This window comes from Trichosurus vulpecula, chromosome 1 (genome assembly GCF_011100635.1).
Source record: "Trichosurus vulpecula isolate mTriVul1 chromosome 1, mTriVul1.pri, whole genome shotgun sequence".
Classification (NCBI taxonomy): Eukaryota; Metazoa; Chordata; class Mammalia; order Diprotodontia; family Phalangeridae; genus Trichosurus; species Trichosurus vulpecula.
In genome coordinates, this window is record NC_050573.1 from 54,442,927 (window position 1) to 54,584,878 (window position 141,952).

At 47.3% G+C, this 141,952-nt stretch overlaps 4 protein-coding genes and 1 pseudogene across 6 annotated transcripts; 4 read left to right on the forward strand and 1 right to left on the reverse strand.

The window, feature by feature from the left end:
• The first annotated feature begins 14,207 nt into the window (after positions 1 to 14,207).
• On the forward strand, positions 14,208 to 29,300 carry MAP1S (microtubule associated protein 1S). Its single transcript, XM_036741896.1, has 7 exons — positions 14,208 to 14,429; positions 18,875 to 18,976; positions 22,302 to 22,384; positions 22,982 to 23,122; positions 23,999 to 26,705; positions 27,259 to 27,494; positions 28,757 to 29,300. Exons 1-7 carry the CDS (start codon positions 14,258 to 14,260, stop codon positions 28,910 to 28,912), a joined length of 3,597 nt encoding a protein of 1,198 aa, XP_036597791.1. The 5' UTR covers positions 14,208 to 14,257; the 3' UTR covers positions 28,913 to 29,300.
• A 6,578-nt stretch (positions 29,301 to 35,878) lies between these two features.
• FCHO1 (FCH and mu domain containing endocytic adaptor 1) lies at positions 35,879 to 88,687 on the forward strand. 3 transcript variants are annotated; one of them, XM_036741984.1, is made up of 27 exons: positions 35,879 to 35,902; positions 45,238 to 45,408; positions 51,518 to 51,609; positions 51,714 to 51,788; positions 52,156 to 52,297; positions 52,959 to 53,111; positions 64,538 to 64,642; positions 65,800 to 65,898; positions 66,157 to 66,253; positions 76,857 to 76,901; positions 77,190 to 77,274; positions 77,671 to 77,695; positions 78,513 to 78,570; positions 79,877 to 80,061; positions 80,184 to 80,208; positions 80,471 to 80,522; positions 80,730 to 80,821; positions 80,923 to 81,195; positions 82,135 to 82,247; positions 82,603 to 82,690; positions 83,526 to 83,637; positions 84,957 to 85,112; positions 85,340 to 85,472; positions 85,844 to 86,043; positions 86,873 to 86,928; positions 87,818 to 87,982; positions 88,311 to 88,687. In XM_036741984.1, exons 2-27 carry the CDS (start codon positions 45,382 to 45,384, stop codon positions 88,331 to 88,333), a joined length of 2,676 nt encoding a protein of 891 aa, XP_036597879.1. In that variant the 5' UTR covers positions 35,879 to 35,902; positions 45,238 to 45,381; the 3' UTR covers positions 88,334 to 88,687. The 3 variants fall into 3 exon arrangements, with proteins under 3 accessions (XP_036597879.1, XP_036597878.1, XP_036597880.1); XM_036741983.1 differs by lacking the exon at positions 35,879 to 35,902 and adding an exon at positions 42,715 to 42,859; XM_036741985.1 differs by lacking the exon at positions 35,879 to 35,902 and adding an exon at positions 42,715 to 42,859 and having other exon boundaries at positions 80,980 to 81,195.
• A 25,806-nt stretch (positions 88,688 to 114,493) lies between these two features.
• B3GNT3 (UDP-GlcNAc:betaGal beta-1,3-N-acetylglucosaminyltransferase 3) lies at positions 114,494 to 117,351 on the forward strand. Its single transcript, XM_036741618.1, has 2 exons — positions 114,494 to 115,132; positions 116,603 to 117,351. The coding sequence occupies exons 1-2, from the start codon at positions 114,500 to 114,502 to the stop codon at positions 117,161 to 117,163; spliced, it is 1,194 nt and encodes a 397-aa protein (XP_036597513.1). The 5' UTR covers positions 114,494 to 114,499; the 3' UTR covers positions 117,164 to 117,351.
• A 4,160-nt stretch (positions 117,352 to 121,511) lies between these two features.
• INSL3 (insulin like 3) lies at positions 121,512 to 123,961 on the reverse strand. Its single transcript, XM_036751821.1, has 2 exons — positions 123,760 to 123,961; positions 121,512 to 122,101 (listed from the first exon to the last, which is right to left on the reverse strand). Exons 1-2 carry the CDS (start codon positions 123,926 to 123,928, stop codon positions 121,860 to 121,862), a joined length of 411 nt encoding a protein of 136 aa, XP_036607716.1. The 5' UTR covers positions 123,929 to 123,961; the 3' UTR covers positions 121,512 to 121,859.
• Positions 123,962 to 138,566: 14,605 nt separating this feature from the next.
• LOC118830975 lies at positions 138,567 to 139,647 on the forward strand (annotated as a pseudogene).
• Positions 139,648 to 141,952: the final 2,305 nt, after the last annotated feature.

Sequence of the window (141,952 nt, forward strand, 5' to 3'; positions counted from 1 at the left end):
TGCCCTCATCAGACCCCCTGCTCCCCTTTGTCTCAGGGGACTGAGAACTGAATCCAGTTCATTTCTGGCAGGATGGGAACTACAAGGAAAGAGAAAAACATTTCAAAGTTTGATAGTAGGAGTTTTCCTGGCAGATAAAACTTTGCCAAGGAGCTAACATTTGGAGAACATAGATTCAGAAGCCAGGACTTTGGGAAGAAGGGAGAGGCAAGTGCTTCAGGTCAGTTTCACATTTACAAACCCTCCTTTTTTGTCCAGGTTCCCAGGAGCAAGGCCCCATAAAGCTGCATCATCTGGCTCTATAAGTCACATACCCGGCAAGGTATTTTTTAGCTCTTTCTTCTATGTGGTCTCTCCACCCTTCCTGTTCTCTCCCTCCAAACCAGACGATTAACAGAAACTTTTTTAAAAAATAAAGCAACTTTTACTGATACTTTTTATTTGCAAAATAGTCATTTCTAGGAATAGGCAGCTCACTCCCAAATTGAACCCTCCCTTATCACCAAGAAGATAGATAACATTCTATCCCTGTCATACTCTGCCTCTTTTTTCTAGAGGTGGGAGGCGACTAGGTGGGAGGGTGGATCCCACAGATGGACTTGAGAGTTAAGAAGGTCAAAATCTGCTTTAGGCATGTTGTAGCTAGGGAAAGTCACTTAACTTACCTCAGCCTCAATTCCCTCACCTGTAAGATGTAATAGCACCTGTCTTCCAGGGTTGCTAAGAGGATCCAATGAGAGAATATATATGTAAAATGCTGTTATTATTAGTCTGTTCTATTATCTGTGTTCTGGGACCAACATTTTAGGCTACAATTGCTCAGACTTCCTTTTATTATTCGTTTCATTTACATGATTGTGGCGATTTGTTTCTGGCTTCACTTTACATCAGTTCATACATATCTTCCCATGTTTCTCTAAATTCCTCTGGTTTACTGTTTCTAACTGCCATGGACCTTGTCTTGGCAGAGAATCTGCAATTCCCCCCTCCACCCCAGTCATTGCCATGGAGACTTGGTGTCCATTAGCAGATGGGGAAACATTACCCAGAATCCCCAAAATTCATGTGGCTTTTTGGCTGAAGAAACTTCTGGTTGGTTGGTTGGTTGTCATCCTTCTGGAAGGACCAAAGGTCCTCTGGAAGAGGACCAAAATGACATCACTAGACTAGAGTCAAGTTTCAACATGTCTGACTGTAGCCGATCAGACCAATCTACCACAGGTTGGGCACAAATAGTCCGTGTGAACATTTGGGGTAGACACTCTAAACTTGCGCATCCTGTGTTTCCTTTGCGCCATTTCAATTCTGCTTTGCTCATAGAGCACAGTGCCTTCTCTGATGTGGGCACGCCATGCTGGGCAGTCCTGTGCCAATGTCTCCCATGTCACACAATCAATTCCAAAGGTCTTTTAAGGTAGTATTTTCTTCAGTGGTCCTTTGGACCTCCTTTTCCATTTGGTTAATTCTGCCTTTCAAGGCATTCTTCTCCTCATTGGCTTTTTGGAGCTCTTTTGCCATTTGCGTTAGTCTATTTTTTAAGGTGTTGTTTTCTTCAGTGTATTTTTCAGTATTTTGGGAGGGGTCTCCTTTGAGTCATTGACTTGTTTTTCATGGTTTTCTCGCATCCTTCTCATTTCTCGTCCCAATTTTTCCTCTACTTCTCTAACTTGCTTTTCCAAATCCTTTTTGAGCTCTTCCATGGCCTGAGACCAGTTCATGTTTTTCTTGGAGGCTTTTGTTGTAGGCTCTTTGACTTTGTTGACTTCTTCTGTCTGTATGTTTTGGTCTTCTTTGTCACCAAAGAAAGATTCCAGAGTCTGAGACTGAATCTGGGTGCGTTTTCACTGCCTGGCCATGTTCCCAGCCAACTATCTTGACCCTTGAGTTTTTCAGAGTGCTATGACTGCTTGTAGAGTTAAGAGAACTATGTTCCATGCTTGGGGGGATGCGCCAGCTCTGCCACACCAGCACTCCTCCTTCCCCAAGAACCCCCAACCTGGACTAGACTTAGATCTTCAGCAGGCTCTTCACTCCTGCTCTGATCCGCCACTTAATTCCTCCCACCAGGTGGGCCTGGGGCCAGAAGCAACCGCAGCTGTAGTTCTGTAGCTGCCCCCGGGGCGGTAGCCAAACTGCGAACTCCTTCCACTCCCACAGCTTTTCCCACTAACCTTCTCTGTTGTCTTTGGTGTTTGTGGGTTGAGAAGTCTGGTAACTGCTGCAGCTCACTGATTCAGGGCGCTAGAGCCCGCTCCGCCCGGCTCCTGGTCTGGTTGGTTCGTCCTGCCCACGCTGAGCTCTGCTCCCAGCTCCATGCGGGATAGACCTTACCCAGAGACCATTCAGGCTGTCCTGGGCTGGAGCCCTGCTTCCCTCTGCTCTTTTGTGAGTTCTGCAGTTCTAGAATTGGTTCAGAACCATTTTTTATAGGTTTTTGGAGGGACTCAGCGGGGAGCTCAGGCTAGTCCCTGCTTTCCAGCTGCCATCTTGGCTCCGCCCAACCAATTCCAAAGGTCTTAAGAGAGACCTTGAGAATGTCCTTGTATCGCTTCTTCTGACCACCACATGAATGCTTGCCCTGTTTGCGTTCTCCGTAAAACAATCTTTTTGGCAAGTGTGCATTTTGCATTCAAACAACGTGAGCAGCCCATCAGAGTTGGAGTTTAGAGTCTGAATGCTTGGCAGCTTAGTTTGAGTAAAGACCCCGGTGTCCTGTACCTTATCCTGCCAGGTGATCTTCAGACTCTTCCTAAGACAATTCAGATGGAAGCTATCCAGTTTCCTGGCATGGTGCTGGTAGACTGTCCAGGTTTCACAGACATACAACCATGAGGTCAGCACCACGGCTCTGAGAAGTGTTGACCACATGGAGAAGCACTGGGGGCTGATGGCGAGCTTGGATGGAGTGTCTTCTGGGACGCCATTCTGGACTGTTTAAGCATGGAGCTGAAGAATAGCTCAAGGCCATGAGATCATAATAATAATGGTGATATTAGCTAACATTATATAAATATATATATATTATATATATATATATTATATATATATATATGGTGCCTACTATGTGCCAGGCTCTATGCTAAGTACTTTACAAGTATTATCTCATATGATCCTCACAACAACCCTGGAAGGTAGGTGCTATTATTATCTCCCTTTTACAGATGGGGAAACTGAGGCAGACAGTGGTGAAATGACTCACCCAGGGTCACACAGCTGGTATGTGTCTGAGGCTGGATTTGAAGTCTGATCTTAAGGGCCCCTGAAAGACAAGAGGACAAGAGGAGTTATCCAGATCATGGTGAAGTGAAGATAGACTGGGCCAGAGAAAGGGACTGAGAGGAGACAAGACAGACGATGGGGTCAGTGGACTTCACAAACCCAGTCCACAAGACCTCCCTCGCCCATCCATTTGTCCCTGGAAGAGGGAAGTTGCTTTCCATTTAACAGACCTCTACTCATATGACATCCCAGTTCTCCAACTCAGTGCAAGCTGAGGTGTGGAAGGGAGGTAGCTCTCTTAACTACAGCCAAAATAAGGAGCATTTGGAAGCTTTGGTCCTTTAAGTTTTAATTCTCTTTCTAGGCTATTTGAGGCTATTTTTTTTTAAAAAGAAAACACATATTATTTAATATGTTTGTCAGACTATGAAAGGGTAGAGTAGAATTAAAAGAAGAGGAAATCTAACCCAACAGGGAGAGAAGATTATTTTCCCATCTCAGGCTGGGTTGTAGTAGAGCTGATGAGAGTTTTCTACTATTATTAATTAATCAGTAATTTGCCACAGACCAGGAGAGTTCTTAACTATTTATTTACGTTCAGGAAACTTTGGACCGTCTGGTCAAGCCTATGGTCCCCTTTGGCTCTCTTCAGAAGCGTATGGACTCCTCAGAATAATGTTTTAAATGCACAAAATAAAATATACATGATCACAATGAAACCAATTATATTAAAATACAGTTATCAAAATATTTTTCTAACATTTTTCTTGATTAAATGATACTTTATTTCCCCCAATTACATGTATTATCAAAATATTTAAAAAAATAAATTCAGAAATGTTGTCCCTTTGAAATCCACAGATCTGTGGAACCCGGGTTAAGAACACCTGCCCCAGTATTTTTCCTTTCGAAGCTGGAGAGACAGCCAGAGACCATTTCCTGCAGAAGTTAAGCCACTCAGCCTTGCATTTCCTGGATTCCTCTTCACCCTAATCATTTTCTGCTCTTCCTCTCATCGTTCCACTCACCATCTCTGTGATTTTCCAGACCAAAATACCCTGCACCAGGCACTGGGAATACAAACATAAAGAAGAAAGACACAATCCCAAAATCTAAGGAGCTTACATTCTTATGACTGTAGCACCATTATTTATGTATTTGTTATTTCCCTTGTTATAATAGAATGTCACTCAGTCTTATAGATTGTTATTAGTTGCCTACATATTGTGGATATCAGCTATAAGAAATATTTAATGCAAAGGTTTTTTTTCCCCAATCAACCACTTTTCTTCTTATTCTAGCTTCATTAATTTTGTTCATGCAAAAGATTTTCAATTTCATATAATCAAAATTACCCATTTTTTGTAATAGCCTTTACTTTTTATTGGATCATTGTTGTGAACAATATCTGATCTGATCCTCTTCTAATTTTTTAGGGTATGACCTTTTAATACTTACTCTACATACCTATTCTGAGTTTATTGCGGTACATGATAATCTATTCTATTCACATACCACAATTTGTTCAGCCATCCCCAAATCAATGGGCCCCCCACCTTTGTTTTCAGTTTTTGGCCCCCCACAAAAGTGTGGCTCTGAATATGTTGGTATATGAGGCATCTCCAAAGTCTCAATGCAGTTTTAAGCCTTAATGACATAAGCTCAAGCTTTAATAGCTTTTCAGCTCTAATAGCTTAAAACTTCACTAAGACTATTGGAACACTTTGTATGTCGGACTTTCCTATCTTTGATTTCTGTGGGACACATGACTGGTCGTGGGAATTTTAGGTAAAAGGGTATGAACAGATTGTTCACTTTTCTCTAATAATGCCAAATTATTTTTCAAAGCGATTGGATCAGTTCACAGCTCTGCCAACATTTTATCAGTGTGCCCAACCTCCCATAGCCCCTTAAGCATCATTGCTGTTTTTTATTATCTTTACAACTTTAAGGGATGTGACATGAAACCAGAGGATTACAATTCCTTCATTTTACAGATGAGGAAACTGAGGCCCAAGAGGTAAAGTGACTTTCCCAGGGTCACTCTGAGAGAAAGTATCAGAGCCAAGTTTTGAACCCAAGCACTCTGACTTCAAATCCAACACTATTTTCCCTGCACCAGTCTCTGTGTGTAACACTTGCTTAGGCAGATTTGTATCCTCCCTGGCATGCCCCAGTAGTTTCCAGTCCAGATGGTGCTAGATGGGGACCAGGAATGGGGGAAGGTTGGGAGGAGTTACCTGGAACCATTAATATACCAGGAATAGATAATTTTCACAATGAGTGGGACACTTGAAACCCAGGGACTGGATTGGCAGAGAAAGAGACAGAGAGAGAAAGACAGAGAGATTGAGAGAGATAGACAGAGACAGAGAGATAGAGAGAGACAGAGACAGAGACAGACAGAGACAGAGAGATCACATGGACAATGAGACTGACGCTTAGAGATCTGGGGTGGAATGGGAATAGGGTACTCATCCTGTTACATAAGAGTAGAAACCCCCTCCTTTAGCTATTGGGGGTTTGAAACTGACAGTGTTTGAACTTCCAGGGAAGCTGAGGCACTCAGGACCCCCAGAAAACTCCTGAGACAGTCTGAATAGAGAGTTGCATGAGTTTGTGGAACATTGTCTTCGGGGAATAATCAGAATGATGTGCTGAAGGGATCCATGGGAATCTTCAGATTTTAGAACTTGTCTAGCCAATGAACAGGAAGCACTGGCCATTTCTGTAGGTATCAGAGTGAGGCTGCCACTGACTGCATGGCCAAACCACCTCCTCGCCTTATCTATAACTGCAATATTGGCTGGGAGAGGGGAGGGGTTTGGGATGAAGAACAGGGGCTTTCAAAGCCATTCAGTAATCATATCCTAACCCACCATGTGAGTGTGTTATTCTTTTGGGCCTTGTAAAATTGGGGAGATGATAGGAATCTGGGTCTGAAAGAAGGACAAGTAGGAGCCAGTGGTGATTGGTTTGTCGAGCGTTTGATCGATTTTACATTTTAAACCCCAGACTGAGCTGAGTAAGAACCCTGTGCCAAGGCTCAAGAACACAGGGATCCAGACAGGTTCCCCGGGAAGCACCTCCACCTTGATGGTGCTCACCCATCTACCTGCCTTCCCCCAGTTCCCACATAAGAGGCTGGTGCCTCAGGATAGAAGATTCCTTGCTTTACCTAGCAGTACCAGCAACTCCTTTCTCCCCTTTGAACACATGATGGTACCGACCTTTCTACATGCTTTGTAATCTCAGGCTGCTTTCCAGCTCTGACTTCCTCCATTCTACGTTCTTCAAAAGCCTTTCAAGTTATTATTGTCTATGTTTAAAGGTCCCTTCCAGCTCTGTCTGTTTGGTGTCTCAAGACTCTCTCCCCACTCCCAGCTCTGGCATTTTGTGATCTATGTTCCTTTTTTCCCCACTTAATATTTAGTTTTCAAAATTCACTTTTACAAGATTTTGAGTTCCAGATTTTTTTCTCCCTCCCTCCCCTTCCCCCTCCCCAAGACAGCATGCAGTCTGATATAGGTTATGCATGTACAGTCATATTAAACATATTTCCACATTAGTCATGTTGTAAAAGAGGAATCAGAACAAAAGGGAAAAACCGAGAGAAAGAAACAACAAAAGAGCCATTAGTCTGCTTCAATGTGCATTCAGATGCCATAGTTCTTTCTCTGGATATGGACAGTATTTTCTATCATGAGTCTCTTGGAGTTGTCTTAGATCTTTGTGTTGCTGAGAAGAGCCAAGTCTATCAAAGTTGGCCACTGTGATCTATGTTCTAAGGTCCATCCCTTCCTGCTTTGATACTTAGCTAGTGAGGGACTGAGTCTTTCTTCTACTTTCCCTTGGGAAGGTCAGGATTGCTCCAGAGTTTGGCGTGGGACTGAGGCTGTAGGGTCTGGGTAGGATCTATTCTAGGGTAATATCGATGGTCAGGCAGACCCTGTCACCCCTATGGAAGCTTCCTGGTGCCTGTGCCTGTACCTTTCCCTCCAAACCAGGCCTGATCAATTCCTAGGCCTTCGGATACAGGCAAATGGGCGCCATATTGGTATAGTTGTGATGGACACAGGCTGGAGTTAGGGTAAGAGGAAAGTCTTTCCAGATCTCCCAAAGATAGGGGCTGTCTCTCCCCCTTTGGAGTACCTCTACCCTTCAGACCAGAAGGCCCCTGAAGGCAGGGCCAAAGTTCCAAGCCTAGACTAATGAGTTGGGAGGAAGGTTGTAGCAGAGTCCCTGCAGAGGTAGGATTCAATTGGGGAAGGATGTTGATGGCTCCAGACTCATGTCTTCTGCACTCTGAATTGTTTTCATTTGTCTGCAAAATGCAGAAGTGGCCTGAGGGGCAGGGAGAGGGACTCATGACTGTTACTGGCCGGATGGAAGTGGGGACCTGGGCTGGAAGGGTTCTGGTCTGGCTCTCTTCCAACCGTTAACGACCTCTCTGCTCCGGGTCTCACCCTTGACCAATCCCTCCTCTATGGGTGTTGAAAGCCCTTGTCTCACAAACACCAAGGTCCTGATAGCTCCCCTTGGCACTGGAGGTACTCGGCACTCCAAACAAACTAGGGGCTTTCCTAATTTGTCCCCTCTGTTTATTCAGTTCCTTATATGCTGGGAATGCACCCCAGCTGCCATGTTTATCCTGGAAGGTTTAACTGCCCCTCCCCTGTCTATTCCCCACCTTTTACTCTTTTGAGAAGAAGGGGCAGTGAAATGGAGGTGAGAACAATAACAGGGGTCCCAGGAACAGAGATGCAAAGAAAAAAAAGAGTGGTGGTGAGGGAGTAGCAATCAAGGAAGGCTCCTGGAGGAAATAGTATTTGATGTGGGACTTTGGAAGATGGGAAAAAATACAAGCTACTCTCTACTTCTTCAAGAACAGCCAAGAAGCTCCTAGTTTCCTTGGATTTTTTCACCCCATGGCTCTGCACAGGACTTGCCGTGTGACCTTGGACAAGTCCCTTTTCCCCCTTAGGATTTAGTTTTCTCCTCTGTAAAATCCACCCACCAACAAGGGCATTTAAGTGCCTCCTATTGTGTTAAGCATTGTTCTAGGTTGTAGAGGAAGGGAACCTGTGGCCTTGAGGTCACATGTGGCCCTCTAGGTCCTCAAGTGCCTATGCACTTGAGACCGAATGTTCTCCACCCCTGTGGGTGCTAGGGATGAAATGGGGTGGGGGGGGGTTATCCGAGGTAGTCTCCAGCTGTGACATTTTCTCTCCTAAGGTGCCTTTCACCTGTGGTATAATAGAAAATTGGAGTCAGGAAGACCTGGGTGCTAGCTGTGTGACCTCAGGCAAGCCATTTCCTCTCTGATCTCATCTGTAAAACGGGAATGACGGGGCTTGAATGACCTACTTGATATGCAGTTGTGAGGGAATTTTTAAGTCACCATAGAAACAGGAGCTTAAATTATTAAGGATTAAGTGATCAATCCTCCCTCCCCCCCCCCACTTTTAAAAGGTGAATAGAAAAAGATTAATTTTTTTTTTTGGAGGGGGAAGGCAGGGCAATTGGGGTTAAGTGACTTGCCCAAGGTCACACAGCTAGTAATTGTGTCAAGTGTCTGAGGCCACATTTGAACTCAGGTCCTCCTGACTCCAGGGCCATGCTCTACTCACTGCGCCACCTAGCTGCCCCAATAAAATTTATTGATTACCTACTGTGTACCAAGCACCTACTATGTGTCATCCCAAGGGAATTCAAGAATGAAAATCAAAGGAGAGTTACAACCAGAAGAATAATGCAAAAGATTCACAGAAATCATTTTAACAAAATTTTTTTTTCCATCAAGGATGGTGGAACCCCAGCTCTTGGCCACTAAAATCCCAATTCCCTCGATATGCTCCTGGAGGAGACAGATATAGCAATACAGAGAACAAATGTAGGAAAAGCAGCTAGATGATGTCGAATATACATAAAGGAGATTCTTGGAGGGGGTGTAGGGGTATAACACAATTTTGAGGGCATGGAAAGACCAATACACATGGTATCTGAAGGAAGAGAAGCAATCACAGGCAAAGGAAAAAAACTCAGGCCTTATCAATACCAAAAAAAAAAAGGTGACCAAAGCAATAACCAATGATCTATATACCTTTTATCCCATCCATACAAAGTCTATGAGAAATATCTATCTGTGAATTGAGGGCATCCTTCATGAGGGTCTAGCTCTGAGAAAGAGCGTCCCCTTTTTGATTTCACTTTGAGGGGCTGATAATAATTCCTTTAATTAAAAACATATTCAGAAACCCCTCTTGTAAAATTAGATTCCAAGGCAGTAAAAAGCAGTTCACAGGAAGGTTTTAAAAAAAGAAAGATAAAAGCCACTGGCAGAGATGAAAAATCATCCTCAAGGAAGTTCTTAGTGGGTCTCAGGAGCTCTCTAAGTTCAAAAAATTTTTGTAATATCTTCCTTGCGGAAAGGGATCACAGTTAAATCAGATCTACCCAGGAACAAAAGTTAACTCAAAATGCCCTACGTGTGGTGCACAGTCTTGGTGTGGAAATATGGGGGTTATCTCAAACCATCCCAGTTCCACTAACATCCTGGCCCACACCAAAGGGACACTGAAGTCTCCTAATATTGTGTTGAAGTAACAACAAGAAATCACTGAGCTCAGGAGCTGTGGGCTCACATATACTGGATTAAGAGCCTGACTTCCATGAAGAGGGGTCAGGGTCTTTCTTCTTATTTCTGGCTCTTTATGTCCCACACTAGAGCCCTGGGGAAAACTGCTTAAAGCTTATGTCGAGGGTTTCGACAAAAGAAAACAGAACATTTCTGTGTAAATTAGGTATAGGACAGCCATTTATTTCCTTTACCACAAAAGATTTGTTGAAAACACAAAAGGCCTATAAGCATAAATTTACAGACTTCACACATGATACAAAAGCCCTTAACTCCTATCAACCTTGGGAGCTTAAAACACTTAGTGTTTTAAAACAGCTTAAAACATTTAGTGTTTTAAAACAGCTTAAAACACATAGTGGGACTGCTGAATGGCCATTTTCCCTTTCTGCCCTGCTCTGTCCAAACAACTTCTTCAAGGTCCCTGTCTCTTCGATTGCATTCCTTCTGTTCATGTTCATCTTCTCCAAGAAGGGCATATACAAATATGACTCCTCCTGCTGCCAGTTGGCTTCAACTGAGAAACCCAGGCACTCCCAAAATCCTGAGGAAGCCACTCCCCCAAATCCATCTCTCTTAATTGCTGTCTAGACACCTGTGCTCAAATAAAGACACACAAAAAGAGGCAATTAGGGGCCCAAGGTCTAGTGTCAGGCTAACCTAGACAGTAAAGTGTTCACAACAACCAGAAACTGATTCTTTTTTTTGGAGGGGGGAGCCTTCAACAGGAAAATAAAGCATAATGGGGAAACTGAGTCAAGAGGATCCTGTTATTACCTTCATAAGGTCATCCTTTCTCAACATCTATATCCATCTGGGATTAATTATAGCAACTGGAGGCACTAGCCATCATTTCTTGCTGGCAGATGTTGGAATTGAGGATTATTGATTGGGCAATACAAATGCTTTTACTTGGATTCAATTGAAGATCAAATTAAAATTAAGGTTCAGAGGGTTGCTACTCACACAATAAATTTCACCTCTTAGAGTTTAGAGTGGGGTATAGTTGTCGCTGCATCAATATTAATAATACAAGATTTTGGAATTATTTTATTGCTATAAAAGAAGCTATAATGGTATAACGCTGAACACATCTTTTGTATCCACTTGGTTCATAGGTTTGAAATTTTTTCATCTCTTTTCGCTTAGCACAAACTTGGGGTATATGGAGTATTCAGGGGGGACCAGCACCTCTGGTGCGAGGGCTGCCGAGCCCTTTTCAAGACTGCTCATCCACCTTTTGTGTCCACCTGTCACCCAACTCTCACCTGGGGCTCCAAGAAGCTGCAGCATGTGCAGCGGCCACACCCCAGTAAAACCATCTCAGCAGACGGGCTAAACCAGGTTGAAAGGAACAAACAGGCCTCCAGCCTGTCAGTGAGTTAGGGGATGTCTACCCCAAGAACGTGAGGCCTTCCTCTGGAAGAATGGGAGGACAGGAACAGTGGTCATGAAGGCGGCCGAAGCAGGCGCTTAGAGCTTGGTCAGACATCGGAGCTGCCAAGGGCATCCACCGCACCCTGAGGCCATCCCCAGTCCTAGATTTGTGCCTTGCCACTGGACTTGGAGGAGCCAGGAAGAGAGAGTGAAAACAATGACTTTGGGCAACTCTGTCTCGCTTCAGTCCAATTCACGCCTAGCGCAGGGTAAAGAACAGCCCAACCTTTCGTTCCTATTCCATATGACCGTCTGTTCACAATATCCTTCAAAGCCAACGCCGGTAATGATAGTTTACATTCGCAAGGATAAAACGATGATGTGGTGAGATTTCATACAGTAAAGGAATATGGGGGAGCTTACAGAAAAATGGTGAGGGGTTACTCCGGACAGCGATGGGTACTCATGAACCATCCTTGCCTTTTAGAGACCAGGAAGCCTTCCCCGGGGAGCAGTGAGGTCTGCCCAAGATCCCGAAGCTGGGCTCTGCACCCAGGTCAAATCGAGTTCCCCATTGTCTGATGCACACCCCGCGTGGCTGGTAATTGTGAGGGCCTCATTCCAACGGCATTCTTCTGATTCCGCGTCTATAGGTCCTTTCGCTCTACGACTGCAACCTCTGAGATTTCTACAGGCTTGTAAAGTTTGCAGAGTGCTTGACACACATTATCTCACCCTATCCAGTCATCCACCAGGAAATCAGGGCCCTCCCCAGAGCTGGCATCCTGCCCCGCCCCGACGTTTGCCTCTTATGATTTCAGCTCTTGTTCCATGATTCCTTCCCTAGCTGTCAATTCCCTACATGTGTCATATCCCTCTGTTAGGAGGGATTTTGTATCCTCCCTTTCACCCTACCCTGTCCTCCCCCCCGCCCCGCCCCCCACAGAAGGGAAGAAAAGAAGCATTTATTAAGCACTTTCTATGTGCCAGGCACTTTACAAGTATTCTCTCAATGACCCAGGGAGGTAGGTGGGGTTATTGTTTTCCTTTTACAGATGAGGAAACAGAGGCAAACAGAGGTTAGAGTCACACCCTGGGTCTGAGGCTGAATTTGAACTTGGGTCTTCTTGGCTCCAAACCTGGTACTTTATCCACCTAACTACCTTAGGAAAACTGAGGCTTACCCAGGATCAGGGTCATACAATGGATTTGAACCCAGAACTTGTCTGACTTCAAATTCAACTTACTTTCCAATATTCTACTATTCCTGAAATCCTTTCTGGATCTAAATCCTAGGTCATTTTATCTCTCCAGGCCTCAGTTTTCTTAAAAAAAATAATGTTGTGGAGGAGGTGTTTCATAATTAATAATCAATTACTCAATAAACATTTATTTAGCACCTACTGTATGTGTGTCTATCAAGCCCTGCACTAAACACCAGGGATACAAAAAGAAGCAAATGATAGTCCCCACCCTCGAGGACCATATGATCTAACGGATAAAAGCACTATTGGAATGGAAGTAAGTCTAGACAGAAATTTTTTTTTATACAAACACATAGTATACATCGGGGCTGTCCAAAATACGGCCCATGGGCCACATGCGGCCCGCAGTGCGATTTTATGCGGCCCACCTGTGGGTTTTAATTTTCATGAGCGAAAAAATGAAATAATATTTTGCATGGAATGCGTATTAGATTTTTTAATTCCATTACTAATAAATAATCTCATCGAGGTTAATTTTCTTTGGTGTTTTCAAGCAGTACTACGGACAGAACACATCGCACGGAATTTTCAGTCCATCTGTGGGACACGTTCCGTCTGCAGGAACCAGACTAGTCAGCATGCACCTACCTTTATACTGTTGTGTTGTCGATTTGTCGTTTTGTGTTTGCTTTAGCTCTTCGCACCTTCGCCTGTCCTACTGATGACGCGCGTTCCCCCACTTTCTATCGGTGTACTGTATTTTTTATTCTGGGTGTGGCCCTCGAATAACTATTTCATTTTAATGCAGCCGTAACATAACCTAAGATAACCTACAGTTGGACAGCCCTGGTATACATCAAGCATAAATAGTATGGCAGCAGGGGTTAGGAGGTAGAGCGCTAGTCTCAGAGTCAGGAAAACCTAGAGTCTATGCTTGCCTTTGATACGTGCTGGCCGTGTGACCCTGGGTAAGTCACTGAACCTCTCAAGCTACCCAGGTAACAAAGACTATAAATTGCAGAGCAGTCGCCTCTTGGAATTGGGAGAGTTTCCTCACCAGTGATATCATAGGTCTGGTTAAATATAACATAATGTAACATTAGTCTTGATTTGTGACTTCAGGTCCAGCGCTCTATTGACTAACAATAAGCGTGTATTAAGCACCTACTCTGTGCCAGGTACCGGGGGAACAAAGAAAGGCATATAATATAATATCATATAGTAAATATGACATAATATAATACTATATAAAATAATGTAACAATATATTATAAAATAATGTTATACTAATATAACGTAACTTAATGAGCTGGCAATAAGAGCTCCTTCATGCTTGCAAATCACCTTATAAATATTGTCTCATTTAATATACGATATAACAATATACCATACTGCAATAGAATGTGATGTAATGTATTTCTACATACCTATAACAGCATTACAACTATAATTATTATGAGACAAAGGCACTGGGGGGAGGGGATGCAAGGAGGGGAGACAGGCAGACAAGGCCCAGCCTAACTTGCCAAGAGGAAGGGCCTTGCTCCTCCCTTTCCCAGGTCTCCTCTGGACCCCACCAATTCATCTAGCTCAATCCACCCAAGCCCCTCCATCGCCCATCTCGAGGCCCCTTTAAGGGAGGGGCGTGGCCTAAATCCTTCCCCACCCCCGACGCTCCGCCGGTTGGCTGCCGATGACATCACTGGGCGGGGCGGCGAGGGGGCCGGGGGGAGCGCTCAGGGCGGGCTCGGACCGGCGGGAGGGGGAGGGGGGGACGGAGAGATAGTCTGCTTCGGACGTCACGGCCCCGGGGCTGAAGATGGCGGCGGCGGCGGTGGCGGGGCCGGCGATCCCGGGGCGGCTACAGCCCCAGCCCGAGCCCCAGCCCCCGGCCCCGGCGGGCGGAAGCCGCTGCTCGCTGCTGGTCATCGTGGGCGGCGAGTGCGCCCGGCCGGGCCTGCTCCGCCCGGTGCTGGCCCAGCTGGAGAGAGGTGAGCCCGGCCCAGCTCGTCGAGGCTGCGTCCGCCGGGCGCTTGGAGATCCTCCTCGTTGGGAGGAGGGGTGCGCTTGGAGACCCTCCTCCTTGCGGGGGTGGTGGTGCGCTTGGAGATCATCCTCCTTGGGGGGAGGGTGCGCTTGGAGACCCTCTTCCTGGGGGGGGTGCGCTTTGAGACCCCCTTCCTGGGCGGGGTGCGCCTGGACACTCCTCTTGTGGGGCTGCGCTTGGAGATCCCCGCCTTGGGGTGGGGTGCGCTTGGAGGTCTTCTCGGGCGCGCTCGGAAATCCTCCCCTGGGGGGTTTGCGCTTGTAGAGCCTCCCCCGGGAATGCGTTTGGAAACCCTCCTCCTGGAGGTCACGCTGGGAGAGCCTCGTGGGCACGCTTGGAGATCCGGGGGCGGGGCGCGGGGGGTGGGGTGCCTCTGTGCTCTTGGAGATCCCCTTGCGCGCTCTTGGAGATCCCCTTGCGCGCTCTTGGAGATCACGGGGGGCACCTCGAGGACTCCACCCACCTCCCCTTCCCGGCCCCCGGGGGAGTAGGGGTCGGGTGGGCTGGGTCTGGCCCGGCTTGTCCCGACCCCTCTGGCCCGCCTGGGCGGCCTGGAGAGGAAGGAGGCTGTAGTTCCGTTATTTGGGAGGAGGGAGGTGGCCTGGGATGGAGGAATCGGGAAAGCTGAGTCCTGATTCCCGCGCGTCGCCTTAAAACTTAACTTCCCCTCGGTGGGCCTCAGTTTCCCCTTCTCACTCAGGCATTGTCCGTGGGGAAGCGACAGGGGAGTCCTTGAGAGCAGAGGTAGTCTCTCGTCTCTTTGCATTCCCGATGCTTGGCACAGTGCATGGCACATTATAGGCATTTAAAAGTTTGTTGTTAGCGGATAGAACGCTGCCCCTAGCTCTCCTATGTGCCAGGCACCGAGTTAAAAAACCAACCCAGTCCTGGTTCTCATGGAGAGTTCATAGACAAGGATTCAGTCCTTGGGATTTGGATCATAGCTGGGACAGACCTTAAAGGGCGTTGAATTCGTCTCCCTCATTTTGCAGAGGTGCCCACCCCCCCCATCATCGGGCACTTAATAGCCCTGTGACCAGGGGCGAATCACTTAACAGCTCAGAGTCAGAGCTTCCCCACCTGTAAAATGGGCATGGTCTGCCCCAGACTAGCTCTACTCTCTGGACCTGTCTCAGCCATCAGATGGGGAGGACAGTCCCTGCCTGGCCTCCCTCCCAGAGCCCGTGTGAATGGCAGATAAAAGTGAATGAAAAGGTGCTTGCTTCAGCTGGAAATTGTTTTATGGAAGGACTTATTTGTGCCCTCCCCTGATTGGTGGGGGGAGAGTGCTCTGACCCTGACCCTCCATGAATGAGATAAAATCTGGAAAGCTTTAGCACGGTGCCTGGCACACACAGACGATGCTTAATAAATGCTTTTTCACCTTCTGATGGCAAAACTAACAAATTGTGAAGAAAGGAAGAAGGAAAAAAAAAACCCTGCCAACCTCAGGGAGACCTGGGGTCGGTGCTTCTGTAGGGTGGGAGGGAAGCTTCACCCTGGCACTGGGGAAACCACACCTGAGAATCCATTCCCTAAGGCTCCCCACAACACTAATTGCTGGGGTGGAGAGGGAGGAGGCCCTGCCCTGCCCTGCCTTGCCCTATGGGGGGTTTGGCACCAGCTCCCTCCGTGAGTCACAGCTGCAAGGTGGAAGGCAGCCGTAGATGCCCGCTTCCCAGGTGCAGAACGGCAGACCTGGAAGGGGCCTTAGAACAAGCATAGTTTGTGCTAAGAGGGCCTTGGCAGTATGTTTGCCACTGCCCCCAATCTACCTCATCATGCCCTGATGTTTGAGGGCCTGGGCAACACTGTTTTTCATCTTTGTATATCCCCAGTGGCCCACCCAGGTCCTTGGACATAGAATGGTCTTTAGAAATGTTCATTGAATTCAATTGCCGGGGCTGGTAGGGTCCTTGGTCTGTAAGCATTTAGTTTGTGCTTACCATATGCTGGGCACTAGGCTGAGCTTGCAAGGTACTGGGAGTGCAGAGAAAGTCCCTGCTCTCAAGGAGCATACACTGTAATGAGTAAGATAAGTATCTCCGTTCATAAAAGCTATAGAGTAGATGAAGGTGTTTATATGCACCTGAAAGAATGTCAGAGGGGGAAGTCTTAGAACCCAGAAAGTCAGAGCTAGGAGGACCCTTAGAATCTAGAATGTCAGAGCTGGGAGAGTTCTTAGAACCCGGAATGCCAAAGCTGGGAAGGCTTCTAGAACACAGAATGTCAGAGCTAGGGCCCTTAGAACATAGGATGTCAGAGCTGGGAGAGTCCTTAGAACCCAGAATGTCAAAGCTGGGAAGGCTCCTGGAACACAGAATGTCAGAACTGGGAGGGCCCTTAGAACAAAGGATGTTAGAACTGGGAGAGTCCTTAGAACCCAGAATGGCAAAGTGGGAAGGCTTCTAGAACACAGAATGTCAGAGCTGGGAGGGTCCTTAAAACACAGGATGTCAGAGCTGAGAGGGCCCTTAGAACACAGGATGTCAGAGCTGGGAGAGTCATTAGAACCCAGAATGCCAAAGCTGGGAGGGTCCTTAGAACACACAATGTCAGAGCTTGGAGGGCCCTTAGAACACAGGATGTCAGAGCTGGGAGGGCCCTTGGAACACAGGTTGTCAGGTCTGGGAGAGTCCTTAGAGCTCAGAATGCCAAAGCTGGGAAGGCTCCTAGAACACAGAATGTCAGAGCTGGGAGGGCCCTTAGAACAGAGTATGTCAGCTGGGAGAGTCCTTAGAACCCAGAATGCCAAAGCTGGGAAGGCTCCTAGAACACAGAATGTCAGAGTTGGGAGGGCCCTTAGAACACAGGATGTCAGAGCTGGGAGGGCCCTTAGAACACAGGATGTCAGAGTTGGGAAGGCTCTTAGAACACACAGCATGTCAATTGTGGAAGGGCACGAACACATAAAATGTCTCCATTTTGTTAGGGAAGTGAACCCTTTGCCCTCCTCTCTGTGTCCAGTGGGTAGGATCCCAGGACAGCAGTCTCCAGTCTATACTTTACTGGGTAAGAAAACCCAGCATCACCCCACCCTGTGTTTGGTGGGGGAGGAAATGCAGCAGTCATGTGTGTTCCCAGCTCGGGATCAGCAGGGCTCCTGCCTCCTGTGGCAGGAGGAGATGGAACATGGATGGATACAAAGCCAGAAGCCAGGGGATATAGGCTTTGTAGGTTTGTAGGGATGTTGGAAGGACTGTGGGGAGGAGGGTCTCAGACGCCCTTGCACTCCCCCTTCTGTATCAATGCGGGGTAGCTATCGCTTTTTGTCTCCACACCTGATGGTATGATGAGGTAACTGAGCAAGGCTCTCCTTTCTGGGCCTCAGTTTCTCTTCTTGCAGAATGAGATTGGATCAGCTGGATTGCTCCCAGCTCTGACATTTTCTGGTTTTTTTTTTTTTTAAATTTAGGTTATTATTGGTATCTTTTGGTTTTCTCTCTCTCAACTTTCCCAATATAGTCCTCACTTCTCCCCCCATCCCCCTTCAAGTCATGTCTTTCTAAAAGGGGCCTGGGAGGTGGAGGGGTTAACAACAATTTAGCAAAACTAGCCAACTGATAGGGAAGGTCAGGCATTATCTGTAGCATTCCACACCCCAAGTCCACCTCTGCAAAAAAGGGAGGTGCCTTCTGCTATCTGTCCTTTGGGGCCCAGCTTGGGCATTCTCATCTATCAGCATTCATTTTCAGAAGTTTTGTTCTTCAGCTCTTCATTGTTGTAGTCATTGAAGATTCTATTTTCCAGGCCCTGGTTGCTTCCATGCTCTCAGCGCAGTAATATTCCATCACATTTATATACAGCAATTTATATAACCATTCCCCAAGTGATGCGCATCTACTCTGTTTCTCTGCTGCTACAAAAAAAAGGGACTGCTATAAATATTTTAGTGTGTCTGGGACCTTTGTTTGAATACATTGACCTCCTTGGGGTACATGCCAGGCAGTGGAATGTCTGGGTCAAAGGGTAGAGACACTTTCTTAGTGTGGCTTTCTTTGAATAATCACAAATTGTTTTCCACAATGGTCGGGCCAATTCAGATCTCCACCAGCAGTCATGAATATGTTTGTCTTTCCATCATTGGCTCTGCCATTCTACAGTTTAAGGGGCTCTTCCAGCTCTGATATTCTTTATCCGAAGGCATGTGCCTCCCTCTCTCCAGCTCTGATGTTGTAGCTCGAAGGTCTTCCTCAGCTCTTTGGACAAGAAGAAGATGTGAGAATGTGAGGAAAAAGGAAAAAGTATATTAGGATAGGAGGAGGCTGGGAATTTATCTTTCTGTGTGACTTATTCCTGAGACTTCTCTGAACTGGCCTCTTAGAGGTGCCAAATAGGGCAGTCTGTGAAGGCGGGCCATAGTAACATGCTGTCTCCTCTCCACAATAGGGCTCCGCTCTTGGGATGTTGACCCAGGCATCTGTAATCTGGATGAGCAGCTAAAAATATTTGTCTCCCGTCACTCAGCTACATTCTCCAGCATTGTGAAAGGTAAGGGGGGGTTCTGGGATGATTTTGTGTGTGTGTGTGTGTGTGTGTGTGTGTGTGTGTGTGTGTTAGGGATCACAAGCCCTAACTTCCCTCCTGTTTGGCTTTCTTACCCCATCCCTCATCCAGGCTGGTCTGTGAATACTTCAGCCTCAACTCTTGGTTTTGATGGAGGGCGCAATTCATATAAAACTTTCAGTTCTGAGCACCACATTTTAGGAAGGAGAGGAATAACTTGGAGATGATGCCAGAGAGGACAGCCAGGATGGTTGAGGGCTACCCTGAGAATTAGCTGAAAGAACTGGGAGTGTTTAGCCCAGGAGGCTGACGACCACCGTCTTAAGGTATTTGAAAGTCTGTCTTTCAAGGAAGAATTAGATGATCTGTTTAGGAGGACCTGATAGAGGAAGAAACAGGACCAGAGAGGGTAAGGCATTTGGTAAGGTCACACAGGCAGGAGGTACCTGAGCCGGGATTACATAAGGTCCCTGTGAATCATTTTAGGCTGTGAGAGGGACCTGGTGGGTCAGGATGATGTCACATGGTGTGTGCCCCTGGGGCCAGGCAGGCAGGTGGATGCAGTTGGAGACCCAGAGGGTAATTTCTCTGGGAATGAAATACACTGGACAGGGTTAGTCGGAGTCTTCCGTGTGGGGAGTTTACAGAGTGCTTTGCACATGGCTTCTCATTTGAGGGTAATGATCCTGCTATGACTTAGATGCTGCGGGGTTTATTACCTCCCCATTTTCTAGGCGAGACTCCAAGAAACCCAGGGTCACACAGCTAGGAAGTGTCAGGAGCAAGTTTTGAACTCTAAACCCAGGGCTCCCTCTCCCTACTACCTGACTTCACGTATAGCTATGAGCAGTGGTAAACCTCCACGTTTAGAAAAACGTGCGAGGGGGAGTGGGCTAGAAGGAAGAACTGGTGTTGTTGTTAATATGGTATGTTGTTGACAATATTGTCGGTAGGTCATAGAATTGGAAATGGAGAGTTAACAGAGCCTGAAACGCCTGAGACTTAGTTGTGGGCTCTGAGGAACCATGGCCTAACCAAGCCCCCCACAGCAGCAGCACCTGAGCTGGGACAATGAAAAGAATACAGGATGTGGAGCCAGATCACAGTTCTGCTCCTTTGAATCCAGCTGTCTGGGGCTTCTTGATTTTTCTTCCCACACGGCCCTCTGTCTCTCAGCTTCAGGCATTCTCTCTGGCCATCCCCCTCACCTGGAACGCTCTCCCTCCTCTGCTCTGACCACTGACCTCCCTGGCTTCCTTTAAGTCCCAACTCAGATCCATCCTTCTACAGGAAGCCTTCTGAATCCCTCTTCATTCCAGGGCCTTCCCTCTGCTCATCATCTCCTACTTATTTGTCCATGGCTTTCTTTGTAAACATTTGTTTGCTTTTGGTCTCCCCCATTAGACTGTAAGCTCCTCGAGGGAAGGGGCTGGCTTTTACCTCTTTTTGTACCCCCAGTGCTTAGCACAGAGCCCAGCACATAGTAGGTCCTTAATAAATATTCATTGATTGATTGGAATGCTCTCCCTCCTCCCCTCTGCCTCTCAGAATCCCTGCTTCCTGCAGACTCTTCAGTCTTCCTTCTACAGGATGCCTTGCCCCAGCTGCCCGTGGCTTTCTCCCCAAGGTTATGCTCTCTCCCTGTTTTTGTTTTTTGTTTTTAAATATACCTACGTGTGCATGATTGTGCCCTGGTTGGAATGTAGACTGTTTGAAGATAGGGAATATTTTTGTGTTTTTTGCATTTTCAGAGCCTGGTACTGAATCACTACTTGCTGATTCATTAATTCCTCCCTGTGTGACCTTGGGGCAGTCAGTTGACTTCTCCAGGCCTCCTTTTTCTTGTGGGTAACAGGAGGGGATTGAGCTAGATGACCCTGGTGCTCCCTTTCGGCCATGATCCTGTCTATGGAGGAGAGCTGCACAGAGAGGGGGAAGGGAGCCTGAGAGGCAGGGTCTCCAGGGACCAGAGGTGGAGCTGATGTCAGATCTTTCCTCCTCGCTCTCCTCCGACTTCCCTGTCAGCACCCTGTGGCCAGGGCATCTGTCCCTTCAGTTTTCCCTCAGAACAGCCAGTCTCATCAGAATTTTTGCCCCTCAGAAGGCCCTGAGGTGGGGTGGGTACCTGACACCTGGTGCTGAGGGGGCATCAAAGGGCAGCTGGCCTAGAAGATGATGATGATGATGTAACCGAGCTTTTTAGGCCCCAGGTATAGGTCCCTGCTTCCATTTCAGAGAAGCTAGCAGTGCCAGATCCCTGGGACCTGAGTGCTCTGTGGGCTGGCACTTAGTTCTCTTCCTTCCCCAGATATCTGGAGTAGGTGGTAAAGGAGGGGGCAGAGTAGCTGCTGAGAGCCCATGGAGTGTTTGCTGAGTGGGTGTCTGGCATGGACCTGGCCATGGGAGGGGCAGGAGAACCTGGCTGTTTGCCCCAGACCCTCAGTGACTAGACAGAGGGCCAGACCCTGAGATTGACCACATGGGTCTTTAATACAGAGATTCCCCCCTCCCCCCAGGCCACACAGCTGCCGCTGCCCAATGATGATGGCCCCCAGTCCTTGATCCTATGTCCAGGTAGAAACACAGAGAAACAGGCCTGCTCTCCCTTTCCTAGCTAGTGGGAAGGAAATGTCGTGACTTGTATTGTCTTGTTGAAGTCCAGCTTCCTGTCCTGAATCTGCTGGCCAGCTGGCTGGGGGATGCAGCCAGCTTCAGTTTGAGGTGATGTTGGTGGAGGGAAGAGAGATAATAGACCTGTTTTCTACCCCTCGCCCTCCTTCGAAGAGTTTGAGTTTCACCCTCCAACTAGCTAGGCATAAGTCACAAACATTCTGTGACCTGAGGGCCCTCCTCCTCTTTGACACTATGTTCCAGGAGCCCTCCCTGCTCTGGCTTTCTGTGTTCTAAGGGCCCTTCCATTCTCGATGTTCTGTGTTCTAGGGACCCTTCCAGCTCTGAAGTTCTCTGTTCTAAGGACCCTCCCAGTCCTGACAGTCTGGGTTCTAAGGACCCTCCCAGCCCTGACATTCTGCATTCTAAGGACCCTTCAGCTCTGACTTTCTGGGTTCTAAGGGTCCTCCCAGTTCTGAAGTTCTCTGTTCTAAGGACCCTCTCAGTTCTGACTTTCTAGGTTCTAAGGATCCTCCCAGCCCTGACAGTCTAGGTTCTAAGGACCTTCTCAGCCCTGACATTTGGGGTTCTAAGGATCCTCCCAGCCCTGACATTCTGGGTTCTAAGGACCCTCCCAGCTCTGACATTCTGGGTTCTAAGGACCCTCCCAGCTCTGACATTCTCTCTTCTGTGATTTCAGGTCAAAGGAGCCTCCACCACCGGGGAGAAGAGCTAGAAACTCTGGTGCTGCTGAACCCCTCGGACAAGTCCCTAGTTGATGAGGTAGGCACCTGGCAAGTTGGTGGGGATAGCCTCTATGAGTTACTGTCAGTATGAGGGGGACTGGCCCTGTTCTCAGGTTTCCAAGCCTCACTTTCTCTCTCCAGCCATCTCTCCCCACCCCCATTCCTAAACCTCCTGGTCTTCCTGTCAATCAGCAGTCAGTGTGGATTTATTTAGTGCTCCCTTTGAGCCTGGCTCTGTGCTTAGCACTAGGGATACAAAGAAAGAATAGACCCTGCCCTCCATGGGTCACAATCTAAGAGCAGAGACAACATGCAAGAAAAACAACGTACATACAAGATCTGGCTGGTGTAAATGGCCAGTAATTGCAGAGGGGAAGCACTCACATTGGGGTCAGGGAGGAGAGGAGAGGAGGGACCTCCCCCCATCTCAGTCCCTTTGACACTGTTCTCTCCCTGGATCACCTGTCTGATCATCTCCACTTGTAGAGCATTGAATGGCAGAGCTGGCAGGGAGGTGGGAGGGCCCTCAGAACGTGGAGGGATGGTGGGCTGTGGATGGAGAGATGAGGAAGCGGGGGAGCCCTACTGGGTATGTGCTGACTCGATTTCCCTCCCTGCTCTGGTCCTGCCCCAGCTGCGGAACCTGCTCCTGGAGCCTTCGTACCATAAGCTGCTGGTGCTGGCTGGCCCCTATGTGGAAGACACAGGGGAGCTCCTGCTGCAGACAGGGGGCTTCTCCCCCCGGCACTTCTTCCAGATTCTGTCTGATAAAGAGGTGAGCTGGCCTTGGCCCTGGGCGGGGGATGGGGGAGGGAGGAGGAGGCTCTCCCCCCCACCCTCGCCACCGCCCGCCCCTTCTTGCCTTCTCCCCATGGTCTGCTTTAGTTCTGACCAGAGGGTCACTGCCAAAGAGCTGCTGTGAGAGAGAGACCAGCGGGGGCCATGTCGCTCCCCTCCCTTCAACCCCCCCTCCTCCAACCCCCCCTGCCAGTGGTTTTGATACCTTTCCAGGGGCCCTTGGTCTCACTGACTGGGGAGAAGGGGAGGGATAAGGCCTTGGACAGAAGGGCTGGGGCTGAGGGATGAGATGATCAGACAGACAGAACCTTCCAGGCCAGGGTGGGCAGAGGGGGTGGTGGGTGGAAGGTTCTGAAACAAGGAAAGAGAGGAAAGAGGCAGGATCTCATGGGAGTCCCTAGGCCAGCAGGGCCCTTTCTTAATGTCTGATTCCAGTGTACCCAAATTCCTTATTCAGAAGTTACGCCCTGGACTCTTCTGGGCCATCCCCGAGGGATGGGTGGAGGTCCAGAGATGCTGGAGAGGCCTTAGACAGTACTAGGCCTGGAGTAAGGGAAGCCAGCTCCTGATGGCTACTTGCTGCCATGTGGTCTTGGGCTGCTTCCCTCTCTGACTTCAGTGACCTCCCTGAAATGCGGGCAGTATCCTCATACCCTTAGCACCCCAAAGTGCTCTGGCAATGAGAACTGTGGTTTTGGGGTGATCTGCTTGAGGTCCTTCAATGAAAGTGGGGCAGAGTCAGGACTCAAATCCAGAGTTCCCACCTTGCTCCAGATGAAGCAAGGTCCTGGTAGAGGGTCTCTTCTAGGTACTGAATGCCTGAGCCCAGCCTCATATTTGCCTCCTCCTCCAGATTGAGGACCTCCGGAGCTCTGCACCCTCTTCGGCCCTCCCGAAGCTCACCATCACCTGCCCTGACTTTGGGGAGTGGGCATACCCTGGGTTGGATGGCTCTGGCCTCCAGGACTTTGTCGAGCTGCAGCTGAACCCCACCGGGTGCCGGCCAGAGTCGGAAGGGCTTCGTGAGTTCCTGGAGTATGTGGCAGAGTCCCTAGAGCCACCTTCCCCTTTCGACCTCCTGGAGCCCCCAGCGACGGCGGGATTCCTCAAGATCTCTCGGCCCTGCTGCTATGTCTTTCCTGGCGGACTGGGTGATGCCGCCTTCTTTGCTGTCAATGGCTTCACTGTGCTGGTGAATGGTGGCTCTAGCGCCCGGTCCAGCTTTTGGAAGCTGGTGAGACACCTGGACCGTGTGGACGCAGTGCTGGCGACCCGGGCCGACAGCCTACCAGGCATCAACAGCCTGCTCAGGAGGAAGTTGGCGGAACGGGACGAGGAGGCTGCGGGGGTTGCCATTGGAGGTGGGCGAGGGAGCGAAGACTGGCTCCGCCACCTCATTTCCCCTGACCTGGGTGTGGTCTTCCTCAACACTGGGGAGCGGCGCCCTGTGTGGGGGGATGATGAGGCCGGCTTGGCCCTGGGCTACCTGGAGCGGCTGGGCATCACACCCACACCCCTGTGCCGTGGCCCGGTGCCCTCTGAGCCCATGGTGTTGTTTCTGAAGATGGGAGTGGGCCGGCTGGACATGTACATACTCCATCCGCCACGGACTGGTACTGGCCGAGAGTCAGCCCTGCCAAGCCTGGCAGCGTCGGCCTGTGCCCTGCTTGTCTGGCACCCCGCCAGCCCCACAGAGAAGATCGTGCGTGTTCTTTTCCCCGGCTGCACCCCGCAGAGCCGGCTCCTGGAGGGGCTGGCCAAATTGCAGCACCTGGCTTTTCTCCAACAGCCAGTGGTGACCCCCCAGGACCTGGAGGCCCCAGGACCCGGGCCGGGGAGGGCAGAGAGCAAGGAGAGCTTGCGCTCAGTCTCCAGGAGCAGCCTGGCTGATGGAGCCCGACCAGTGAGGGCAGAGAGGAAGGAGGCCAAGCCAGCGACTGCAAGAGAACGGCCCCGGGGCCCTGCAGACGATCTTCCTAAACTGGGCAAGGAGCGGAGCCTCTCAATTAAGAAGGAGGGAGCTCGGGGGGAGGCCCCAGCACGCAAGGAAGAGAAGAGAATCAGCCGGAAAGAGGATGGGGCCCTCAAGAAAGAGCCCAGGGCAGAGGGGAAGCTCAAGGCTGACCACGTCAAGAAGGACTCCAGAGCAGAGGACAAGAAGGTGGGGGCCGCCAGGATTCCTGCCCGCCGGACGACTTCGACAGCAGCCGAGCAGCCTTTGCCCTCCCGACCTGGGAGTGTACGGAGGAGCAATGTGCAGCCCACCCCTAAGGGTCCCGACAAGAGCCATGCTCGGGCAGCCCTCAAGGATCCTGGAGCCTCCAAGGTGGGCAGCTCCAAAAGCAGGGAAACATCTAGGACCTCTGGCCCAGGAGGTGACTCCACCCTGGAAGGGGAGAGCCCATCTGTCTTCCGCTGTCGTGAGGGCTGTCCCTCATCAGTCCCAGGCTCCCCATCTCCCCTGGCCAAGACACCCCCTGGAGAGCAAAGCCTGGAGCTGGGCCTGGGGTCTACCCCACCTTTGGAGGGTCTGATGAACCACATTGGGGAAGCTGGTGAGGATGGAGGAGGTGGTGGCAGCTCGGAGGAGAAGACCCTGGAGCTGATGTCTCCTGCCAGCTCAGTGGGCCCCACGCCCTCCCCTGCTGGCCCCCGGAAGCCCCCTGAGGGCGCAGAGCGGTTGGCTCTCAGCCCCTTCCGAGAGGCAGGTCCAGATGTCTCGCCCACGGTCACCACTCCCTCGCTGCCAGCAGAGGTGGGCTCCCCACACTCCACGGAGGTAGACGAGTCCTTGTCTGTCTCCTTTGAGCAGGTGGTTCCTCCCCCAGTGGCAGCTGGTGACGTAGAACCAGGCAAGGTGGGGCTGAGCCTCCCGCTAAGGGCGCCAGCCATGCGGGCACCACGCTCAGCCTCGCCCCATGATGTGGATCTGTGCCTGGTGTCCCCCTGTGAGTTTGAGCACCCCAAGTCAGCCCTGTCCCCAGGAGGCCCAGCCAGCCCCCGAGACGTCTCCAATGACAGCAGCGCTCGCTCCCAGGAGCTAGCCCGAGGGCACCGGGGGGGCGGAGGGCACCCTGAGGAGACCCCACCCACCTCGGTGAGCGAATCACTGCCCACCCTCTCGGACTCGGACCCCCCACCCACAGCAGAAGATGGGCCCTCGATGGAACCAGACTCAGATGAGGAAGACACAGAGAACTATGGCCCTGCCCGGGATCCCCTGCCTGCCCCAATGAAGGACCCACCCCCCCTGCCTGCCCAACCAGGCATCTGCATGGTAGATCCTGAGACACTCCCCCCCGACCACCACAAACGACGTGAAACTGCCAGCCGGGCCTCCTCCCGCAAGGCACCCTCCCGGACGGGTCCTAGCCCTGGGACTACCAAGGCTGTCCTTGGGTCAGGCCCCAAGGCCAGGGGGCCTCTTAGCCACACCCTTAGCAGTACCAGAAGTGAACCCACGGATAGGGGTCCTCGACTGGGTGCTGATGTCAAAGGGAGCTTGGCTGGGCGTGGTGTAGGCAGTAGTGGGGCCAAGGCAGGTCCCCGAGGTGCATCAGGTGAGTACATTCTCTTTGAGTTGGGGAGGAGGCTGGTATGAGAAAGAGAGAGCACCCCCACTCCCAATGAGAATCCCCTTTAGAGAATGGGGGGGCACTTATTTCTGGAGCTACTGGGGATCAGGGCTGGGAAAGGCTGTGGGTGGACCTAGGTCACTAATTGGGACAGACTAGGAGCCATGTGTTATAGCTGGGCTTAGCCTGGGAGCCGTGGGTAGCAGGGAGAGGCCATTGGCTATCGAGGGGGAACTAGACCCTAAAGCTGTGGGAGGAAAAGGTCCCAGAGAGGGTAGGTGGGCTCAAGCTTGTGGCAAGAGCCTCAGGATTGCCCAGAGTGCTGGTGGGGAAGAAATGAGGAGCCCCACAGAGTCCCAGATGACCCTGAAGCCTGGGCTCCTCTGGTCATACTGAGGCCCCCACTGCCTACAAGGCTCCCCACCCCTACTTGGTCTCTACCTTCTCCCTTGGGGAAGGTTGGTGTCCCTGATTGGGAGGGAGCAAGCAGGGAGCCATCCATGAACCGAAGTCACCATGGGTGGTTTTCTCTCTGCAGGGTCAGCCCTAGGCCGAGCAGGCAGTTGTACCATCCCTCCGGGGCCCCCCGTCTACCTGGACTTGGCTTACCTGCCAGGTGGGGCCAGTGCCCGCTCTGTAGATGAGGAGTTTTTCCGGAGAGTTCGAGCCCTCTGCTACGTCATCAGCGGCCATGACCAGGGCAAGGAGGAGGCCATGAGGGGCATCTTGGACGCGCTGCTGGCTGGGAAAGAGTGCTGGGAAGCGGACCTCCAGGTGGGCACAGGGCAGCTTTCTGGGCCTAGCCCTGGCCTAGGTACATGAAGGGGGAGGCAGAGATGCCAGAGAGAAGACCGTTGACCCTGTCTTTTTTTTTTTTTTTTTGAGGGGGAAGGCAGGGCAATTGGGGTTAAGTGACTTGCCCAAGGTCACACAGCTAGTGTTAAGTGTCTGAGGCTGTAATTGAACTCAGGTCCTCCTGACTCCAGGGCCAGTGCTGTATTCACTGTACCACCTAGCTGCCCCCTTGACCCTGTCTTCAGGGGGCTTATGGGTCAGAGGTGGCTATGACAATAACTCTGATTTATGTCAAAACCCAATGTAGGAGTTCTTTACCTGGGATCCATGAACTGCGTGTGCATGCCTGTATAGACATGCGTATGCACACACAACATACATGGATATGTACACATGTACGTGCATTCACGTATGTTACATGTCTGCATGTGTGTGTCTATGTACATATCTATTTCCTTGGAAGTTTTATGTATTTTATTTTATGCCACACCTGCTCTTGGCAAAGAATACAAGGATGGGGGCACAAGAAGCCCGGCACTTTGGGCCTTGATGTTTCTCCAATCTCTTCCGGCTCTAAAATCTGCAGCTGAGAATTCTAGGCCTGGGCTTCCTTTTCCCGTGCCCCCCTGATCTGTGTTGGCAGAAATAGGTAGAGAGAGATTGGGTGTGTGTAATTGTGCAGAACATGCTGACTGTGTTGGGTATGTAGAGGTGAGGGGCAATCCAGGGAGGCTTCTGGGAGGAGGGCTTTGAAGGACAGATTTAGGTGCAGCTTGACAACCCTCTTGGCAGGATGGGAAAACAGAATCAACAAAGACACATGAGGCCCGAAGGAGCCTGGGGTGGATTCACAGGGGCCCCGTGGGACCATCTCCACTGGGGCTGGAGCCCAAGTCTAGATAGAAAAGTGATGAGAGAAGTTTGGAATTAATTTGGAAGCCTCGAACGCCAGGAAAAGTAGACAGGCGAGACTCAGGTAGGGAAAGAAATGACCAAGCGATGAAGAAAGGCTGGGCCTGCTCTTCGGCCTGACCCAGTAAGATGTGAGCCTGGGAACATGAGGATGTTCTGACTTCCCTCCCCCGACCCAGGATGTGTCTATACTGCATTTGTGGCAAGGAGGAGGGTCCATACTCTTTCCTTTGGTTCTTCTTTGGGCCCCAGGGCCTGGAGCTCCCCAGGACTCCATAAAGGGTGGCCCATCCCAGGGTGTGCCCTTCAATCCCTCTCTCTGTCTCTAGGTGACCCTCATCCCTACGTTTGACTCCCTGGCCATGCACGAGTGGTACCAGGAGACACATGGGCGACAGCAGGACCTTGGCATCACCGTGCTTGGCAGCAACAGCACCGTCGCTATGCAGGACGAGACCTTCCCCGCCTGCAAGGTGGAGTTCTAGCACTACCCTGGCCACCTCTGACCCTCACCAGCCTCATGTGGGCACTTGGGCACACACCCGTGTGTGTACACACATGGGCACACATGCAGATGCACACCTGGGTGGACGTGCGCGCTCACACACACACACACACACACACACACACACACACACGCACCACTGAGCCTCCAGCCAGAGGCATAGTCCAAGTACCACTTTCCTGGTGGTGGGCAAAGGGAAGTGGAGCCTATGTCCCAGGGTTAGGAGGGGTTCTAGAGAGGCCCCCAGCCTTCACCCACTCCTCCCCATCCCGATCCTGCTCCCACACATATCCAGATTGTCTGTCTGTCTGCCCAACTTCACTGACACACAGCATTAAAAGGAGCGTCACTTTTCTGCTCCACCCTTGGCCTGGCCTGGCTCCTTTCTGGGGATTGTAGAGGTGTGGGGCCATGAGGGGTGAAGGCCAGGAATGGGGACTAGGTGCTGGGGGAGGGAGAGACCTAGGTTAGAGCCATGAGGAATGTGAGAATGTGGAACGTCAGAGCTGGGAGGGCCCTTAAAACAAGGGATGGCAGAGCTGGGAGGCCCCTTAAAATACAGGATGTCAGAGCTGGGAGGGCCCTTAGAACAAGGGATGGCAGAGCTGGGAGGGTGCTTAGGACATAACATGACACCTAGAAGAGTCCTTACAGTGTAGAACATAGACTCTAAGCTGGGAAGAACCATATAATACATATAATACATCAGATATTTAAGTGACCAGCATGTGCTGTGCTAGGTGCTAGAGAAATCCAGAATGGAAATAGGCCAGGGTCCCAGGCTTCCGGGGATCTCACGCTAGTCATGAGGTAAGACACAGAGATGGATCACTGGTGTGTAAGATAATTCATGAGAGGGATACACAGGGCCAGGGTTACATGTGAGGTCTAAAGGGGGAGAATCTTCTGGAATGGAACAGCCTTGGCCTGTAAGACAGAGCCAGGAGTGAAGGAACCAGGAGCTGGCCACTCCAAGGAGGCCCATCCAGGCCTGAGAGGAGGATGAGCCTCCTAACAATCAGAGCTGCCCTCCCCATCCCCCCTCCCCCAGCCACCTGCTTCAGGAAAGCCTCTGAGTGGCACCCACACAGCCTCCTTCCCTCCCTGGTGGTCTGCATTCACCTTCTTGGGCATCTTGTAGCGGGGGCACCTTTTGGAGCTGAGTTAGCTTAGGTGTCCCCTGAGGACCCTTCTGACTCACATTTGGGGATTCTGTGACCAGGAAATCAGAGGAGGCTTCCTGGTGGAGGTGGCAATTAAGTTGGTCTGTAAAGGATAGGGGGAAATGAAATCAGTGAAGGGGGTAGGGAGGACATTGCAGGCAGAGGAATTGTCATAAGCCGAGGCTCAAAGGCCGGGCAGTGTGTGGTCCATTGAGGTGGCCATGTGGCTGCCACATTGAGACTGTCTGGTTTGGGTAAGGCATAGAGTGCTGCATTGTGAAGCAGAGGGCAGTAGCTCAACCATATCTATGTATGAGAAAAGTCATTCGTGCAGCTGTAGGGAAGATGGATTGGGGGCAAGGAGAGAAGGGAGGCAGGATGGTTGTTTGGAGCCAGGCAGGGCTTGGAGTGCCGGCTGTGTCTGCGTCAGAGTGGGGGCTGTGGGAAAAGAGGGGAGGGTGACAGGTCTTAGAGATATGTGTGAGGGACAGTGATGGGGGCCTGAGAATTGTATAGAAGGGGCAGAGGGGACGCTCACAGGTCAGAAGTGACTTGCTTAGGGTCACACAGCTAGTTAAATGTCTGAGGCTGGAATTGAACTCAGGTTTTCCTGACTCCAGGCCTAGTGCTTTATCCTCTGTGCCCCCTAGCTGCCTCTGAGTTGGAAGGGGCCATAAAGATGCAGACCTGGAGCCCAGGAGAAAAGGTCAGGGCTGAAGCTAAATCTTTGGGGGGGAGTCCTTTTCATGGGGGGGTGCCATAGAAACCAAGGGAGTGAATGACAAGCTTTGCCCCTGGGCACAGTGGGTGAGGAGGTGGGGTGTCCGCCTGTGGGTAGAATTGAGGGGGCAGGGGAGGTCTAGTTCTCCCCCAACTCCAATTCCAGGAGGCTTTTTTGTGAGTTTCTTCCCCCCAGCCTCCCCCGCCCCCTAGCTTCACCATCCATTCTCCTTCCCTGCCCCTCTCACCCCCTCACAGACTCTCTTTCCCCTCTGGCCTCAAGATCATAGGATTTAGAGCTGGGAGGGACATTGAAATGGTGAGCCCAACCTCCTTGTTTTCAAGGAGAGAAGACAGAAGTTAAGTCACTTAACCTTCACAGAGGTTGTGACTTCCCCAAGGTCACACAGCTAGGCATGGCAGAACCGATATTTGATCACAGGCTTCTAGATTTCCAGCCATCTAGGCCAATCCCCTCCATTTCTGGCTGAGGGAACAGGCCCAGAGAGGCCGTGACGGTGGTTATTACCATTATCGGTAAGATCATCACCGTTACTATTACTAACAATAGCTACATTTATGTAATCCTTTTTTTCCCCAAGGTTTGCAAAATGCTTTCCCAACTTCATGTCCTTAGAGCCTCCTGGCAGCCCTGGGTGAGAAGTGGTGATGCTATCTTCCTTCATGAGGAGCTGAGGCCCAGACAAGTTGCCCAGGGTCATCCAGGCAATGGGCTTATGAGGCAGCATTTCAGTGCAGGTCCTCTGATCCAGGGCCAGGCGTCTGTCCACCAGACTTCCCATCCTCCCCCAGAGCAAGGCGGTTTCTTTGGGTAAGGGACCGACTGTGTGCTGAGCTGGACTCTAGCAGCTGGACCTGGTTAGGGTCCTGGGCTAAGTCTGGGGAGCTTCCTTCCAGGGTGTGCTCTGTCTCAAGACCCAATTAGGTTATATGGGGGATGAAGGGAGTGGGAACCCACAGGGAAGAAACAGCCCCACCAGATGCCAGGTTGGTGATGGAGGAGGATCGGAGGGGTTGCTATGACAATTTGACAAAAACTGGGCATGTTGCTACAGTCTATGTCCCAAGAGCTGAGAATGGGTCTTTGGAGTATTGTCCCCAGTTTGCAGGTGAGAAAACTGAGGCATAGAGAGAGAAATGTAGCTGAAGTTTGGAGAAGGGAGAGGGGCCAGGCCAGGACTAGGACCTGGGACTCTTGGCCCCATCTTGGTATAGTGGAAAGACTGGGAGTCAGGAAACTTGTGTTCCAGGCCTGGCTGTGCTACCTGTTGCTCTGTGACCTTTGGCAAGTCCCTACCCCCTTTGGGGCCTCAGTTTCCCTGTCTCTAGAAAGATCTAACCTAATTGCCTCCCTATAACTTCTCCCCATTGGCTCTAATTCTGCCATTTGGGAGCCCACAAACCAAGTCTGTTCCCTCTGCCCTTTGGTATCAAAAAGGTATTGGTTGAGGCTTGCCCCTGGCCTTCTTTCTTTGTACGTCTGTGCCTCTGTTTACACTTTGTTTCGGCAGCTCTGGGACCCTAGGTGGGCCTCTTTCAGGCCCTGGGGGAAACGGGGAGAGGATGTTCTGGACTGCTCAGGAATCCTGACAGCTGCCTGGTCACCATCATATCTGGGGCTCAGAGCTAAAAATAAACTAGGATGGGCTGGGCTCAGGAGCCCAGGAGGTGTGGCAGGACATGGAGAAGGGACTGGAGTTTGAGGTGGGTCTGTTCTGATCCCCTCCGCAGTCCTGGGAGCAGGCCTTCAGGCAGAGGCCCAGAGGAGAGGAATACAGAGGAAAGAGGGGCTGAACTGGGTGGAAGTGAGAAGCCCTAGGTTCAAATCCTGGGGCTGCCATTTGGGTAAATCTCTTCAGCTCTCTGGGCCTCAGTTTCTTTGCGAAATGAAAGAAATCATAAGCTAATAGAAAAATTGAATCCATAGACTCAGAGTTGGACATTCTGCCCTGGTTGGGTTACATCTGCAGCAGAGTATTCTAGGCACCATATTTTAGAGCAGGCATTGATAAACTGGAAAGAATCCAGGGAAGGATGACCAGGATAGTGAAGGACCTTGAGATGTCACCATTCGAGGGTCAGCTGGAGGGAGTGGGGAGTTTTAGTCTGGAAAAGATGTAGAGAGGGAGGTAGTTAGCTTTTACTGTTTGAAAGGCCGTCATGATGGGCGAGGCAGGGATGGACTTATCCTGCGTAACACCAGGGGCCACACCAGGAGCTATGGATGGGAAGCTGCAGATGAGGCAAACTGAGGCCAGCCTTCAGCAAAGGCTATATGACTACTTCTCAAGAAAACGCTGGAGCAAGCGATCTGGATCAGGTATGGACTGGAAGAGACAGTTCATGAGTCCCCCTGCCAGGCTCTCCCTGCCTCTTCAAAGCTTTGGCCATGACAGGTCAGGCTCAAAGTCACACACATACACACACACACACACACACACTCTCTCTCTCTCTCTCTCTCTCTCTCTCTCTCTCTCTCTCTCTCTCTCTAGAACATTAGATCTGGGAAGGTCCTTAGAGAATGTGAGAGCTGGGAGGGCCCTTAGAACATAGGATGGCAGAGCCAGGAGGGCCCTTAGAACACAGGATGGCAGAGCCAGGAGGGCCCTTAGAATGCAGGATGTCAGAGCTGAGAGGGCCCTTAGAATGCAGGATGTCAGAGCTGAGAGGGCCCTTAGAACGCAGGATGGCAGAGCTGGGAGGGCCCTTAGAACACAGGATGGCAGAGCTGGGAGAAAACAAGTATTTCCCAACAGTTGGACCTTGACACTATTCTAGGGCGGGTCTATATCTAGTCATGTATTTTCTCAATCAACAGTTGCTATTAGTTCAATTATGCTCAGATGTTTTAAAAATAATGTTGGTGTTTATGTAGCGTAAATTGTTCATTAATTTATGGAATTATTAATTGGTTGATTGTGACCCAGTCAAGGAGAGTCTAAGAGGGGCACAAGATCCAGGCGCCCACCCTTGCTTTCTGCCAGTGAATTCATCTTTCCATGCTTGTCCCTGGTAGATGCTGGTGTGGTTAAGTAGTGTATAGTCTTAGTCTTGATGCTTCTAATTTATGCCTAAAGGAATGAGACCGCCAGGGGTCCCTTTGGAGGAGGGGGAGAGCCCAGGTTTTTGGATTCTTGCTAGGAAAGACCATGATGGCAGCAAGTGGGAAGTTTGCTTCGAGGCATGGAGAGTCGGGAGGTAAATGATGTGGGGATAAAGGATGGGGTGATGGAGGGAGGTAGACTGGTGGGAAAGAGCCTCGGAAAGGGAGAGGCGCGAAGAGAGTCACTTATGTAACCTTGGATTGGAGTTGGGGGTGCTCAGGCAGGACGGACCGTAGCCAGTGGAAGGCGTGCCAGAGGGCAGGAGTTTGGGGTCCCACTTTGTAGGGTTGGGAGATGGATTAACTCACATCCACGCAATTTAGGTTTAGTTCATTAACATCCGCATTGTCTGAAGGTAATCAGCAACACCTTCGGCTTCAAGACCTTTGGCAGGTCTGAGCTTATCTGAAGCTTACAGACCCGGGCCAGTTAGAAGGTTCGAGGGGCCATTACCTTCAGGCCCAGGGGGCTTCCCCTAAGTTAAGGCACTTCAGGATGTAGCCTCAGTTAATTTATGAGGCAGTTACCAGCAGCTCCTGTGAAACCCTGATTTATGAGGCAGCTTGCAAGTAATTTAAGGTCCCTTCATTTCTGGGACAGTTTATAAGTGACTTCTGGGTTCCCCTTTGCGTTCTTACTACTGTTCCTTTACCCTAGCTCCTTATAAACTTGTTATACTAACGAGGTGGGTGGTTGGGGGGGACCAGAACAAGATAACAATTTCAACACAGCCCTTTAAGGTTCTTCTCATCCCCACAATCCCGAGGTGTATGTGCCACTCCCGTTTTACAGAGATGAAGAAACTTAGGCAAACATGTTAGTGATTTGCCCAGGGTCACACAACTTAAGGGTCTGAGGCTGGATTTGAACTCGGATCTTCTTGACTCCACATCGTGCCACCTAGCTGGCATTCTTTGAGGTTAAAAAGGTCATCTCGCCCTTAACTAGTTTGGGAAGCACTCTCGCTGCCTTTCAATACAGAAGGGCCCTTAAAACAAACCCTAACACATCAGACCTTGGAAGGTTAGAGACCGGACTTTTTGAAAATGAGGAAACTGAGGCTCAGAGAAGGTAAGGGATTTGCACGCGGACATACAGCAAGTCAGAGGTACAGGCTTGAACCCAGGGCTCCGAGCTTCTGCTCCAAGGTCTTTTCTCCCGGGTCACGATGTCTTCCCTGCGGGGCATGGAGGATGGTGCCTAGAATCCTGGAGGCATCTAGTTCAGACCGCGCTATCACCCTCTCACCGCCGAGCTCCCTCCGCTCAGCATCCTTTATGAGGTCATCCAGCCTCCATTTTCATACCTCCAGGGAGGGGCTGCTCACTGCCGTAGGAGGCAGCTGTTCCATTATGGAAGAGCTGCTTGTTGGGAAATTCAGATTCTTTTCCTAGTGGAGGTAGAGAGGGAAAAGGTTTTTCTTTAGAGGGAAATGGCCCTGAAAAGTGGGTTGGGGAGATGAAGAATCTCTCAGGACCTCTGCTTCGGGGTATGGAGCGGGAGAGGTGGTTATTTCTTCTCCTAGCCCTAGCCGTGATTCTCACAATCTCAAATTTTGGGGCAGGGGCTGGCAGGAGGACATTATTTTTTGAAAGAGAGCGATCTCTTTAAGGTATGCAAATCGTTTCCAGTGTCTCCAAGGGAGACAGACCGCCTTCCTGAACTCAGCCAATAGGAAAATGAGGCTGCGAGAGCCACCGCTCAAAACGTACCAATCGCGGGGGAGTGTTGGGCAGCCCCGCCCCCTCTGGAGCTGGGTCCTCTGCTCCGCAAGTCGGTGTGGAGGGGTGGGGGTGGGGGGTGACGGGGAGGCCGCGTGGGCCCCGCCCGCAGGTGGGCGGAGCCACGGAGGGGCGGGGCTCCGATGCCCAGCGCGCTCGGGTGTCAGTGTCGGCGTCGGCAGGCCCGGAGCCGCAGGTGGCTGCGCCGGCTGGAGAAGGACGTTGCGAGGGCCGCAGGGAGGTGAGTGGCCGCGCTGACCCCGCGGGTCTGGAGGGTGTCCGGGAGCCTACTTTCGCCGCGACCTCAGCTCCAGGGACGGCCTGTGCGGCGAACGAGCCACCCCGCGCCCCCCTGGTCCCCGTGTCCCCGCTGCCTCCGGTGCCCTCTGTTCCTCCAGAATCTGGGAGACGGCTCCGGACCCCTCCGCGTTCCCATCCTTGGGAGAAGCGGCTCCTCCTCCTGCAGCAGCGCCCCCTCCCCTCCCGGAGCATCACCCCCTTCCTTCTCCGCTGAGCAAGCCCCGCTCCCCAGCCGTGACCTCTCTCCATCCTCGTCCCTGCTGTGGTGCTCGGACCCCTCCCACCAGCGGCGTCCCCGTCCCCGCCACCAGAAGCATCGCCCCCTTTCTCCATTCCCCTCTCCCCGAAGCCCCTTCTTCCATTCCCCCAACAATAGCTTCTCATTCCCTTCCCGGGAGCAGCCATCACCAACCCTTCTCTATAAGGAGCGCCAACCCCACCCCTCCTGTATCCATCCTCCTCACTCCCACCCCAGATCCCCGCCTGGGAAGGTGCCAGACTGATGGGCAAAGGGTTCATCACCGATCTGCCCTCCTGCTCAAGGAGACAATGGGGCCTGGGCACCCGGCAGACCTGGAGCCCAAGAGCCCCCAGGGCGGGCGTGGGGGGTGGAGTGTATTATGGAACAGAACCCGGGGCAGTGCGGAGGCCCAAGGTTGGCTGGCTTAGGTGCACCCCTGGCTTTGGACTGCGTGTGTGAGGGTCAGCCTTCCCCGGCATGGGGACCGCGGTCCACCTGAGCTGTAGTGTTAGTGCCAGGCCACTCCCTGCCCTTGGGGCTGGGGGCATCCTTGCTGGGGCTGAAGGGTTGGCAGGCTGGCACGGGGTCCGTGTCCGCTGTGTGGCAGCTTCAGCAGAGCATCTGCTCCAGGGATTAAAATAAAAATCACATCTTATTCTGTTCACTGACTTGGCAGCTCTACCCAGGAGCTCTGGGGGAGAGGAGGAGGAGGAGGAGGAGGAGGAGGAGGAAGGTGCTATGGATGTATGGATGTGTGTGTGTGTGTGTGTGTGTGTGTGTGTGTGTGTGTGTGTATGTGCAGCAAATCCTCCCAAGAACCTGCCTTTCTCCCAAGGTAGACCTGGTACTGAGCATCTGGCTTGAGCCCAAGCTTGGGGTGGGGAGCAGAATAGCTTAGCTGATTAGGGTTTCGGATTTGTAGTCTGCTATACAACACCCCCATCCAGCACCCCTGGGATAGACAGAAGTTGTGTTTGGCACCTCTGCCTTCTGAGAATCACCCAGTCTTACTCTGAGTTAGGAGATGATGGAGGGCATCTGGGGCCCCAGCCCTGACAGGTTCAACAGCCATAGTATTTCTTCTCCTCCATAGCCACCTCCACTTCCAAGCTCTGGGCCAAGAGCTCCAGAGACATGGGTTCTATCCCCAAGTCCCCTCCTGCCTAGATGTGTTAAATTCCCCTATCTGAGCTTTAATTTCCATATCTGTAAAATAGGGTTCATGTACTTACACTAATAATAAATTGCTATGAGGTCAATACTTACAAAAAGCATTATGCTAAAGACTACTAGACTTGAAGCCTAGCACAGGTATATACTAATAGCTGTGTGACCTTGGGCAAATGCTTCCCCTCTCTGGGCCTGAGCTTCTTGGTTGTTCAGCCGTGTCCGACTCTCCATGACCCCATTTTGGAGTTTTCTTGGCAAAGATACTGGAATGGTTTGCCATTTCCTTCTCTAGTTCATATTACAGATGAAGAAACTGAGGCAAATGGAGTTAAGTGACTTGCCCAGGGTCATGCAGCTAGTTAATGTCTGAGGCCAGATTTGAACTCAGGAAGATGGGCCTGAGCTTGACCGCCTATCTGTCAGATGGAGGTGATCGTTTCACTCGCTGCCAGTGTGGCTTTGGACAAATCATCTCTTTGGGTCTGTTTCCTTTTCTAAAATGAAGGTGTTGGACAAATGATCTCTGAGGTCCTTTCTGACTAATAAGCCTATTATTTATATATATATATATAGATATAGATATAGATATAGATATACATATGTAATGTGTGTGTATATGTATATATCCATGCACATATATATATATATATATATATATATTTCAGCTACTGGCACTTTAAAATTGTTTTGAGAATAGTGTTTTATAAACCTTAAAACACAAAAAAATGTAAGCTGTCAGTCTCTGTAGAATGAGGGGGGTAGAAGAGGGCCCTCCCAGCTCTGACATCCTGTGTTCTAAAGTCCCTTCTGTGTTCTAAGGTCCTTCTCAGCTCTGACATTCCAGATTCCAAGGCCTCTCACCACTCTGACATTCCATATTCTAAGGCCCTCCCGGCTCTGACATTATGTGTCCCGACTCCGATATTCCATGTTCTAAGATCCCAGTCCAGTTGTGACATTCTAAAGGCCCTCACATTCTATGACTGGAATATGAGGCAAGAGAGATTCCAGCCCTCACCTAGCCCCACCTGGGCTGTGGGAGGGGGAACTTGCTGGCCAGCATCCTCACCCCCATAGGGTGTTTCCTGACCCACATACCAGGCCTGTGCCTTGAGGAGGCTGTGCACCCACGCCTGGGAGCAGGTTTGGCCTCTGGGTGTGGTTGGCATGCACTTCCCCCCTCGTGTGGCTGTTTTCCCGATCTTGCAAAGCTGGATAGCTCCTGCCTCCCTCCCACCTGACAGTGAGCATCTCTATCCCTGGGAATGGTACAGCCAGACAAATCCCAGGCTACCTGGCTCTGGGTCACTGCTTAGGGCACTGGAAGAAGTGAGTCCCATTTCTGGTTCAATTCTGGGGACCTCAGCCTTGCAAACATAGAATCTCTAAGTGGGAGTGGTTAGTGAGGGAAGTACTGGGCAGTTGTGACTTTTCCAGAATCTTGGAGGTCTGTTCTGACCCATCTCCTCCTGCGACTGCCTCAGGAAGGGGCATAGACTCTTCTAGGGGAAGGGAGGTACAAGTGTCCGCCATCCATTGGAACACCAGACAGTTTATTACATGATGTTTTCCCCTTTTTCTTGATAATACCTCCCTGGAGTGAACTCCTTCTGCAGAGTCCTGATCAGAATTCAGGGCAGGTGTGGGAGGGACAATCGCTAAGTGTTTGGTAAACCTTCCCTCCCCTTGGGAGGTTGAGGCTTCTGCCCTTGGGGGCCCCATGCCTGGATCTCCTCCACTGGCCACGACCCCTTGCTCCCCTCCCCTCCCTAGCCTTACCATCTCTAGCAGTCCCTGCCCCCAGGCAGAGTGGGGGGAGCTGAAGAGATCCTGGGGCATGCAGTAACCCTTATCTGGCTTTCTATAGCATTGAAGCTTTACAAAGGAGTTTCCTTATCACAACACAGTAAAAGAAGCCAGGCAACTATTCTTTTTTGGCCTTTTAAAATTTGAATCTCTATCTCTTGTTTTTACATAATTTCATTTCCCAATATGTCTCTCTTCCCTTCCCCACCCAGTGAGCCATCCCTTATGACAAAAGAAGAGAAATAGGTATTGAACCAGTGATCTGTTGGTATAGGGAACTCCTGTAGAAGAAAACACCCTCCATCAGTGCAGGTTAGCACCTTAAAAAAATTTTTTTTTTCCTACAAATCAGTCCTAGAGTTGCCTAGAGCACTGAGCAGTTAAGTGCTTAGCCAGTGTAGGTCAGATGCAGGATTTGAACTTGGATCTTCCTGGCTTTGAAGCTGGCTCTCTATCCACTGTACCAAAAAACCCCAAACCAAACAACAAACCAAAAGTCAGCAAAACTAAGCAGGACCCTGGCCAAGCCCAACAGTATGTGCAGCTTTCCACACTCATAGTCCCCCAATTCTGCAATGAAGAAAGAAATATTCTTCTAGCTCATCATAATTACCCAAGGGGCAGTTCTGATCATCATTATTGGCCTTTAATATTCCAGTGGAAGGGGCATCAGCTCAGGAATTGGAGGATCCGGGTTCAAATCCCACCTTGGACATTTGTTCCTAACTGTGTGACCTTGGGCGAGTCACTTAACTTCCCTAGGGCTCAGCTCCCTCACCTGTAAAGTTCAGGGCTTGGCCTCCAGGGCTTCAGAGGTCCCTTCCAGCCCCAAACCTCTGATCTTATTTACATCATTGCAGTCCTTGCGGTTAACATTGTACACAGGGTATCCCAAAAATCTTAGTGCAGGTGGAAGCTTGACTGCTTTCCTGATTCTTCTCGCTTCGCTTTCTTTTTAAAGAGTATTTAATTGTTCCCCGATTCCATGTAAAGATAATTTTTAACATTCATTTTTTAAAAACTTTGAGTTCCAGATTATCTCCCTCCCTCCATTACCACCCCCTGCCCCAGATGGTAAGAATTTGATGTAAGTTATGTATGTTGTTAAGGCATGAACAGATTTCCATGTTCATCTTATGATCTCACTTCACTTTCACCACAAATATGTTTATTCCCATCTTATAGATAAGGAAACTGAGCCCAGCAGGTAAAGCGACACAGGTTAAAAGTGGCAGCCCCACGCCCTGTGGTCTGTGAGCCCCCTTTGGCCCCTGTGAATTATTCTTGGAGTCCCCGTGTTGGGGAACTCTTCAGCTTGGATGTTCTATGTCTCGAGGTTCCAGTTCTACCTTCTGTGTTCAATATTCTAAAGTCCTTTCCAGCCCTGCCGCTTTATATTCCATGTTCCCGAGGCCCACTCAGTTCTGATATTGTGCGTTCTATGATTCGGTGAACACTGCCCAGCTCTTTCCTGTATCTATTAACAAGCATTTATTGAGGACTTATTATGTGTTAAGCACTGGGGGACAAAGAAGGGCAAAAACATGGGCCCTGCCTTCAGGGAACTCACACGCCGATGGAGGGGACACCATGGCAATAGCTGTGTCTGGGGCAGACAGGTGCAGTGTGAATCCTCCCTCATGCTGTGGTGTTGTCCCCAGGAGGGAAGGGCAGAGCAGGCCCTCCAGCCATCTCTGCCAGGTCCTTCCAGTCCCCTGACCTCTGCCCATGGCCCTCCTGTACTTTCATGAACTCCCTGACCCAGAGGCCCAGCCAGAGCATCCCCTCTTGTTCGGTTCTGCTGAGCTGGTTCCCATCCAGGGCAGTGCTGTCTCTGGGACTTTCCCAGATGCTTCTGGTCCCCTCCACCCCAGGCTTGGGAAGGAGAGGATATGGAACGTGGGCCTTCCCTCTCTGGGGACCCTGGGGAAGTTTTGTCCCTGGAGAGATGACCCAGGCTTCATGTGAAGCTCGAGGGATTCAGGTCAGACACAGGGCTGGACTGGATTCTCTTTCAAGTCCTCTCTGAAGCCTATGATCCTTCAAGGAAGGGAAGCTGGCTTTGGAGTCTGGAGACTCCTCCAGAGCCCTCGATGCATGAGAAGAGCTTAATGATAATCATAGTCCCCACCGATGTTATATCCTAGGATTACAAAGTACTGTCCATGGTCCATCATCTCATGTGAGACTTAAAGTCGCCCTGGGAGAGAGGCCAGGCAGGGGTGATTACCACCATTTTATAGATGGGGGGGTCACCCAAGGTCACACAGTCAGGGACAGAGAGTCCTGGTGCCTTGGAGTGAGGCCTGGACTTGAGGCTCTGTGTGACTGTGGGTCAGCCACTTCACCTCTAGGAAGTGGAGAACTAGATGACCTCTGAGGCAGGGAGGTGGCCCAGTGGGTAGCTCACAGGTCCTGGAGTCAGGATGACCTGCGTTCAAATCTGGCCTTAGACACTTCCTAACTGTGTGAACCTAAGGAAGTCACTTCACTGCCATCTGCCTCAGTGTCCTCATCTGTAAAGTGGAGATAACAGCAGCACCTCCTTCCAGGCTTATGAGGATCAGATGAGATAACAGTTGTGTGCTAAGCATACTACCCAGCATACAGTAGGAGATTAATAAGTGCTTGTTCCCTCACAGCTTGTGACTAGAACCCAGGTCCCCTACATCTCACCGCTCCAGGCTGGTGGACCTTTCTGTGGTCGAAGAGTAGGCCTGCCCAGTTACAAGACTCAGGGTCATCCCACTAGCTAGAGAGATGCTGGTGACATCTAGGGGGACACCCCCAGGGTGGGGGTGGGAAGAGAGACCCTAGTGTTTTTAGAGGCATTGTGGGAAGAGCATTGGCCTTGGAGCCAGGAGACATGCATTCAAATCCTGACTCCAGTGTTTAGTAATTGGCCAGCCCTGGATAAGGTTTCCTTAACTTCCCCAAGACTTAGTTTCTTCTGTCTCTACAGTGGGTACAATGCACTGTTCCCCTTACTATAGGCGTTATAGGGAAAGAGCTTGGTGAACTTTGACGCCCTATAGAAATGGGAATTATTGTCACAAACAAAACAAAACTGCACTTCCATGATGTTTTCTCCTTCTGAAAGTGTCTTATCTGCCCACATCCCCAGGGCAGACCTTTAACCCCCCAACTCTGAGCTTGGATACTTGGGGATCTGGCCCACTGGGTGTCTTACTGGATCGTAGTTTAGCATTAGAAAGGATAGTCTGATGTCTTAATTTTACCAATGAGAAAACTTCCCCACAGAGGGGAAGGACTTAGGTATCAGGCAGGCAGTGAGTGGCAAAAGCTAGAATTAGAAGCCAGGCCCCTTCCTAACCTGCCCCAGCTGATCCTGTTTGGGGTGGTGGGTCTGATCGCTCTCCTCTCTACACACACACCCAGGAGCAGCTGTGGGTGTGCAGAGACGGAGTTGGGGCAGGAACCCTCCTTCTTCCTGCCAGGGCCTCAGCCCAGTACCCAGGTGTCAGGCCCCACACAACAGTCTCTTGTGCGGGCGGAAGTGAGCCGAGCTGAGGCCTCACTGCTCCTGTCTCAGTTTCTACGTCTTCTCTGGGGACATCTATCAAGCTCCTGCCCCTTCTCCTTGGTGTCCTTCCCCCCAACCCCCCGCCAGGAAGTCTGAGGATGGAGAAAGCTAATGGGCACCTGATCTAGCAGCCCTGGGTGAGTCCTGGCAGCCACAGCCTTGCCCCCTTGTTCCTCCCTCCTTCTGCCGGTGTCATGGGCAGCCACATGGAATGAGTACATCCCCTGGGCACTCCCTGATCCTGGGGTTTCAAGAGGGAAATGGCTTCTTTTCCTGGTTTGGGGGGGTGAGTAGCTACCGAGGGTAGGCAAGCCAACCTTAGAGGCTGAAGGAAGCAAAAGGAGGTCCAGCCGCAGACTCCTAATCAGGGGCTGGGAGGTGAGGCTGTTGATTGCAGCCACATCATGGGGGCTCTGGTTGACTCTCTGTGACATCTCAGCCTCTCTGCCGCATCTCTCCTCTGGCCAAGCGGAGCCAGTGTTTCTGCCTGGCTCTGAAGCAGCAGGCCTTTCACCTCCCCTCTCCCTCTCCCACCAGTCCTTCTCCTGGGCTCCACACTATGTCTGAATGTTGTCAGTGATTTGATTGGGACCCCCTCCCTATTGTCTGAACACTGCCTAGGCCACAGAACAATTCACAGAACAAAGAATGAGAGATGCAGGTGGGGAATAATCTTAGAACCTAGGATATCAGAAGGGAAGGGTCTTGGAATGTGGAATGTCAGAGCTGGGAGGACCTTTAGAACATAAAATGTCAGGGCTTGGAGGGTCCTTACAACATAGAATATAGACTGTCAGAGCTATTATGATCCTTAGAACTAGGACCAGGACTATCAGACCTGGTAGGGCCCTTAGAACACAGAATGTCAAGGCTGGGAAGGCCTTAGAACACAGGATGTTAGACCTGGTAGGGCCCTTAGAACACAGAATGTCAGAGCTGGGAGGGCCCTTAGAACACAGAATGTCAGAGCTGAGAGGGCCCTTAGAACACAGAATATAGACTGTCAGAGCTATTATGATCCTTAGAACTTGGACCAGGACTGTCAGATCTGGAAGGGCCCTTAGAACATACAATGTCAAGGCTGGGAGGGCCCTTAGAACACAGGATGTCAGAGTTGAGAGGGCCCATAGAATCCAGAATGTCAGAACTGTGAGAGCCCTTAGAATACAGAATATAGACTGTCAGAACTATTATGATCCTTAGAACTTGGACCAGGACTGTCAGATCTGGAAGGCCCTTATAAATCATTCGCTTAGAGGCAACTGGTGAGACAGTGGAGAAAACACTGGGCCTGGAGTCAGGAGGACCTGAGTTCAAATCTAGCCCCAGACACTAGCTGTGTGACCTTGGGCAAATCACTTTACCTCAGTCTGCCTCAGTTTCTTCATCTGTAAAATGGACATGATAAAGCCCCTCCCTCTCAGAGTTGTTGTGAGTATAAAATTAGATTATATTTGTTAAGTGCTTAGCAGCGTGCCTGGTGCATAGTAGGAGTTATAAAGATGCTTATTCCCTTCTGTGTCCCCTCCCTACCCCAGTTCAGCCTTGCATGTTACAAATGAGACTAAGGCCCAGATGGGGCAGTGAGCTGCTTGGCATCCCAGCCAGGACCTGTCCCATTCCTCCAGCGCCCTCCACTTCCTGCTTCTCTTCCTCGCCTCCCATCCAGCTACCCTGCCAGCTTTCAGGGTGCTCGTCTCTGTTTTTAGTTAGTTAGAGTGTCTGTCCAGAGAACAACCCGGCGTTCCCCAGCTGCTACAGGCACCCAGCTTCCACCTCATGCATTATGAATCTCTCCCCGGCTCCTATGACAGCCACCAGGGCCCTGGCTGGGGGCAAGGTTGCCAAGAACACCAATACTGCCCCCACCCCCACCCCAGAAGGGCCCTTAGCACACAGAACACTGATTATCAGGCCCAGAGGGGCCCCTAGAGGCTAGCCAGGCCAGCGCCCCTCCCCCAGTTCACAAATGGAAGAAGCTGAGGCCCAGAAAGGCCAAGGAGTTTCCCCAATGTCAGATTGTGAGTTAGTGATAAAACTGGGAAGTACCCTTCTAAACCCTGCACTTGGCACGCTGCCTGCCATGTAAGAAATGCCATGTCATGCTTAATAAATAATTGTGCTTTGCTCAATTGAACTGTCTAGGAGGGGAGAGACCTTTCCCTACAAGAGGGAGCAGACCTCTAGCAGCTTCCCTGGGGTATAGGGAACACGCTAAGCCTTGGGATGCTCTGCTGACCGGCAGCCTTGCCGTCCTCTCTTCAGGACACTGCCCGCCAATCACTGCCCTGGCTGACACTGATGGGACCTCACACCAAGAGAGCCCAGATGTCTGAGCCAGGCCCTGTCCCCAAAGGCCTCCCTCCTCTCCCTCTACCTCCCAACCTGGCCAGCCACCGTTTCTGTCCTCCAACCAGCTTCAGGCACTGTGGGGGGAAGGAACTGTATTCACCAAGCCTTCTCTCCTCCCCACTTTCAATTCCTCATTGGGTCCCCCCTTCTCCTCTGCCCGTAGGGATGAGGAAAGAAAAACAGAGTGGAATTCTCCCCCCTCCTCCAGGGGCTGAAGCCAGGGCTGCAGCAGGGATTGACTTGAGCTGGTTTCCTCTAGAGTGAGTGACCACAAGAAGGGTCTTCGAGAGACCGGCCAGCAGCCACAATGTCCTATTTTGGGGAGTACTTTTGGGTAAGTAAAGCTTCTTGTATTGTTAGGGGAGAGGTGCGCTTGCCGAGACTGAGCTTTGATTCTGGTTGGGGGTTGGTGCAAATGGGTATCTGTGGGATGGCAGCTGGTACCCGGGGCTGGTCTATTTACTCTTTCCTGAGTGGGCCCTCCGTACTGGTGGGAGAAGACTCTGAATTAGAAGAAAGAGAGGAACAGCCTGAGATGCTGCCTTTGGAGAGCTCCAGTCCAAGGGAATAGATGGTTACCCTGGAAAGAGATTTTAGAGCTGGGTTCAAATCCCAGCTCTACTATTTCCTGCCCATCAGCCTTTGGGCAACCCTCTCTGAACTTCTGTAAAATGGAGGGCTTGTACTAAATGATCTGTAAGTTTCCTTCTAGTTCTCAATCCCCAGGGAGAGAGGATGAGGAAGACATAAGGCCCGTACTCTTAAGCCAGTTGGAGGAGCAGGCATAGCCCTGAACTTGGGTGGGTAGAGGATGAAATCCAAAATGGTGGACAGGTTTAATCAAGGAAGACTTCCTGGAGAAGAGTTCGTATAGGAGGGATCCTGGCCACGGATCCCTCCACATCTTCACACTGAATCTCCTACACTGGGATCCCCTCAGAGTGGGGGACTCTCTGAGCAGGCTTTGGGGCCCTGGCTGAAGTTCCCAGGGCTAGAGATGAGGTCTCTGCCCCCTGGTCACCCCCTCACCTTGGCTGCTCTTCTTCCATGTCGGGAATTGTTCTGGGCTGAGGGAATTTCCAGACCATTCCTGACCCAGAAATGATTGGGGAATTTTTCCTTGTCTTCCCATCTCTCTCCACTTTCCCTGTAACTGACTCCCCCTCTTCCCATGAACCTTTGAGGCCACAGGACTCCTTAGAGCCTTTAGAGCTGATTTCCCATAGGGAAGAAGGGGGCTATCCCTTGGGGGAGATTGGGGGGTGGGCTTAAGACCTCCTCTCTTCGTCTTTTCTACAGGCTCACTAGCTCTGCCAAAGGGAGACCCAGGTTGCCGAGTAACCAGTTGCCCCTAGCAACAGAGCCAGGAAGAGGCAGCTCAGCTTCTCAACCTCTACTTACAGCCTGGGGCCAGGGTCCCCTTCCTTAAAGGGGCCATACTTCCCTCTCCCCCATACCCTGGCCTTCCACAGGGTCTGTCTCCAGCCTTGCTGGGGATGCAGGAGAAATCATCCACTGCCCCCCTTGCCCAGAGGAAGCAGGTCTCTTCTCCCCCTTCTCTTAGAAATGAGATGGGCTTTGAGATCCTGTCGTCAGTGAGCACAGCTGAGGCTCATGGAGAGAAAGGGTCCTCCCACTCCTCAGCAGCCCAGGGCCTCCTGGAAGGGACAGGCTTTGAGGGAATCGAGAGAGTCAGGCAGGTGGAAGGTAGGATCGGGAGATGGGAGACCTGGGTTCTGATCCATCGGCAGCCACTGACTGTGTGATCTTCACCGAGTCCCTTTCTCCCTCTCTCACCTCTTTCCTCATCTATAAAATAAGAGGGTAGGACTTTTTAGTCTTTCAGGCTGCCTCCCTCCTGTGACATTCCATGGCTCACTTCAAACAAAGAGTCTTCTCTCCTGTCCCTGAGGCCTATTCTCAGTCCCTGTGCCTTTTGGAATCCCAAGATGAGAAGGAGCCCAGTGCCCAGTTTGTGGCTGTTGCTATTGCTGCTCACCAAGGCTGGGCTTCAGGGCAAGAGACAGATGGCAGGCAGGGCTCATGTCAGGGGGCCTTCCTGGGTCCCTGTCTAGCCACTGACAGCAGGTGCCCAGCACTGCCTGGCTCATGCTGGCACTGCTAAGAAGCCCATACTCCTGTTGGTCAGGGTGCCCACTACCTGGTTAGCAGTTTGCAGTGAGGGCCATCTAGGCTAGGGAAGAAAGGGGCGGCAAACCAAGAAGAAAGTCTTGCAGGCAGGGTGCTTCCAAGACACAGCTCACTAAGTCCTGTTGTGGCCAGAGTGCTTTATGAGGTTCCGCAGGAGAGAATGAACTGAATGGAGCTAGAGAATGTCAGAGCTGGGCAGGCCCTTAGAACCCAGATTGTCAGAGCTTGGAGGGCCTTTAGAGCATGGAATATCGGAGCTGGGAAGGCCTTTAGAACATGGCAGGCCAGTGCTGGGAGGGTCCTTAGAAACTTGTTCCACTGCCCTAGTTTTAAAGAGAAGAAAACTTAAGTCCAGAGAGGAAGAGACTTACCCAAAGTCTCACAGCCCGTTAATGTCTAAGGCAGCACTAGGACCCAAGTCTTCTGACTCCTAGCCAAGAAATCTTTCCATTACCTATTGCAGCCTCCCTTCCCCTTCTCTGCTGTCCTTCCCTCACTTTTCCCTCCCTTTTTCTCCTCCCCTCCCCTCTTTACAGGCTCACAAGAAAGATGGGCTCTCACACATGGAAAGATGACTAATAGCATGAGACACGATGTGCTAGTAGCCCATGGGCTGAATAAACAATGAATTCTGTGGGGGCTCAGAGAAAGGAGAGGGTATGTTGGCTGGAGAGGGCAGAGGAAGCTTCCCAGAGGAGATGTGCCCTGAGCTGGGCTTTGAAGTTATTATTTGTGAATTACTTAGTATGTGCCAGGTACTTTGCTAACCAGTGAAAATACAAATAAAAGAAAAAAATGTCCAAACCCAAGCGCAGTCCTTGCCTTTCAGGAGTTTACATCCTGGGGGGAAGACAGCTCAGAAAAGGGATGTGAAAAAAGTGAAGGAGGGGGCTGGAGGACACTTTCGCTAGGGCCTGGTGGTGGAGAAGGCCAGATTGGAGCCAGACAGGAGGAAAAGAGTGAGGGTGCCGGCTTGACTACTTCCTTGAGAACCACTCTGGGAGGAACTGGCCAATCAGAGGCCTGGCCCAACAGGGCAGAGGGGTGTCTTACAGGGTGAGAAGGACTGGGAAAGCCTTGTCACAGAGATAGAGGAGGACCTGCCATCCTGGAGAATCTTAGATAAGCATGAAGGCCGAGGGCACATTTAGGGGTAGGGAGCGAGGGATTGGAGTGTGTGAAGGGAGGACTGAGACTCAGAAGTGGAGATTGGGAGTATCTCCTGGGGGGCATTGGATGTGAGGCCTCGGGGCTGAACTTTCTTTGGTGGGCTATGGTGAGCCATGGAAAGTGTTTGAACTTGAGGGAGATTTCGTTAGAAATGGACTTGGAGACTGGGGCACTGAATGTGAGGCTTAGGGGTTGAACTTTCGTTAGTGGGCTATGGTGAGCCATGGAAAGTGTTTGAAGAGATCTGATCAGACGTGGACTTTAGGGAGATGAATCTAGAGGCCTATGGAGAGACAGAGACTGGACACAAGAAAAGAAGTTGTTGCATTGGCAACAGAGACTGTGGGATGGAGAGGAGATGAGTAGAAGAAATATTCTGGAGAACAACCAGGATTTGGGGCGTAATTGAATGTGAGGAGGTGGCATCTAGCCTTGGTGATGGTGAGATGGCGGGCCCCTGGCAGGGATAGGCATGTCAGTAGGAGGGATAGGTTGTGGGGGAGCAGCAGAGGCTCTGGCCAGCTGTGTCCATTCCCATGGAACCTGAGAGAGTGGCTAATGGCAGTTAGCATTTCTTTGTGTCTTCCCTAGGCCTGAGCCAGCCTCGGACTCATACAGCAATTTTTCCAAAAAAAAATTGGGGGAAATTCTGATGGACTGTGCCTGACACAGTGCCTGTGTCTAGTAGGTGTCTAATAAATGCTTATAGATTGCTCAATTGGTTAATTAAAGCTTGCCGAATGAATCAAATTGAGTTGTGATGTGAAGAGGCATCAGCAGCATGACAGAGGTCTCCAGGAGAGTCAATGGCATCTCCGATTGTGGTCAGGGAAGCAGGCCACGCATGGACAGGAGGGTGGTAGCCTCTCTGTTCTCGGCCCTGGTCAGACCATAGCAGGTGTATCCTTTCACTTCTGGGTGCCTTGGTTTAGGGGGGACATGGACAAGCTAGAAAAGAGCCTGGTCCATGGCTGGTGATTAATAAATGCTTATTGAGGGGCAGCTAGGTGGCGCAGTGAGTAGAGCACCAGCCCTGAAGTCAGGAGGACCTGAGTTCAAATGCGGCCTCAGACACTTGACACACTTACTATCTGTGTGACCTTGGGCAAGTCACTTAACATCAATTGCCCTGCCTTCCCCCCTGCAAAAAAAAAAATGCTTATTGATTGATCAGAGGGGATGGGGAAGGGCTTTCAGTTCAGGCCATAAACAAAGCAGTTAAAGGAGCTGGGGGCATTTACCTTAGAAAGAGACAAGTCTGGGCTGGCACGGTGTCTATCTTCTGTGTGGTAGATGTGGTAGATGTGTTGTGGCCCTGGAGGGCAGGGCCAGAAGCAAGGAGACAAGTGTAGGTTGGACTTCCAGAGAATCTTCCTGCTGGATCTAGTGATATCTCCTTGGGGGTCTTCAAGCAAAGACTGGCTGGCCACAGTTTGGATTGGATGGCTGTGCTGAGGTCCCTTCTGACTCTGACATCCTGGGATTCTGGGTTTCTGAATTTGAGGGGACTCAGACAGGCCACTGGGCAGACCCCCTAGGGCCTTTGCATGCCTGCCTGGCACAGGCCAAGCCTGGGGGACTTGGCTGAAGCTAAGCAGCAAAAAGAAAAGCTGTTTTGTGTGACATGCCAGCCAGAACGCTGGGGCTGGAGTCACAGGGGTTGATGTGAACGGGCTCTGTTCTAGCAGGTGCCTGACAGGCAGCCCGCCACCCCCACCCCACCCCAGGCAGCCTCCATCCCGAGCTCTCCGTCTTTCCCCCTCTAGACTCTGGGCCATCTGTCCACCCCACCCCCCAGTCCCTACCACACCCCAGCCCTGGGAGCTGCTTCCATCCCCTGCTCCCAGGCCTGCCAAAGCCCTCCTCGTTCTGTCTCCTCTGCCAAGGACCCCAGTCCTAATCTGACTTTAGCCCTTTCAAAATTCGTGAGATCGTAGGAGCAAGGCCTGAAGAGGACCTGAGGGATCATCTCATCCATCTTACCCCAGATCCTGCCTCTGGCTTTGTAACCCTGGGCAAGTGATCACCCATTCTGCTTGTGCCTTGGTTTCCTCACCTGTAAAATGGGGATAATAACCACACATATCTCACTGGGTTATTTTGAGGATCAAAGGAGAACATATAGGGAAAGCACTTTGTAAACCTGAAAATACTATTGAAATACCAGCTGTCACCATAATCATCGTAGATGTTATCATCACAGCACTGGGCTGGGAATGGCCCTCGTGAGGTTCCTTGCTGACAACCACGGCTGTGTTATCTAGGCGAAAGTGAATTTAGTACCTAGGTTCACATTTCCACTCTGTTCCTCACACTCTTTGTGACTTTGGGCAAATCCATTTCCTGTCCTCGGTCTGTCTTTGAGATGAAATGTCTCAGATGATTTTTAAGGGCCCTCCCATTTTTGACATTCTATGTTCCAAGGGCCCTCCCATTTTTGACATCCTATGTTCCAAGGGCCCTCCCATTTTTGACATTCTATGTTCCAAGGGCCCTCCCATTTTTGACATCCTATGTTCCAAGGGCCCTCCCAGCTCTGACGTCCTGTGTTCTAAGGGCCCTCCCAGCTCTGACATTCAGTGTTCTAAGGGCCCTCCCAGCTCTGACATCCTGTGTTCTAAGGGCCCTCCCAGCTCTGACGTCCTGTGTTCTAAGGGCCCTCCCAGCTCTGACATCCTGTGTTCTAAGGGCCCTCCCAGCTCTGACGTCCTGTGTTCTAAGGGCCCTCCCAGCTCTGACGTCCTGTGTTCTAAGGGCCCTCCCAGTCCTGTCATTCTATGTTCTAAGGGTCCTCCCAGCTCTGACATTCCATGTTCTAAGGTCTGTTTCAGCTCTAATGATCTAATTCACTCTGTCACTAAAGAGCCCTGAATGCCTAGCCCAGGATTGCATCTCCGTCTCACCTTCTGAGAGCTCTTACAGAAACACTAACTCCCAGAAGGGCAGATTTGGACCTTGGAACACAGAACAGAGAACGTCCAAGCTGGGAGGACCCCTAGTACACAGAATGTTCTAGGCGGTCTCTTAGAACGTGGAATGTCTGAGTTTGGAGGGCTCTCAGAGCAGATAGCAGAGATATCCAAGATGGAGGGCACCTGGGCTGATTCACTCCCATTCTCCAGGGGGAGAAGAATCATGGTTTTGATGTCCTCTACCACAGCATGAAGCAAGGGCAGGTCTCTACCAAGGAGCTGGCTGATTTCATCCGAGAAAGGTAACTCTCTTCCTACCCTCAGGCCCCCTTCCCTAACCCTCCTACCCCGTTCCCCCCACTGGCCTCTCCATCCACCAGATCCTTGCTCTTTCCTGTCACTGCAGGGCCACGGTGGAAGAGACCTACTCCAAGGCCATGGCAAAGCTTGCTAAGATGGCTGGCAATGGGACCCCCATGGGGTGAGCTGAGGTGGGGGGAAGGATAAGAGGGGACCTCTCAGGGGAGCTGGGAAAGAAGTGTGAAAGCTGGAGGGAATGGGGGCACTTTGGGGGAAAGGGAATGAAGGCATTTGTACTAGAAGCCTCCCTCATCCCTGAAAACAGCCTCGTCACATGTTAACATCTGTCCAGTCAATAACAAAACCTGCCAGTTTGGGCAGATGGTTCTAATTGGCCTTGCTTGTCACGTGAGACTCAGAGGTGATGGGTATATCCTTTTTATCTAGAAGGGGACTGATGTAGGATGTGTGTGTGCATGTGTGTGATGAGAAGAAGAACGCTTTGGGAATGTGCCTAGGACCATGTGACTATTGGTTGGTGCTCACAGGACATTCGCCCCGCTTTGGGAGGTATTCCGGGTGTCCTCGGACAAGCTGGCACTGTGCCACATGGAGCTGACCAAGAAGCTGAATGACCTCATCAAGGACGTGGTCCGCTACGGGGAGGAGCAGAGCAAAGCCCACAAGAAGGTGCCTCCAGGGGCATCCTCATCCTTCCCTGGCATTCCTGCTCCCAGCTTCCCCCCTCCCCAGACAATTGTCTGAGATGAACTGGCACATTCTCAGCCTACGTGCCCCAGGCTGGTGGGAGCCCTTCAAGGGCAGCTTATCCAGTCTAATATGTGCCAAGGGCAAATATCCTGCTCCTGAGGAAGCCTGCTCCATACTGGGATGCCTCTGATGATTAGGGTCTTTTCCCTGGGTTCAAATCCTGCTGGATGGTTCTGAGCAAGTGCCTTAACTTTTCTGGGCCTCAGTTCCATCATCTGTCAAATGAGGGCTTTGGGGACTGGCCTGTAAGTTCCTTTTCCCTTTTAAATCTACCAGGACATGAACGATCCTTACATTAAGCTGAAGGCCTTGGCACCAAGCATGGCAAGCCTAATCCATCTCCTCTGGTAGCCCTTCAGAGTGATCACACCCCCTGTCCTTTTCGAAGAGCAGACCCCCTCATATGGCATGATGTCTAGGCTGTCCTTCTCTCTTCTCCAGCCACTCTCCCCCTTGTCCCCAGAGTAGATAAAGCCCAGGACAGGGGCCTGCAAGGAGGATACCCAGGAGCTGTTGAAAGGAATTTCTTGGGAAGGAGAGGGTCCTCCCTAATTTTCTTCCCTACCCACTCTTTCTACAGTGCAAGGAGGAAGCTGTGGGAACCCTGGAAGCTGTCCAGGCACTACACGGTGTCTCCCAGATCTTGCCCAAGTCCAGGGAGAGCTATGTTAGCAGGTGCCTGGAACTTGAGCGGCTGAGGAAAGAAGGCACCAATCAGAAGGAGATTGATAAGGTAAGGTAGGCACGAGTGCCTGTGCATAGCCTGATTGGCTGACCTGAGGCACCTTGCCGTGTCTGGTGACGTCCAAAGAAAGCATCAGAAAAATGATAGGAGAGTCCACTAATCTGCTGTGTGACCTTGGGTAATTGGTTTCGCTTCTTCAGGCCTCAGTTTTCCTACCTGCAAAATGGGTGATGGTACTCCTCTATCATTTGGGTAATTATGAAGGTCAAATGAGAGGATGGATGTGAAATGCTTTTTAAACTGAAAGGGACTCTATGAACCATAAGCTATCTTGAAAGGGGACAGGGGCCTTCTGAGGCTGAGCAGAGCCAACCTACTAGTCCCTCTCTACCCAGATAGCTCTTCAGAGTACTCCTCCTGACTTGAAGTCAAAAAACCTGGATTCAAGTTCTAATTCCACACTTGCTGACTTTGTGACCTTGGGCAAGTCCCTTCCACTATCTGGACCTCCTTTTCCTCATTTGTCAAAAAGGAGGGTTCAGATTGGGTATTCTCTACACGGTTCCTTCCAGCCTAAATTCTTATGGCCCTCTCTTATTGCAGAGCTTAGCAGCGCGGTGCCCAGTATACAGTAAGTGCTTAGTAAATGTTTGGTGAGTTCACTCGACTTTCTGACCATGTCTGCCTCTGCTTCACCTCTCCTTCACCATTAAGTACGTTCTTTGTCCTCATTGGGATATCCAGTTCCTTAGACCTTCCCTGTTCCCATCTATAGGGCAGCTAGATAGTGTAACAGGTAGACGGTGGGCTTGGAATCCAGAAGACTCCTTCCTGAGTTCAAATCCAGCCCCAGACACTTACTAGCTGTGTGACCCTGGGCAAGTCACTTAACCTGTTTGCCTCAGTTTCCCCATCTGTAAAATGAGCTGGACCAGTCCAGTATCTTTGCCAAGAAAACCCCAAATGGGGTCACAGAGAGTCAGAGAAATGATTAAACAACATCCCCCCACCCCTGTCCATCCTTCTTGACCTTATTTTCTTCCTTTCATTCCTTTGGCCTGGAAGTTAACGATTTCAAAAAGGCTTTATCCCTGCAGCTTGAGGCTGGTCATGTCCACCTGCTCCTCTGACTGCCCCTGAGGTGCCCCAGGAAGCCACAGATTCACGTGGCCCAGGCTCACTCGAAATCAGCCGTCTGACTAATTGTGCACCCTTGCCCGACAATCTGTCTTCCATCTCAGATTTACTACCTATCACAGTCAGCCTCGGGGGTACAAGCCCAAAATATGAAGGAGAATCTCCTAAGACTTTGCCAACTTGTGATAATGACTTTTCTGGTGATTCACATAAGCACAGATGATAACTCCCAAAGGAATCTGGAAAGCTTTGCCAAGGGTTATGAAGTCTCGAGTGAGTAACTGAAGACCCTTAGGGGCACAGGTGGGGAGGAATTTAGGAGGGAAAGGCAGATTTGGAAAGTAAACAAACTGCTGAAGATAAGGGTTCCTAGCCTGGGGCCCATAAACTTGTTTTGAAAAAATTTTTTGGCAATTTTATTTCAGTATCTTTAGTTTCCTTTGTAGCACTATTTAGTGCCTTTGAAAACCTTATTCTGAAAAAGAGTTCCTAGACCTCACCAGACTGCCAGTGGGGGTCATGATATACACCTACATATACAAAAAGTTAAGACCTCTTGGCTTAAGAAGATGGTATGGGAAAGTAGGGTTGGGTTTCTGGACCGCAACTTAAAATATAGGAATGATGGCCTCCCAGCCAAGGATCGAATGCCAGTGGTGGCAAGAATGTATTTTCCTGGAGTCTAGCAAATCTAATCCAGATAACAAAGAAGAGAGAAAACCAACTAGTTCTACTTACCAATGTCCATCCCATAAGAGAGTGGTTACAATGTAGGAAGGAGAATAGCAGCCAAGACATGGAAAAATTCACAGGAGATAAAATTCAAGGAAGGAGCATGAAGTAAGATCCATGGGCTCAGATCTCAGAGCAAATTCACATGATCCTAATACTAAGAGGCAAATTTGGCCTCCTGGGTATTTACTGAAGCTTAGTAGAAAGACTGAGACCCCTGGCTAGAAGGTGACTTACAGAGTTTCTTCTCAACAAAAAAGAAGATTGCTAGAAAATCTGTGGAAGCAGAGTAGCCTTATACATTAAGAAAATACACTTGTATAAGGGAATCCAGGGACCAGAATGGGGTAAAGTATGGTTGAGAGCGTTCAGGTAAAGATCAACAGAGGTAGAAATGGAAGGGATATTGTCATGAGAGCAGACCACAAGCCACACAGGGATAAAGAGTAAATTGACAGGAGATTAAGGAAACCAGTGATAAGCTAGGGTACAGAGATATGCTATAGCAGAGTTGGAAATTTCAATTAAGCTGGACTTGCAGGGTTGAGGAACCTGCGGCCTCAGGCCACAAGTGGCCTTCTAGGTCCCTGGGTACAGCCTTTTGACTGAGTCCAAGTTTTACAGAACAAATCCTTTTATTAAGGGGATCTGTTCTGTGAAGTTTGGATTCAGTCAAAGGGTCATACTTGAGGACCTAGAGGGCCACAGATTCCTCATCCTTGAGCTGGAGCTTTCTCTCTCCAAAGCAGAACAGCTATTAATTTCTTAACTTGCTTTAATGACCATCTTATCCTTCAAAAAATGGGAAGATTCAGGGATAGGGATTTATTGGGTCAGGAGATTTAGGGATTGGAGATCATGGGATCTGGTGATCCTTAGAGCCAGGAAGATTCAGGGATAGGGATTTATCGGATTGGGAGATTTAGGGATCCAGGGAACCTTAGGGTCTTTGGGATCAGGGGGTTTAGATGTGACCTGAGAAACCATCTAGCCTGACCCCCTCATTTTAAAAGTGAGAAAACGGAGTTGCAGGAACTTTCCCAAGGTCACACTGGAATTAAGCAGTCTGCTGGGGTCCAGTCCCAGGCCTTCTGACTCAGAACTCTTTGCACTACCTCATGAGGTCACTAGGTCCAGACGTACTCTCTCCCTGGAAATTGAAAGAACTAACTGATGTGATCGCTGGGCCTGGAGAAATGAAAAACGGTGCTGCCAGACTAGGGGAGGACAAATGTTTCCGTTTTCAAAAAAGGGAAAAGAGCAACATTTGCAAACTATCGGCCAGCGAGCTTCCCTTTGATTTTGGGCAGAATTCTCGAATGCATTATGAATGGAGCGTTCAGCGTTCATCTAGTAAAGGAAGCTAGGTCCCCAAGTAGGAGCAGGACTTTTATCAAGAGCAGGCCTCATCAGACTTATCTCATTTTCTATTTTGACTAGGTTGTTAAGTGGTTAGATAAATGGATTACCTTTGACACACTTTGTCTCAGTTTTAGCCAAGCCTTTGAATCTCACATTCTGTTCTTGTGAACAAAATCCCACCATTGTATGGGAGGATTCAGAACTAGTTGAGTGGCCTGGCATAAATGGTTATCATTAATATTTTGATGTCAACATGGAAAGTAGTCTTTAGTGGAGGGCCCCAGGGATTTTTCCTTCACCAAAGTCTGGGATAAAGGCAAGGGCATTATGTTTATGCAATTTACAAATGATGCAGTGCTAAAATGTCAGATAAATGATCCAAAAAGATTGCGACATCAGATGAAATTTAGTAGAGATAAATGTAAAGTTTTACAGCTAAGTTTAAACAAAAATCAAATTTAGAAGTACCAAACTAAGAAGGCCTGACTAGACAGCAGGTCACCTGCAAAGGAGCTGGGGGTTTTAGTGGACTCCAAGTTCAATATGGGGCAACTGGGTGGTACAGTGGATAGAGCCCGAAGTCAGGAAGACTCGTTTCCATGAGTTCAAATCTGGCCTCAGACACTTACTAACTTAACCCGGGGTAAATCACTTAACCCGGTTTGCCTCAGTTTCCACATCTGTAAAACGTGTTGGAGAAGGAAATAGCAAACCACTCCAATATCTCTGCCAAGAAAACCCCAATTGGGGTCATGAAGAGTCAGACATGACTGAAGTGACTGAACAACAATTCAATGTGAGTCTACGGAACGATATAGCTACCCCAAAAATCAGTGCTGTCAGGCCACACTCAGAGAGACAGAGACTACAGGCCAAGAGATGTGATAGTCCAGCCAGCCTCTGACCTGGGCAGGTAACATGAAATATTTTGTTTTGTTCTGGGTGCCACATTTTGAAAAGGACATTGATGGGCTGAAGAGTGTCCAAAGAAGAGTGACCACAGTGGTGAAGGCTGATGAATTCATGCCTTATAAGCATTAGTTGAAGGCAAAAAGGGAATTCCACCACTGGGGAGGCCACATCTTTAACCTGTGTCCCTATCCTAAGGATCCCATTCACGTTCTTGCCCCAAGGCACCCCTATAATAGTGGGGAGAAGTATAGAATCCTTTGTTGTGCACCATCAATAAAGTCACGATATTCAGTGCAAAAAAAAGTTAGTCTAGAAAAAGAGAATACTGAGGGAGGATTGACGTGGTAGCCACCTTCAAGTATTTGGAGGGATATCATATAGAAGAGAGATTAGATTTAATGTTTGGCCCCAAAGAGAGGTGAGTTTGGGCTTGCAGTCAGGACCAGCTTCCTTACAATTAGAGCTAATCAGAAGTGGAATGGGGTGCCATGGTTGGGGTAGGGATGGGCCATCTTTAGGAGAGGTCTTAACTTGTTGGATACGTGGTAGAGGGTACCCTTGTCCGTGGGTGGTATCTGAGGCCCCTTCCACCACTTATGATTCTGTGGTCCACCTGAAGCCCCCAATGTTCATTTCCCCTCTCAGGAGAAGACTTTGTTGTTTCTCGTACCGAAGTTGATGCCATCCACGGTGAATTCCCTCAACTCTTGTCCTCCATGCCTGAAAATATCTCCCTATCTTAGAAAGTTATGTGACCCTTCTCATTTCCCAGGCTAACCTTACCATTTGTGCCCGTGATTCCATCTCCTGTCCTCTCATTTGGGAATCATTCCCTCGCTTTCTTGTCTTTATTTCTCTCACTCTCCTGGCCTCTTCTCTGCTGCCCACAGGCATAGCATTTCTCTTATCTTTAAATTCTTATCTTGTCCCCACTGTTCCTTCCTGTTACCATCCTGTGTCTCTTCCTTTGATTGCTAGGCATCTGGAAAGAACAGTCTATACTTTCCGCCTCTACTTCCTCACCACTCATTCACTCCTCTGCCCTGAGCATTGTGGCTTCCCACCCCCTCCCCTAGATTGATGCTGTTTTTTTCAGAGGTCAGTAATTACTAATTAATTGCTTTGGCCTTTGTACTTTTCTTTATCTTCATCCACCTTGACTCACCTGCAGGGTTCGACACTGTTAACCACCTCCCTCTCCTCCTGGGCCCTCTTTCCTTTGGTGGCTTTCTTTTCTCTTGGTTGTGCTTTCTGCAATAGAGTTTGAATGCTTGGCAGTTCAGCTTGAGAAAGGACCTCAGTGTCTGCTACCTTATGTTGCCAGGTGATCTTCAGAATATTTCTAAGACAATTCAAATTCAGTTTCCTGGCATGGTATAGGCTGACCATGTTGATCGAATACCAAATATGCATTTGCCTGAAAGACTCTTTTACAGAAAACTCACTCAAGGAAGGTGCTCACATGGTGGTCAGAAGAAGTGATACAAGGATGCTCTCAAGGTCTCCCTGAAGATCTTTGGAACCAATTGAGTGACATGGGAGATGCTAGCAAAGGACCACCCAGCATGGCATGCCCTCATCAAAGAAGGCACTGTGCTCTGTGAGTGAAACAGAATTGCAGTAGGTCAAAAGAAACACAAGATGTGCAAATTTAAAGATATCACCACTCCAGATGTTCATATGGACTATTTGTGCCCAACCTGTAGTAGATAGAGAGCCTTGCAAGCTTCTAGTGGTCTGATTAGACCAATACCAACCAACCAATAGCCATTCTCTTTGTTATTCTATTTTTTTTACATTCAGCTCAATGCATTTTAATTAAGTAGGAAGCATTTATCAACTTGAATAAACACATTTATGCTCCTAAAATTAGTGTCATCTCAATGGCATAATTGTTTCAGGACCATGGAGTAGAAATGTCTTGTTCACTGAGGACATTAAGCATTTCTTCTTAAACTATTTCCTGAGCAAAAAGGTTGGAATGCAAGATTTCTCCAAGACAAGATCTTTCTTCTGGTCCTAATGAGATTGTTCCACAGCACCTTTTTATGTTTCTCTTGAGTCTTGTATTTGAAAGTCAAATTCTCTATTCAGTCTGGTCTTTTCATCAAGAATGCTTAAAAGTCCTCTATCTCATTGAAAATCCATCTTTCCCCCTGAAGGATTATACTCAGTTTTGCTGGGTAAGTGATTCTTGGTTGTACTTCTAGCTCCTTTGCCCTCCAGAATATCATATTCCAAGCCCTCTGATCCTTTAATGGAGAAGCTGCTAAATTTTGTGTTATCCTGACTGTGGCTGTGACTGTGAATTGTTTCTTTCTGGCTGCTTGCAATATTTTCTCCTTGACCTGGGAATTCTGAAATTTGGCTGGTCTGTGCTGGTGTGGCCTCTGCTGGACTATACTCCACTCCCACCCAGGTGTGACAGACCTTTCCTACTGACCTTCCAAGTTGTCTTGGGCAGGAAATTTATTTCACTAAATTCTTTTGTGGGTTCTGCTGCTCTAGAATTTGTTTAGAGTCATTTTTAAAGATATTTGGAGGGGTTGGGGGAGAGAGTTCAGGTGAGTCCCTGCATTTACTCCACCATCTTCTTAGTTATTCTTCTGCCTGTCTGATTTGTGCCTTCTTGGTTTCCTTTCCATTCTCTTCCTCCTCCCCCATGACTATGGGTAACCACTATAATTCTGGCTCTTTCCTAGGCCATTTATCTTGACCTGTACTCGACATCCATGGGTTCAACTATCACCTCCACACAGATTATGCCCAAGTCTATGTATCTAGCTCGACTCTCTCCACCTGAACTCCCACCCTGTGTCTCCAGCAGCCTGCCGGACACCTGCCTGGGTGCCTTGCCAACACCCCAAACTCAGCAGGTCTAAAATGGGACTCTTTTTCCCTCTTCTAGCTGCCCTTTCTCTAAATATCTCCATTTCTTTTGATGGCACTGTCATCTTCCTTGTCCTTGAGGCTGGAAACCTTGGTCACCTTTGAGGCTTCCCTCTCCCTAGTGTCCCGCATCTAAGTGCTATTAAATCTATCTCCACAGCTTTTCTCCGATTCTATTCTCCCTCACCTTCGCTCTCATCACCACAACCCTAGCTCCCCTCCATGTCCCTTTTCTGCTTGGATGATTGTAATTGCTTCCTCACTGGTCTCCCTGACTCCATTCTTCCCCCTCTTGTACATCTCTCCTTCATGCAGCTCCAAAACTAATTTTCCTAATGCATAAGTCTGATTTTGTTACTCCTCTGCTCAAAAATCTCAGTGGCTCCCTATTGCACAATGCCTGGCATGTAGTAGGTGCCTAATAAATACCGATTGATTGGCTGAGAGAAAATACAGAGTCCCCACTGTGGCATTTAAGGCCTTCTGCAGAGGGGTTCTAATTTAAAACAAAACAAAACAAAAACTTTAAAAAAAAAGAACTTGATAGTTATCAAGTTCAAAGGACAGAAGGAGGATTGGAACCATGACTCTGCCATGCACAGTTTTTATTTTAAATATACATCACCTTTAACATGGTAATGCCAACACCATCCTTCATGTCTGTATCCTCTTCTGCTCTTTATGTTTCTTTAGGCGCTCATTTCTCCTCCTCCTCTTCCTCTTCCTCCTCCTTCTTCTTTGGTTAAATCCCTTCCCCATCTACTCTTTCTTTCTTTCTAGGCTTATTACATTCTACCCCCTTTCATGTACTTTATGTCAGTTGTATTGAAGTTCAGTGGTGTTTTAAAAAACGTATTAGACTCTTATTTTCCCATCACCTTCATTTCTGAATACATACCTCCCCAATGAGTCACCACTCATTAAAAAATTATAAAAAGAGAAAAAAAACGTTCAGCCAAGCCAACCAACCCATCAGCTGGGTCTGACAGTCTATGCGATAATCCACACCCCCAGACCCTGCCTCTGCAAAGAAGGGCGAGAGGAGCCTTTTCTCCTAATCACAGGGTTCAGTTTGGATTCTTTGTGTTTTTTTTCCCATTGCTGTTGTTATTGTGTCAGTTGTTTCTTGGTTTTGCTTTCTTCACTCTGTATCAGTTTGTATCCATTCCCATGCATCTTTTGAATTCTTGGTATTCATTGTTTCTTATAACAAAGCGATCTTCCATTACATTCACGTACCAAAACTGTAAGGCTGAATTACATTCTTGGGTCCTGAAGAAATGAGCAGATATGATGGCAGAGGCATCTTCAGTGATATTTGAAAGAAAGACCATAGAAAATAGGCAGATATGATGGCAGAGGCAACTTCATTGATATTTGAAAGAAAGACCATAGAAAATAGGCAGATATGATGGCAGAGACAACTTCATTGATATTTGAAAGACCACAGAAAATAGGAGAGGCACCACGAGACTAGGGAAGGGCTAGTGTTGTCCCAGTTATCAAAAAAGCAAAGATAATGGAGTCTACAAACCATAGTAGTGAGTTTAACTTCAATTCCTAGGAAAATTCTAGAGAAGACTTTTAGAGAGATAGATGGTATTTAGAAATGGAAGTGGTTGTTGTCCTTCTTCCTCGAAGAAGACCAGAATGACATCGCTATGCTAGAGTCAAGTTTCAGTGTGTCTGACTGTGTCTGATCAGACCAATATGAGCTCAGAATGTTCTCCCACAGGTGGGACACAAATAGTCCACGTGAACATTTGAGGTGGATTCTCTAAATTTGAGCATCTGGAGTTTCTTTTAAGCTACTTCAATTCTGCTTTGCTCATAGAGCACAGCACCTTCTTGAATGAGGGCACGCCATGCTGGGGGGTCCTGTGCCAGTGTCTCCCATGTCACACAATCAATTCCAAAGTTCTTGAGAGAGACCTTAGTGTGTCCTTCTGTTGTTTCTTCTGGCCACCAGGTGAATGCTTGCCCTGTGTGAGTTCTCCATGAAATATTCTTTTTGGCAAGCATACATTTCGTCAAGAACAGGTCAGACTAATCTTATTTCTTTTTTGACACACAGGTAGATGAAGGAAAAGTTAGGGATATAGTTTACCTAGACTTTAGCAAAGCTTTTGATTGTGGAAAAGAGACATAGATTAGATGATAATACAATCAGATAGAGTCAGGCTCAGTTGGACAGCCAGACTCAAAGAGTAGTTGTTCATGGTTCAGTGTCAGCATGGCAAGAAATCTTCATTGGAGTGCCCCAGGGATTTCTGCTTGGATTTCTGCTTTTTAACATTTTTGCCAGTTCTTTGGATAAAGGCATAGATGACAGGCTAATCACATTTTCAGATGACTTCAAGCTAGGAGGCATAGTTAGCACAGTAGATGATAGAGTCAGGATTCATCTTGACAGACTGAATCTAATAAGATGGAATTCCATAAAGATAAATGTAAAGTTTTGCACTTGGGAACCAAAAATTAGAATCACAGGGAGAGGCATGGTTAGACAGCAATTGTTCTGAAATTGTTCTGAAAAAAATCTCAGGGTTTTAGTGAATTGCAAGCTGAAAATGAGTCAGGAGTGTAACATGGCATCCAAAGAAGAGAAAGCAGGCTTGGGCTGCATGAATAGGGGCCTATCTTCCTACAACAAGCAGGTGATAGACCCACTTAGCTCTACCCTCGTCAGACCTCATGTGGAGTATGGTGTTTAGTTTTAGGCACCATGGTTTAAGAAGGATGTTGATGAACTGGAGAGTATTCAGAGAGGTCTTGAGTCCCTGATAGATTAGTTGAAGGATCTGGGCGTGTTTAGCCTGGAGAATACTTGGGGGGAGCATAACAGTCATCTTCAAGTATTTTATTGGCTGTCATGGAGAGGAGGGATTGGTTTTAGGAGCAATGGGTGGTAGCTTTAAGAGGTAAATTTAGGGCTTAATGGTAGAAAAAAAACTTCCTAAAAACTATTGTTGGTTTTTGTTTATTTGTTTGCTTGTTTTTGGAGGGGGTAGGGTAGGCAGGGCACTTGGGGTTAAGTGCCCAAGGTCACACAGGTAGTAAGTGTGTCAAGTGTCTGCGGTTCACATTTGAACTCAGGTCTTCCTGACTCCAGGGCTGGTGCTATATTCACTGTGTCACCTAGCTGTCCCAACTTCCCCCAAATTAGAGCTATCCAAGAGTGGAGTGGGCCGCCTTGAAAGGTGCTAAGCTTCCCCTCCCTAGAGTTCTTCAAGCAGAGGTTGCTCGATCACTTGTTAGTTGTGTCATAATGGGAGTTTCTTTTGTGTGTGGGTTGGATGGGATGACCACGGAGATCCTTTCCAGCCCTTCAGTACTGTGATTCACAGTTGGTTTCTCCATTTCCCCGTAGAAGGGCATTGACTTTGTTTCCAGGTCTTTGTTACCAAACAAAAATGGCCCAATGGTTATTTTGATGTAGGTAGGCCTTTCTGTTGTCGTTTACCACCTTGGGTTATGCCTCGCAGTACAACTTCTAGGTCAAAGAGTCTGGACATTTTAGGCACGTTCTTCATAACATTCCAAATTGTCTTACAGAATGGTTGAACCAATTCACAGCTGCGTCAATAGTGTGACTGTTTGGCCATAGCCCTTCCTTTGGGGTGGGGGGGGGCAAAGCAATCAGAGTTAAGTGACTTGCCCAAGGTCACACAGTTAGGAAGTATGTCAGCTATCTCAGGCCAGATTTGGACTCAGGTCCTCCTGACTGCAGGGCCAGCGCTCTATCCGCTACACCACCTAGCTGCCCCCATAATTCTTTCAACGTTGACTATATCTGTCTTTTATCATTTTTGCCAGTTTGTTGGGTGTGAGGTGGGACCTCAGAGGGATACCGAGTTGTGTTTTATTTTCTTATTAGTGATTTGGAGCAGTCTTTCATATTGTTGTTAATTGTTTGCGGTTCTTCTTTCGGGATTGTTTGCTCGTGCCCTTTGACAGCTTCTCCACTGGGAATGAGAAGGGGGGAAGGAAATAAGCATTCTGTAGCACATACTATGTGCCGGGCACTGTGCTAAGCACTTTTACAGATATTATCTCATTTGAGCCTCACAACAGCTCTGGGAGGTAGCTTCTGTTATTATCCTTATTTTACAGGTAAAGAAACTGAGGCAGATAGCGGTTAAGTGACTTGCCCAGGCTCACATGGCTAGTGAGTGTCTAATGTTGGATTTGAACTCAGGTCTTCCTGACTCCAGGCCCAGCGCTCTAGCCACTGCACCACCCAACTGCCTCCTGGCTCTGGGTTCTATATATTTATGTTAATTCCCTACATGTATCTTGAATAGCAGATCCTCAGTAGCAATATTTCACAGTGCCGAGTCTGACAAAAAAATTTCCATTTGAAAAAATGACTGAAAAGCAAAAGGATTTTTTAAAAAAATTGTTATTATCATTAGAAAAAAGCCTCCATGTGCCCCTCCTAGGTAGAGGGAAAGACGAAGAAGGCAGCCGAGACCCTGCGTCGCTGCGTGGAGAAATACAATACAGCCCGGGCGGATTTTGAGCGGAAGATGTTGGAGTCAGCCCTGGTATGAGAACACAGGGGAGGGAGGCTGGGCAAGTGCCCTCTAGAGAGTAACCTCTGGCAACACATAGTTGGGGGCTGCAGGATTCCCTTCAAGGCCTGTCAGCATTGTCTCAGATGTCCATCCTGTGGGTTACTTCCATGTGACGGTTGCTAGTGAGAGCTCCAGCTTGAGTTGGCTCAGGCCCCTTTTCTCCCCACTCATTCAGCAGATGTTCAGAGATGGGGTCCAGGCTGGGCTGTGTTGGGCTGAGGAGGACACCCAGGGGTGGGTAAGGTTCTGATACTGCCCTCACAGAGCTCTCTACTCAGGAGGGAAAATAGACTCCAGGACCCTCCAGCTCATTTTATAAAGTAGAGGGGACCATCCTGAAAATATACTCTGGGAATTCGGGGCAGCTTCACTTCCTTGGGATCCTAGGGATTTGGAACTGGCAGGGATGATCTACTCCGGCCCCCTCGTTTTACAGATGAGGAAATAGGCCCAGAGAAATGAAGAGACCTGTCCAAGGTCACACGGCTAATAAGGACCAGGGCCAAGATTCATATGCAGGACTTCTGACTCCAAATCCATTCCCTTTTACAATGTGACTGCAGACAAACATTGCATCCCTAAAACCCCTTCCAGCTTGTGGTCCCATTGGGAGAACTCGCTGTAGATGTGGGGATGAGGAGAGATCGGGGAGGCTTCTTAAAGGATAGGGAATCTGAGCTGGGCCTAGAAGAACCATTAGGATTCAGTCAGCAGAGATGGAGAGCAAAGGCACATCTAGGCCTAGGGAATGGTTTGAGCAAAATCATGTTGCCTAGAAATTGATTGGGGTGGGGTGGGGGCAATGTTGAATCATCTAGCTTGGCTATCATATAGAATGAATGGATCTGGAGTGTGGGGAGACAGCGCTGGCGTCGGGGCTTGGGACCAGCCTGTGAGGGGCTTTGAATGCCAAGCCTTCCTTCTGTGGGCTTTGGGAAGCTGCAGAAGGCATTTGAGGCTGGCCAGAGACACGGTGAAAGCTGGCAGTTAGGAATATGATTCCTGTGGGCCACAGGCTACTATTTTGGCTCCAATTCAGAGCCTGGGGGTAAGTTTCCTAAGAGGAAAGGGTTAGGATGGTCTTGGCCAAGCAGGTGTCATGTGACCTTTTTCTTGTGTGTGGGCAGCGCTTCCAGGCCATTGAGGAGACCCACCTTCGACACATGAAGGGCATCCTGGGAGCATATGCTCACTCTGTGGAAGACACACATGTGCAGATTGGACAGGTGAGGCCAAGGCCTGGAGGGAGGAGCAGGTGGGCACCCAGCCCCAACATGCTGCCTCTCTTAGGGGACAGACAGTCCTCAAAAGAGGAAGTAAATGAAGAGGGGCTTAGTTAGGAGGAGAGAATGTGGTCTCAGCCTGGGGAAAGGGGCCTAGGCTGAATGATGTCCCATCTGGAAGGGCTGTCACATCTGGGCCCCATGGGGTACAATCCACCACTTCTCCTCCTTCATTTCTGCCATCCTCTTTGGTATACTCAGGTTCATGAAGAGTTCAAGCAGAATGTGGAGAATGTCAGTGTGGAAACCCTGGTGAGGAAATTTGCTGAGAATAAGGGAACCGGCCGGGAAAAGCCAGGTAAGTGGTTCCTTGCTCTTTGTGTTTCTCTGTTCAGGTCACGTTTGAAATTCGTAGTTATGTTGTGGCAGCAGACCCACTGGGCAATGTGAAAAGATGAGCGTTTGCTAAATAACCTGGAAAAGCTTCCTGGAGGACATAGGACTTCAAGTCAAAGTATTTTCAGAGCTGAAAGGACACCAGGAACATAGAGCATCAGAGCCTTAGAACAACATATGCTGTCAAAGCTGCCCATGGGATGTCAGAGCCAGCAGGGCACTTAGAACCCAGAATGAGCTAGGAAGGTCCTTAGCACCCAGGATGTCAGAACTGGGAGGGTCCTTAGAATCCAGAATGAGCTAGGAAGGCCCTTAGCACCCAGGATGTCAGAACTGGAAGGGCCCTTAGAATCCAGAATGAGCTAGGAAGGCCCTTAGCACCCAGGATGTCAGAACTGGAAGGGCCCTTAGAACCCAGAAAGAGCTAGGAAGGCCCTTAGCACCCAGGATGTCAGAACTGGGAGAGCCCTTAGAACCCAGAATGAGCTAGGAAGGCAGGATGTCAGAACTTGGAGGGCCCTTAGGATCCAGAATGAGCTAAGAAGGCCCTTAGCACCCAGGATGTCAGAACTGGGAGGGCCCTTAGAATCCAGAATGAGCTAGGAAGGCCCTTAGAACCCAGGATGTCAAAGCTGAGAGGGGCCATAAAACAGAACTTCCAATCTATTAAGATGCCCATATCTTTTACAGATGAGCTGCTAACAAGCTATGCCTTCTCCATATCATACTTGTGAATTTGCTTTTAAAAAAAAGCCCAAAGCTCAAATGACTATATTTATCCCTATAAAATTCACCTTAATAAATTTAGCCTTATGTTCTACTCTGACAGAATCTTTTTGGACCCTGATTTTTGCCCTCCAGCATGTTGAGCTATTCTCATTTTCACTTTATCTGAAATTTTGATAAGCATTTATCACTCTTAATTGCTAATACTAGAGCAAGTGTGTTCCCCCACAGATCCCTGGGCCACTCCTCTGGAGCCTTCCTTCCAAGCTGATGTTGGAACATTAATGATACCAGCCATTCACCCACTACACCCCACTGAATCGTCCCATCTTACGTCTTTCCATCTTTTCCACAATAATCACATGAAAGACATTTCCACATACCCCTCTTCTATTCTAAGGGAGGAACTCAACTCATCCCCTAGTCAATTTAGATTCTTGATATAAACCATTTTGAAGAGAGTGGTTGCTCATTGCTGCAGTGTTAACCCAGATTCTATTATAACATGTCTTTCCCTTGTTTGAGATTCATCTTGAAATCGTCTCAGGCAGAGAGTCATGTCAGAGTGCATGGGGTACTATGCCAGTTGGCTTAACTCTCTCTCCAAGGTGGTATTTCTGGGTTTGCACAGTTTTATGGTCCTTTGGGTATAGTTCTAAATTGCTCTCCAGAATGGTTTGTATCAGTTCACAACTGCACCAACAGTGCATGTGTCCCAGTTTTCCTACATCCCTTCCAACATTGTGTCATTTTCCTTTTTTTTTTGTCATATTAGCCAGTCTGAGAGGTGTGAGGTGGTGCTTCAGAGTAGATTTGATTTGCGTTTCTCTAATCAGTAGTTATGTAGAGATTTTTATATGATTCTAGATAGCTTTGATTTCTTCATCTGAAAACTGCCTGTTCATATCCTTTGACCATTTATCAATTGGAGAATAACATATTATAAATTTGACCTAGTTCTCTACATATTTGAGAGATGATGTCTTTATTAGTGAAACTTGCTGTAAAAATTTTCCCCCAGTTTTCTGCTTACCTTCTAATCTTGGCTGCATTGGTTTTGTTTGTCCAACCCCTTTTTAATTTAATGTAATCAAAATTATCTGTTTTACTTCCCTTCATGCTCTCTATCTCTTGTTTGTTAATAAATTCTTCCCTTATCCATAGATCTGACAGGTAAACTATTCCATGCTCCCCTAATTTGCTTGTGGTATCATTCTTTATGTCTAAATGATGTACCCATTTTTACTTTATCTTGTGGTATGAGGTGTTGGTCTATACTTAGTTTCTGCCAAGCTGCTTTCCAGCTTTCCTAGCAGTTTTTGTCAAATAGTGAGCTCTTATCTCAAAAGTTTGCACCTTTGCATTTACCAAACAAAGATTATTATTGTCTTTTCTGTATGTCATGTGTATTGTACACCTAATCTATTCCACTGATCCACCACTCTATTTCTTAGCCATACCAGATTGGTTTGATAATGATTCCTTTGCAATACTATTTGAGATTTGGTATGTCCAGGCTACCTTCCCTCACATTTTTTTTTCATTGATTCTCTTGATATTCTTGACCTTTTGTTCTTCTAGATGCATCTCATTACTTTTTCTAGCTGTATAAAATAATTTTTGGTAGTTCGATTGGTATGGCACTGAATAAGTAAATGAATTCAGATAGAATTTTCTATTTTATTATATTATCTTGGCCTACCCATGAACAATCAATATTTTTCCAATTTATTTTTATTATTTATTTTAATTTTAAGTTTTAATTTATTATTGTTTATTTTATTTATTATAATTATTATTTATTCCAGTTTATTTATATGAAAAGTGTCTTGTAATTGTGTTTGTGTAGTTCTTGGGTTTGTCTTGGCAGGTAGATTCCCAAGCATTTTACATTGTATACAGTTGTTTTGAATGGAATTTCTCTTTTTTATCTCTTGCTGCTGGACTTTGTTGATACTATATAGAAATGCTAATGATTTATGTGGGTTTATTTTATATCTTGAGAATTTGCTAAAGTTGTTAATTGTTTCAGTTAGTCTTTTAGTTGATTCTCTGGGATTCTCCAGGTATACCATAATATCTTCAAAGATGCTTGTTCTACTTCCTTCAATTTCTTTTTTTCCTCCTATTGAAATAGCTAGCATTTCTAGTATAGCATTGAATAATAGTGGTGATAATGGGCATCCTTACTTCACCCCTATCTGATTGTGAAGGATTCTAGCTTATCCCCATACAAATAATACTTGATGATGGCTTTAGATAAATATTACTTATCATTTTAAGTAATGCTCCATTTATTCCTATACCTCATAGAGTTTTTAATAAGAATGAGTGTTATATTTTGTCAAAAGTTTTTTCTACATCTGTTGAAATAATCATGATTTTTTTTGTTGGTTTTGTTATTGAGACGGTTATGCTGATAGTTTTCCTAATACTGAACCAGCCTGACATTCCTGGTGTAAATCCCATTTGCTCATAGTGTATGATCTTTGTGGTATGTCACTTTAATCTCCTTGCTAGCATTTTATTTAAAATTCATTGGGGAAATTGGTCTATAGTTTTCTTTATTGCTTTTGCTCTTTCTGGTTTAGGTATCAGCACCATATTTGTGTCATAAAAAGAATTTTATACGACTCTTTCTTTGCCTATTTTTTCCAAATAGCCTATATAGTATTGCTATTAATTGTTCTTTTAAATATTTGGTAGAAATCACTTATGAATCAACCTGGTACTGGAGAATTTTTTATTTGGGAGTTCATCGATGGCTTGTTCAATCTCTTTCTAAGAAAGGGTTGTTTAAGTATTCAACCTCCACTTCTTCATCGATGGCTTGTTCAATCTCTTTCTAAGAAAGGGTTATTTAAGTATTCAACCTACTCTTCTGTTAATCTGGGCAATTTTTTTGGAAATATTCATCCATTTCACATAGATTATTAGATTTATTGACATATAGTTGGGCGAAATAGCTCCTAATAATTGCTTTAATTTCTTCTTCATTGGTGGTGAATTGACTCTTTTCATTTTTGATGCTGGTAATTTGGTTTTCTTCTTTCTTTCTTTCTCTTTTTTATCAAATTAACCAATAGTTTATCCATCTTACTCTTCCCCCCCCCCCAAAAAAAAACAGCGTCTAGTTTTATTTATTATTTCATTGGTTTTCTTACTTTCAATTTTACTAATCTCTCTTTTGATTTTCAGGATTTCCAACTTGGTGTTTAATTGGGGGTTTTTATTTTATTCTCTTTCTAATTTTTTTCATTGCATGCCCAGTTCACTGATCTGTTCTTTATTTAGAAATATAAAATTTCCCCTAAGTACTGTTTGGGCTGCACCCCATAAATTTTGTTATGTTGTCTAATTGTTGTCATTCTCTTTAATGAAATTATTTATTGTTTCTATGGTTTGTTCTTTGACCCACTTATTCTTTAGGATTACATTATTTAGTTTTCAATTAATTTTCAATCTGTGTTTCCATGGCCCTTTATTAAATGTTTTCATTATTGCATTGTGATCTGAAAAGGATACATTTAATATTACTGCTTTTCTGCATTTAGTTGTGAGATTTTTATGTCCTAATACTTGGTTGCTTTTAGGTGCCACGTACTACTGAAAAAGAGACATATTCCTTTCTATTCCCATTCATTTTTCTCCGGAGGTCTATCATATCTAACTTTTCTAAAATTCTATTCATCTCATTAACTTCTTTCTTTATTTTTTGTTTAGATTTGTCTAGTTCTGAGAAGGGAATGTTGAGGTCCTCCACTAGTATAGTTTTATTGTCTGTTTCCTCCTGTAACTCATTTAACGTTTACATTAAGAATTTGGATGCATATATGTTTAGTATTTTTTCTTTGACAATAACCTTCCCATCCAGAGATTTTCTTGGCAAGAGAAAACAAGCAAAATAGGAATCAAAAAGCTCTACCTTCTCTCTTTCATCAGTTATCCTTGAAATGTAATTCTGTCCTTTCTTTGATTCCCTTCTTATCCTGCAGAGTAGCTTTAAGAAACCCCTTTTTTGGTTGTTGTCCTTAGCCTTCCTTGCCCACCTCAGCTCCGTTCTGCACCTTTACATTCCAGGCAGTATTTTTATAGGACCATATTAATCTTCTTTGGTCTGCTCTTCCGGCTTTTGTGTCTCTTTAAAAATCAAGTTTGTTGGGGAATTCTCTGTGCGTTCATACCTGTCTCTTTAGAAAACTCCCCGTTTTCCCCTATATGAAAACTTTCTCCTTGTGTCCTCAGAGTTTAATTCTTGAGAGTTTCCCCTCACTCTTGTGCTGGCTTCCCTGATGAAATCTTAGTCTCTGGGATCCTACCTGCATTTTCCATGGACATTTTTGAAATCTGTTGTCCTTAAATCAATACAATCAATCAATTAATAAACATTTATTAAACAACTTCTATGTACCAGGTATTGTGCTATGCACTAAGGATATAGAAAGAGGCAAAAGCCAATCCCTGCCTCAAGGAGTCTGCAATCTAATGGTAACAAATCTAGAATCTATTTCAGATTCTGTTTGAATTCTCCTTTTCTATCATAAATTCTAAAGTGGAGCGAAGTCTCCCCCACCACCACCACCACACACACATACACAAATTGTTATCATTTTGACTCCAGGAATGATGTTCTCCTTGTTGACAAGGATCATATCCAAAATATAATTTCTGTCTGTTCCTCTTTTTTTGAAATGTGAAATTAGCATTACCAAGGTAAGGGAACAAGTATTTGTTAAGTGCCTACTATATGCCAAGCACTGTGGTGAGCACTTTACAAATATTATTTCATTTGATCCTCACAACACTGTGAGGTAGGTGCTGTTATGATCTCCATCTTACAGTTGAGGAAACTGAGGCAGGCAGTTCAGTGACTCACCCAGAGTCACACAGTTAGTAAGTATCTGAAGCTGGATTTGAACTCAGGTCTTCTTGACTTCAGGCATCTGCTGGATAACCTAGATGACTTGAGTCAACATTTCATTAGTTCTTCCACTCATGGCAAAGAGCAAGGGAGGGAGGGAGGGAGAGACAGAGAGAGAGAGACAGAGAGACAGAAAGAGAGAGGCAGACAGAGAGAAAGAGAGAGACAGAGAAAGACAGAGACAGAGAGAAAGAGAGAGAGAGAGCAAATGCTAATAATTCTTTTCTTGATAATTGAAGTCCATGTGATTACCACTGTGCCAGGCTTATAATCTCATATGTTTCCTCTCTGTGTTCACATAGCCTGGAGCATACTCTGTTGAGAGTATGTCTTCCTTTCTTCCCTCAGCTGATGTTCACCCAAATGCTGTTCACCATGTTTCTTTCTCCCCTCTGATTTTCGTATTTCTTTCTGTGAGTCTGTCTTCTTAATAGGCCATACCACCCCATTTCCCTTTCTCTACAACCTTTTCTTTTGAATAAGGCATATCCCTCCAGAGAGGCCACTTGGTATAGTGGATACAGAACTGGCCTTGGAAATGGGAAGACCTGGGTTCAAGTCTAACCTTTGACACATATTGACTGAGTGACCTTAACCTCTTAGTGCTCCAGACACCTCCCGGGCCAGCTTGCATTGGTAGAGGGAGTTTTCTCACTTTGGAGTCCCTCACACCAAATAAAGCACACGTCCAGTCCTTATCCATCCAGAGCCATCCATCTGAGACCACTGAGTCTTGGCAGTATCCCTGAAGTCATTTTGGTCTCTCAACTTCTCCTTCCTTCAGACATGGCTTTGGACCAAGGCAGAAGACAGTGGTGCCATCACCTCTTCAGGGCTATGGACAGTCATTCTCCCTGAGGATATTAATCCTGGCCCTGACTTCTCCCAAGGTCCATTGTAAGGAAAATGCTTTTGTAACTCTTCCAGTCTTCTAAAAATGGGAGCTGCTGCTGCCTTTAGTTCATTTATCCATTCTGCCATTTGGTTCTATAAACAGTTATTAAATGCCTGTTATTTACGAGACACTGGGGATGTAAGACCCAAAACAACCAACATTTATCGAGCGCCTACTCAAGGCAGAGCCCTGTGGGAGATCCAACAATAAATAAGACACCCATCCCCCACCCCCTACCGTTCACTGCCTAGTGGGGGCCAGAGCACGGACCCAAATTACTAGCATACTAAACAGCAGGGGCATGGAGAAGCACCAGGGGAGCACCAAGGAGGGGAAAGATGATTTCCGACTCTAAGGGAAGGAGGTTTCATTGACCATCAATTAAGAGAAGTGGGACGAGTTACAAGGGAATAATCTAATTAAGGTGTGTGAATAAGATTTCAGGATGGGAAGGAGTTGTTAAGAGTTCTTTCCTGAGATCACAGGGTCGTAGATTTAGAATTAGGAGGGACCTCAGAGGCATTCCAAGCTGAGCCCTTTATTTTACGGGTGAGGGAACTGAGGGCCAGGGAAGTCATGAGATCAGAGATGTAGAAAGGGACCTCAGAGACCATCTAATCCAACTCCTTTATTTTACAGTTGAGGAAACTGTGGCCCAGAGAAGTGAATTGATTTGCCCAAAGTCACAAAGCCAAGATATGCTTTTCCATTTCACCACTCTGATTTTCATACCCTAATATTCCCATGGATGCATAATACCAACAGTGTGGGCACCCCCTCTGCCAGTACTAATCTTAACCCCTCCATGCCCTCACATTTGGGGTCTCCATTTCCCCACCAAGAATCCTCCAGAGAGGATGACTCAGTGCGTAGGAGACCTCTTTGGGTCTTTTTGATATTTCCTTGATACCCATGAGACGTTAAAGCTCTCGCCTGTTATCCTTTGCCCTTACCACATGGCTGACCCACCTCCTTTTCTGATCTCATGTGTCCCAATTCTACCACTTCTCATGTGCAAATCATTGCTGTCACTAGACTGTGATCAGTCATGCCCGCCTGGCTTCTAGGTTTGAATCGTACAGACCTGCCGAATATAACTTATGACTGGAAGGGGCCAGAAAGTTCATCCAAGTCTACCTCTCCTTATGAGACGATTCTCATTTTCATCCTCTGCACCTCAGTTTTCTCATCTATGAAATGAATGATCTCTGAGAGCCCTTCCAACTCTGTACGCATAATCCTAGGACCTTAGGACATTTCCATTGCTTTGAATCTCCTCCTGTTCTAATTCTGCAGAGATGGTGAAATACCGTGATTCATAGCCTTCGAGCACCGTGGAAGACTCTCAGTGGAATTTTTGTATTGGGGAGCTCTTTGGGAATCATGGAAAATGCTATCTAGTTTCCCAGGCAGTCAGTAATATTTATTAAGCCAGGCATGGTGCTAAGTTCTGGCAGAATAAAGAAAGGCAGAAAACATATCCTGCCCTTTGTTCAGTTTTTTTTTTTAGTTGCGTTTGACTCTCCATGACTGTATTTGGAGTTTTCTTGGCAGAGATATGGAATGGTTTGCCATTTCCTTCTCCAGCTCATCTTACAGATGAGGAACTGAGGCAAACAAGGTTAAGTGACTTGCCCAGGGTCACACAGCTAGTAAGTGTCTGAAGCCAGATTTGAACTTAGGAAGATGAGTCTTCCTGACTCTCAGCCCTTGGCTGTGTGCACTATGGTGCCACCTAGCCATCCAATGTACAAATAGCTTTGTACCAACAAAACAGAGACAAGATAAATTAGAAACGATCAATAAAGAGAAGGTGCCAGCATTGAAAAAGATCAGAAAAGACCTCTGGTAGAAGGTGGGATTTTAGGTGGTACTTGAAGGAGCCAGAAGGCTGGAGGAAGAGGAGCAATATTCCAGGCATGGGGGACAGCCAGTGCAAATACTTAGAGTAGAGACATGGAAGTGTCTTGTGTGAGAAACAGGGAGGCCATTGTCACCGGACCCCAGAGTACATGGGGGAGGGGTCTAAGGTCTAATAAGACTGGAAAAGTGGGAAGAGACAGGTTATGAAAGGCTTTGAATGCCAGAGGATTTTATATTTTATCCTGGAGGTGATAGGGAGCCATTGAAGTTTATTGAGAGTCAGATGTGTGTTTTAGGAAGATCATTTTGGCAGCTGAGTGGAGGATACATTAGAGTAGAGAGAGACTTGAGGCAGGGAGATCCACCAGTAGGCTAGTGCAGTAGTCCAGGCCTGTGCCAGAATTCCTACTAGGAATGTCATGGTCACCTTCCTACTTTGGGGACTACTGTTTAAGAAGGACTTTGGCAAGCTGGAGAATGACCAGAGAGCAACCAAGATGATGAAGGGCTGTGAGTCCCAAATCACATGAAGATCATTGAAGGAAGAGGGGATATTTAGCCTGGAGAAGAAGTGTGGGCATTGGGAGGCAGGGCATGACAGCTGTTTTCTAGTATTTGAAGGTCTGTCATGTGGAGGAAGAATTGACTTGTTCCATTTGGTCGGAGGGCAGAACCAGCAGAAGTGGGTAGATGCAGAATGATGCCAGTTAAGACTTCTTGGAGATTAGAGCTCTTCAGAGGTCTCCGTGATAGAGCTTGACAATCATTTGTCAGATATGTTATGGTGGGGATTCCTTTGTGTATGGGTTGGCCTCCATGGCAACACTTAGATTCTGTGATTCAGATGGGAGGCTTTTGAGTGGTCAATGACTCTTTGACCACGTTCATTTCTTGCTCCTTAGACCATCTCTTCCAATATATTTTCACCATCGTCTCTCATACCCACTATCATGGTGAAGTCACCACATATTTAGGTTAATGCTTGGTGATTTGGTCATTGACTTAGCTTGGAGGATCTCAGGTTCTCTGCGGAATTTCTCTCGATGTCCTTTGTAATAAATGTTGGTGTACGCGTGACAATTCTTTTCAGGGAAAATGACAGAGCGTCCCAGGGAATGAGGTTTCTTTTGCTGCCTGTGGCCACCCACTGAAGCGTCTTTGCCAGTTCCTTTGTATCAGCCCCTCTGAGCAGAGCCCAGAAGCTGCCTTATCCTTTAGCTGAAATTCTTTTCAATGCTAGTCCCATTTACATAGGGAATATCAGCCTTGCTGGGGTTCATTTCCTGTCACCTATAGTGGGTCAGTCTGTTGCTGGATAAAGATTTCACATTTGGGGAACCAGGCACCAAATCAAGGTTCATAAATGATCTCAAAGCCATGATTCTTTGCATCTGCTGCCCCACTCCACCCTTTTCTCTCTCTGTGACTGTCTCTGTAGGAGTGAAAGGGGCCTACACAGGACAGAGGCCTAGTTCATATTTTTCTTTGTTTCATGGGATGCCATGGCCAGAGATTGGTCTAATGGCCTTCCTCCTAGGGATGGAAATAATCTTCTTCTTGCTAGTTTGGTCTTTAGACAACAGGCATAGTTGGGGGCCAAACCTTGCTAGCTTGGTAGACCCTGCCAGACCTTATGGGTCACTTCTGTGCCATGAGGAGGCAGGGTGTTCTGTGAAGGTAAAATTGTATCTAGGTATTTGTTTTCCTCCAAAGCTCATGTTAAAGCTGTCTACTTTGAAATTAAAAAGTCCCAGGGTATAATGAGGTACTCTAGCAGGAAGAGTGGAAAAAGCATGGGATTTGAAGTCAGAGGACCTGGGTTCAAATCCTGACTTTTCCATCTTGAGCCTCAGTTTCCTCATCTGTAAAATGAGGGAGAGATAGACTTGAATGAACTTTAAGGCCCCCTCTTGGCCCTAAATCTGTGACCTCTCCCTGCCTCTACCATTACACGGCCTTGGCCAAGCCGCATCCTTTCTCCCGGCCTGTTTCCTCATCTGTGAAAAAGGGAAACATTGTATTCAATGAGCTCTGAAAATCTGACTCTGAGAGATGCAGGAGATGGCCCTTAAAGGTAGGATTTTGACAGATAGAGAGGGCAGGAGAAACTGGGGGAAGAGAGAGAACCTTACAGGGTCTCCCCAATTTCTTCTTTCTCAGGTGTCGTAGACTTTGAGGAATACAGCTCTATGGCCCTTCCGGAAGGCAAGTACGTGTGGGGGCCCCTGGAGGCCCTGCCTGGGCCCCCCACCCCCGACCCCCTTACCCCTGTCCTAGGGTCTGCTCAGACCCCAGAACCCCTGGAATTGGACGGAGGAGGGGAAGGGGGATGTGGCATGGCGATACGGGTGGGGTCCTTCCTTTCTCCTTGCCTTGCCCCCTCTAACATCCACATTCAGGGAGCCTCCAGATTCCATTGTTCCTTCCCTCGGGGTTCAATGCCCTTGTCCATCCCCTCCCTTCCCTCCCTATTCCCCCCTCCCCAATGCGTAGGTGGGAGACGCCTCCGAGGCAGTGGTGGGAACAGGCCCTTCCGAATCCCTGGGCTGAGCCGGAGGGAGCGCGAACATCGGCCATCGTAAGACTTACCTAGCCCTTCAGAAGGCCTTGGTCCCACCCCAGGATGGCTGCTGGGCCTTCTTCCCCTCTTCTGGGTGATCCTGACTTGGAGTGGGCTGGGGATAGTGGATGATGAGGGGCCCAGGGATCAGGATTGAGAGGGTTGGGGTTCATGGTCCTAGGAGTAGGGAATAGAGGAGAAGGGAATGGAATGGGACTAAGATGCCCTTGGGACCAGGAGAGAGTTGGCTTGGGCTAGGGGATTAGGAGGTGAGAGACAAGGCCTTGAGAGAAGAAGGGAAGTGGGAGGAGGATGCTGAGCTCAGAGGGGGTGGAGGGTCTAAAGGAAGGAAGATGAGCAAGGATGGGGTTCGAGGGAGCTGGCCTCTAATGCCTTGAGATCTTCTTCCTCCAGGGACTCCCCAGAGGCTGAATCAGTGGTGAGTAGGGGCCATGAGAGTTCTGCTCTCCCCAACAAGTCTAAGATCTGCCAGTCCTCCTACTGCATGGGGCCCCAGGCTAGGTACCGAGTGAGGCTGAAGGCAGAGTGCCCGCTACCCCTAGCCAGAGAACACAGCACATCACAACTTGAAGTAACTCACCTAAAAGACCATTCAGAGACCCTCATTTTTCTCAGGGAGTGGAGGAAGGGAGAGGGAGTTGGTACAGGTAACTAACTGAAGCCCAGGGAGGGGAACAGACTTCCCCAAAATCACACTGGGGGTCAGTGGCAAAGCCTGGAACCAGGCCATAACAGTTGGTCAACAAGCATTTATTAAGCTCTAAGCCAGGCACCGTACCAAGCGCTAGGAATAGAAAGATAGGGAAACAAACAAACAAATTCAGGCCCTGCTCTCAAGAAGCATAAATTCTAATGCAGAAGAAAACATGTAGATATCTAGAGACAGGCAAGATAAATACTATGGAGTATAAGAAGGTGATGGGAAGATCAAGGCATTTGCAGCTTCCGTGGTGCCCAAAGGGCCTCTGGCAGAGAGCTGGACTTGAGTTGGGTCTTGAAGGAAGCAGGGGAGCCAGGGAGCAGAGGTGAGGAGGCAGCGCCTCCCAGGGATGGGGTACAGCCAGTGCAACGACTTAGGTGGGAGATGAAGTGTTGGGAGTGAGGACAGAGCTCAGTGTGGAGGGGAGGAAGGGAGGTGCTGGGCTCTCCCAGGAGGGTTGGTGTGTCTGTCTGAGGGGGCATGGAATGGGGGGCCTTCCCCTTTCCCAGTGTCCCTGATACACCTGTTCCCCCAGGCATGCCCAGTAGTGGACGAGGAAGGCTTCACTGTCCGGCCAGATGTCAATCAGAACAATATCCTTTCACCCTAGTCCAGGGAAGAGGGACCTGGGGAGCAGGGCCAAGTTAGAAACTCGCTGCCTCTCTTACCCCCTTCCCAGCCTGCCCAGGGCCCTGAGTGATGGGCCCTGGGTCTGGCTAAGCGCAGAATTCAGGCCTGGAAAGTGATGAATGATCACCACCTTGTGGCCACCGTGGAGAATGGCAACCAGGCCACTAGTGGGTGCTGGACCCTGGAGCAGACCCCAATAGCAATGAATCATAACAGATTGGGCTTTGATTTAATTAGCTTAGAGAAGTCCCAGGTAAGGACACTCCTTCCACCAACACAGGTAACACTTCTTCTGCAACTGATAGACTTAGAGAGTTTTCTAGAGTTGACTTTGAAAGAAAACAGGAATAACCACAATAACAACGTAATAAGAGGCGTGGCATAGTGGCTCTAAGGATCAGGAGGTCCTGGGTTCGAGTACTGCTTTTGACACATACTAGCTGGGTGACCCTGGGCAAGTCATTTGTTGGGGCTCTAGGTAAGTGGCAGGGACCAACTCGAACTGGTAGATCAATGAGATCCCAGAACTTTATAATAATCGATGATGATGACCACGACATGAGGTCTGCCTTCAGGGAGGCCCTTGGGTGAGAAAAGGATGTGGGGCTACCTAGAGGAAGCCTCTGGTGTGTTTGGAGAGACACATTCCTAAGAGAACCCTCGGTCCATAGAAGGAAGGAAGGAGGGGAGGGAGGGAGGAAAGAAACAAGCGTGCGTTATATTCCTGCTACGTGCCAAGAGCTGTGCTCAGTACTTTACAAAGAGTCTCCCATTTGCTCTTCCCAGCAGCTCTGGAAGGTCGGCGCCCTTCATTATCCCCATGTTGCAGATTAGGAAACTGAGGCCAGCAGAAGCAAAGTGACTTGACCATGGTCACACAGCTTGTGAGTTTCTAGAGCCGTATTTGAACTCAAGCCTTCTTGGCTCCAGGCCTGGCCCTCTATCCACGATGCCACCTAGCTGCTTCTGTGGGGAGAGATGTGGCCTCTGGTGTCAGGTCCCTCAGATCTGGAGCAAGAAGGGAACTTAAAAGTCATCTGGTCCAAATGCCTCATTTTACAGATGAGGAAACTGAGGCCCAAGAGGCAAGATTAGAACCCATCTCCACTGTTCATCACCAGATAGAATTGTTACTAGGCTTTCTGTGGGCTCAGAGGCTCCATCCATTCATTGCTGGGGATGCTGCGGAGGGGCCTGTAGCGGAGGCAGGAGACGGGGGGGAGGGGGGGGCATTACAATCTTTTACTTACCTCTTTGACCCTGGAGCACCAGAGCGGGAGAACCCACGCTTCTGCTCGTCTAGTGACTCTGACTATGACGATGAGGAGGAGCCCCGAAAGTTCTTTGTACAAATCAAACCGGCCCCACCGCCCAGCCAGTCCCGGGACGCCGAGGCTGCCGCAGCCCAACTCAAAGCCACGGCGGGCAGCTTGATCCTGCCACCGGGCCCTGGGGTAAGGAGCTGGGCGGTGGGGGAGATGTTGCATGAGGGGCAGTGGGAGGTCCGAGGCCCCAGTGGGGTAGATAGGTGGGTGTATATTGGGGGGACCTCCTGACACCCCGGTTCTGTTCACAGGGTACCATGAAACGCCATTCCTCCCGTAAGTGCCACTTTCTATTATTACCAGGCTGAGGGTGGTGGGAGTGGCTGGGCTCAGACTACGTCCTTGCCCCAGCCTCCTTCTCCAGCCCTAGCTTCTTCCAGGGACTCCCAGCCCTCTGGGTCCTTGCCCTGGGGACTTCATGGGATTGAGTGGCTGGACTGAGTGGGAAGGAGAGCCTCTGGGGACCCAGGTGGGTGGATCCTATTGGTAATGAATGGGGGAGCGTGGCAAGCTTAAACTGATGTGGGGTTTCTTACAGGGGAGATGTCAGGGAAACCACTGAGGCCTCACTCGGCCTCCAGAGCCATCCGGTGTGTATGCGTGCAGGGGAGGGGCGGGGGTGTAACAAGTCAGGGTGCATCTATATGCTCCCACACCCAGGACCCCCACCCTGTGCTCCAATATCTTCTCCCCTCGAGCCCTGTATCATGCCCTTTCCCTCTGTGTTTAATCCCTCCCCTCCCCACCATTTGTAGCCAGGGATCTAGCTGTAAACTCTACCCCTCCCCCATCTCCAGATGTGCAGAAAAGCCCCAATCAGACGTGCAGCTGTCCAAGGCCCTCTTTGGCCCTCCCCTGGAGTCAGCCTTGGAGCCAGAAGACTTTCCAGGTGATGGTGGGGGGCAGGCCCTTTAGAGGAAGCCAGGCTGTGGAGCTGGCCTCCCCACCTCTCTGATCCCCTTCTCTTCCTCTTCCCCTCCCCTCCTCCAGGCTCTGGCAGCTACGGCCTTACCTCTAGCCCTTCTCCCTTCTCCTCCTCATCCCCAGAGAATGTGGAGGACTCAGGTCTGGACTCCCCATCGCACCCGGCACCTGGCCCCTCTCCAGACTCCTGGGTTCCCCGACCAGCCACACCCCAGAGTCCCCCTGGGGCCAGAAGGCCTCCTAGCTCCCCACCAGCCCGGCCCCACACCTGCCCTGCCTGGACTGCGCCAGGGGGCCCTCCAGGATCCGAGCCCAACTCTGACCCCTGGGCAAGTGATGGTGAGTCTGACCCCCCCCCCTCGTCTGTCCCTTGCCCATTCCAAAATTTCCAGTTCTCCCAGGTTTGGGGGATCTTAGAGTCCCAGAGAAGGGAAGGCCCCCAGGAAGCTCCGATGGGCTTAGACCAACCTCTCACTCTTCTTCAGTCTTCCCAGGAGGGCCCGCCTCTGCTCAAACACTCCCAGCGATAGAGCCTCTCGAGGCAAAGCTGCCTTCCTCTCGCTCCCACCCGCTGCTCAGGGAAGCTGAGTCTTCTCCCCTCCCCTTCTTCCCAAGCTTCCTGGGGGTATGGGGTGGGTTGGATGTGGAAGGGTGGCGGTGGGATGCGGCGGAAAAGACCCTCACCTGGGACACCGGCAGACGAGGCTCTATCCTGGCTGGGCCAACCTAGGGCGTGTTCCTTCCCCACTCTGAGCCCCTTTCCTGATCTGTGAAATTGAGACCCTGGTCTTTCCATGCCCTGCAGGGAACTGTTGTGACGAAAACACTTTGTAACCCTGGAAGTGTCATTAGAAATTCTGATCGCTGTGAGCTTGTGTGTTATGGGTGCCGTGCGCAGTATTGGACAGCACTGCGTGTGTTGTTATACATTATGGATCATATATATTACATAAATAGTATACTACACACATAACTCAGATAGACCTGAGTTCAAATCCTGCCCCAAATACTTCAGGTCGTGTGACCCTGGGTGAGTCACTTGTTCCTGTCAGCCCCATTTCCCTCGTGAGGATGACAGTCGCACCTACCATACAGGGTTGTGGAAAGCATCGAACGATGAGATATTATAGACACACACACATACACACATTGTGTGTGTACATGTACGTATGTGCGTGTATGATGCTCTGCCAGCCCTACCATATCACGTAAATGACGGCTATTATGATCACTGTCATTGTTATGGTTCTTACCCGTCTCTCATCCCGCGGTGCCCAGACCTGGTACCCGCTCTGCCCGATGCAGGGCCCCGGGAGGGACAGGCAGTGCTCCCCAGAAGAGGCCATACCAGGAAGACGCCTAGTACCCTCACCCGGAGCAACGGAGACCTGGTGAGGGGAGCACGGTCCCTTGGGGGCTAGGGCTGGCTGGCCGCTTGGCACATGCTTTACTTCCCATAGTACCTGGTTGCTCATAGGTCTGGGCTATGCCAGCTGCAGGACAGGATGGGGGGACCCTGGATGGCTAGAATGGGGCAGGGAGAGTAGAGGAGTGGGAAGAAGCTCCAGGGACAGCGTAAGGGGAGGTGGGCATTGGGCACTGCTGAAGGGGTGCTCTTACCTCTGCCTCATAACCTGGGGTAGGGAGTCACACCCCAGCTCCCCAGTCTCTGGGCCTCTGTTTTCCTAATGAAGAGGGTCAGAAGTGACCTTTGACCGGCTCCAATGATCTCCCCTTTGCTTCCAGTCTCGTTCCTTGAGCCCCTCCCCGCTGAGTTCCTCCGTCCCCAGCAGCCTCCCCGAGAGGAGCAGCGGCTTCTCCCAGTCAGGCCTTGGTATGTCTTGGGCTCCCTGTAGAATGGACAGGGTGGGGGTGGAGGGCAGGGCCTGAGCTGGCATGTGGAGCAGACAGGGCCCTAGGCTGGGGAAGGGGAGACCCAGTGACAGGTCTTCCAGTCCTGAGATAGAGCACAGGATGACTGTTGGCCTGTAACCTCCCTGAGGGCAGGGCCTGTCTTGTGTATCCCCATACGGGTTGACTGACTAAATGTCAACTCAGAAGACCAGGGTTCAGAACCACAGCTCTGCATCCAGTTAGCTGTGTGTCCTTGGGCAGTTAACATGTGTGGCCTCGGTTTTCTCATCTGGGAAGTAGTCAGGGAGAGCACTGGGAGGCCTGCCAGCTCTAAATCCTATGATCCTCTAAGTACCTAAAAGGCCTTCATGTGGAAAAGGGATTATTAGCCTCCTTTGTAATGGCCCCTGAGGGCAGAACTAGAGAGGTCGATGGAAGGGGCCCTAGCTAGGCAGATTTTGGCTCCAAGTTAAGAGCTGTTCAAAAGTGCAGTGAGTTGCCTTACGTAGACAGTGAGCTCCCCATCACAGGAAGACTCCAAGGAGAGCCTGGACCACCTGCTGCCAAGGGCATTCCTTTCTGCAGTCCCTCCATTCTAACTGGGACATCCTGTAATTCTGAGCCCTAGCTTTGCCCCACACTGGCTTTTGTGAATTTTGCCCCTCACTGGGCCTCAGTTTCCTCATCTGTAAAATGAGACTGGATTCGATTATCCCTAGGGATTCTCTCAGCTGTTACTTCATCCTCTGGTGCAATTCTTTGAGGGGCTCCTGGGGCTGAAAACTGATCCTGTCTTGTCTTTCTCTCCTCTGCAGGGATCTCCAGGGGCCCGAGCCCCGTGGTGCTAGGCTCCCAGGATGCCCTGCCTGTAGCCACTGCCTTCACAGAGTATGTCCATGCCTATTTCCGGGGCCAGGATGCCCCCAGGTAGGCCATAAACTGGAGTAGATGGGGGAAGAGGGGAGTCAAGTCTGACCAGGGTTCCATCACTCATTCTGCTTGCCACTCAGGCCATTGTAATGCTTCCCCCTAAAGATCCCCCCAGGCCACTAGATGGTCAAGAGGACACAGACCAGGGCTTGAGGTCAGGGATAGAACTGAGGTCCCCTAACTAACTCACTGCATCACTGTGGGTGAGTCTCTTTACCTACCCGGGCCTTGGTTTCCCTCTTTGTAAAATAGGGTATAGTCCTTGCTGGCCTCCTGGCCTTCCTCTCCTCAGAGTTCTGAGGCTCAGGTGAGATCACGCATGGGAAAGCACATCGTAGACAGTAGTGATGTCACACGCAGTGGCAGGCCCAGCATATCCTGAGCTAGCGTGACAAAGTGGGTGGAAGGGGGAAGGCCCAGTCTCACATTTGGCCTGGAAAACGTGCTACTGGTTGGCCACACCTCGAGGTGGCGCCGGCAAATATCTGAGATTAGAAACGCCAGATGAGGCATGGGTCTGTATCTGGGGAGGAAGGCTCCGTTGCACAGGGAGAACATCACAGGTCTTAGCAAAAGAAAATGAGAGAAAATATAGAATAATATATAAACTATATTCTGTATGCTAATATGTTATATATTAATAAAATATTTTAAATAATAAAATTACAATAAATATAGAAATATATTAATATGTTCTATGGATTCTGTATAACTATTTTATATAAAATATATGATGTGTAATAATGTATTGTATTATATATCAAATATATTTTATATAGATTTATATGCTGAGATATTTATGTTAAAATATAATTATTTATTAAATTGTATTTATTTGTAAATATATTTTCTATATTTATATGATGGAATTGATATAATAATCACTGTAGATAAACAGAATGATGTATAAAACAGTGGTGATAGCAGTAACAACCACCCTGAACATTGGATATCTTATGGGATTTATGGAGAATCGAATAAGAAAATCTCGTAGTGATACCAATACCAGTCACAACCTTGGACACCCTCTAAGGTGTACAAAGTGTTACATATATTATCTCATTAGGCTTTCACAACAACCCTGGGAGGTAGGTGCTTTTATGATCCTGATTTTATAAACAGGGGGACTGAGGTTGAGAGAGGCTGAGCCCAGGGGCACAAAGTTAGTGAGTGTCGGAGGCAGGATTTGAACTCGGGTCTTCCTCACTCCAAGTCCAGCATTCCATCCTTTGTGCCATAGCTACTCCTAGGAAAGCTCTATTCTCTGGAGGTGAGGCTCAGGCCCAGGTGCCACCTCTGCGCTCTGTGCCCCACAGCTGCATGGTAAAGGTGACGGGTGAGCTGACCATGTCCTTCCCTGCGGGGATCGTGAGGGTGTTCAGTGGGACGATGCCCCTGCCTGTGCTCAGCTTCCGTCTGGTCCGTACGGCTGTCATCGAACACTTCCAGCCCAATGCTGATCTGCTGTTCAGGTGTGGACGACGCTGGGGGTGGGGAAGCTGGTCCAGCCCAAGTGCGGGGGGTACCCTGGGCGTGTGGGCAGGAGATACAGGCTGGAGGCCCAGAGCTAGGAGGATCATGAGGGGCTGCAGAGGGGAAGGACGCAGGGTGGGGTTAGAGAGAAGAGCCAGGCTTTGACCTTAAGCCTCAGGGTGGCTATGGGAGACCAGGGCCAACCAGCCCCAACCCTGCTCCACAGTGACCCTTCCCAAAGTGATCCAGCCACCAAGGACTTTTGGCTGAATATGTCTGCTCTGACGGGGCATCTACAGCGCCAGGCAGAACAGAGCCCAGCAGCCTCCTACTACAACGTGGTGCTGCTTAGGTACAAGGTGAGGCCCGGAGGGGGAGCCAGGGCGTCCACCAAGGAGAATCCCAGCTGTAATCAGAATGGACAAAAGGAAGTTCCCAGGAGGGTGGGCTCAGAAGGCCTGGACCCATGGATGGGAGGGGGGATGGCAGCTCTAAGCGGATGCCCAGGAAGAAGGGATGGTAGCTCTCCAGATGCACCCAAGGGGACAGGATGGGGGGCTTTCATTGCTCACATACAAAGCCAGTATTGATCAGCTTCAGAGCTGGAAGGGGCCTTCATGGCTAGGAGGCTGTCAGCCAATACACAGGACAAATTGAGGTGGGCATGGGGGCTCAGAAGACAAGACCAGTCGCTCCTCTATCCTAAGCCGTTCTCCTCCTCCCTGCCCAGTTCTCCAAGCCTGGGGTCCAGGCGGCTCCTCTGCAGCTCAGTGCCCACTGGCAGTGTGGCCGTGCCCTGACCCAAGTCTCGGTGGAGTATAGTTATTGCCCAAGCGCCATGGCCCTGCCCACCCCACTCACCAACGTCCAGATCCTGCTGCCTGTTGAGGAGCCTGTCACGAATGTCCGTCTGCAGCCCGCTGCCAGCTGGTGAGCCCTTCCCTGGCTTCTCTGGGTTTTCCATTGAGATAGTGGGTAGAGGGGACCTTATTATATTCTGGGATCGTGGGGCCATCAGTCCATGAACTTATTTAAAGAACCCACAATGAAGCTGGCGCTGTGCCAGGTGCTAGTGAGACAAGCAATCCTGGCCCTTGAGGAGCTCACATGCTATCCAGTGAAGCCACACATACACAATCTACCATGTATTGAATATATTCAAAGCAAATATAAGGTAATTGAGGGCTAAAGGTAGCAGATAGGGAGACCAGGAAAGACCTCAATAAGTGACACATAAGCTTTGAGGGAAACTAGAGATTCTCTGTACCAGAACTGGGGCCAAGAAGGGGCTGTCGTGAATGATTGAATGAATGAATGAATGAATGTTGTTGATGAATCATGTCTGATTCTTCATGACCCCATTTGGGGTTTTCTGGACAAAGACACCAGAGCGTTTTGCCATTTCCTACTCCAGCTCATTTCATAGTTGAGAAAACTGAGGCAAACAGAGTGAAGTGACTTGCCCAGGGTCACACAGCTAGTAAGCAGCTGAAGCTGGATTTGAACTTAGGTCTTCCTGACTCCAGGCCCAGCATCGTATCTACTTTGCCAGCTAACTGCCTGAATGTTTGAATACAAAAACATTTCATTAAGCATTTACTATGTGCTAGGTTCTGGGGACAGAAGTATAAGCAAGCAAGACAGACTCTCCTCGAGGAGCTTGCACTCTAATAGGGGAAGACCACACATAAAGGAGAGGTGGGATGGACTGGGGGGGGGGGATGGCCCAGCTGAGGTCTTTACCCTTTTCTACTCATAGGAACCTGGAGGAGAAGAGGCTCTTGTGGAGACTTCCAGATGTGTCAGAGGAAGGGGGTGAGCCTGTACCCTTGGAGGCAGAGAGGAAAGATGAGCTTCCTCTAAGCTTCCTGGATATCTTCTGACCCCCCCCCCCCAGGCCTAAATCCTCCGCCTACAGAACCTTAAAACAAATCTCAGAGCTGGGAGGGCCCTTAGAACCCAGGATGTCAGAGCTGGGAGGGCCCTTAAAACACAGGACGTCAGAGCTGGAAGCGGGGCCTTAGAACACAGGATGTCAGAGCTGGGAGGGCCCTTAGAACATGGATTGTCAGAGCTGGGAGGGCCCTTAGAACCCAGGACACATTTATTAAATGCATACTATATTCAAGGCATTGGGCTATGTACTCTTAGACGTAAGGATGACAACAGGCTCAGTCCGGGCCTCTGAGGGGTAGAAAGTGGCATTTGATTAGCTTGTCTACAAATAATTAGAGGACAGTCAGTCAACAATCATTTTCTAAATACCTGCCATGTGCCAGGCACTCTGCTAAGGGCTGGGGATAGAAAGGAAGACCGAAACCGTTCTGCCCTCAAAGTGCCCCTCCAGTGAGGGAGACATAAGGTACATGCAGAGTGGATGGGGATTCCAATATGGCAGAGATCTAGACAGTGCTCCAGGAAAATGTGAGTGGGGAGAATCCCTCCTCACCCCCATCCCACGGATTGGCACATAGCAAATCATTGGCCACCTACGTTCTCCTCTGGGAGCCTAGGGTGATGGGGGCAGGGTGGTGGGGCATCAACCACGAAACCTCCGTGGCTGACAAGGAGACTGGGGGAATGTGAATCTGTGGGCCTAACAGCTCTATATGGCTCTCTCCTCAGGCCTAGAAGGGTATTATAGGGAATGCCCTGATTCCCAGGGTTAGGCTAGACCAGCATCTAGCTGCCTTTGCCCCCCCAGGCCAAGGCCATCTCTCTGCCAGCTGGGAACCTCTGTCAGGGCCTAGCATGCCCGGCCCAGTGGCCGCCCACTTCACCAGTGAGGGCAGCACCCTGTCTGGGGTGGATGTGGAGCTTGTGGGCAGTGGGTACCGCATGTCTCTGGTGAAGAGGAGGTTTGCCACAGGTACTAGGGGGGACATTCTCCCCTTCCCCGGGGCTTCCTATATCATTATGTCCCTATATGGCCCTACCCCTGGGGTCCCCAAGAAAGGGTCTGAAATGTTGCTCCCTGTAGGTGATGGAAGGGGAGGGAGTGAGGTGGGGAATAGATTCAAGCCTGGGATTGGAGGAGGTGGGGGGGGATCCTCTGGGCTCAGGATACAGGAGGGCCTCAGAGACTGCCAGGGTATGGAATGGGAAGGGGCGGAGCTGGAAACCCACTGATAACACAGAACCAAGAAAAGAAGCCCTAGCCCTCTCCCCGAGCCTAAGCAGCCCTTCATGTTCCACAGGGACCTATCTAGCTGGCTGCTGAGTTGGACTGGCTAGCCTGTGCTGCTCCCTCTCTGGGCTTGGATTTGCACTTTGGCTCCATGCTGGGGCCTGCACCTCCTCCCTCCCACCCCACACCCCCAACTTTGGACCAGGTTGATTTTAAATAGACACTGAGTGGCCCCAGCCCTCTGGGAGGGGGGGAGGGTGTGGTATGAACTGGGAGGGTCGGGAAATGGAGAGTGGGGGCCTAAAGTTCCCCACCCTGGGCTGAGCCTCACAGGTTTCCTTCCCCTGGGCTTCCCCTTCCCTCCTACACTCCTTCTCAGCCCAAGGTCAGCCCAGCCCATGGGGTTTTATGTCATTTGAATAAACACTCTATTTTCTAATAAAATTATTCTGGCTCCAGGTGTCTTCTTAGTTGGGGAAAGGGAGACCAGATAAGAGGAAGGGGGTTCAGCTTGGCTACTCTGTGAGTCTTTCAATGTGGAGACCAGTCCAAGCTCTGCATTGGAGGGGTTTTGGCAAGAAAAAACTCACAAGACCAGCGAACAACAATGTTAGAACCCAGAATGTCAGAGCTGGGAGGGCCCTTAGAACACAGGGTGTCAGAGCTGGGAGGGCCCTTAGAACACAGAATGTCAGAGCTGGGAGGGCCCTTAGAACACAGGAGGTCAGATCTGGAAGAGGCCTTAAAATACAGAACCTGGAAATGTCAAAGCGGCCAGAGGCTCATGGTAGCTGCCGACCTTTATATAGTACTTTTAATGTTTGCCCGGTTTCCCACACAGATTAGCTTCTGTCAGATTTCCCCCTACCTTGGCAGATGAAGAAGAGGAGAAAGCTGATGGTCACTTACTTTGCCAGGGGTAGCAGAGGTGGGCTTCCACCCCGCTCAGGTCTTTGTGTCCCCAGGTCTAGACTTGTCTCCCAGCTGCCTCTGGGAACTCCCTCCAACTCTAAGTTTATGATGCTATGACATAGAAAGCATGAATTGGAAAGAGTTAAGAAAATAGGTGGTGTGTCCTTGGGCATAGACCTGAGTTTCTGTACTCAGGGTCACCTGATTTTCTGGCTCCTGTCCCAGGGCTCTTTCCCCTAATTCCCTTTCTTTTGATTTTTTTTTTTACACCATCTTGGGTATGTAAGAATCATGACTTTTTCTGAGTTCCTGGTCCTACCACATTCTTACAAGGGTCATTCTTGGAAATATAGCTTCTGTTCCTGGTGTCTGGCCTACTTACAGCTTCTCTCTCTCTCTCTCTCTCTCTCTCTCTCTCTCTCTCTCTCCAGATTTAACTCTGTCTTGTCTGGCCTCCCCTCCAGGGTTCCGCTAAGGGTCCAAAAACCTTAGGACTGTCCCTGTAGAGGGAAAGATAGAACAGGAACTTCAGTAGCAAAGTTTTATTGAGGAAGGCAAGCCTACAACCTAATCCCACTATTGTAGGAAGAGGCTGGTTATGAATGATGTCATTGATTCCAATGCCAGACTCCTTCACCACAAAGGTTTCTGTCAATGTCTGGATGCCAGATAAGATGGGCACATCTAGTGACAGCTGAGACAGCCAGCCTCTTTGCACTAGTTTCTAATTCATACCATGGTTTATTTGACCATGATCAACTAAAGTTAAATATGTCTGTATTTGCAAGGTACACATAGCGTTTTAGAGCACATGGGAGGTTTCATATACATATTTCAAAACATATTTACACACTATAATGGTGAGCTGCCGAAGTCATTTACCGGAATCCCAAGGTAAGATGATGTTTATTTATGAGGCGGTATTCCTTGTCTTCACTTTTGGGAGTGGGGGCTCTGCTCACACTTGTACACGTCCTCGGCCATCTACACTGAGTCATTTAACCAACTTTTTCCTGTTCTTGCAGTGCTGTGCCTGGCCCTGGACTCAAGCTATACTTTCTTGATGCTTGGGCTTAGATACTTTCATGGCTTTCCAGGATGTCCTTGGCCAGGAGTTCTTGATCTGGGGGTGCTCGATACCCATAGAAAGATGTTAGAAGGTCCATGAGCCTGATGGGGAAAAAAACAAACTACAGCTTTATTTTCACTGATCTCTGATTGAAAGTGAGCATGTCCTTCAGTTACTTAAGGGGCCTGTAGGCTTCACCAGACTGCCAGAAGGGTCCGGGAACATTTTGGGACAGAGAACTGGGCTGGCAAGTAGGAGCCTAGTGTAGCTTTGTTGTTAATTGATCCTGTGTGATTCCTTCCCCTCTCTAAGGTCTAGTTTCTCGATTTTCAATTTCTAGTGGGGGAGGAATACCCTCTTCTGGGCTTCCTTCCTGAGGAAGTTAGAGGAATCCCGGAGAGGATAATTATGAAGATTTGGTAAAAGTCTTTAGCAGTGGAGGGCAAAAGTTATTTTGAGGTGTTAACTGTCTTTGAGAGTAAAGACCAGTCTGCATGTCAAAGGGAAGGGCCTCTTCCTTTTTTCCCCACACAAAGCTAGGAGAGGCCCCAAGTGTTGGAGGAGGGATAACATTAGGAAGATTATTGAGACGGAGGAAGTGGATGCCTAGGGGGCAGAGCTGCCATTTGGGAAGGGATGACTTAGAGAACAGAAAGTCAGCTCTAGGAGAGATGTTGTTTGGTTGTTTGTCCTTTGTTCTGGAAGAGGACCATGACATCAAGGAGGTGGTGCCATGATGTGCAAGTGAATTGAGTTTAAGCGAGGGAGGGCTATGCAGTGACCAGCCTCACTTTGTCCTCTGGAGCCATCTGGGTCCAGTGGTGAGATACAGATCAGGACAACTGGAGATGGCCCTGGACACAGTGGGAGACCTTGGCTTTTCCCAGGTCTCAGTTTGACTGAGGCAATGGCCATTCAGTGATTAAGTCTGGGTAGACACTTACCAGCTGTGGAAGAGAAATTAGAGAATGTGAGAGTCAGGAGGGCCGCTAGAATACAGAATGTTAGAGCTAGGAGGGATCTCAGAACAAAGAATATCGAAATGGGGGATGGGGAACAGAGGAGGGAAACCTTAGAGACCATTTAATCCAAAACCTTCATCTGACGGATGGGGACACAGGCTCAGAAAGAGGCAGCGACTTGCTGAAGAAAAGCTTGTGACGAGAACTTAAATCTTCTGCCTCCTAGCCCAGGGCTATTTGCAACTTGAACACTGAGGAAAGTGGGAAGAAACTTTGAATGTGAAGACAAAGAGAGATAAGTTTGGGGTGTGGGGCAGGGAGGTAGGAATTACCTGGACCTCAGAGAGGGAAGCTGGGGCATCACCTTAGCCCAGGAACCTGGGCTTGGCTCGGGGGAGGGGCCTGAGCTGGGCGGGGAGAAAGAAGGGAGGTGGCCAATTATTTGATCAGGTGAAACCTAGCTTTCTCAGACTAGAGGGAAACACTGTGGCTGGAAGGTCCAAGCCAATTTCCAGGGGAAGAGCTGCCTGCTTCAGGGGCAGGGCTGCCTAATGGTGAGTGCTTTGAGGAGGGGGCCTTAGATCACCTAACGCCTGACAAAGGGAGGAAGCTCACCAGGGACACTGGGTGGGGGGAGGCACTGATTTTCTGGACCTCCAAGGGAGGAGGAGGATCTTGGGGAGAAGTTCTAACCTTCCCACCCACCCCCGCTCCTCTACTGTCTCCGTCGTCCTGGGAGGTGCTGAATCTGGCGTGAGGGACAAAGAGCTTGCTCTCTGGGGGATGTGAGCTGTCTGTGGTAACCAAAGTTTCCCCTGATCCTTGGGCAGGGACCAGAAGGGCGAGTTCCACATTCTGGGCTTATCACCTGTTTCAAATTCTCTAAAGGAAAATCTCTCCTCTCTCCTTTCTTTATGTTGAAGGTGGGAACTAAAGTCTTAGGAATCAGGAATCTGGGAGAACTAAGAGCTGAGAGAGTCCCAGGACTTCAGCCATCACATCTCTGCCTAGGAACCCCTGAACTCCATCACTCCTTGTCCAGGAGGGGGCCTGGGTCTGAGAGCGGGGGACTGGGAGAAAACCAGGCATGCAGTCATGGTTCTAAATCCTCAGCTGAGGGTGCCAAGGGCTTGCTCTTAAAGCACACAAACTTCAGCCCAGTCCCCCACCCCCAACAGCTTCTGCTTTCTTCTCCCCAGGGTGGTGGTCCAATACTGTAGCCCTCCTCCACCCCACAGCTTTGGAGGGCATAGAATGTGTGAGTAGGAGAACGGCATGTCAGAGTGAGGAGGACTCTGGAAACAAAGACCTCTGAGAATGGGAGAGGATCTGAGAATTGGGGGATAGTAATTAACATCAACTCCACAAGCCTTCATCAGGTGTGTAGCAGGAACCGTGTAGGTGTTGGGAACACAACAATGAAACAGTCCCCGCTCAGGAGGATGCCCTCCTCACCTCCGCCTCTGAGTGTTCTTTTCAAGGCTCAGCTCAGATCCCACCTTCTGCAAGAGGAGGCCTTTCCTGGTTTCCCCAGGTGCCAGGGCCTGAAATTACTTCCCCTTTACAATGTATAGATTTGTTTACATTTTGTTTCCCCGATAAAATGTAACCTCTTTTTCGTAGTCAGGATTCCCCAGCTCCGGCACATTATAGGCTCTTCCCCTCCCCCCACCACTTAATTTTATTTTTCCCAATTACATGTAAAGATAATTTTCAACATTCGCTTTTATAAGATTCTGAGTTTCAATGTTTTTCTTCCTCCCTCCCTCTTCCCCAAGACGGCATGCAATCTGATACAGACTATGCATGTACAGTCATATTAAACATTTCTACTTTAGTCATGTTGTGAAAGAAGATTCAGAACAAAAGGGAAAAACCATGAGAAAGAAAAAAACCAAAAAAGCGAAAATAATATGCTTCGATCTGCAATCGGACTCCATAGTTCATGCTCTGGAGGCGTGCAGCGTTCTCTATCATGAGTCTTTTGGAACTGTGTGGGATCATTGCATTGCAGAGAAGAGCTAAATCCGTCAGAGTTGGTCATCGCACAGTGTGGCTGTTACTGTGTGCAATGTTCTCCTGGTTGTGCTCACTTTACTCAGCATCGGTTTATTCAAGTCTCTCCAGGTTTCTCAGAAATCTGCCTGCTCATCATTTTTTATAGCACAGTAGTATTCCATTACATTTGTATGCCGCAACTTGTTCAGCCATTCCCTAATTGATGGGCGTCCCATATTGTAGGCCCTTAATACGTTTGTTGACTGGCTGGGGTGGGGGGGGATACCAATATGGGAAATTACAAGTATATACAAAGTGTAAAGTCGAGGGGGGGGGGAGAGAGAGAGAAATAGAGAGAGGGAGGGAGGGAGGGAGAAGAGAGAGAAAAGAGAGAGAGGGAGAGCAAGCCAATGACAGAGGAGGCATCCTGGAAGAGCTTGGTGCCCCAGGAATGTTTTGAAGAAAGCTAGGGACGCTTTTGCAGGAGAGATGAGGAGGGAGTGCATTCCAGGCACAGGAAGGCTACAAGATGGCAGGTCTTCAGTGGGCAGCTAGTTTGGCTAGAAAGGAGAGTGTAGGAAGGTCACCCAGATAGAGGTACCTTGGCCATAAGCTGGCCTTTGCATTTAATCTTCCAAGAAGTGTTGACTACAAGCAGCTAAAAAGATGCCATCAAGATGTTAGAGCTGTGAGAAATTTAAAAATGACCTAAGTCAGTAGTTTCCAGTCTTTTGAAAGGCAGGAACCCCTCCAATCCTTTGTACTTCCTAACTTTCTCATTACTATCGAGGACACCATCATCCTCCATCACCCAGGCTTGAAACTTAGATTTTGTCCAATCGGTTACCAAGGACCTGTCGATTTGACCTTCATGACATTGCTCATATATGGCCCCTTCTCTCCTCTGACAATGCTGCTACCCTGGGGCAGGCCCTCATCACCTCAGGCACAGCTCTTGTACCAGGCGTGGGGAACCTGCAGCGTCGAGGCCACATGTGGCCTTCTAAGTCCTCAGGTGCAAACTTTGAAATGAGTTCAAGTTTTACAGAACAAATCCTTTTATGAAGGGAATTTGTTCTGTGAAGTTTGGATTCAGTCAAAGGGGCTCACTTGGGGACCTAGAGGGCCACATGTGGCCTCGAGGCCGAAGGTGCCTCACCCCTGAACTAAACTATCTCATTGCCACCTCGAGGCAGCTAGGTGGTATGGTAATTATAGCCCTGGACCTTGGGTCAGGAAGATCGGAGTTCAAATCCAGCCTCAGGTACTTAGTAGTTGTGTGACCCTGGGCAAGTCGCTTAACCTCTGTTTGTCTCAGAGTCCTCATCTGTAAAGTAAGGATAATAAAATCACCTTCCTCACCAGGTGTTCAAATGAGATAATATCTGTAAAGTGCTTTGCAAATCTTAATGTGCCTTGTAAATGCTAACTATTATTATTATTATCCATTAACCGAGATAATGCTACTATGAATTTATTAGCAATTTTATTAATTTATTAACACTATTAACACTTAAAATGATTTAAATGAGCACAGCAGAATCCACATCTATTCTAAAATAGTTCTGCACATGAGACAGTACTAGGTACGCAGAGGGTTTATACAGGAGGCAGTGTGGAGTACAGCAGAAAGAGCACTGAGTCAGCAAACCTGGGTCCAAATCCTGCCTCTGAGGATGACCTTGGGTAAGTCACTTCATTCCCCGGGCCTCAGTTTCCCCATCTGTAAAATGGATTCCATGGCTGCTGAGGTCCCTTTCTGCTTTAGATCTATGCTTCTATGAACCTGCGTTTATGATGCCTGGTCATTTAACGAGTCGGACCTTTTGCAGTAGGTCAGCCATGGCCCACAAGTCGGAAACTACCACCATCAAAAATAAACTGTATCATTCCAGAGCTAGAAGAGACTTTATGGATCATCCAGACCAGGGGTCCTGGACCTTATTATTTTTATTATAAACGATGATAAAGGAAACTGAAATAGCCATCAACTTAAAAAAATTAAGTTAAGAACTCCCAATCTACTCCAATCCCCTCATCTTACAGATGATGAAATTGAGACCCAAAAGAGAGGAGAGGGCTTTCCTACAGGCATCTTGTACTGGAAGCAGGGGAAAAGATGCTATCCAAGTGATGTCAGAGATCACGACACTGTGAGGTTCTGGCCCCAGACCCTTCTGCCCAGGGCATCCGTGGGAGTAGAGCCCCAGGAAATGTCTTGACTGTTAGCCCAGGACTCTTCCTTTGAATTACCCTTGGAAAGGAAGAGAGTGGCTGCCAAGGCTCTGGACTGAGGCTGTGCCCTGGGTCACCATTGTTTTTCAGGAACCATCCCTCATACTGGTCAGGACTGAGAAGTTTGAAAGGTTGGGTTTCAGAGATTGTCTAGATCTGGGCACATTGAATGGCCATGTTGGTGTCAGGAGCCATAAGAAGATGTGGACAAGTGCTGACAGCTATTTAAGGTGTGCCCAGTCTTGGCCAGGGGCCAAGACTTACAACCTGGCCCAGAGCCAAGGCCTCTCTCCACATATATGCACAGTCGAATATTTCCTTTCCTACAAACCCAGCCCAGAACCAGGAAGAGGTTACTCAGGGTTGTGGGTTTTAAAAGCCCTTTCAGACATACAGCCAGGCCGTCAGGGTGGAGTGAGCTGTTAGTGGGTCAGCATATAACCAGGTTTGGAATCTGGGGTTTTTGGTGGCTTTGCCTAAGGTAGGCCCGTGACCCACTTATTCCAGGATAAGAATGAGTTGTTAATCTTTGGGGCTTGTTGGCACAGTTGGCATCTAGCCTCTTCTTCCCCTAACCCTGGGGGAATCCAGTCACGTGCACATGGGTGCCCTGCGGGAAGTCAGAGCTGGGAAGGCAACATTTTCTCAGGTCACTCAGGTCTAGGATGAAGTGAGAGGCTTGGAATGGGAAAATGTCTTTCTGGAATGAGTAGCTTATATTCCTCAGAATCTATAAAGGCTATACCATTATCCTCTCAGATTCTCTCTACTGTCCTGAGATGGAGGTGGGGCAAGACAGGGGACTCATAGCCCAATTCTTCTGGGGTTGAAACTTGAGTCAACCCCAAGTGGGGATGGGCTTTGTCTGAGGTCACTCAGCTAGCTAGCTTTGATTCACCCTCCTAGATAGATGATTTCCAAGTTGGCTTAGTTTGGTGAATGCATTAATTGCCTACTGTGTGCAAGGGTGTATGCTAAGGGCTAAGAACACTGCTATTAAAAATGGTTTAGCCCCTGACCTTAAGAAACTTAAATTTTGGTTATGGGAATAGAGAGCACATAGGATCAGAAAGGAAGAGCTCTAACTGCTATGGGAACATAATGGAAGAGTTCAAAGGAGCATAGCCAACAGGGAAATAAAGAGAGGGTTGACTTGGGCTCCCTTTGTAAAATGAGGTTTCAGGAAGAGAGTTAATGGGAGACAAAAATCCACATGCACCCACAGACTACATCCCAGAGTACTGAAAGGACTGGTAGATGGGACTGTACAATCCCCAATTAGATTGTAAGCCGCTTGAGGACAGGGACTGTTTTTGGCTTTCTTTGTATCCCTGGTGCTCAGCAGGCTGCCTAGTCCATGGGAAGAGCTGATTGGCTTGACTTAACTTGCTGAACAATCGTCAAGGATCTTTGGTAGATGATAATGTGCAGGAAACCTGCTGCCCAACTGGAGAAAGGGCATATATTGTCCCAATTTTCAAAGAAAGAGAAGAGAATGGAGTTTGCATGCTCTCAGCGAGTGGGGTTGGCTTAGCTTTGGATTCCTGTGGAAATCCTAGAAAGGCTCATTGAAGAGGTGGTTGGTGAACCACTGGGGAGGAAAGCAACACGACAGCATGGAGATGAAATGGATGACATCATTGAGAGCCAGTCATATCCGACTAACCTTATTTTCCTTTTGGACTGGGTTAATAGACAGAAATCCAAGAAATGTTGCAGATGAAGTTTATGAAAATTTCGGCAAAGTGTTTGACAAAGTGGGGACAATGGAGAGATGTGGGCTAGACCACATCAGCAACAGCGACGGTGATGATGATGATGGCCAAGATATACAGAGTGCCTACTATGTGCCAGACACTATACTAAGCACTTTTCAAATATTATCTCACTTGGTCCCCACAGCAACCCTAGGAGGCAGGTGTTATTATCATCCCTAGGAAACTGAGGCAAACAGAGGTTAAGTGACTTGCCCAAAGTCACGCAGTTAGGAAGTATCTGAGTCAAGACTTGAACTCAGATCTTCCGGACTTCAAGCCCAGAGCCTGAACATCCACTGGTTAACCTAGATGCCTACAGACAAAAGTATAATTGGATAAATTGGAAAGTGGCTGAACAATGGATCCAAAGAGAAGTTTCTCTTTCAATAAAGAGGTGCATGATTTAGCTTTAGGATCTGAGTTCAAATTCCAATTTTTTTTTTCCATTTTTTACAACCTTGGACAAGTCACTTATCCTCTCTGGGCTTTTAGTTTCTTCCCTGTAAAATGAGGTCGTTGAAATAGGTGACCTCTTAAGTCTCTTTCAGCTTTAAATCTATGATTCTTATGGATTGGCACGGAAGGTAGTCTCCAGTAGAGTGACCGAGGGATCTGTCCTTGGCACTCTGCTCTTTAACATTTTCATTAGTCTTAGGTAAATGCAGAGATGAATCATTCAACAAGCATTTATTTATGAAGTGTTGTCGGAGTGCCAGGCACTCACTGCGCATGATGATTAAATTGACAGATGACACATAGCTCAGAGGTTAGGTTATACAGCGAATGGCAAGGTCAGGATTTGAAGAGACGTCAAATGTCTGGAGTGTTGAACAGAATCCACTAAGATTAAATAGGCACATATAAGATAGGAGAGGCTTGGCTAGGCAACAGTTTATCTGAAAAGAACTGGGCTGTGTGCGTGTGTGTGTGTGTGTGTGTGTGTGTGTGTGTGTTTTGTAGACTGCAAACGAATCAGCAGTGCGATTTGGCGGCCAAAAAAACATACTGTTAGATTTCACTTCAAGAGACAGAGTGTCTACAAGGAGGAAAGGTGATGATCCCTCTGGAGTGTGCTTTGGCCAGGTCATATCTGTAGTGCTATGTTCAGTTTTGGGTGCCAAGAAGGACCCTGATAAGCTGAAGAGTATCCAGAGACTTGGATGAAGGAGCTGGGAATACTTTGACTAGAGAAGAGAAGGCTGGGAATGGGGGTGAAGGGTGGAACGGGATAACTGTGTTCCAAGTATTTGAAAACTGTCATGTAGACAAGGGATTATACTGGTTCTGATTGACCCCAGAGGCAGAGCTAGGAATATAGTTATCCCTTCCAGATCACAACTTTCCCTATCATAGTTTCAATATATCGCGGGTTGGCATAAGGAATTAAATGGGAATATTTTGGGAGTTTTGCAGAAGCCGTAGACAACACACAAAGACCGGCAGACAACACAGAAAAAGTTTAGAAACTCAGAAATGCATCAAATATATGTAGTAGTATTGCATAATGCCAACATATTTTATCTTTTAACATCATAATTCAGACTTCTCTGGTACAAAGGGGAGGCCAAAAAATTATACAAAGATTTCCCATATCATGGGGGCTCCACATCCCTAACTCCCTCCCTATGGAAGAGATTACTGTAATTTTAATTCAAATTCCAAAAGCATTTCTTAAGCACCTATGTAAGCCCAATCACTATATTAAGCTCTGGAGATACAAAGACAAGAGGGAACTAACCCTTGCCTCAGGGAGCTGCCATTCTATTGGAGACAACATATACCTGTATAAGCATATAGGATGTTTTCAGTCTAAGTATTTATTTATACCTCAGAAATCAGCCAGGGCTACAAATCAGGGCTTGGGTTAGCATGTTACTGATTGTCTAGATTTAGATGGAGAAAGAACTGATAAGTAGAAGTAGGTTTAGAACAATTTTACATGTGTGTGTGTATAAACATACACACGCGTGCGCGCACACACACATACACACACCTATATGCCTATTCGTGTCTAATGGTAGCCATCTCTAGGGCGGGGAGAGGGGAAGGTAGAAAAAAACAGAGAAAAAAAAACTTCTACAATGATAACTGGAGAGAAAAACAGCTTTGAAAGACTTGAGAATTCTGATAAATGTGATGATCAACCAGGGGTCCAAAAGAATGAAAACAGAACGTGCCCCTTACCTCCAGCCAGGGCGGGGGTGAACTTAAAAGTCAGAAAGAAACAGACATTTTCAGACATGGCCAATGTGGGAATTTGTTTTGTTGGAATATGTCAGGAGAACTTTTTAAAAATTTACTCAGTGGAAGGGACAGATTAATTGTTAAAAATACTCATAGCTTGAAAAAAATTTCTAATTAAAATAAGACTTGAGAGCTAGACTGAAGCCATATTGTGATGGGATTTAAAAGTCAAAGAAAGGGATTCGTATTTTATCCTAGAGGCAGGTGGGAGCCACTGGAGTTTATGGGATGGCAGATGGGTGACATAATTTGTTTGACCTGTAGTTTAGGAATAACAGTTCACAGAACCAAGAGAACATTGTGTACGGTGACAGCAAAATTGTTTTAAGAATGATTTTGAGTGAATAAGTTATTTTGACTATTATAAATAACCAAATTAACTATAAAGGTACTATATATAAAAGTGCAAGCTATAAAGGTAACTATAAAGGACATATGAAGAAAGACACTATCTGCATCCAGAAAAAGAACTGATAAATAGAAATATGTATAGAATAATTTTACATATATGTGTGTGTATACACATACATATACACACACCTATTTGTGTCTAATGGTAGCCATCTCTAGGGTGGGGTGGGGGGAGGTAGAAAAAAGGGAGATATAAAGAGAAATTTACATGATAATTTTGTATATTCAAAAGGAATGTTGTATATAGTAGATTTGAAGTTTCATATATAACCATTTTTTCATTGTACTATGTTATGGAATTGCTTGTTTTATTCCATAAATATGTATTAATGTAATAAAAAATAAAAGGGAAAATAAGTGGAATATCATTTCAAAAGCTGTGTTCAGGATGAATCAGAGTGAGGACAGACCCAGGGTAAGAAGGCCAGTTGGGAAGCTATTGCTGTAGTCCAGGAGAAAGGGGATGAAGGCAGTGATTGTGTACAAAGAGAAAAGAGAATGGTTGTAACGTATACACAAGGTGCATGAGGGAATCAACCAGACTTGGCAATTGCTTGAACGTGATGGGTAAGAGAGTAGAGAGCTGAGGTTGTAAACCTGGGTATCTGGAAGGATGGATGTGCCTTTCACAGAAAGAAAGTGTTGGATGAAAAATTGGAATAGGGCAAATTGAAGCTTGAGGTCAGGAAGAATCTTCCTAGCAAAGAGGGCTATCCCAGAGTAGAAGGGGCTCCCTCAAAGGCTGTGGTTTCCCCTGGAAATCTTCAAGAAAAGGCTAGAAGATTTGGTGGGGAAGCTTTGGCCAGAATTCTGATCTGGGGAAGATTGGATGATGGTTGCAAGGTCTTCTGATTCACTCAGTCCTGTAGGCATCCGACCTCAGGTGGCTCGAATCAGCCTCCTGCAGAGTGGTCTCTCCAACCCTCTCTAGGATCTTAGCATTCTTCCCAGCCCTGCTTCCTCATCTCTCACCGACCCATTCTATCCAGATTGTTGAAGATCTCCCAGCAACCTCCCAGGGTTTCATATATAACGTGGAATATAGATATAATATATAATAAAGGGTGAAACATGGTTCTCTTCCTCCAGGAGTTGGAGGGGTGGGGGAAGAGAAAGAGTAAATAGCCAGGCTGTCTTTCTCTGCTGCCCTGCTGTTCTTTCCTCCTGGAGAAGGGGCCTTGGGAAGGATACAATCTAGACCCCTACAACCTAGACCCCTAAGTCCAGAAAGCAATAGGGATTTTGACCTTCTCCTTCCCCTACATTTACCTCTGGCTTTTAAAAAATATTATTTATTAATTTATTAATATTATTATTTTATTTTATATTATTATTTATTTTTTATACTTATATATTCCCTTCCTCCCCATTCATGCATTCACCAGTTTATGAGATTTAAATATCTTCTTCCGTTTAAGGCAAATTGATTTCAATTCAAAATCTTATCTACCCTTTGCTGTTCGTAGGGTTCTAGGCTGGGTGAGGAAAGAAGAGAGATAAGTAAAAGCCAGATCCTGACAGGGTTTGCAGACTAGCAGAGAGATGGGACAGGGATAAGCTGAGAATAAAGGGATACTCCCCTGCTCCAGGAACTAGGCTGACACAAGAATGTGGGAGCGAAGAGGACACAGTGGAGAGGCTCAGGAAAGGACCATAAGATCATACATTTAGAGCTAGTAAGGACCTTAGAGGTCATTGAGTCCAACCGCTTCATTTCACAGATGAGGGAACTGAGTCCCAGAGAACAGAAGTAACTAACACACACAGCTAGGAAGTGTCTAGAAGGATTTGAACCTGATTGCAAATCCACCTTTCTCTATCCCAGGCCAAAGTCTTGCTGGAGGAGATTAGGTTTACATCAGGCCTTGAAGGATAAGGATAATGTCGTCTATAATCCTGTGCATGGGCACAGGCATGGGCAGAAAAGCAGGGGATGTGTTGGGGGCTGGAGAACAAGGGGGAGAGTGCCTAGGACTAGTAATCACCCTTTCTGTCACAGAGGAATGCTTGATTGATTTATGGGACCCATCTGCATATTGCAGACCTTGTTAATGGACCCTAGTTAAGGATTTCCAGGCTCCTGGAAAGGTTTATTAGAGTGATAAGGCTTTCTTTGATGGTTCAGGGACAATTTATCTCTTAGAGCTAGCTTCAAGACTTAAAGATAACACCAGATGTTTTGGCATTTTCCCAGAAGCTGAAGGCATTAACAGTTTTTCCCATTAATTATAACTTTAAGCTAACTCAGAGGGAACATGGATTCCTGAACTCAATTCAAGGATGTAACCAGGTAGATGAGGACCCAATTTTAAAATTAATACAGGATCATATCAGTTACATTATAGAACAAATACAGGAGAGGTCAGAAGTAATATTAACTTTGATATTTTCAGTGTATATCTATTTGTCATATATAGCACATATATTTGACATATAGTGTATATGTGTCATATCTAACATATTTGTCATATATGCGCCAAATATGACATGTATATATTTGTCCTGTATGAAATATATATTTGTCTCATATATAGTTTATACATACATACATATACTTTGTGTGTATATATGTATATATGCATATTATATGTGATATGCTCCATATATGTGTATATATCTTGTTTATTGCTGATTGCATGTTGTCTTTCCAATTAGACTGGAGGTTCCTTGAGGGCCGTGACTGTTTTTTTGCCTTTCTTTGTATTCCCAGAGCTTAGTACCATGCCAGGCACACAGTAGGTGCTTTAGGAGAATCACTGTGGCAGGGGATGGACTGGAGTGGTGAGAGACTTGTGTCAGGGACAACGATGAGTAAGCTCTTGTTGTCATCCTGTTAATAAATGACAAGGGTCTGAACCAGGGTAATGGCCAAGGGAATAGTGAGAAGGGGATATGTATGAGAGAAGCCAAGGGCAGAAATATGACAAGATTTGGTGACTGCACGTGTGGGGAGAGGAAGAGCATGGAGTCGAAGATTACGCTGAGGTTGTGAACTTGGCCATTTAGGAGGAGGATCGTGCCCTCAACAGAATGGAAGAGGGGTGGGTAGAAGGGGTATTCTGGGCTGGACTTCATTCAAACCAGTCCAGTGATTCAGGGTCATGGTTAGAATGACTTATGGATCATAAAATACAGTTTTAAAAACTTTACTAGTGAGAAAAGATTGAAAGGCTATAACTCCTAAAGTTAACAAGATACTAATTCATATAACGCAACAGCTACTCCCCTAACCCTCCGCATTTACTGTGGCAACTAAGTCAGGAAGAGATTCCCTGAAGGGCAGGAAGGGCAGTAGTAAAACCTCATGCCAAGTCTCCTTAGCCTGTTAGAAGACTCTAGTAAAACTTCTATGCCAACTCCTCGAACAGCCTCTCTGCCCTCTTTAAAGGACCAACCCAATCGACATAAAACAGGCACCACTCCTACCACATCCTATGCCTTGGTGCCAAGGTCCCCCAATTTTCTAGGGTACTTTCTGCCACTAAAATAATCATTAAACAATCCTAATATGGTTCACTCAGAAAACAGAACAAAATAGTCCTAGATAGGCTTTGCATGGACAAGGGAATTCTAGAATAGCACCGGAGGAAGAACCGTCTTTAATGCCGTCAGTAAAAGTACAAGTCGTACAAAGAGGGGAAGGAAGGTAGCAGTAGGTTGGCTGATGTATTGATAACCAAGATGGCCAAGAGCAGCATGAAGAATATTAGGTGCACAGCGCAGATGGCTCACAATATTCTTTAGTTCCAAAATAGGTTCAAGAAAAACCTGTCTTGGATGAATTCAGCCCGCATACGTTCCCTGCACTGACAAAAATCCCATTTCTGAGGTGATTCAGGACTCTGAGGGCAAATTCAACACCTTTGCTTAATCAGTGCTGACAGTGAAGATGAGGAGAGAGAGAAGAGTGCTACGTTTACTTTGTACCATGATGCAATGTTAACTTGAAGATCAAATTTTGTAAAATTAATAGAATAAGTGACTTAAGTGAGGAACCAGTTGTTTTTTTGTTTTTTGGGGGGGGGGCAGGGCAATTGGGGTCAAGTGACTTACCCAAGGTCACATAGCTGGTAAGTGTGTCAAGTGTCTTGAGCCAGATTTGAACTCAGGTCCTCCTGACTCCAGGGCCGGTGCTCTACTCACTGTGCCACCTACACCTAGCTGCCCCAAACCAGCTATTTTTAATAGGTACCCTATGCTAAGATTTTTTTTAGATTTCCAACTTTTGTTGTTGTGAGTTGACTTTCCATCGTCTCTGACTCTTTGTGACTCCAATTGGGGTTTTCCTGGCAACGCACTGGAGTGGTTTGCCATGCTTGTTTGACAGATGAGGAAACTGAGGCAAACAGGGTTAAGTGACTTGCCCAGGGTCACACACCATCTGAGGCCACATTCGAACTTGGGAAGATGAGCCTTCCTGACTTTCAACCCAACACTATCCACTGAACCACCAAGCTGCCCCAACTTTAGTATACGCTAAATAAGGGTTCTTAATCTGGGTTCCATGAACTTCGTTTTGGTTTTATTATTATCATTTTGCTAACTATTTCAATGTAATTGGTTTCCTTGGTAATCCTATGTATTTTATTTTATGAATTTAAAGATACGATTCTGAGAAGGGGCCTATAGACTTCACCAGACTGACTGCCAAAGGGCTCCAGGTCACAAAAAATAATTAAGAACCCCTGTTGTTCCTCTAATTCCACATGCTCCTTCTTTAGAAGAAAAGCATACACCCTACATATCACTGTACAATTAGACGGAGAGGTGATCTGTGTGCATCTGCAGTATTTGAGTTAGGTATAGAAGTCCTAGCCATGGTCACTTACTTTCTGAGTTATTTTGAAAAAAAAATTGGGGGTGGGGGAAAAAGGTTAGATTTTAATGACTGTAGTATGATAGAATATACTATAATACTTAGAGCCAGGAAGGCATGAGTTTGAATCCTACCCCAGATACTTACTTTAGCTGTGCAATCCTGAGTCACTTACCTCTCAACCTCAGTTTCTTTATCTGTAAAATGGAGATAATCGTAGCAGTTACCTTCTAGGTATCCTTTATAAGGATGAAATCAGATAATATATGTAAGGCACTTTGCAGGTCTGAAAGCACTAAATCATCGCTAACTGTTATTATCTCAGCTTCTGCACAATACCGTTGTACCATTATCCCTTCCATATCGTGATTTTCCACATCGTGATTTTCCCCATCATGGTTTCAATATATCACGGCGTAAGAAATTAAATGGGAATTGGGTGGAGGGGAGTTTTGTGGAAGCTGCGGACAACATGTGAAGGCCAGCAGATGACACAGAAAAAGTTTAGAAGCTCAGAAATCCATAAAATATATGTTAGTATTGTATAATATAAACTATGACAAAATACTTAACCCAAATTTTAAAATAAGGTATTGTAAATACCCCATTAAAGAAAAAGAAAAAACCCAGACTTCTTCTCTGGTAGGAAGGGGTGTGGATTTTCCAGATTGTGATGGTACCACACCCTTAACCACATGGTGAAGATGGATAACTTAATTTTCGCCATTTTCCTCTTTCACTTCCTCCTTCATCTATTCCTTTGCTGTAGGTAGCCACCATGCATTTTGCAGTAATGTGTTAAAAAAAATTACCAGTCTCTTTTGAAATGTTTCTACTTTCCATATGCTTATAACCAAAGCTTTTCATAGGATAGGGAATAAATTTCAAAAAGAAATAAAATAATTCACTACTGTGGCTCATCCCCACTATAGATCTGGCACATCTGTACAAAAGTGTATACCTAGGAGGTCATTAATCCCTTGAACAGAACGCATCACAGAGACGACCACTCATTCACCGTTCCCTGACCCACCAGACCAAAGCTTCTCCCCCCCCCCCTACCCAGGAGCCTGAGCAGGGATGAGATGATACCACCAGGCAGCTAGGCGGTGCAATGGAGAGATCATAGAAATTGAAATCGTGAAGAGCTGAGTTCAAATCTTGCCACAGATACTTCCTAGCTGTGTGACCCTGGGGTAAATCACTTCACCTTTCTGTGTCTCGTTGTCCCCCTTCATAAAATGGGGATAATAATAGCTCTTACCTCACAGGGTTGTTTTGAGCATCAAATGAATTAACATTTGTAAAACCATTTGAAAAATCTTAAAGCATTATATAAATACTAGCTGTTATTGGCTAGTTTGGTCTTTTAGAGGCCTTTGCTGCTAAGATACACTTTCTCTGTAGGGGTTGAATGCAAACTCCCTCTCACATCTATTTAGGAACTCAAGATTATTGCCTAGTCAGCTGAAAGATTCCCTTTTGCCATGGTGATTAAAAAAAAAAGATATTTACCTTCCTCATAGCATTAAAAAGCAAAGCACCTCCTAATTATTCCATGCCTTCATCCCCCTCAGACTTTTGTTGCGAAGAAGTTGTCCAAACCATCCTAAGGGGAAGAGAGGAGGGCCTGGACCACTTCCCCAGATTATATGTACCAAAGCCCAAGAAACTCCCCGGAGAGTGGAATAAGGAAGGACCAGAGAGGGTTAGCTGGGATTATGTCCAAATGTTATCCAACCTGGTCATGTAAATCTTCCTGAAGATTGGATCCAAGGAACCGCCCAAAGAGTCCAACAAACCTCTGAGTTTCCCTCTAAGTTTGTGAGTGTTAGCAAGCTTTGGGGGTTTTCTCTGTGTAATCATCTGAGTTCTCCTTATTCAGTTTATTCCCCTAAATTTTTCTTTGGATTGATCTTCTACCCTTGTCCTTCATAAGAGCCACAATCTGTTGGACAACTTCTGTGGCCTCATCTAGCCCAGTCAACATTACATCTTTAGTATAAAAGTGGGTACCAGTACCCTCTGAAAGGGTGGCCTTCTTCAGATCTCTACCAATCAAACTGGCAGTATGAGGGCAAATTCAAAGAACCTTGAAGAAAAGTAGTAATGGGGTACTAAGCTCCTTCCCAGGTAAAAGGAAATTTTTCTTAATTGGCCATAGGGATGGAAAAGGCAATGGGAGAATCACTAACCCCTTACTACTGGCCCAAGACCAGGACTTCCTGGTCCCCCAACCTAACAAGGTCAAGAGCTGACACACTTGGCAAAAAAACTTTATTCAGCTCTCAACAATCTCCAGTCAATCTCTAGTCTACCCTCTTCATTGGCCACACAAGGAAGGACAATGATAGATAGGAAAGGAATTTAGCTTTCTTTATGTCTATTACTGGTACAGAAGTATCTTTCATACACACACACACCCCTCACCTAATGTTATTTAATATTTAACTACACCAAATGGTTTAGGCAACTCCCAGGGCATATGTTTAGCCCAACTTATAAGAGAAGGCATAGAGACTATTGTAAATGCCCATTAGACACAAGTCTTAATACCCATGTCCACAATATAGTTGCCCCCATTAGCCATACCTATCCCAACTGAGACACAAACAGCAGGTCTTCTACCCAGCTCCATATGAGCAAGGATGTTCTTTCCCTCTGAGGCCTTGACCCCCAAACACTAGTAGAAACTGGGATAAACCTGTGGACATGTTGAGAGTCCCCTTGTATAACAGTGACATAGCTGCTAAGATCTAACCACCCCTTCCCAAGCCAGAATGACTCAGACATGGTCCCCTGTGGGCCTTCACTTTAAAATAAACTGAGCCTTGGTCCTTACCCTAGGGTGACTCATTCTGATAGATTCTCAGATCTAAATGCAAAGACTTGAGTGAGTCTGAATGACTAGGTAGAGTGGAGAAATGATCAGATGTGGTCCAAGTCACCAGAAAAAGCAGAGGTTTTCAGAGATGTCTTCAATTTTGTTGGAGGAGGAGAATCCATACTGTGTCTGTCCCAGATATCCAGATAGAACTTTACTAACATCGGTCATCTTGTTGACCCTATGATTCAAAAGGTATACCTAAACCTCCTTATGGGAAAGAGTGTCCTTAACCTTGGCAGGCAGGCATCCTGCCTTCTCCAGCTTAAATTTCACTGATCGATCTTGATGGATCATGGTTTATTGGGAACGGGCCACACAATTTAGATGGGGCTCCCTAAAAGACAGGATATCATTGCACTTGAAGTAGGAGTGTGTGGCGGAGGGGAGTGTGTGTGTGCGTGTATGTGTGTGTGTGTTTGAGAGAGAGAGAGAGGGAGAGACGGAGAGAGGTAGAGGGAGATTATTGGGAAGAAGGTATAAATCCAGTTCACCAAATCCCTCTCTTAAAAATTTCACCTCCTAACTCTCTATCCTCCATCAGGGAGTTGGCTGTATAGAGAATTCATCTCTGTGAGGCTCCGAATGCAGAATTCACCATTTTATCTACCTGGAAAGGGACAGAGGGCTATCCCTAGCTCACACCTCTAAACTGACCACTTCCACTCCTTTTCACTCTAATCTTTGGAGATTTTATAATCTCTTCCAGAGAAACTTCCGAGTCAGAGCTCATAGTTCCCACCTGTAGTCTATTATTCCCAATTATCACTGCTCTTTTCAATGATTTTATTACCAGATCTATTGTCTATACTATAGCCCCCACCCTCACCCACCCCTCACCTTCAAGGCATAGTTTGAAAAGATTAAAACATGTTTTGCCTCTGACTCTAATTGCTTAATATACAAGGACAATTTATCTTCATTTTCCTTTGGTTGGTTTTTCTTGATTTTTCTGTTTTCGTTTTCCCTTTCAAATTCTTTAAACACCTTTTGCACTAATCTTGCAAGAAGAATGGAGCTCATCGTTATCCCACTGAAAAGGTTCCCAGCATGCCTCGGAAAGCACTGTGGTCACAGGATGCCACACTGCTATATCTGGCCAGCAAATCATCTGAGACTATTTGTCCCACAACCTCCTCCTCTCCATTCACCCCCCTCCCATATAAAAAAATATGAATTTAACATGAAGCCATTGCGAGCAGCCCTGTCAACTGTGCCAAATATTCTGGACCAGGTTTAGAATATAATAAGGCACTTCTGGACCATAAAATGCAATAAAAACTTTACTGGTGACAGGGGGTAAAAAGATAAAATTCTCAAGGTTTAAAAGATACTAATTCCCTTCCGTCTTTGCATTCTCCATGGCAACTAACTACACTTAATCTGGAAGGAATGCTGGTAAAACCTTCCACGCCAGCTCTTCATAGGTTGGACTTTATGCCTCTGGTGGAAAGGAAGCCAAGTGGCCCCCACGCCCCCTTACAGGACCAGTCCAGCCTACCTAAAACAGATGCCACTCCTAGCACAGGGGGAAAGAATGTGTTCACGTTTGGACCCTTCAACTTAAGATGTCTATGGGACAGTTGGTTGAAATTATTTAATAAGATGATGGTGATGTGGGGAACTGGAGTACAGGAGACAGATTGGGACTGGATTGGAATATCTGTGGGAGCTAGGAAGATCACCATGGCAAAGAGTAGAGAGCCTGAAGAAAAATGGAGTTTTAGGTCACACCCACCATTAAGAAGAGAGATTTGGGTGATATTCTGGCAAGGTATCATGAAAACCTAGAAAGGAAAAGGTATATAGGACTAATAATAACAAGCACAATCCTAATAACCAGCATTTAAATAGTGCTCCAAGGTTTGTAAAGCACTTTATGTATGTTAGTGGTCAACAACATCAAACCCTATTTGGGGTTTTCTTGGCCAAGATTCTGGAGTGGTTTGCCATTTCCTTCTCCAGTTCATTTTACAGATGAGGAAACTGAGGCAAACAGGGTGAAGTGTCTTGCCCAGGGTCACACAGCTAGGAAGTGTCTGAGGCCAGAGTTGAACTCGGGGAAAAAGAGTCAGTAGTCAGTTTGTAAAGGATGGAGGAGTGAGAGGAGAGGAAGCAGAGGTTAGCTGCCCTTGCATCCATCTTCTATACACATCTTTTAAAAATCAAAGTCGGGTAGTGAGCTCCCCATGTATCCACATTGGTCTCTCCAGATAATTCCTATTCTTCCTCTTTGCTAGAATTTTCCCCCTTTTGAGTCTTCTGTATTCTATTCTTGGCAGTGTCCTACTTCTCTTGGGTTGACTTCCCCTAGAACAAGGGTGGGGAACCTGTGGCCTTGAGGCCATGTATGGCCTTCTAAATCCCTAAGTGTGGCCTTTTGACTGAATCCAAATTTTACAGAACATAATTTGGATTCAATCAAAAGGCCGCACTTAAGGATCTAAAAGGCTACACGTGGCCTCATGGCCGCAGGTTTCCCACTATTGCCCTAGAAGATTTTAATCCTTGGGAATTATGCCTAGAGGACTCCTTTTTGTGGTAATTTTTTTATTAATTCATTTTTTTTTTTCAGTTTACAACACTCAGTTCCACCAGTTTTTGAGTTCCAGATTTTTCTCTCCCTCCCTCTCTTCCCCAAGATGGCATGGAATCTGACATAGGTTCTACATATGCCTTCACATTAAACTTATTTTCCTGATAATCAGGTTGTAAAGAAGAATGATAATGAATGAAATGAATGGGGTAGTAATTTTCTTTTTTTTTCTTTTTAGTTTACAACATATGGTTCTACATAATTTTGAGTTCCAGATTTTCTCCCCTCCCTCCCCAAGACGGCATGGAATCTCATATAACTATGACATATAACTTCACATTAAATTAATTTATACACTAGTCAAGTTGTAGAGAAGAATTATGACCAATGGAATGTATCATGAGAAAGAAGAAACAGAATGGGGTAGTAATTTTCACAAGCCTTGGGAGGTTCTGTCATGTCTGGGGTGCCCATCCCAGGAAGAAAACAGACCTCTCTGTTTTCAGCTGGTTGACAGTTTGTTCCCTTGTGCTATCACTCACAAGGGTGTCACCAGCCTGTCTGACTCTTCCTCTTCCTCTGACCTGTTCTGGATAATCTCTCATCTAATAACACTTGTCAGTCTATTTTATGCCTTGGAGGACAAGTGGCTGAGAGTATATAATTTCTCCCACTCCCCCTCTTGTTGAGATCATTTTTCTACCCTTCAGACTCTTCCTCGCTCTCCCCTTCCTTCCGTCCAGTCTCCTCTGTTTGGGGTTTGGTTTTTTGAAGCAGCACTTCATTGTCCCTGGAATGGAGATAACCTGGCTTCCTTGAAGGCTCAAGGACAAGAATCCTTTCCAAACCCGTTCAGCACTAGTTGTAGTGGTTGTGTTTGTCCTTTGTTCTCAAAGAGGACCATGACTTAAGGGAATTGATGACTTGCAGTTGACTTTGAATGGAGTGAGGGAGGGCTGTGCAAGGTCACCAGCCTCACTTTCTCCTCCAGAGCCATCCGGTGGCCCGACATTTACCAGGACCACAAGAGATTACCTTCCGAGGGCAGATTATCTCCAGTTCATCAGATCTATATCTTATTTGCACATCCTCTCCTCCATTAGACTAGTTGCTCTTTGAGGGCAAGGACTGTCTTTTGTCTTTCTTTGTAGCCCCAGGGCTTAGCAAGTATCCTGCACTGAGAAGAGCAACACTGCTTATTGACTTGTTGATTTGACTCGGTCTTTAACTATGTTGTAGAAAATATCAAAGAAAAGTAACAGCTTCCTGTGTACTGCAGAAAGGGGTACTCTACTAGGTGGTGCAGTGGATAGAACACCAGGCCTGGGGTTTGGAAGACCTGAGTTCAAATCCAGCCTTAGACATTTGGTAGCTGTGTGACCCTGGGCAAATCACTTAACCCTGTTTGCCTCAGTTTCTTCATTTGTAAAAAAAAATGAGCTGGAGAAGGAAATGGCAAACCACTACTCCAGTATCTTGGCCAAGAAAACCCCAAATGGGGTTGACAGGACTGGAACAATTGAACAACAACCAAAGCAGGCTTCAGCACTTCCCTCGGTTCTCAACTCATTCTGAGCTTTGACCTCCGTGGAGAACAAACCACAGGCTATCAGAGCTAGCAGAAAACAGAGCGTGTCAGAGCGCGTAGGCACCTCAAAGTTCGTTTAGTCATGATCCCTAGGATCCACGGTATGCCCTGGGTTGAGGTTGGATTTAGTGAGCTCTGAGATGCCTACTAGCTCTGACATTTTCTTCTATACTAGACAGGCAGCATAACAGGGTGGAGACAGTTGTTCAACTTGAAGTCAAGATCCGGATTCAGAACCTGCCTCTAGGCATTTACTAGTCCAGCTCGGACAGCTAGGTGATACAGTGGATAGACAGCAGGGCCTGGAATCAGGAAGAACCAAGTTCATCTGTCAAAATGAGCTAGAGAAGGAAATGGCAAGCCATTCTAGTATCTTTACCAAGAAAACTCCAAATTGGGTCACCCAGAGTCTGACCCCAGGGAAAATGACATCTCTGAGCCTTCCGCTCCTCAGGTGGAGAGTGACTTGAACCATTTAGTCAAGTTAAGAAGCCTTAATTGTGGGCTGGATGGGTGTGGTAGATAGAATGGGGAAAAGATCTGCTTTGTGTCCCTACAAAGGGACATGAAGCAGTGAACCATACAAGTGAGGATAAGACTGTGCAAAGGTTGAATGTTCACAGGGCGAGGCGGGGGAGGGGCAGGAGAGGGCGGAGGAGTGGAATCGCAGTGGGGGTTCTGGGTAACCCCAGAGCTATAACTAGCAGGGGAGGAATGGACCTTTGCTACAGGGGGCTGACATTTGATGGCAGGGATGGGGGATGGAGTGTATATGGGGGTGTTGCTTCCTTCCCAGAGGGTGTGTTTTTATTACCTCTTCCTATGGCAACCTTCCCTGAGCCTCCTCCAGAGGCATGGGGCACAACTACCTCAGAAGATTTTGGGGAACCAGCATTTCCTTTGAGAGTGAGTACTTGTGTTCGAAAATCCGGGCGCACAAGTACAAATGGAGGCTACCTAAGGAAACCAGAAATTCATGTGATAAAGAGCATATGGAGTACTGGCCACAACGTTACCTGAGCTGACAGGTAGCCCTCACTCCTGATCCCATAAAGCTAATGTAACTTTAGGCTGAGTTAAGAGAAATATAGCTTCCCGAATGAGGGAAAAAAGCTATCCTGCTGGTTTCTACCCTGGGCAGGAATACCTGAAAAATACTGTCTAATATAGGGGCTGTATTTCCAGAGGAACAACTGCAAAAGTGAGCAAGATCAGAGAAGAGTAGAGAGGGGGTGAGAAGGCTGAAGGCCAGCTTTGTGGTAGGAGACTCGGTGGAAGGAACCGAGAATGTTTATTCTGGGAGAAGAGAGGGCTGGGGGGTGGGTGGGAGATCATAGGATCATAGGACTACTGTTCTAGCACCTTATTTTTATTTTTTTTGGGGGGGAAGGGCAATCAGGGTTAAGTGACTTGCCCAAGGTCATACAGCTAGTAAGTGTGTCAAGTGTCTGAGGCCAAATTTGAACTCAGGTCCTCCTGACTCCAGGGCTGGTGCTCTACTCCCTGCGCTACCTAACTGCCCCTAGCACCATTATTTTAAGGATGGAGGACCTGAGGGTCAGAGAATAGAGACTTGTCCATGGTAGGTCATAAAGTAAGTGACCAACCTGGTAATTCCATCTCAGATCAGCTGACTCCAAGCCCAGATGTTTTCAGATTTCTAAAGAGAACCGGAAGAACAGTTTAAAGAATAGCAGCAATATTATAAATAATTATAATTACTTATAAAATTATAGAGAAAGATAATCAACTTTGAAAGACTTAGGACCTCTAATCGACACAATGACCCACCATGATTCCAAAGGACCCAGGCTGAAGCACGCAGCACCCTCCAAACACGGAGCTGACGTGGACTCTGCAGACTGAAGCCTGCCTTCCTTCCTTCTTTCCTTCCTTCCCTCCCTCCCTCTCTTCCTTCCCTCTCTTCCTTCCTTCTTCCTCCCTCCCTTCCTTCCTTCCTCCTCACTCTGCTTTCCTTTCTCTCTTCCTTTCTTCCTCTCTTTCTCTTTCTTCCTTTCTCCCTTTCCTTTCTTTCTCTCTCCCTCCTCTCCTTTCTCTTTCTTTCTTATTTTTAGAAATGGTTAATGTGGGGATTTGTTTTACATGACTACGTATTTATAATGGGTTTTGTTTTTCTTGCCTTCTCAATGAGTATGGAAGGCATGTGTGGGGCGGGGGAGAGAGAATTTGGATTGGAAAATAAAATTAAAATGGATTAAAAAAAAAACAACAAACCATACATATCTAAAGGGCCATCAAAGGACAGAGGTAGCTGACTTGTGCTCTTTGACCCAAGAGAACAGAGCTAGAGGCAATGGTGGAAAGTTACAGGGAGGTGAATTTCAATTTCTGGATTTATTTTTTTTAATAAATTTTTATTGCTACCTTTTAACATTAATTTACCCCTAATTTCAAGTTAATAGAGCTTGAGATAACCCTTAAACCATAGAATATGAGAACTGGGAAGGACTTCAGGGCACAGAACACCAGGTTCAGGAGTGCCTTTAGAACCTCAGAGCTGGGAAGGTCCTTAGAACACAGGATGTCAGAGCTAGGAGGGCCCTTAGAACACAGGATGTCAGAACTGGGAGAGCCCTTAGAACCCAGGATGTCACAGCTGGGAGGGCCTTTAGAACCCAAAATGTCAGAGTTGAGATGCAGGATGTTGAATTTGAAATGAACAGATCATTTATTCTGCCTCTTCATTTTACAGATGCAGAAACCAAGGCCTGGAGAGAAGTGACTTGCCCAAGGCCACATATAAGTTCAGGGCACACATTCCTCCCCCAAGCCCAAGGTTTTCTCTTACTGGGCCTGCCCTCCTTCTCTCTTGTATCCCAGGAAACAATGCGACGGCCGAAGAAAAGATGCACGCAGGCATTGATCCTCCTGGCCTTAGCTGTTGGGGTCTTACTTCTCCTCTTCCATGACCATTCCTTGGAACTCTCCTATGGGACCCATTGGCAAGACTTGGGGACCTCTGAGCTCCTGTACCAAATGGTTCCAGAGCCCCAACAACAGCAAAGTGTCCTAGAGCTCCAACCCTCAGCCCCGTCTGAACGTCCTCTGGTACCCTGCTTTGCCAATGCCTCTGTAGCCAACATGGCTGGCTTCTCAGCCCAGCCCAGTCACATCCAGAACTTCCTCCTTTACAAACATTGCCGGGATTTCCCAATTCTTCAGAATGCCCCACCAAATAAGTGTACAGCGTCCCCTGGGGGCTTGGGCCATGTCTTCCTCTTCCTGGCCATCAAGTCATCGCCTAAGAACTATGAGAGGCGGGATCTCATTCGTCGGACATGGGGGCAGGAGCGAGAGGTCAAAGGATTAGCCATCCGCCGGCTCTTCTTGGTAGGCACTGAACCTAATGTCCTGGAAGCTCGAAAAGTGAACCGGCTCCTGGCCATGGAGGCCCAGGCCCATGGTGATATTCTCCAGTGGGATTTCCATGACACTTTCTTCAATCTGACCCTGAAGCAGGTAAGTGACAGACCCAGGGGTGGGAGATGACAGGTACCTCACTCCTTTCCAATCTCAGACTCTACCACCTGGACCATCCTGTGGCCCGAGGTCTCTCTCTCTCCATCTCCTCCCCAACATCCCCAATTAGTATCAGTTTTCTCTATTGTTAGCAGCAATCTCTTCCTCTTGACAGTGTGGTGAAGGAGGGGGAGAACCCTGGGCTTCAGTCCTGAATCTGCTTGTCTCCAATTTGCTGTGTGACCTTGGGCAAGTCACGGTCCCTCTGGTCATTGATATCCCCTCTCAAATGAGAGTAGTGAACCAGAGCAGTGTTTCGTTTCTCACATTAGCTGGTCACTGAGCCCTAGTGACTAGGGGCTGGGTGAGTCTTGATGCTAGAGAGACCTTTCTAAAATGTCAAACAGCAAATTCACAGAATCATAAGGTCATAGGGTGTCAAAGCCAACAGGGACCCTTGAGCCCAGGTGTTAGAGCTTGAAGGATCTTAGGATGTAAGATACCAGAGTTGCAGGTGCAGGACATCAGTTGGGAGGGACCTCAGGACAATCAAATTTCATTTCAAGTACCACCTTCTTCAAGAGGTCTCCTCCCTCCCCTGCCCTATCACTTTGTATTTATTTTTCATTTATCCTATATTTACTTAGCTGTGAACATCCTTATCTTCCTCCCCCTCCCCATTGGAATGTAAGGTCCTTTAGGGTAGGGACTCTTACCTCTGTCTTTTGTCCCCAATGCCAAGCACAGCACCTGGCAAGTAACAGGGGCTTGATCTATTATCCTCCCATCTCTGACATTCTACGTTCAATTAGAGACCATTTAGTAATAGTAACTCATAATTCTACAACACTTTAAACCTCAGGTGAGGATTTTTATTCCCATTTTATAGACTAGAAAACTGAGGCCCTGAGAAATTAAGTGACTTACCCTAGCTAGTCAGCATGTGTGAAAGGATCTGAGCCCAGGTTTTCTACCTCCAGATCCAATGTCTATTATACCATGCTATAGATGAGAAAATGACTCAAAAATACTTATTACAGTTTTCTGTATCAAGCTCAGTTTAATTTCTGTATTTCTCCAGCATGAGTCCCCAACTTTATTAGAGGGATCAAGCTCCTAGACTCTCATTCTCTAGGTTAGCGTGGATGGTTCCATCAGGCTATTTCAAGCACCAAGATGTTCTAATACCAAATAAGTTTGGGAAATACTAGACTAGATGATCTGAAAGGTCCCTCTGAGCTTCGAAATACTCAGATTCCTAGATAGGATTCTGTTAGTCCTCTCCAGACCTCAGTTTCCCTCCTGGTAAAATGGAGAGAAAATCCTTCCCCTGCCTCACTCAGAAGGCTGATATTAGGAACCAACAAGGTTAGGGATAGACCATGGAGAGCCTCTAAGACTATAACTAAGTGAGTGCTGTGCCCACAGAAATGCTCAGCATTCTACCTCTTACTCTCCTTCCTATGGCAGGTGCTGTTTCTGGAGTGGCAGGCTGCCCAGTGCCCCGATGCTCCCTTCGTCTTCAATGGTGATGATGATATCTTCTCCCACACAGACAACATGGTGACGTATCTACAGGGTAACAAAGCAGACAAGCACCTGTTTGTAGGCCACGTCATCAGTAATGTGGGACCCATCCGCTTGCCATGGAGCAAGTACTTTGTGTCAGAGTTGGTGACAAAGGAAGAAAAGTACCCCCCCTATTGTGGAGGTGGGGGGATCCTGATGTCTCGATTCACGATTCGAGCCATCCGGCGTGCTTCCCACATGATACCCCTCTTCCCGATTGACGATGTTTATCTGGGCATGTGCCTGAAGCGTGAAGGGCTGGCACCAGCCAGGCATATGGGGATTAAGGTGGTTGGTGTCCGTTCACCGTCACCCCGCATAGGGTCCTTTGACCCCTGCTTCTACCAGGACCTGCTTCTGGTCCATCGTTTCTTGCCCTACGAGATGCTACTAATGTGGGATGCCCTCAAGAATCCAGGTCTGGAATGTAGCAAGTCAGTATTATACACCCCAAGGAACTGAGGGCTGGTCCGGAGGACCCGGGGGTCACACTGGGTGAGAGCCCCCTGAAGAGACTGACGCAGCACGTGATACTCAGAACAAAAGCCAGGACAGATAACTTCAAAGTCAACTTTGCGACCTTAGCCTGATCGGAACCTCCGCTTTTTCCTTTGTAAACCCGGGAAGAGCACCGAATGCTACCTACCTCACAGGGCTGTTGTGGGGAACACGTTTTGTAAGCTATAGAAAGGTGGGTTTTCACTGGGGGGAGAGAGGGAACAGTGAGTCTCTGTGGTTGGTACCCTTAACTAGAATGACCCTGGGTGAGTCCTTTCCCTATACCCTACCTCGTTTTCTCAACCAGCCAACTGGGCAGAAGAGTCTCTGCTCTGCCTTGTGACGATGAGCTGAGATGAGAGCTGGGAGCAGGGTGCGGGGTCACAGTTTGAGGGAGAGCAGTAGAGGCTAAGATTGTCTGCTGGAAGGAGGGAAGTGGGTTTTCTCCATGCTCTGCCCCCTAACAGGAAGGAAGGAAGGAAGGAGGGAAACAAGCATTTATCTCCTGCGTGCCGGGCATTGTACCAAGCCAGTTACAGAAATTATCTCGCTTGATCTTCACAACAATGCTGGGAAGTAAATGCTGTTATTATCACCCCATTTTATAGTTGAGGAAAATGAGTCAGAGTTAAGTGACTTGCCTAGGATCACACAGCTGGTAAGTATCTGAGGTCATGTTTGAACTCGGGTCTTCCTGACTCCAGGTCCAACGCTCTAGCCACTGTACCCTCCGGCTCCCCAACAAAGCTGCGTGTAGCTTCTCCCTGACTCTCTCTAGCAGGCGAGATCAGGAGTGGTCTCCATGGTCAGTCCCCTGCCTTACCTCTGAAAGCTAAGGGGCTGGGGAAACCGTGGGAACTAATAGAGCAAGCTCTGCAGGGCCTATGTTGTCTTCCCTCATAATTTGGGGTGGGGGATGTTTTTCCTGTGGGATCTGCTCAGGGGTCCAGAGTGGAGATGGATACAAGGCATCCCTCAGGAATTTTGACTCCGTCCTTGGAATGTGCTCTTCCCACCCCCTCCCTAATCCCCAACCCCCCCCCGTTCCCCCCTCCTCCGTCCCCCCCTCGACCTCTTTCAGGTCAATTAATATTTATTAATCACTTACTAAATGCTAAACATGGTGCTGTGTTGGGGATACAAAGAAAGAAAAAACCCATCCCTGCCCTCAAGTAGCTCACAGTCTAATAGGGAATATGACAGAAATCCCTGGGTGCACACAAGAGATACAGACTGGCTGGAAGGGAACATGAGAAGGGGAAGCACTAGCAGCTGAGTTGGGTGGGCAGGGGACACTGAGAAAGGCCACTTGTCTAAGGTAGGTTTTGAGCAAAGTCTTAAAAGAAGCCAGGTGAACTAAGAGGCAGAAGTGAGGAGGGATGGCATTCCAGGCATGGGGCACAGCCAGGGCAAATGCATGGAGACAGGAGATAGAGGATCATTTTCAAGAAAGACCATAGAGTAAGTGGAGAGGGGTAAAGTGTAAGAAATTTGGAAAGTTTCTTGGAAAGGGCCAGATTGGGAGGAGATCCTCTGACTTGGGCCTTGGGGTATTTAAGTCAAGATGGATTAGCTGCTGGCCCTAAATGTGGGGTACACTGTAACAGCAAATTTGGAATGAGAAGACCTGACGGTGAGGCTTGTTTTTATCAGCGACTGCTTGATCTGACCTTGGACCCGTCAGACGATGACCAGCCTAAGGTCAGGATTAGAATTTTAGGGCAAACAGGGACTTTAAGGTTTTCTGTTCCAGCTCCTTCGTTTTATGTCCGATGAAGCCATTGACCCAGGGACTCAGGATCATGGGTCTAAAGGTGGGAAAGACCTCAGAAGCTGCCCAGTCCAGCCCCTTCCTGAGAAAACTCGGGTCACGGGAGGTCAAATGAAGGAAAGACCAAGCATTTCTTGAGTGTCTCTCATACGTCAGGCTCCTTTAAAACATTATCTCATGTTATCCTTCACAACGACCCTGGGAGGTGGGTGCTATGGTTGTCCCCATTTTACAGATGGGAGACCGAGATCGAGTGACTTGCCCAGGGTCACACAGCTAGTAAGGGTCTGAGGTCAAATTTGAACTCAGATCTTCCTGACTCCAGACCTGGTGCTCCAGGTAGCAAATAAACAGGCTGAACTCACACAAGGTAGTAAATTAGCAGGGCCTAGAGCAAACCCAAGACATGTCACTCACAGCCCAGTATTCCTTCCACTCTGCCATGATGAGGCAGTCTCTCCCTTCTCAAAGCTTGTTTTCCTATCGGCAAAACGGGTGAGTTTGGACTAGACGTGGTATTGAGGCTTTTCTAGGCCTTTAACCCTTTGATCCTCCGGGTTTCCCTGCGGGTCCATCGTGTTCCCTGGCTCTTCCTTGGGGCATCATGCAGAGCCCTAGCCTGCCCCAAAGAAGGGAGGAGGAGCCCCTTTCTAACCAAGAGTTCTCATTCCCGAGGAAGCACACAGTCTCTGATGGTAAGCTACTCACCTGAGGTCAAGGGAAGCCAAGGTCACGGGACCTGTAGCCACACAGTGTGGCCTAATGTGTAGGAGGCAGCACAGGACCGTGGTAAAGCCATACCCTCCGGAATTGGGGGACCTGGGTTAAAATCCTGCTGCTGAGGCTTATTATTGCTTGAGGTTGCACAAATGGCTTAACTTCCCCGGGGTTTGAAATTCCCCTCATTTGTGAAATGAGGGAGATCTGAGTAGATGGTCCTGGGTCCCCTCCAGCTCTGAATCAGTGATCTCTCCACGGTAAAGCCAGAGCACCGACTTCCTCATTGTCCTGGCAGGAAGCATCCGAGGTTGGAGCTAGAGAGTACCGGGAAGTTTCAAGAATTTCCTGGAGGGATTTGGCGGTTCCAACTGTCAGAGGCGGGGGCGACCTCAGATGCCCATCTATTCAGGCATTTACAAGCTCCTGCCTTTCACCAGGCACCGTGCAAGCATGGGGGATATAAAGAGTCTAAAGATAGCACCTGCTCTTGTCAAGGAGTTTACGATCTATTACAACCTCCTCATTTTAGAGGCGATAAATCGGGGCCAGATTGAGGAAGCAGTGGCCCTAGGTGGCCCAGTGGATACAGCACCTGCCCTCAGGAGGACCTGAGTTCAAATCTGATCTCAGATACTTAACTAGCCGCAGGACCCTGGGCAAGTCACTTAACCCGTTTGCCTCAGTTTCCTCATCTGTAAGATGAGCTGGAGAAGGAAATGGCAAACTGCTCCAGTGTCTTTGCCAAGAAAACCCCACATGGGATCACAGAGAGTCAGACATGACTGAACAATAAACCCCAGGACTTAAATTCGAGCCCAGGGCACTTTCCACTGAATCCCTCTAGCTTCTTGGGACTTGGATGCTGGGAGGGTGTGGAACAATGTCAGGGCCTGGTTTACTCCATGCCTTCCCCAATAAAAAAATTGTTGAAAGCCCTGCGCCTGTGTCTCTGAGTGTGCCCCCCGGCCCCATTTCCAAAGAGCCTCCGAGGCTATCGAAGATATACCAGGTTGGCTTAGTAGCTGGACTCCCAGCTTTCCTGCCCCTCCGGGTTTCTGGGTTTCTCTTCCCACCTTTCTGCGCCTGGTCTCTGCCCCTTCCTCACTCTAGGTGGAACTGGGAGTTGATACTGGAGAGGGAGGGAGTGTGGCAATGTGGAGAAGGCAGGCAGACAAGAAGGAAACCAACATTTATTAAGCACCTACTGTGTGCCAGGCACTAGCACTAAGAGCTTCACAAATATCCCATCTGATCCTCACAACAACCCTGGGCGGTAGGTGCTGTTATTATCCCCAATTTACAGATGAGGAAACTGAGGCAGCCACTAAAACGTGACTTGGCCAGGGTCACACAGCTAATAACTCGGGTCTTCCTGATGGGCCCTATAGCTCTCTCTATTGTGCCACCCAAGAGCTGGTAGGCGATGGATTTCTGGGCCACGGAGTCCTTCGTCATGTACATGAAGTCCACAAAGGCAGCTGAATATAGGGGAAAACCCAATTTGGAGTCAGCAGACTGGCGCTTTAGAGACTAGCTCCTGATTTTGAGTTCCCCCTTCTTTCCCGAGACACACCTACCCCAGCTGTAAAACAAGCACCTTGGACCAGATGGTCTTTTATGATCCCGATGTTACTGCTTATCTGCAAGTTGCAGGGATTGACTTTTCCCGCAATCTCCACCTGGGGTGATGAGAAGAAAACCATTTTAAAGATTCTTCTTCTCCTTGGACTCTGGAGGCTAACAGCCGCCCACTGCCTCCCACTGGGAGCGACTCCAGCCAAGGTATCCAGCCCTTGACCCAACACACCACACACAAGCATTACCCTTTGCCAGTTTCTTAGGGTTATTTTTCCCCTGGGGACAAATACAGAGGACAAAGTGAGGACATTTGAAGTTACAGCATTGGAGCTCAGGGTCAGCAGAGGTAATGGCCTTGCCTGGTTTTCTTTCCCTCCCCCAGAAACTACAGGCTCTTTCTAGTTGGGCCTCTGATTGCTCCAGAGAGACCCAGGGACCACTGGAGGTCACAGGCTTGAACCCAAACCCTGGGGGGCTGAGGCACCACACAGCCCGGCCTAGACCCCAGGCTCTCTGTTCCCTTGGTCTTCTTGGGAGTACTTGGAGAAGTCAGTGGACCTCTCTGGGCCTCAGTTTCTCTTTCCAGGGAAACTAATAGGGGCAGAAAGTCAGCAGATCTCGTTTGGTGCAGCCGTTGTTACAACAGTGTTTGGCTGGGCTGGGGGCTCTTCGCTGGCGTTGGGCCCTGTGGATGCTGGAGTGGGGCTCCAGTCCCCCCGCATCTGCAAGCAGGCTGGGCTTCAGCATCAGTCCCCCATCTGAGTCCTCGTCCATGTTGGCATCTGGTGCCATTCCCTGGAAAGGTCTGTCCTGCAGCCACTGAAGTATTTCTCCTGAGGGAGGGGTGGGAAGAGGGCACCAGACAAGACCACACCCCGGAAGGTCAACAAAATGTGTAGGCTGCACATTCCCCCAGTCCCCCCTGCAGTACACCGCCCCCTCAACTCTGGCTCATCAATGTGGACACAGAAGCACATGAAAACCTCGGATGCCTACTGCAAATTGCTTAACCTCCCTGAAATTCAGTATGTAACACAGTACAGTGGGATACGTAGGAAAGAACACTGGTTCTGGATTCAAATCCTGCCCTTGACACTACCTGTGTGAGCCTGAGCAAGTCAGTCACCTTTTGGGGTCTCAGTTCCCTCTGTAAAATGAATAGATGACCTCAAATCGTTCTATTATCTGTTATTACCAATTACAATATTATTATCATTTATTTTCTCAATTTAATTATTGCTAAGTATGTTATCCATACGGATAATTATTATCAATAATGTAATAGTCAGCATTGATTTAACCCTTTAAGGTTTATAAAGCGCATGACAAATATCTCATTTGATCCTCTCAGCAACCCAGGGAGGCAAGTGTTACTGTTATCCCCATGTTACAGACGAGGAAAACTGAGGCAGAAAGAGGGTAACTGACTTGCCCTGGGTCACAAAGCTATTGAGTGTCTGAGGTCACATGTGGACTCTGATCTTCCTGACTCTCCACCCAGCTGCTATCTACCATCCTGGTTCTGTTCTAAGGGGCTAATAAAACATTCACTGAGAAACTATGAGCTTCAAAAGAGATAATCAGTCCTTCAAAGTCCCAAGTCAGTGATTATCAGGCTCCCCTCCCTCCCCTTCCTGCTGGTCACCGTTAGTAACCCTGGGGTGGAGGCAAGGCTCCCTTCCCTTCCCCCACTCCTCCAAGCGCGTGCGCACACACGCTACTCTTTGCCAGGGGCAGCTGTAACAGACAGTGTTGGGATTTGAAGGCATAACACCAGGGTCAGGGATAACAGGGAGACCCTCCTTGCTTGGTTTCCTGGAAGGAGCACTGGATTTGGGGTCCAAAGACCTCGGTTTGAATCTCAGACCTGCCGCAGCCTGTGTAATCTTGGGCAAATCGATTCACTTTGGCATTTCCCTCATCATTAAAACAAAGGCGTTGGACTGGATCAAGCATTCTTAATTTGGGGTTCATAAACCCAGCTAGGTTCCAGGAGAGTTAGTGAACTTGGATGGGGAAAAATTGCATTTTTATTTTCACTAACCTGTAACTGAAATTTGCCATTACCTTCCATTAACGTTTAACCATGATTCTGAGAAGGGGTCCCTAGGCTTTGACAGACTGTCAGGCGCCTGGGACACAAAAAGGGTTAAGAAGCCATGAACTAGATGGTCCCTTCCCATTCTAAATCTATGGTCCCATGAGGAGCAGATTGGGAGGTGAACCCAGATCATGGGAGTCTTTCCATTACCCCACCGTACTCACCTCCTGTCCTCAGTTTCAGGGGACCTACTAAGGAACTGCGTATATACAGATTGAGAAACAGACACAGGTGGAAACAGGTATGTGTGTAGACAGGAGACACACTCATCAATCGACTTAGACGCACACACCCAGACACGTGAGCTAAGAAAAACTGGGGCCTTGCAGGAGAACGGGCAGAGTAAAAGGAAGTTCAGTTTCCCACCCTCCCCCTGTCCTAAGGACTTACGGTCACCACCAGTGGCTTGTTTTCCTTCAGGGAGGGCCCAACGGGGGCCGCCACAGACCCTGACCAGGGCCCGGATGAAGTTGTGGGCACAGAGTTTCTGGGGTTCCTCCCTGGAGCATCCCTGGGTGGGGAGGAGCAGGAGCAGGAGCAGGGGCAGCAGGTGGGACATGGCCTGGGCACAGGGTCAGAACAGGGTGATGGTGGATCCCTCCTCAAACGAGAACTCTTATAGCTCTCCCCAGGCTTCCCCCTCCTCACCCCCCCACCCCACTTTAGCTGCGGAGTCCCTGGGGGAAGTTCTGGGAGATCTGATTGGACTCAATGCCTGGGAAGGAAGAACAGGGGCACCTTAGGGGCCAAGGCTATAGGCTAGAGAGGCTCAAGAGAAGGGAACAAGGGAATAAGGCAGGGAGATTCTGGAGGAGAGACCAGAAGCCCACAGGGAAGGCAAGACCGGAGCAAAGGAAATTGAACTGAACAGACGATGCCCACCCTTGACAAGAAATGGAAGAGGCCCCAGAGGCTGGCCAGGCTGGCCCATATCCGAACGTTCCAATGAATGCTCGTCCAGTCTCTGCCCGAAGCTCTCCAGAGATGAGGAACACCTCCCTCCCCCTACCTGCCTGTGGTCCAGTCCATTCTTTTGTAGCTCTAAACATTCAGAAGTTTGGGGTCTTTTTTGTTTGTTTATTTTTGATGAGTACAAGCCTAAATCTATTTTTGCAATTTTCACCCACCAGTTCCTGGTTCTGCCCCCTGGTATCAAGCAAAACAAGTCAGACTCCCCTTCCGGCAGTCCTGCAACAAGCATTTATTAAGCACTTACTGTTTGCCTGGCCCTCTGCTATATATACTATAGGGATACAAACATAAGCAAAAAGAAAGCTAGTCCCTACCCTCCAGGGGCTTATGTTCCAGAAGCAGCTGGGTGACACAGTCAACAGAGTCCTGGGCCTGGGCTCAAATCAGGCTTCAGACATTTACTAGCTGTCTCCCACTGTATCTGGGGTCATCTCCAGTCATCCCGATCTATGTCTTGCCACTGGACTCAGACGCCCCTGGAGGAGAGAGTGAGGCTGGTGACTCTGCACAGCTCTGCCTCACTTATATCCAATCCACTTACAAGTCAAGACATCCCCTCCCTGACATCATTAGTCCTCTTTGACAATGAAGGACAAACAACAGTTGCATGACCCTGGACAAGTCATTGTCTAAAATGGGCTCATAATAGCTCCTGCCTCCAAGGATTGTTGTAAGCAGTGGTGAGATTCAGCCGGTTCGCACCAGTTCGGCAGAACTGGTACCTAATTTTAGATTGAGTTTAAGAACAGGTGGCCCGCACCCACCATGTCAGCGACGGCCCCCCCCCAAAAAAAACCCACGATACAATAAGAACAAAAGCCGATCCCTGCTCTTGAGGACTTCATAAGCTAATAAGGGAGACAAGGTATGAACAACTATATGCAAGCTCTTGTTTTTAGCTATGGATGGGAGAATAAAATGGGAGTAGACCCAGATAGAAGGAACTAGGATTAAGAAGGGGGAGGGACAGCTAGGTGGCAAAGTGGATAGAGCCCCAGCCCTGAAATCAAGAGGAACTGAGTGCAAATGGGGCCTCAGACACTTACTAACTGTGTGACCTTGGGCAAGTCACTTAACCCCAATTATCTCAAAAGAAGAGGGAAAAGCTTTCTATAGGACGTGGAGGAGCTAGGAAGGGGGAGGATGCTCCAGGCAGAGGGAATGGAGTGTTGGGCTCAGGAATAGCAAGGAGGGCAGTGTCACTGGACTACAGAGATTGGGGAGGGAAGCAAGATATAAAAAGCCTGGGAGGGTAGAAATGGGCGGGTAATGAGCTTTCTAAACCAGAGAATTTTCTATTTTGCCCTAGCAGTCATAGAGAATCACTGGAGTAAAGGCTGGGGGGGCACGGTACGGGGGTTCCAGAGTGGGTTCCATGTGTATGACATGGTCAGATCGGCACTTTAGGAAGACCAATCTGACAGCTGAGTAGAGGATAAATTGAAGGCTGAACCTGGGGTTAGGAAGACTTGAATTCAAATGTGACCTCAGATGCTTGCTAGATAACCCTGGGCAAGTCACTTAAACTTTTGTCTGCCTCGGTTTCTTCACCTGTAAAATGTGGCTAATAATAACACCCACCTCATAAAACTATTGTGAGAATCCAATGAGAAGTGAGCAGAACCAGGAGAACATTGTGCACGGTAACAGCCACACTATGTGATGACCAACTGTGATAGACTTGGCTCTTCTCAGCAATGCAAGGATCTAAGACAATTCCAAAAGACTCACGATGGAAATGCTATCCACATCCAGGGAAAGAACTATGGAGCCTGAATGCAGATTGAAGCATACTGTTTTCTCTTCTTTTTTTGTTTTTTCTTTCTCTTGGTTTTTCTCTTGTGTTCTGGTTCTTCTTTCACAACATGACTAATGTGAAATGTTTAATATGGTTTTACATGTATAACCTATATCAGATAGATTGCATGCTGTCTTGGGGAGGAGGAGGGGAGGGAGGGAGGAGAAATTTGGAACTCAAAATCTTACAAAAGCGAATTTTAAAAACCATCTTTACATGTGATTAGAAAAAATAAAATACTGTTAACTGGAAAAAAACAAAAAGAATTTCTTGCATCCATAAAAAAGAATCAAATGAGATATTGGTAAATCACTTTGCAAAACTTAAAGTGTGATAAAATGCTATCTATGAGGAAGAGGATGATGGGGATCATGATGATGATGGATTGGAGTGGGAAGAGATTTCAGGCAGGGAGGCTAACCAGCAGACTATAGCAATAGTCTAGGTGTGAGGTGATGGGGACATGTACTAGGCAGTGGTGAGGTCAGAGAAGAGAAGGGAATGTATACAATGATGACAAAAAAAAATAGAAATAACAGGACTTGGCCATTGATTGGGTGGGGGTGGGGGGTAAGAGGGAGTGAGAAGTCCAAGATGACATCTAGGTGTCTCCCTGGAGACATCATGTCCACAAATAACTAGAGTGGAAGGAAAATTGAGGTGGCACCATGGCCACCATCAATTATCGATCGGCTTCCTTGGAAAGGCAGGTAAACCCGTGAGTCCTACAAACAGCAAAACACCCCCAAAAGGATTTGTTATGTGAAGTCTGGATTAGGTCAAAGGGCCACACTTGAGGATCTAGAGGGCCACATGTGGCCTTGAGGCCGCAGGTTCCCCACCCCTGGAGAACCCTCGGAACAGAACAAGGTGGAGATGAATTCTGATTGTATGTTCTTTCCTTTTGAAGAGGTTGAGAGAGATCCCACAGGTGAGAATTCAAAAAGGAAGAACAAGAAGGAATTTGACATAAAAGAAGCAATTGGCTCTTGCCTGATCCTACTTTATCCCACTCTGTTTCCCAGGCCTCGTTTCTCTACCTAAACAGGAGTTATACACAGTAACAGCAATATTATACAATGACGAATTGTGGACGACTTAGCTATTCTCAGCAATACAATGATCCAAGACAATCCCAAAGGTCTCATGATGCAGCATACTCTCCACCCCCAGAGAAAGAATTGACATTGTCTGAATACACACAGAAACATGCTACTTTTCACTTTCCTTCTTTCATTCATTCTTTTATTGAGTCTTCTTGTACAAAATGACTAATATGGAAATGTTTTACATGATTGCACATGTATAACCTATATCTGATTACTCATCATTTCAGGGTGGGGGGGGGGGAGGGAGGGAGGGAAGGATAGAATTTGGAACTCAAAACTTTTCAAAAAATGTTAACTTTTATTATAATAGTTTATATTTATTTATTATATTTTTATATAAAAATAAATACATAATTATTTAAAAATAAGCATAATATATTTATATGAAAATATCATAATAAGTAAAAATGTTTAAAATTGTTTTAACCTGTAATTGGGGGAAAATGAAATTATATATTGGCAAAAAGTACAGAGCCAAAATAAAAATCTTAAAATGGAAAAAAGAAAGGAAGGAAGGAAGGAAGGAAGGAAGGAAGGAAGGAAGGAAGGAAGGAAGGAAGGAAGGAAGGAAGGAAAGAAGGATATCAAGGAAGGATCCACCACAGCTGGGGAAATCAGGGAAGGCTTCATGGAGGAGGTGATACTTGATTTGACCTTAGAAAGAAAGCAAGGATTTTGAGCATCAAAGTGAGGAGAGAGAGCATTCCATGCAAAGACAGGGAGGCAGGAGGTGGAGTTTATGCTTTGGAGAACAGCTAGTGGTCCAGCTTGTCTAGAATGTAGTTTGTGAAGGGAAATGGGATGAAATAAGATTGGAAATGAGGTCTTCGGAACCTAGATCTAGAGCTGAAAGGGACCTCAGAGGCTCCTCATTTTACAGATGCGGAAACTGAGACCTAGAGAAGTTAGTGACTTACCCAAAGTCCCATTGGCTAGGATTTGAACCCAGCTCCTTTGATCCCAGATCTGTTCCTCTCCTGTGAGTATAGGTCCTGATGGAACTGTCCAGAGCCTTAAATGTCAAGTTAAAGACTTTGGATTATAATAATAGTGTTTTTATATAGCACCTACAATGTGCCAGGCACTCTGCTAAGCACCTGACAAATATTATCTCAGATCCAGGGGATGTCCATCAACGGAAGAATGGCTGAACGAGTTGTGGCCTACTATTGTGATGGAGCACTGCTGTGCTATAGGAAATGACAAAGGGTGGAGGGGGGTGGTGGTCAGAAAAGCATGGCAAGACCTATATGGACTGATGCAAAGTGAAGTGGGAAGAACCAGGAGATGATTGTACACAGTAACAGCAATGTTGCAATGATGTTCAATTGTGAAAGACTTGGCCACTCTGATCGATACAACGATCCAAGACAATTCCAAAGGGCTCATGATGAAAAAATGCTATCCATGTCCAAAGAACACTGATGAACTCTGCAAATTGAAATATAATTTTCTCACCTGATTTTTCTTGTTTTTTTTAAAAGTATGGCTAATATGCAAATATATTTTGCATGATTTCACATATAGAATTGACATCATATCACTTGCTTTCATGGTGAGTGTGGGAAGGAGTGGGAGAGAGGGAGAGAATTTAGAACTTGAAATTTTAAAATAAAAGAATGTCAAAATAAATACATAATAAATTTAAAAATTTATACATTATCTCATTCGATCCTCACAACAACCCAGAAGGTAGGTGCTATTTTTATCCTATAGAAAACTGAAGCAAATAGGGTTAAGTGACTCACCCTGGATCACACAGCTAGTAAGTATCTGGGGCCAGATTTGAACTCTGATCTTCCCAACTCTATGCTGAAAGCTATATCTTACTGTGCCACCTAGGAGCTGGTAGGAAAGCTTTTGGGGCAAGAAGCTTGGATGACCCTGGGCAAGTCACTTAACCCTGCTTGCCTCAGTTTCCTCATCTGTAAAACTAGCTGGAGAAGGAAGTGGAAAGCCACTTTGGCATACAGTTACTAGCTGTATGACCCTGGCAAGTCACTTATATAGAGGCCCTGAGTGTCAAAGAAAAAATAAGACTAACGCCATGCTCTGTGATTTAGGCTCACGTTTGCTAGAAATAATTTTTTTGAATTTGCCATTATTCAATAACCAAAGCAGCTAGCTCGGAAAGAAAGAGATGTCCAAACTGGCACAGTTCCCCTCCCCCCTTGCCCTCTTACATGCCTTCTCTGTCCTAAGAGAATATAAAGCAACATAGGAATACTCAACGAGGCCAAAAAAACGCTAAAATACAGACTTGAGTTGGTATTTCAGGATGGTCACTGCTCAGTTCCTTTCTGAACCATAACCCTTAAGGACTGGTGCATTCCTAGCTTTGAGCAATATCTTAACCTTGAAAGGGACAGTGGATATTACCTGGTACCAATGACGTTAGGGCTTGAGGTGGCATTGAGCTCATTAGACAAAGGTCAGCTTTAGTTACCGTCATTATGCCATTTCAAAGGAAGGCCAGGGCTTTCGTTCTCCCCCCTTTCCTAAAGGCAAAAGTCTGGAAAGGATTGTAAATTGGAGAAATATTATTTCTTAGATTTCTAGAAAAACCAAGAAGGAGGTTTTTAATATATTTCCATACAGGTGAAGCTGAACTATTAACTTTTGAGTGTAACTCCTCAACCAGTCTTGAACCCACCTAAATATACTATCATTTGGTCACATCTCTCCGTCTTGCACAGGTAGGTGCAGTGGATAGAGTGCCAGGCCTGGAGTCAGGCTGACTCATCTTCCTGAGTTCAAATCTGACCTCAGACACTTATGAGCTGGGTGACCCTGGGGAAGTCACTTAACCCTGCCTGCCTCAGTTTTCTCTTCTATAAAACTAGCTGGAGAAGGAAATGGAAAACCACTTCAGTATACATTTACTAGCTGGGTGACCCTGGGGAAGTCACTTAACCCTGCCTTCCTCAGTTTTCTCTTCTGTAAAACTAGCTGGAGAAGGAAATGGAAAACCACTTCAGTATACATTTACTAGCTGTGTGACCCTGGGCAAGTCATTTAACCTTGCTTACCTCAGTTTCCTCATCTGTAAAACTAGCTGGAGAAGGAAATGGAAAACCACTTCAGTATACATTTACTAGCTGTGTGACCCTGGGCAAGTCATTTAACCCTGCTTACCTCAGTTTCCTCACCTATAAAACTATCTGGAGAAGGAAACGGCAACCACTCCAGTATCTCTGCCCAGAAAACCCCAAACGGAGTCACAAAAAATTGGACATGACTGAAAAACGACTCAACAACAATAACAAGGACATATTTAGAAATAAAAGTGATGTAGAAATATATTTACCAATAATTTTTCAAAATCATTATAAATTCCTATTGACTTCGTTCCCCTGAGCTAGCAGTAACCCTGTGACAAAAAGGGAACCCAATTAACTCAACGTGACTCGTTCCTGGTTAAGATAGCTGCTTTCCTGGAAACCAGGCTTCAGTTTCTAGATGTTCACTAATGTTTCTTGTAATAAAAAAAACTGTTGGAACATTCCCGGAATTGAAGTCAAGGTTACCATGCTATAGTTTACAGCTTCTATTATCTTGGCGGGAGTGGGGGGGGCGGGGGCAGGGCGGCGTCCACACAATGTCAAACCCTGTTGAGTCTTGTGAAATGTCTTTTAGAAAGATTATTTGTATCTTTTCCATTTTGATTATCTTTGTACATGAGTCATTTCTTGATTACTCTTCTAACATCTGGACATTCCCTCATAACAAAGGAAACCCATTAAGAAAGGAAACATCTTAAAAACATTCTATAGGTGCCAGTTTTTCTTTTTTGAAAAATTAAATTTTATTTATTGATTTGCCAGTTATTTCTCAAATATTATCTCATTTGATCCTGAGAGGAAGACGGTATTATTCCCACTTTATAGATGAAAAAAACTGAATAGAACAAGGTAAGTGACTTGGCCAGGGTCATAAGCTAGTAAATGTCTGAGGTGGGATTTGAATTCAGGTCTTCCTGACCCTGGGAGCAGCTAGGTGGCACAGTGAGCCCAGAGTCAGGAATTTTTGTTCATTTTAGTCATGTCTATTTGTGTATGTGTGTGTGTGTGTGTGTGTGTGTGTGCCAATTTTTTCAAATATTATCTCATTTGGTCCTGAGAGGAAGGTGTTATTATCATTCCCATTTCACAGATGGGAAAATGGAATAGACACAGACCTCAGCACTCTATCCACTGCCCTACCTGACTGTCTCCCAAATTTATTTATCCATCCCTAACCTTGCATCTCCAAATGCCTATCAGACATCTCTGCTTCTTGAAGTCCAATAGACTTCTTAAACTCAATATATCCCCAACCGAATTCATTATCTTTGATCCCAAACCCTCTCCCCCTTCTAAACTTCCCTGTGACTGTTGAGGACATCCCCATCCTCCCAGTCCCCCAGGCTCACAACCTGGGTGTCATCCTCAATGCCTCATTATCTCCCCCCTCCCTCTCCCCCATATCCAATCTGTTGCCAAAGCCTGTCCATCTCACCTTCATAACATCTCTCGAATATTCCCCCATTCTGGCCTTGATCTCCTCACCCCTTAATTATTGCAATAGTTTACTGTTGGGTCTACTGGCCACAAGTCTTTCTGCACTCCCATCTAGCCTCAATTCAACTGCCGGTGATTTTTGTAAAGCACAGACTCTACCAAATCACCACCCTATCCCTCAAGGAACTCTCATAGCTCATCACTTCCAGGATCAAACACCAAATCTCTGGTGGTCAAAGTCCTTCATAACTTTACCCTGCAGCGGGTGCTTAATAAATGCTTATCGACTGAATGACTAGATGATACATCTGATCCTGCCCTATAAAACCGTCATTATCTTGTTAGTTTCCTCAAGTGGGAGGGATTTGATTGATTGACTCACCCCACCCTCAGTGAGGTGCTGAGAGGTTCCTTCTACTGATTTTCTCCAAGTTGTCCTATATATATGTATCTTGTTTTACAGAGTTGTTAGCATTAGACTGCCACCTCCTTGAGAGCAGAGACTGTCTTCAGCCTTTCTCTGTATCCTCAGTGGGGGCCATCTCCAGTCATCCTGATCTATCTGGCCACTGGCTCCCGAGGAAAAAGCGAGGCTGGTGATTCCGCATAGCCCTGCCTCACTTAAATCCAATTCGCTAGCATGTCATGGCTCTACCTTCCCGATACCACGGTCTTCTTCAAGAAGGAAGGATAAATAACAAATATCCTTAGTGCCAAACACAGTGCTTGGCACTCGACTCAGAGGGCATTCCCTTTACCAGTGAAATCACAGATCTGGTCTTTATCTCCTTGTCCTTTTTGCTTTTTTTATTTACTTGTTTTTTAACAACATGTGGGCAGCTAGGACCCTCGGTGGATAGAGCTTGGGGCCCGGAGTCAGGAAGAACTGAGTTCAAATTTAGCCTCAGACACTTGCTGGCTGGGTGACCCTGGGCAAGTCACTTAACCCTGTTTGCCTCAGTTTCCTCTTCTGTCAAATGAGCTGGAGAAAGAAATGGCAAACCACTCCAGTAGCTTTGCTACTCATGAAGAGTCAGACACAACTGAAACAACTGAACAACAACAAAAAGTCTATCTGAGAACCCCAGAACCCCCAAATGGTGTCACAAAGAGTCAAACCTTACTTAAAACGACAGAACAGCAACAAAAATTCCTGATTCCAGGCCCAGTGTGCCACCTAGCTGCCCCCAGAGTCAGGAAGACCTGAATTCAAATCTCCCCTCAGACATTTATGAGCAGTGTGACCCTGAGCAAGTCACTTAACCCTGTTTGCCTCAGTTTCCTCATCTGCAAAATGAGCTGGAGAAGGAAATAGTAAACCACTCCAGGGTCTTTGCTAAGAAAACCCCAAATGGGGTCACAAAGAGTCGGATGGGACTGAAACAAGTGAACAACAAAAAGTCTTGAGAACCATCAGCATGGAGATGGTAATTAAATCCCTGGGAGCTGATGAGATCACTAAGTAGTATAAATGGAGAATAGAAGAGACAGAATCCTGGGGGGACACCCATGGTTATTGGGCACGACCTTGGTGAAGATCCAGAAAAAGAGACTAAGAAATGTAAGACAGAGAGATAAGAGCAGAACCAGGAGAGCGTGTGTCCTGAAACCCTGGAGAGAGTATGAAAGTATGAAGGAGGAGTGATCGGCAGGACCCACGGCTACAGAGACATCAAGAAGGAAGGAGGTGGGGAAAAGGCCTTAGATCTGACAATCAAGAGACCATCAGTAATGGGAGACAGGAGTTTCATTTGAATGATGAGCTTGGAAGCCAGACTGGAGAGAGTTAGAGGGGAATGAAAAGAGAGGAAGAGGAGGCTCCCGTTGTAGACAAGCTTCTTGAGGGGTTTAGCTAACAAGGACTACAGGCAGACCTCGCTTCCTTACACTTTGCAGATATTGCGTTTTTTGGTTTTGGTTTGGTTTGGTTTTTTTTTTTTTTTTTTTTACAAATTAAGGGCTTGTGGCAATCTTCCATTGAGCAAGTCTATGGGTACCATTTTTCCAGCAGCATGTGCTCACATTGTGTCTCATTTTGATAGTCCTCACACTGTTTCAAACTTTTTCATTATTATCGTATCTGTTATAGGGATCTGCAACCAGTGATCTTTGATGTTACTGGTATTGTTATGAGGAGCGACAAACCGTGCCTATATAAGGTGTCAAACTTAATGGGATAAATGTGCTCTGATTGTTCCACTGACTGGCGACTCCCCGTCTCTCCCCCATCTTAGGGCCTCCCTATTCCCCGAGACACAACAATATTGAAGAAAATGACGTAACCTTAGTTGATAAAGTAGTAACAGGGTTTGAGAGGATTGACTCCAATTTTGAAAGTTCTACTGTGGGTAAAATGCTATCAAACAGCTTCACCCGCTACAGAGAAATCTTTAGTGAAAGGAAGAGTCAATTGATGTGACAAACTTCATCACTGTCTTTTTTTAAAAATTCTCACAGCCACCTCAACCTTCAGCAACTACCACCCCAGGCAGCAGCCATCAACATCGAGGCAAGACCCTCCACCAGCAAAAAGATTATGACATCACTGAATGCTCAGATGATGGTTAGCACTTTTTTTCAGCAATGACATATTTTTAAATTATGTACATTTTTTAGACATAACGTTATTGCATACGTAATAGATTGCTGCATAGGGTAAGCATAACTTTTATATGCACTGGGAAATCAAAACATTTGCGTGATTCATTTGATGTGATATTTGGTTTATTATCAGGAACCAAACCCACAATATCTCTGTTTATGCCTATATGGTTATCGGAGAAGAAAGTATCAAATGAGGGTGTTTTTTAGGATTGGGGAGATGTGGGTGTGCTTGCATACAGTAGGGAAGCAGCTAGTAGACAAAAAAATTGAAAATAAGTGAGATTGGAGATAGTAGAGGGGGCAATCTGCTGGAGGAGATGACATGAATCTAGGTTTTATCATTTCAAAAGTTCTTTTTAAAAGAATATGCACTTGTTGGTGGAGTTGTGAACTGATCCAACCATTTTGGAGAGCAATTTAGAACTATGCCCAAAGGACTATAAAACTGTGCATACCCTTTTGACCCAGTAATACCACTTCAAGATCTGTACCCCAGAGAGATAATAAAAATGGGAAAAGGACCCACATGTACAAAAATATTTATAGCAGCTCTTTCTGTGTTGGCCAAGAATTGGAAATTGAGGGATGCCCATCAATTGGGGAATGGTTGAGCAAGTTGTGGTATATGAATGTAATGAAATGCTATTGTTCTATAAGAAATTATGAGCAGATAGACTTCAGAAAAACCTGGAAAGACTTATATGAACTGATGCTGAGTGAAGTGAGCAGAACCATAAGAACATTGTATACAGTAACAGCAACATTGTGCAACAACTAACTTTGGTAGACTTAGCTCTCCTCAGCAATCCAAGGATCTAAGACAACTGCAAAAGACTCATGATGAGAAATGCTGTCCACGTCCAGAGAAAGAACGATGGAGTCTGAATGCAGATTGAAGCAGACTATTTGCTTTCTCTTTTTTTGTTTGTTTGTTTGTTTTTTCTTTCTCATGGTTCCTCCCATTGGTTCTAATTCTTCTTTACAACATGATTAATGTGAAAAAATGTTTAATATGAATGTATATGTAGAGCCTATATCAGATTGCATGCTGTCTTGGGGAAGGGGAAAGGAAGGAAGGGGAAGAAAATTTAGACCTCAAAATCTTATGGAAGTGAGCATTGAAACCTAAAAGTAAATAAATTTTTTAAAAAAGACTATGCACTCATGCCAAATGTCATTGTTAGTGATAACATACATTTTATGATTAGACACTTTTTGTACAATACATTCCAGAAATGTTTTTATTTTAACTACACATTTTTCATTTGCTTTTATTTTATTTTCACTTCCAGATTTTCTCTACACCTAGCCATTGAGAAGGCAAGAAATACAAAACCCATTGCAATTATGAAGTCATGCAAAATAAATTTCCACATTAATCATGTGAAAGAAAAAAAGGAAGAAAGGAAGGAAAAAGGAGAGAAGGAAGGAAAAGAAAGAAAGAATGAGAGAGGGGGGAGGGAGGGAGGAAGGAAGGAAGGAAGAAAGGAAGAAAAGGAAGGAAGGAAGGAAAGAAGGAAGGAAGGAAAGAAGGAAGGAAGGAAGGAAAGAAGAAAGGAAAGAAGGAAGGAAAGAAAGAAAAAAGAAAGGCTACAGAAAAAATGTGATTAATTTTGTACTCTAAATCTGTCAGCTTTCTATCTGGAGGTGGATAGAATGTTTCATAATGAGTCATTTGGTATTGTGGTTGGTCATTGTATTTATCAGAGTTACTAAGGTCTTTCACAGTTTCTTATTATTACAATATTGCTGCTAAAGTATAGAATGTTCTCCTGGTTTTGCTCACTTCACTTTCCATCAGTTCATATATGTCTTTTGAGATTTTTCTGAAATCATCCTTTACATCGTTTCTTACAGCACAATAGTATTCTATCACATTCATATACCATAACTGGTTCCATTCCCCCATTAATGGGTATCCCCTCAGTTTCCAACTATTTGCCACCACACACACACACACACACACACACACACACACACACGCACATGCACATGCACACACACACACAATGCTGCTATAAATATTTTTGCACATATGGATCCTTTCCCATTTTCTTTGATCTCTCTGGAAAACAGAACTAGTAGATGGATCAAAATTAAATAACTTTTTAGGCAAAGTTCCAGATTACTTTCTAGAATGGTTAGACCAATTCACAACTATACCAACAGTGCATTGGTGTGCCTATTTTCTCACATCCTTTCCAGCATATGTCATTTTACTTTTCTGTCATTTTAGCAAATCTGATTGGTGTGAAGTAGCCTTCCAAGTTTTTTTAATTCACATTTCTCTAATTATTAGTGATTTAGAGGATTTTTTCATATGACTATTGATACCTTTGATTTCTTCCTCTGCAAACTGCCTGTTCATATCCCTTGATTATTTATCAATTGAGGAATAGTGCTTAGTCTTATTCATCTGGTTCAGCTCCCTATACATTTGAGAAATGAGACCTTTATCAGAGAAACTTGCTGCAAAGATCCCCTCCCCAGTTTCTTGCTTTTCTTCTATTTTTAGCTGCATTGCTTTTGTTTGTGCAAAAAACTTTTTAAAGTTTATGTGATCAAAATTTAACTACACATTTTAAATTTAAAATACATTTCATGAATGTATGTTGCATTTTACAAGGTAGTAAAAAAGTTATTCTGTGTCCCTTTCAGTAATTTTTGTTTGTTTCCTTTTGTGTATTTGGAGGGGGGAAGACTTTTTAAAAAAAATTTTATTGATATATGTTGCTTTTGTGTCACCTGCATTTCCTAATGCATCCCTTTTCCCCTTCCCAAAGAGCCGTCATTTATTAACAAAGAACAAAAAAGAGGGGGGAAAAGCAGTTCAGCAAAACTAATCTACACATAAAAAAATCTTACAGTGTTGCACACCTATTGTCTTCCATTTTTACAAAGAAAGAGGAGAGATATCTTCTCCTCCTCTTCTGTCCTGTGAGGCTGTTTGGTCATTATAATTTTACAACGTTCAGTTTCTTTTTTTAAATTTGTATTTTTAAAAAATATTTCCTGGATTTGCTCCCAGGGAGCCACCCTTTATCAAACAAAGATTTTATTTTTAAGAGGAAGAAGAGGAAAAATACCTTAGCAAAACCAATTAGAATGCTGAAAAAAAATCTTTTTTGTTTTATTTTCAAAGCTCCACATCTGTGGCCTCAACTTCTGGAATAATAATTTAAATGATAATAGTAATAACAAAAATAGCTTCTTCTGATATTTGTAACTCATGAGACCTTTCTCAGCATTAGGGTAGTTGAAGGGAATATTCATATATATATAGACAGAGGGCACAGAGTGAGTTGAATATGAAGGGATGATATCTAAAAAAAAAATTAAGGGGTGAGAGAGGAGTATATTGAGAGAAGGAGAAAGAGAGAGATAGAATGGGTAAATTATCTCACATAAAAGCAGCAAGAAAAAGCTATTATAATGGAGGGGAAGAGTGGGTAGGTGAAAGGGAATGAGTGAACCTTACTCTCATTGGTGTTGGCTTAAGGAGGGAATAACATACACACTCAGTTGGGTATCTTACTGTACAGGAAAGTAGGGAGGAAGGGGATAAGAAGGGGAGTGTATGATAGAAGGGAGGGCAGATTGGGGGAGGGGTAGTCAAAAGCAAACACTTTTGAAAAGGGACAGGGTCAAAGGAGAAAACTGGGTAAAGGGTGATGGGATAGGATGGAGGGAAATATAGTTAGTCTTTCACAACATGACTATTATGGAAGTGTTTTGCATAACAATACATATATAATCTATATTGAATTGCTTGCCTTCTCAAGGAAGGTAGGTGGGGAGAGAAGAAGGGAGAGAATTTGGAACTCAAAGTTCTAAAAACAAATGTTTAAAAATTGTTTTTACATGCAACTGGGAAATAAGATAATGGGGTATAGAAATCTATCTGGCCCTATAAGAAAGTAAGGGGAAAGGGGATGGGGAGAGGGTTGTGATAGAAGGGAGGGCAGACTGGGGAAAGGGGCAATTAGAATACATGCCATCTGGGGGTGGGAGAGAATAGAGATGAGGAGAAAATTTGCAACTCAAAATCTTGTGGAAATGAATGTTGAAAACTAAAATAAATTTTTAAAAGTAGTTTCTTCCTGCCACCCATCAGAGCTTATTCAAGTGGAGTGACCAGAGTCCGCGAATCCTGCTCTGGGGCCTGTCCACACCCTTCCCATCCCAGCTTTTTCCCCTTTGAAAACACTAAGAATAATGTCCTAACATCAATTTTAACTAGAGCCAATTACCTGCCATGCTTGGAACAGAAACTATACTTAGATTGCCCTTTGCCCTAATAATCATGAAGTCCACATTTACAAGAAGAATGGGAACCAATGGGTGAAAGCCCATGAACTAAAGAAACACAATGGACACACCACAGGTATTGAACTGGGCTCCCAAGAGCGATCGAATTGTAACTTGTGGTGCAGACCATAATGCCTATGTCTGGAGTCAGAAAGATGGCATCTGGAAACCAACTCTGGTGATCCTGAGGATTAACTGTGCAGCAACCTTTGTGAAATGATCTCCCCTGGAGAATAAATTTGCTGCAGGTAGGGGAGCTTGACTGATTTCCGTGTGCTGCTTTGAGTCTGAAAATGACTGGTAGGTGAGCAAACACATAAAAAATCCAATTCGTTCTACTGTCCTTAGCTTGGACTGGCACCCCAACAATGTTTTGCTGGCTGCTGGATCTTGTGACTTCAAACGCAGAGATTTTTCTGCCTACATTAAAGAAGTTGATGAAAAGCCAGCCAGTACTCCATGGGGTACCAAGATGCCTTTTGGTCAACTGATGTCAGAGTTTGATGGTAACAGAAGTGGTGGTTGGGTCCATAGTTTCTGTGTCAGTGGGAACCTTGGACTTGGGTCGGCCATGATTGTACCGTATCAGTTGCTGATGCCTCCAAAAACCTGATGGTTTCACAGCCGAAAACAGAGTTTCTCCCACTCCTGAGTGTGTCATTTGTCTCTGAGAATAGCGTGGTGGTTGCTGGCCATGACTGCTGCCCCATGCTGTTTAATTGTGATGATCTTGGCTCCTTGACCTTCATCTCCAAGTTAGACATTCCAAAACAGAGCATCCAGTGCAACATCTCTGTGGGACGCTTCCATGGCTTGGACAGGAGAGCCAGGCCTGAGGATCACCACACTGTGCTAGACCCAAGTGTCTATTTATGAAGTGGACAAGCAAGACTGCGGCAAATTTTGTGTCACTGGCAATGATGGAGCAATGCCAATTTGGCCTTTTAAGACTTTAGAGTCTTCAATTTGGGGGCTGCGAATCATGTAAACTGTATTTCCATTCTCCAGCATGACAGGCCCTTGACAGAATGCAGCTCCAGCTTTCGCATGAAGACGGGAAAGACCCCACCACAAGTCAACGCTGAGAAAATATCCCCTGCAGATGTTCTGGTTTTTTTTTTTACATAATTGGTGAATGTATTGGTTGAAAAAACCAGTAGTGATGTCTTTTTGATTGGCTATTTCATTCCGTTCTTGACCAAAGCTGCTTTTTAAGTAGTTTATTATGGGAAATTGTCACACTAAATTAAGGGTTTTTTATGTAAATTGTCTGCTAGAAAAAAAAATTTTAAAATAATAAAAATCGCAACAGCAACAATAGAAATAGCATTTCTACGGCCCTTTAAGGTTTGCAAAGTGCTTTACGTGTGTCAACTCATTTGATCTTGACAATAACCCCATGAAAAGTAGTTGCTGCCGTTATCCCCATTTTACTGATGTGGAAACTGAGGTAGCAGAGAGGTTAAGTGTGAGGAGTCAAAGATGATGCCAAGTTTTAGAACCTTTCAAGACTGGAAGGATGGTTCTGCCCTTGGCAGAAACAGGAAAATTCGGAAGGATGGATCTGGAGCAGGGGAGGGGCGGGAAGAAAACTGGTTCTATTTGGTTGAGCTTAGTATGCCTATGGTACCTCTAGTTCAAAATGTTCATTAGGCACTCAAGAGAGGACCAGCGCTGGAGGAATAGATGTGGAGATCTGGGATTCATCTGCTCAGAAGTCATCCTTGAACTCACGTAAGCTAATGAGATCACCAAAGAAAACTATAGTATAGAGAAAGAAGAGGAGAGGGACCAGGACGTAGACTTGGATCACACTCACAACTGGGAAATGAGATGTGGATGATGATCCAGCAAAGGAGGCTGGGATAGAGTGGTCAGACAGGAGCAGGCAGTGGCGAAGTGTCATAAAAACCCACCTAGCTGCCCTGGTTGTTCTGTAACCTTGGTATGATTTTGTTTGTTTGTTTATTTGTTGAAGTACAGTATGTGGGAGCTGGGTTACCTGCCTCCAACAAACAAACAAAATCATACCATGCTGAATAAGGACCAAGAACGCCAATGAGAAACTACAGTAAGTGATTTCTTAAACATGAAATACCAGCTAGAAGCCTATAGGCAATAGGAAAGGGGGTCTCCAGAAAAGCCAGCTCCAACACAATTGGACAAAGTTACAGAATAACTGGGGCAGCTAGGAGGTACAGTGGACACAGCACTAGTCCTGGAGTCAGGAAGACCTGAGTTCAAATCCAGACTCAGACACTTACTAACTGTATGACCTTGTGAAGGTCACTCAACCCTGTTAGCCTCAGTTTCCTCACCTGCCAAATGAGCTGGAGACCATTCCATTATCTTTGCCAAGAAAACCCCAAATAGGGCATGGAAAGTGAGACACGACTGAAATGACTCAGCAATAACAAAGGCATAACTAAGACAGGCAGGAAACAATTGTTGGCTGAAGGGCTTTCTATCTAGAGGCAGCTGAGGGCTCAGAAACTCACGGTGGAGTCCTTGGAAGCCAGCAGGAACCCTAATGACCAGTGTGGACATAGCAGAGCTCAGATGTTCAGATACCCCAGGGCTCTGAGTTCTCTAACGCATTGTCTTGAGATACCATAGACAGAGGCCCCTAAATATCTCATGCTCTGAACCTCAAAGATGGTGTAGGGGGAGACATCTAACCTTCCTGGGAGGTGGAAGGCGATGCAGAAACCCAAACCAATACCAAGCAGGGTTTACCCTTTGACCTCAAAGTGCAGGAGGGCATAGAGCTTTGCACTGGCACAAAGTCCCATCTTCAAAATAAAGGCTAAAATGATAAGTAAACTAAAGAAAACACCAACCACTATAAAGAGTTATCATAGACCCAGAGAAGCCCCCAGAATCCAACCTAAAAGAAGCAAGTAACCTTATAACAACTGCAGAGACCCAAAGAGGGGAAAGGGTTTTCCATGGGGACTACATTCATACTGAGAAAAAAATAAGTAAGACCAGAAAAAAAATGATATAAAAACTCTGGAGGAAAGAATTGGAAAGGAGAATAAACAACTTATAACAGAAAGGCACAAATTTTAACCAAGTAATGGAAGAATAGATCAAACAGAAATCAATGACTCCAGGAGACAGCAAGAAATATTAGAACAAAATCAAAAGAATGAGAAAAAACAAGAAGCTATCAGATATTAAGAATAACCAACCTTTAAAAGAAGCCAAGAAGAGATAATTTAAGAATCACTGGACTCCCTGAAAACCATGATTTTTAAAAAAAGTTGAACACTATATTTCAAGTAATCATA

Bases quoted from the DNA above. Each gene is read 5' to 3' on its own strand.
- FCHO1 (XM_036741984.1), top strand. From the start codon at position 45,382: ATGTCCTATTTTGGGGAGTACTTTTGG. The intron at 80,523-80,729 runs GTGTGTATGCGT...CCCCATCTCCAG, and splicing joins TCGGCCTCCAGAGCCATCCG to ATGTGCAGAAAAGCCCCAAT. The intron at 85,113-85,339 runs GTGTGGACGACG...CCTGCTCCACAG, and splicing joins AATGCTGATCTGCTGTTCAG to TGACCCTTCCCAAAGTGATC.
- B3GNT3 (XM_036741618.1), top strand. From the start codon at position 114,500: ATGCGACGGCCGAAGAAAAGATGCACGCAGGCATTGATCCTCCTGGCC. The intron at 115,133-116,602 runs GTAAGTGACAGA...TTCCTATGGCAG, and splicing joins TCAATCTGACCCTGAAGCAG to GTGCTGTTTCTGGAGTGGCA.
- INSL3 (XM_036751821.1), bottom strand. From the start codon at position 123,928: ATGTCCCACCTGCTGCCCCTGCTCCTGCTCCTGCTCCTCCCCACCCAG. The intron at 122,102-123,759 runs GTAAGTCCTTAG...CCCCTCCCTCAG, and splicing joins ACAAGCCACTGGTGGTGACC to GAGAAATACTTCAGTGGCTG.
- MAP1S (XM_036741896.1), top strand. From the start codon at position 14,258: ATGGCGGCGGCGGCGGTGGCGGGGCCGGCGATCCCGGGGCGGCTACAG. The intron at 18,977-22,301 runs GTAAGGGGGGGT...CTGTGATTTCAG, and splicing joins ATTCTCCAGCATTGTGAAAG to GTCAAAGGAGCCTCCACCAC. The intron at 27,495-28,756 runs GTGGGCACAGGG...CTCTGTCTCTAG, and splicing joins GCTGGGAAGCGGACCTCCAG to GTGACCCTCATCCCTACGTT.